The following is a 122645-nucleotide window of genomic DNA, read 5'->3' on the forward strand; positions in this document are numbered from 1 at the left end:
TTATAATTATAATATTTTATTATATATTTTATTTATATTTATTTTATATTTAATTTTTTTTTAAATTTTTAAATTCAAAATTTAACACGTAGTTGATATAAAAATAGGTTCAATAATTTCTTTAAAATCTATTTACAAATACAAATTTACAAATATTTACAAATAATATATACAAAAATGGCATAATTTTTTCAGAAGTATTTGATTATTAACCCAAACTAATTATTTTTAATTTCTACGTGGGAAAATAAATTTTTTCATCTATAAAAATGTTTTTAATATTTTTCATTATTTAATTATTTTCTGCTAAATAAGTAAATAAATATTCAAAATTATCTTAAAAATTATATAATATAAATAGTTGCTATACACAAGAGAAATAAATAAATGAACAATTTTACTGTAAATAATACAAGAAAATGTTTATTTAAATAACTTAAGAAATTACAATTATAGAAATTATATACCTAGGATCAAAAATGGATTTCAAATTTTATTAATAACAACACAATGATAAGGATGTCTTATATTAAAATTAGTCTCAAATTAAATTAATCGTAAAAATCAAGATTTTAAAATTCCCTAAATTGTTTCACTTTCTGTAAATTTGAATTTACAGAATACTTCAAATTTTGATTTTGAACTTTAATTTATGAAGGCTTACACTAAATTAAATTGTGGTCTGCTGGTTACAGTAAGAAGTTGTCTTAAATTTTCTTCCTTAAAATAAGATTCTCTATTTCTATTTACTGTGCAGATGTTCAATAAAGAACTTGTAAACATCAATAAATGACATTTTTGGAACTGTCATTTGACTCACTAGACTTGATAAAAGAATTTATTCTATCAAAACTTGACAGTAATAAGGTTACGTAAGAAGTGTAAATATTATTTTCTCCCTTTTTTATTATTATTTACAGTAGGAGGAACTTTTTTGTTTAGAACTTTACAGTAACTGTCTTGAAAACATTCTTTGGTGAAATTCTAAACCTAACCTTACTTTTTAAACTGACATTTAAATCTAAAGGTAAACTCACATGAGACACAAATCTTTATTTCACAAGTAGTGGACAAATTGTAATTGGACAATTTTGGACAATCGAATTGCAAACGTTGCATACTTCTTCTATGGTAGAAGCATTCATATGTTATTTTATTCTAACCTCACTTTCCTAAATTATCAATTGACAGCATTGACACCAATCGGAATTAAATTACAGAAATAAATTAAATGTAAATAGTATTTTTCCTTTATCTAAGTATGTGAGATTTATAATTTAGATTATTTTATTTAATTTATGCTTGGAATTTATTTACGGTAAAATGGAAATAAAATGTATTAAAACAACTACAAAATTATATTAGAATTAAACTTATAATACGTTTAACTAAACAACAAGGATATAATAATTTTAAAACAAACAAAGTATATTTTTAAATGAAATATATTAAATCAAACAAAAATTATGTTTAAATTAAACATACGTATGTTTTACTGTATAGCAAAGATATTCTAAGTTTGATTTAAACAAAATATGTTTGAACCAAATAATTCGTTTTCTCAGTGTACATGAAAACATCCATAAAAGCGTTTTAAAAAATAAAAAGTTCAAGCGAGAGTAAAGCACACAACTTATAAATTTACAAAAAAAATTAAATTATATCACATTAAATATTAAAATAAAATAAACTATATTTTTATTATAGCTACGTCAATTTTTTGAGGTTATGTTAACATGCTTTTAGCAATGACGTTACTATTAAAGTTTTACCAGCACAAAAACAGAAATATACTTTTAAATTTTATAAAGAAAAAAACATTTTATTATCAGTACAACATTTTAATTCATATATTTGTACTCACTTTGAAACTCTTGCCGTAACGATTCCTGAAACTTGTATTTCGAGAAAAACGCTTCCATTTTAGCTCATTTCATAAAACGCACGAAAATAAAAATTCAATTATAATTATAAAATAATATAAAATTATTATTAATATATTAATTATAAAATAATATAAATCACACAACGTTTTTATTCACATATAATATGCACATAGAACTCGAAAACACCCGAAAAGCAGACGCACCGGTAGACTGGTGACGTTAGGCGCCCAGAAAAGGGAAAACAGTCCTTTTAAATTGTGGTGGCGCCACGCGCAAGCGAATTTCGACTCACTGGGCATGTAAACTGCCCAAAGGTTTTTCCGTGATGAAGAGAAAGATGCGGATAAATATAGAGACTACTAGACTCAGAGCAACGCGATCTGTCTGCGTTCCTGAGGAATCCACCATACCTCTCCAGTATCCAATCACCAGAAAAGTTCATGGTATCCAAAGAGAGCCCCATCCAAAGATCGACCATATCACCTTCCTCAAATAAAACTCTTAACAAAGTAAACCAATTAAATCTGTAGGAAGGGTTACTCAGCAACAGCCCCCTAAGTCTTTCGAAACACTGTCTGGGATATCTGAGAGAATTCATTTTTGAGATTTTTTTAATCCAATTCAGTGTTAACGAAAGTACTCGATATGCCAGTCTAAGAGAACCCGTTTCTACCCTTACTGCATAATCCGGAGTATTTAAAGGCAATAATAAGTTTCTTATAGAATGCAAGTTGTACCTTCTCTATAAGGTCTAAAAATTTGAAACCCCAAACTTGGATACCGTAAAATAGAACACTAACTGACAGACTTTGAAAAAGTCTGTCGTATGTGCTCCAGGAATCAGCCCCTAGAGTGGCAATGGTTTTCAAAACTCCCCCAACCGCTACACCCGCACTGCTCGCCGCCTTAGTAGCCTCTTCAAAAAAAGATCCAGAATTTGAAAAAATGACTCCCAAGTACGTGTACCGCTTCACCACCTCAATACGTTCTTCTCCATACTCAAAACTTTTATATTTCTTAACATTCGACCTCCCAGACTTCGTAAAAATCACTATCTTGGTTTTATTAATGTTAATAACAATTAATTCATTTTCATCACAATACGAGCGCAAGGCTTCCAATTTTTTGCGCAGTTCTAACGGCGAATCAGACAACATTACGTAATCATCCGCATAATCTAGCATCATGATTTCTATGTCATGATTAATTGAAATGCCTCTGCAATCTTTTTTATAAAAGAAGTCTTCCATATCACATATATATAATAAAAAGAGCAACGGACTAAGAATTTCTCCTTGTAAAACCCCCCTGGTAATTTTAATAAACTCAGTGGACCCCTGATTATTTTTGATACATGTGAAAGCTTGAGAGTAAAAACTTATTAGAACTTTTATTAATTTATTACTGAAACCGAAATTATATAATTTCTTCCATAAAAGTGAATGCGATATTGATGGGAAGGCTCCCTTAAAATCTATAAAAAGTGGATATAATACTGTTTTTGGCTTATGTAAATGAATTTGCATAACTGACAGGAGAGTGAAAAGGTTGTCCAAACAACTCCTACCCTTTCTGAATCCAGACTGTGATTCAGGAATCAAATCCCGACCAACCAACCAATCTATCATGCGTGAATAAATAACTTGAGTAAACAATTTCGCCACACAATTAACCAATGTTATAGGTCTATAGTTCTCAGGATCTGTTTTATCTCCTTTTTTATACAGCATCGTGGTAGTTATTTCTCCCCAACTTTTTGAAACAGTCTCTTTTTCCAGAATACAATTAAAAAGATTAGTTACATACAAAATCCAGTTTTGTGGAAGGTTCTTATAAAATTCATTACAAATTCCATCCACTCCTGGGGCTTTTCCATTTTTACATTGTAACAGGCATCTAACCACTTCCTCGTAAGAAATAACCCTGTGTAAAATTGGGTCAAGCATACTCATTTCAGTTGTAACAGAAAATACACCACTCGACGGAATCATAGGGTAGCAGGAATGCAAATAATCCGTCCACATTGGCAAATCAACTCCAGGAATTTTATAAATTTTATGTCTAGTAGAATTAATAATTTTCCAGAAATCTTTTGAGCTATCGCATTTTGCAAGAATATTAAGACGAGTCTCTCGGTAACTATTTCGTTTATTTTTTAAGATTTGTCGATAATTTTGTTTCTCCTTTAGAAAATTTAATTTGAATTCATGTGAGAAATTATTTTTTTTTGCTCTTTTTAATTCAGACTTAAAACCTTTCTTTGCCTTCCTGCAAACCCCATCAAACCAAGGTCTGTTACTATTCCACGCCTTAAAATGTCTGGGAGGGTATTTCATATTCAAAGTATTCGCTACATTAGTTATAGTCGACGTCAATAATGAACTCATGGTATCAACGTCCCCACTCAGTTCAGACACCTCTCCCCTCCATTCCATCCATTCGCAGAAGCAAATGTTTCCGCCTTAAACTTATCAAAGCGAATACCATCCTTTACAAAATTCGAAGTTATTCCCTTACTACTGTCTTTATCATTAAATAAGACCGTAACAGGGAAATGGTCAGAAATGGTCTCCCTTCAGCGCCAAGAGAATCGAGGGCCTCGGAAGCACGGTCCGAGAGCATCACTTTTCGAAGCGGTATTACCGCGATAGGGTCTCTCGCAGTGGTCTTACCACAAGGGAGTAAAGTGGTTTTACCACAAGCGGTCTTTACCGCAGCAGAGATTAAGAGGTGTTACCTCAAGCACGGTAACGCGCTCTCCCACGAAATCGTCCGGTGCCGCCTAAGAAAGTCAACGTTCGTACGACTTCGTCGTTTTATTTTATTCGTATCGTGAATATTTCGTCGTACCGAAATCATCGTTTAAAACGTGAATTTATGAATGTCCGTCCGCGCGTTTACATTATTGTCGATTGTCGTAATTGTAGTTTTCGCGTCTTTTTTGTCATCGCGCAACGTTTTCGCCTCGACGAGTTTGTTCTTTTCGTTTTTTATAATTTATATTTCTTACTTGTATTTCCAATTTTATCGTTTCGTTTTCTAAATAAATATCAAATTTGATTCTGATTGAATGTTAAAACACTTTTTCAAAACGAACCCTGACCGACGAGCGATCCCACTTTAACATTCATTACAGATTTGGCGCCCGAACAGGGACGGATTAATTGTAAACGCGAATAAACGACATTTTTGTGACGATGGCAGACGACAACGAAGCTCTTACAAAAACCAAAATTTGGTCTATGACCAAACCAGCTATGTAAAACGCGTTACGTGCGAGGAACATGCCGTTTTCTGTCGATTCAACTCGCGACGTCTTACAAGAATTGTTACGCGCCGCGGTACACGCTAATCGAGAAGTTCGAAACGAAGGCGAGCACGAACGCAATAACGGAATCGGAAACCACAATAACGATTTACGAAACAGAAACGCTAACGACCGAATTAGAAACGATAACAGAACGCGAAGTAATAGTGAGACAGCATCCGATCATAGGCTGAGTAGTAACGGTAGTCGTCAATTAAGTCGACAACCAAGTCGTGATCCTAGTCGACAACCAAGCCGCGATCCTAGTCGACAACCCAGCCGCGTTCATAGTCGACAACCTAGTCGACAACCTAGTCGACAACCCAGTCGCGTTCCAAGCCGACAACCCAGTCGTCCCCCGAGTCGAGCACTTAGTCGTCATCCGAGCCGTGAGTGAGCTTTACTCGCAAACCGACCAGGTAGAAACGACCGTAGAGATAACCATCTCCTTGAAAATATCCCAGCTAATGAACGTCGAGACAACCGTGGCGGAGGTGTCAATAACGATCATCGAGATCACATCGATCGTGAACTAGCCATTCGAAGACTACGTAATGATATGCACGCGAATAACGCTTTGCGTCACCGCCGGGAAGCAAACGATCTTCCCGAATCACGAAATATTTCCCGACCGCTGTCGAGAAATCAGCAGGACGACCGCGATCGTTATTCTGAACGCGGCAATGATCGACAATACGCTCCACGCGATAACAGTCTCGCTGAACGAGTAAGAAAATGGGGTGTTTCCTTTGACGGAAAAGGAGACGTCTTAAATTTTCTCGAGCGTATTGAGGAGTTAAGTATTACGTACGAAATTCCCCTCGACGATTTACTGACTTGCCTACCAATGCTTTTTAAAGGTAAAGCAATTTTATGGTATCGCAGCAATCGTCGAAATTGGCGCTTTTGGGAAGATTTCGAATCTGACCTAAAACAATTTTACTTACCCGTGAATTTAAACCGACAACTCGAAGACGATATCCGAAACTGAATGCAAGGCCCGAAAGAAACCGCACACGATTACGTCACGGCTTTACAAACGTTAATCAGACGTCACGGTGGTATGAGCCAACAAAGCGAACTCGAGAGATTATATATTAATCTCAGACCCGAGTACCGTCGCTATATCAGACGTCACGAGATACGTAATGTTTCCGACTTGATAAGCTTGACGAACGAGTTCGAACTAATTGTGTGTACGGAGAAAAATTACAAACCTCCACCACAATCGCTTCTCGTTAGCGAAACCGAAAATAACGCGCACGTGAAATCAAAATCGAGAGAAATCGTCGCGGCAGTCGAAAATAAATACGTCCGGGAAGAGTGTTGCTGGCGTTGCAGTCAACGCGGCCACAGTCGTTTAAATTGCAAGAACCCAGCCAAGAAATTCTGTTCATGGTGCGGTACTCCTGGAATTTTCTATGCCGATTGTAATTGCGAAAAATCGGGAAACTTAAAACGGACCGACACGAAAAGACCGGTACAGAGTCGGCCCGCGAACGAGATACACGTAACCGGCCGGACGCAGATGACATCAGCGTTATAAATTCTCGCGATAAAAGATTCTTCGAACCAATACGATTTATCAATACGACATTTCACGCGCTTCTCGATACTGGCGCGAGTAGGTCGTATATGTCCGAAAACGTGTACGAATTCATTAAAACAAACGGTTCAGTAAAAAAATTCAGCCGAATTGAACGTTAAATTTGCCGACGGACGAAGTGCTAAAGTACGCGAAACTATCGATTTAGTTATCACATTTAACGGAAAAACGATAAACGCTAATTTTCGGATTTTGTCTAAATTAGATGTCGATTTATTATTCGGTATCGATATTTTAACGGCCGTGAATTATGCTTTTGATTATTCGTCTATCGCGCACGTCGAGGAAATCGAAGTTTCGAATCAAGACGAAATAAACGCCGCACTTCACGTAATTAAAGAAGATATGAAACGTTTCGAGAAAATAGACAAACCGACTACGGCAGGTGAATACGTTATTCGTCTTAAACCCGGTGCTCAACCTGTCAACGTGCATTATAGACCGCGAAATCCTGCCATGCTCAGCGTCATGTAGAAAGAAGCTGACGAAATGATAGCGGCAGATGTTTTAGAACCCGCCAACGGAGAGTGGTGTTCACCAATCGTACTGACGAAGCGAAAAGATAAATCGTATCGTTTTTGTAACGATTTTCGCAGAGTAAATTCAGTCTCGATTCGGGAACTGTATCCGATTCCCCACATAAACGCGACTTTGGATAGACTTAGAGATTCGAAATATTTTTCGAAAATCGATCTTCGTAACGGATATTGGAACATACCCCTGGCTGTAGAAAGTCGTCCGATCACAGCTTTTGTCATTTCCGGTCGTGGGTTGTACCAATATAAAGTTATGCCGTTTGGCTTACACTCCGCCTCGGCAACTTTTCAGAGAATCGTTGAAAAAGTTCTCGGTCCCGAACTCGGCGTCTCCGCTTTTGTTTATTTGGACGACGTAATTGTTTTGGGCAATACGGTCAGCGAACACATGAAAAACGTCAGACGAGTTTTGAAACGTTTACGCGAAGCGAATCTGAAAATAAACACGGAAAAATCGGAATTCTTTAAAACGCGAATCACGTATCTGACCCTGATAAAGTCGAAACGATCGTTAAATTTAAAACGCCGGAAAATATCACCGAACTACGTCGCTTCATTGGTATTGTGTCCTGGTATCGTCGATTTATCCCCGATTGTTCCACGCTCGCAAAACCATTGACGAACCTTTAGCAAAAGAAAAATAGATGGAAATGGGAAAACGATCAAGACACCGCGTTTCAGTCCTTAAAGGGAAAATTAACGACAGCTCCCGTTCTCGCTGTCCCAGATTTTTCTGTCCCTTTTTGTCTGCAAACCGACGCGAGTAAAGACGGTCTCGGCGCTGTCTTAACTCAAGAAATTAACGGAAAAGAAATGGTTATTGCGTACGCGAGCCGCACGTTAAATAAATCGGAAAGAAATTATTCGGTTACCGAGAAGGAGTGCCTCGCAGTTGTTTGGGGTATCTCTAAACTCAGGTATTATCTCGAAGGTTATTCTTTTACCGTCGTAACCGACCACATATCGTTAAAGTGGCTACAATCGATCGAAAGCCCCGCCGGACGAATCGCGAGATGGAGTATTTATTTGCAGCAATTCGATTTTGCTATTAAATATCGAAAAGGTAAATTAAATAAAGTTGCCGACGCTCTATCACGCGACCCACTCCCCGACGAAAACGATTCTGACGACAAAACGGACGAAACAGTATTCGTTATTAAAGAAGACGAACAATGTGACTGGTACAAAAATCTTTTGCAAGCAACTCAGGAGAATCCCGATCGATATCCTGAGTACACGGTAAGCGATGGTACATTGTACCGGCACATGTATCACTCCCTGAATTTCACCGAACGCGAGAAAACGTGGAAATTATGCGTTCCACTTCCGCTGAGAAACAAAGTGATTAACGAAAATCATGACGCGCCGACTGCGGGTCACCTCGGTATTGCGAAAACAATAGCTCGGATCGCGCATAATTATTATTGGCCCGGCATGAATGGCGACATCGCAGAATATGTCAGACAATGTGTTTCGTGTCAACGACATAAAACGGCGCAAACGAAAGTAGCCGGAAAGATGGGAACGTGCAACGCGACTCAACCGTGGGAATACGTCGCCATGGATATTGTGGGTCCGTTACCGAGATCGTCGCGCGGAAACAAGTATATTTTAGTGATGTTCGATAAATTCACTAAATGGGTCGAACTGCATCCGCTACGAGAACAGAAAACACGTCCGATCATTCAAGCTTTTAAAGATAAAGTTATTTTACGTTACGGAACGCCACGAGTGCTCATTACCGACAATGGCACACAATTCACCGCGAACGATTTTCGAAAAATCGTAGAAAGTTTCGGAATCGTGCACCAACGAACGCCACCGTACGCGCCGCAGTGTAACCCGGCACGGTGAGCTTGGATAAAATTCAACCCAAAAGTCATGACCCTTTCTGGTTTATTTTTGATATCATTTAAGTGATGTCTAATAATCATTTTAAGATAAAAATTAAATTAATCGTTGGAGGGAAACTCAAATTATATTGATTTTTTAATTTTTTTCTAGGTTATTGTACATATTTTCTGAAGGATAATGTTTTAAACAATATTTATTACTTCAAAAGATATCTTTTAACATTAAAAAACATTCTATTTAGTAAAAACAATATTTTAATATATAAAGCTAAAAAATTGTTGAAAAAGTGTGAATTTTTTCGTTTTTCTGAAAATTACTCTTTTATAAGTCATTAACCACTAATATTATGCAAATGTAAATTAAAGTACATAAAATTTCCTGGAAAACTAAACCAGAAAAACTATTCTATCTATTGTTGTTAGATAAATATGATGATTTAAAGTTCGTTTTTAATGAAAAAGTAATTGAAATTTATCATTAAGTCCAGTTTCTTTGGTAAAATTTTTTTTTCTGGACCTTACTTGAAAACCATATAATAATATGTTTAAAATTAACTTTTTTAAACATATTATTATATGGTTTTCAAGTAAGGTCCAGAAAAAAAGATTTCACCAAAGAAACTGGACTTAATGACAGATTTCAATTACTTTTTCATTAAAAACGAACTTTAAATCATCATATTTCTGTAACAACAGTGGATAGAATAATAAATAGTGAAAATACGACTGAGTGATAGAATCATCTCTACTCTTAATAGATAGAATAGTTTTTCTGGTTTAGTTTTCCAGGAAATTTTATGTACTTTAATTTACATTTGCATAATATTAGTGTTTAATGACTTATAAAAGAGTAATTTTCAGAAAAACGAAAAAATTCACACTTTTTCGACAATTTTTTAGCTTTATATATTAAAATATTGTTTTTACTAAATAGAATGTTTTTTAATGTTAAAAGATATCTTTTGAAGCAATAAATATTGTTTAAAACATTATCCTTCAAAAAATATGTACAATAACCTAGAAAAAAATTAAAAAATCAATATAATTTGAGTTTCCCTCCAACGATTAATTTAATTTTTATCTTAAAATGATTATTAGACATCACTTAAATGATATCAAAAATAAACCAGAAAGGGTCATGACTTTTGGGTTGAATTTCATCCAAGCTCACCGTGCCGGTGGAGCGAACGAATAAAACCGTGAAAACGATAATTTCTCAGTACGCCGGAGAAAATCAAAAATCTTGGGATAATCTCTTACCCGAATTTCAATTCGCCGTTAACACCGCGAAACACGTATCCCGCTGTGATACACCAAAAAGCAAAAGATCGTGGATCATGGCAATTCATGCAGCAGCCGACACCGCCCCCACGTCGAAATTTCCCAAGTGCTGTGTTAAAGAAAACTGTGCCAATTTGTTCTGTCGTGTCGAAATCATCGAACTATTTTCCTAGTGTACCCGATCCCATTGTCCTTAGTGATGCCGTCGACGAAACACAAAAATGCCATCTCGAGGACGATAATTATTATTGTGTTGTTCACGAAATCAAGCCACCAGTGACAAATTTACGCGTCGCAGCTAACGAATCCGAAACGGTAACGGCAGTGAAAAATCTCGAGAACATTTTAATGACTATGAAATCGCCGAAACCCGAACGCGAGTGCGAATACGAAATCGCGAGTGAAAATTTGACAGTTCGAAACGTAAACGAAACCGTTGAGAACACGCGAAATTTACCCATTGTTATTAATTGTGACAAGAGTCCCCATTCGTCGCCAAACGCGAAATCGAACAGCAAGTAGCCCCAATAATTGTTCCCGAACGCCCTGTTTTACGAGAACTGACATGCGCTCTCAACGACACCACGGGAGGACTGCTAAGCCAAGCCGCTCGAATCCCACCGGAACAAGCTCCCGCAGCAGAACGCGCGTCCAACGTCGACTCGAAGTTTCGAAATCCACCGAAAAGAAGGAAGTTCCTCAAAGAAGTCAACGGACAGCTAATGCAGGTAATCGTCAACGTTTACGGCAAGGAAAAGATGCGACCAGCGAACAAACAGAAGAAACGGTGAAGTGAACTGAAAGACTCTTTGTGTTTTGTATTTAATTATTATTATTATTATTCGTTTTTTATTTTCTATTTGATCGTTTTCAATTTAATACCCGTCAACGAAAACTCTCACGGAGTTTTCTCCTAACGAAAAGGGGGTGTGACGATTATTGTTAAATTGAAAACATTTGTTCTCTGTAAATACAGAAAACGTTTGTTTTTGTTTTGTATAAATCGTCGTACACAAATTGGTGTATGCTGAGTGTAAACGGTGCGTGCGCACCCCACGAGTCCCACTTCAGCCAATCGCGAGCGAGGAAGTCTCCCCGCTGAGACCTTCTCCCTCCAGCGCCAAGAGAATCGAGGGCCTCGGAAGCACGGTCCGAGAGCATCACTTTTCGAAGCGGTATTACCGCGATAGGGTCTCTCGCAGTGGTCTTACCACAAGGGAGTAAAGTGGTTTTACCACAAACGGTCTTTACCGCAGCAGAGATTAAGAGGTGTTACCTCAAGCACGGTAACGCGCTCTCCCACGAAATCGTCCGGTGCCGCCTAAGAAAGTCAACGTTCGTACGACTTCGTCGTTTTATTTTATTCGTATCGTGAATATTTCGTCGTACCGAAATCATCGTTTAAATCGTGAATTTATGAATGTCCGTCCGCGCGTTTACATTATTGTCGATTGTCGTAATTGTAGTTTTCGCGTCTTTTTTGTCATCGCGCAACGTTTTCGCCTCGACGAGTTTATTCTTTTCGTTTTTTATAATTTATATTTCTTACTTGTATTTCCAATTTTATCGTTTCGTTTTCTAAATAAATATCAAATTTGATTCTGATTGAATGTTAAAACACTTTTTCAAAACGAACCCTGACCGACGAGCGATCCCACTTTAACATTCATTACAACACTAACCCCACGAGGTCCCGCAAAAGTGAAGTTGGCGGGAGTATCACTTGCTGATCGCCTATTCAATAAAATAAAATTAGAACATTTTATAAATTCTGTTAAAATACGACCTCTAGGATTAGTGATCGGATCTTTGGATAATCGTTCTCTAGTAAAATAGTAATTAGAAATAAAAACATCAGAATTAAGTTGATTCATATTTGAAAGTCGAGAGTTAAAATCACCTCCCACCAACATCGGGAGCTCAGGGTAAACGCTATAGATACGGTTAAAAAATAAATTAATATTATCCAACAACATTACCAAATCATCCTCCGGAGGGGCATACACCACACCAAGAACGAAACAATTAAAAGTAGATTTTATTTTTACAAAAATGTAATTCCTATTCATTTCCAAGACTTCTGCTTCATATATGTCCGAGTTGAAAGCCACCAAAAGCCCACCAGTAGCCCTGCCGAAGTGACTGATCCTAAAAGCTGGGGAGTCAATCGTAGCGAAATTTAGAAAACGCAACTTTTAATCAGTGCTCGTAGACTAAGTCTCACATACACACAGAATGTCTTGATTTCCTAAGTATTCGTTCATATCCACAATATTGGAAAGACCGTGCACGTTCCAAAATACAATCTTCGCGCCAGCTCCAGATAAAAAACCATTGGGTGATTCTTGCTATTTCTCAAAAGTTAACTTGGTTTGGTTTAAATTGTCCGTATTTGTGCTCGGAGAATTCAAATAGCCATCCAACGACTCTGAAATATGTCGATCTCTTTTCTCCGATTTAGAACGTCCTTTTCTCTTTTTTTGCGCTTTTTCTGTCTCTTTAGAGGCGTGGCCAGAGACTGAAACTGAAGGGGAAACAAAAGTTCGTTTTCGGGAAGGCCTGGGTGGATTTTGGGCCATAGACGTTGATAAGGGTGTTTGTTTCTCATCCATATTATTTTTCTCTTTTATAACAATTTTGTTACCCTTTAACACAGCATCCTGACCCCCCTCTCTAATTCTTCGCACTTGATCAAGAAGTAAACGTCGATTCTCCCTCTCTTCCTTTGAACGATCATTGGCTATGAAGATATCTTCATTTCTCAGCTATCTAACCTTGCCAAAGACCAATCTCACCCACTTTGATAAGATAAATTTTATCATAATAGGACGTTTACCATGAATTTTCCCAAGTCATTGTTATAATTATTATTACTATCGTCGTTAAATAATTTGATTGTTGTTCTTCTTCGTCTTTCTTTGGAGAAAGACAACGTAAGTAATTTGTCAATAATAGAAGTTAATATAATTCCAAGAATTCTTTGTGATTTGTTAATCCTGACCTATTCTATTCAATGATTTCTAATCTTCTGTTTTATCACAAACATTTTTTTTCTCAATGCAATACAGTAGCATTCAACTGGGTATTTTGAAAAACTTTTTTAATGTTCTCTGCTTTAAGTTCACGTAACTGTTCCCTGTATAATTATTAATAGATGTTCTATTAACTATTTAAGAATTTACATCATGCCCCAAAAATTGAGCAATAGCAATAATTAAATGTACAGCTTTTCTATCACTTAATTGACACTGATCCATAACTGCTACTACTTCTTGTACCACGTGCTTTTTTTGGAACAGATGGACCAGCTTCGTTTGGCTCAATGTTAGGAACAGCATATTGAAGATCTTCCACTGAAATATTGAAATACATACCAATACTTTTCTGACTCAAATTCTGAGGTGTTGATTCTTCACTAGACTGCAGCTCTACGATTGTACCTTTAAAGAATTCAGTACCATTAGTAATTTCACACTCCTTGAATCGGAATCAGAAGTTTTCTACTAAAGAAATAATTCGAATTCGTTTACCAAGTTAGTACTCTCCAAATCTGAATTAGTGCGGATTCGTTTACTAATTTAAATTAGTAGCATTTTTTACAAATTTTAGTAGTTTTTTACCAATTGCTAGTGGAAAATTACTAATTCAATTAGTAGAACGTATTTTTTACTATTTTAAATTAGTAAATTTTCTACTAATAATTATTAAAAAACTACTAAGAATTTGTAAAAACAGTTAATAATTCAATTGGTAAACGAATCCGCCTTATTTTATTAGTAGAAAACTACTAATTCAGATTAAGATAATAGGTTTCTACTGAAAACTCAAAAAAAACCCTACGTAATTAGAAAACGAATTCAAACTATTTTATTGATAGAAAACTACTAATTCAGATTTAAAAAGGATTCAATTTTTTAATATATTTAAATGATATTTTAAAGAGTAGTTTGTTAAAATACTTACTTAATAGATCTTTTTCCATTTCACTTTTTTGTAATCTTCTCACAAAAAATCTCTTTCCTCTCTGCTTCTTTTCTTTCTTGAATATCGTAAATGGATTCTAAATTTGCAATATAACCAACGCGACCAGGTTTCCTCTTATTAAACAAAAATTCCTTTTGTTCTTCATCAATTGGATTTAATATATCTCCAAAAGAAATGTCCAATAAATTTTTCATTTCAGATGTGAATTTGTCTTCCTTTGGAGTATTAAATTATAGTCCTGAATTTTTTTGCAATTTTCTCCACTCTTCGTATAAAGCTTCAATCATATACGCACTCTTATAGATGGTTTTAGTTTTCAAACAGGTTTTCTCCCAAAAAATAATAACTTCTTTGGCAACCAAACTAGCAGCATCCCGTAGACTCAATTTAATTTCACGAAGATTAAAAAATAGAACTTCAGAACTTGCAATTTAGATGGAAGTTTATTTCCGTAGATTTGAGTTTCAAAATCACCAATTAAAAAAATGTTGTGTCGTAACTTAGGTAAACTCGATAACAATTAATTTGTTAGAAAGTTATTAGATAATAACAAAACACTATCAAGTGAAATAGAGCACTGTAACATATTTCATAACAGATATTTGTAGATTTTGAGGTTATAAATAAACTTTAACAATATCAACAAACCAATGAAATTTACCGACACACGGTAACATAGGAATTTATAGTCTAAGAGCTAGCGACAGTTTTGGTCAACGGATTTTTATAAGGCTCATAATTGAAGGATAGGTTCCTTCTTCACTCCTCTTTGCAAAAATGTAAGTCTGACAGCACACATGCCCTGCGTTATCACACATGAGACTGTTTAATATGTGGAAAATTTATTTTTATATTTCTAAATGCCAGACCTACATGATATTAAACCTTTATGCCTAAAATTCATAAAAATATTACTGCCAGAACTGCCAACCCCTGACAATGTCGTGTCAGACTCGTTGTTTGTTTATTAAAAAATAATTATGGAATTTCTAGCGTTTTTTATAAGTCTGTCTTTTTTTCATAGGTAGTATTCCACTTGTATATGTCACCATTAAAATGACAGACCGATATTCCCCTGCTAAGTATGTGAAAAAAATTGTTAAAAATACAAAATTTTGAACGAAAAATAATAGCCGCTGAGGGCAGGGACGGGGTGTTGATACTTCCGCGCTAGGGGAAAGGCGCGTGGAAGGGATGGCTAGTTAGATAGGCAGTCGAATTATTAATTTAGTAATTTTATTTCTCATTACAAATTAGAATGTCACAAATGTCATGGCTACTTGACCTTCGGGGACAAAAGGCCAATAACCAAAACCAACCAACCAACCATTAGAATGTCACATTAGTAAGATGTAAGTCTATCAAAATTGTGTTTATATTATTTTTTTAAATATTATTAAATTTAAAAATAAACAGAAATGTGTTTCCTCAAATGTCATTTAGCGAAGTTGAAAGGTGAGTCTTTAATGGATTTTTATAAAATTTTTGTTTAAATTTTTTTGGAAAACCAACAGATACTAGATACAGTAGGATCTTTGAATAGTGCAGTTCTAAACAGTGCAGTCATTAGTGAGTTGATTAGACAAGGAGTTCCGGGGGGTAAAGGGAAAGAGAATCTGTGACGTCAAATACAGTGCCGTCGCTCATTTGATTATTTAGTATTATTTAGTGGTGCCCGGTATTTAGTAGTGGGGGACCCTTAATTTTCTTGACACGGACCTGAATGTTTTAGTTTTTGCACGCTTCGAACAGTGCACAATATTCTTGACGACTGCACTATTGAAAGATCCTACTGTAATACCAATATGAAAACTTATCATATAAATTTTCTAAATATATATACATATATAGAGTAATACTTAATTTTTTAATGTTTATAGACAAGTTTTTCTAAACATATTTTAACCAACAATCATTTATAAATCTTTAAATAATTAAACATTTTATATTTATGTGCAAAAAAAATTAAAACAAAATATTGTTTTTATTATTTTTAAAAAAATAATTGAAATAATCTTATATTTTCATAAAATAATTTTTTTTAATTGTAAGTAACTTAAATTTTAACCCCTTAACTGCCGGCTAAAAAACACTAAATGTACCTAGAATGACAAGAATAAAAAATCGTCCAATTTGTCTGAAACTTGTTACTCAGGGGTTTTCGGGTTTAAATTTTAAAATAATTTTCAAAACTTTGTTTGAATTTGCTTTAAAACCGGTACTTGGGGGTTTTAAGGGTCACTGATTACGAATCTAATTTCAGTTTTTTAAAATCAAAATGTCGGATCAAATATAAAAGTTTTTGAGGTCGTTAAGTACGGAGAGAATTTTAGATTCAAATTTTATTAATATTTCAGATCCTAATTTTTATATAAAAAATAAATTATACAAAAAATTTAGAATAAAAATATGATCTGAAATTAGTTACAAAATTATACAAATGAATTTCGATACACCAGAATAGTGTACAATGGTACAAATAAAGAGTTTTATTAAAAATTATGAAAATTAATCTTTTCACTTGGCAATTTTTTGTGGATTTAAAAACATATTTTTTACAAAATTGAGCATGGATTATTTTGTTTCTACTATTTTATCAATAAAACTTAAACTGCCATCAGATTCGTAATCAGCGACTCCAAAAACCCGCGAGTAGCAGTCTTGAAGCAAATAGAAGCAATTTTTAGAATCTTGTCCGTCATATTGGATCCGACATTTTCAATTTAAAATTTTTTTTAAATCTAACGTCTGATTCGTAATCAGCTACCCTTAAAACCCCCAAGTAACGATATTGACGCAAATTCAAGCAATTTTTTAAAATCTCATCCGCCATATTGGATCCGCCATTTTGAATTTTGTAAAACTGACATCGGATTCGTAATCAGCGACCCTGAAAACCCCCGAGTAACAATATTAAAGCAAATTTACGGAATTTTTTAAAATCTTTTCCGCCATTTTTAATTTTAAAAATTTTTTTAATCTGACTTCCGATTTGCAATCAGCGACCCCGAAAACCACCCAAGTAACAATATGGACCCAAATTCAAGCAATTTTTTAAAATCTTGTCCGCCATATTGGATTCGCCATTTTAAATTTTGAAAAACTGACATCGGATTCGTAATCAGTGACCCTGAAAATCCCCGAGTAACAATTTGGAAGCAATTTTGATAAAATTTAAAAATATTTGAAATTTGTTTAAAAATTTGTCAGCCATATTAGATCCACCATTTTGAAATTTTTAAATCTGACTTAAGATTCGTAATCAACGACCCCAAAAACATAAAAAACAAAGTGTTGTTAAAAATTATTCACTAAATGTTAATGAAATGTATAGTTTGTTACATCACTGTTTTTTTTAAACAGTCAATGTTTATTCTATTGTTTAAAATAAATATTACAACTTTTTGTAATTTACTATTTTTTTAATTGTAGCCACATCCATTCGGAATAGAAAGCAATTTAGTGCAAATTAATTGGTTAATTTTTAAAAGAATTACATAAAATTTTCTAAGTGGTACATATATGTTCCGGAGGCACGAAAGGGTTAAATAATTTTAATTAGTTGAATCAAATGAATCTTAATTAGATTAATTAAATAATTACTTGACTCTAATAAATAAACTTATTTAACACAAATATTGAGTTATTTTAAAACAAATTATTTATTTCGCTTAGTTAATTGACATAAATAAAATAAAATTTGTATTTGACATAAATAAAAACTAATTGCCACAATTAATTTATTTTATTGCTTCAAGTAAACTAAATTATCTATTTGAAATTTTGAAATAATGCATCACTTAATGAAAACAAATAAAAAATATTTTAATCAAATAAATAACTTATTAAAATCAAAGTAGATAATGAGTTATTTAAAAAAATTTATTTAGTTATTTCAACCAATTAATTAAATATTTGGTATAATTAAAAATTATTTGGCACAATTAATTTTGTGACTTCAAGTATAATAATTTATTTAATGCAAATAATAGATTATTTAATGCAAATAAAGTAGTTAATAAAAACAAATAAAAGAATATTTAGATAAAATAAGTCAGTTCCGTTGACGATGTAGTTTGTTTTCCCAATTTCCTTAGTACGGCCGGCAGAGTAAAGGGTCTTCGGTTATAGGTCTTAGGGTAGGTAAGTGCGACTGGGTTTCGATCCCTGCAGGTTTCAACTTTTAATTTATTATTGTAAGAATTTAATGTCAATATTTCCAAGCATATATGTCTTTAAAATCATGTAGGATAAATAATTAATTATTTTATTAAATTTGACTATAATTAGTCCAGTTACTCCAGAGTGAAAACATTTATATTATTGGAATAAATAATTTCAAATACCAACGTTGGTGTTGAAACATTGTGAAAATTCAATAAATGTCACAATAGTAATAAACTATTCAGAAGTACCTGAATTATTCCAATAATTAATTATCTTTTGCAATTAAAGGGATATTAGTCTCAATTAAAATAATTATTTATAATGAATAATTGAGAATTTGATACAAATATATATGTAGTTATTTCAAAAATATTATTTCATTGTTGCAAATAAATCCGCTCATTTAAATTAAAAGAACGGGAATTATTAAATCAAGATATTTTTATAATTGATTTAAAGCAATATTTATTAGATCGAATTATTCCATTTATTTGACCTTAGTAGTTTGTATTTGGTATAAATAACTATATAATCCTCATAAATAAAATTGACCTTCTGCATGTACATTATTGCTTAAAACATGAAAATTTTAATAAAAACAGTTGTTTTGAACATCAAGAAATGTAAAGAAGTATGTATGTATATATGTCACAAAAGCTTTGTGCACCAATCACACAAAACGGCCTGGACCTATGAGAATGAAATTTTTGCTGAACCTTCAGTATTCATCCAAGGAAAGTTTACAGATTTAGAAAATATTAATTAGAATGGAAAGTATTCAATTTTTTCAAAAAATTGAAAATTTCTAAATTTTACTTTTTTTATGAATTGCTTTTAAACTTTTTATAGTTAAGTATTACATGTTATTTACTAACATTTTAGCATAATTTTTCAAAAAATACTACTTTATAACTAAGATTTAATTATATAAAAATATTTTCAAAAAATCGAAAATTTCTAAATTTCACATTTTTTAATTGATAGCTTTTAAATTTTCGTTAATTGAATATTACATGTTATTTAGTCACATTTTAGCATAATTTTTCAAAAATACTATCTTATAACGAAGATGTAAGTATAAAAATGTTTTGAATATTAAAAAATCGAAAAAAGTATAATTGATACCAATTGTTATGAAGCTTAATTCAGTAGTATTTGTGGGCTCTCTGATTTAACTTTTAGAGTTATTTTGAGCAATGTAAAGACAAAAGTTAAACACGGTGTCTATTTTGGTTAAACCCATTAAGTCCTATGAAGAAACCAGCCATTGTATTACAAAACTAACAATTGGATTCATAGGTAAATGGAAAAAAAACCGGACAAGTGCGGGTAGAACTCGTACTAAAACCGAGGGTTAAGTACCCACGTTTAAAACTTCTACTTTTTTGCTGAAAAAATATAAAGATCAACTTCAATATTCTTTGCTGTATTTTTTTCTGTAATCTACAGGTGAAAATAAATAAATAACCAATTTTCATCTCTTCAGATAAAAAACTGTGGACGCTAGAGTAAAAAACACGCATTTTTGACGAAATTTTTAAAAACTTTGAGTTTTTCGCTAAGAAAAATATAAAGATAAAATGCAATTATGTTCAGTGTTTTTTTCCTGAAATCTACACATAAAAATACATAATATAAGCAAAACTGTAGTCCAATAGGCCAAGAATTGCGAAAACCAAGGGGAGGGTACACACTTTTTTTTCTAAAACGAAAAAATTTTTTAGTTTCTCGCAAAAAAATATGAAGATGAACTCTGATAATTTTTTCTGTATGTTTGTTAAAATCTACACGAAAAAAAAATAAAAATGTATAACGCCAGTCCACTAGACTAAGAATTGAGAGAACTAGCACAGGTATAATTATTATCAAAAATTGAAAAAAAAATTTTTGGTTTTCGCTCAAAACGCAATGAAGATCAATTTTAATTATTTCCACTATATTTTTTCTGTAATCTACACGTCAAAATACAAAAGTGTACCAATTTTTAGCTCTCTAGGTAAAAAACTGTAAGCGCTAGGGTGAAATCCACGCTTTTTTGACGAAATTTTTAAAAACTTTGAGTTTTTCGCTGAAAAAATATGAAGATCAAATCCAATCATGTTCGCTATATTTTTCCTGAAATCTACACACAAAAATACATAAAATAAGCAAAACTACAGTCTAATAGGCCAAGAATTGTTAAAACTAAGGGGGGGGGTTACACACTTTTTTTTAAAACGAAATTTTTTTTTAGTTTTTTGCAAAAAAAATATAAAGATAAATTCCAATAATTTCTTCTATATGTTTGTTCAAATCTAAACGAAAAAACAAATAAAAATGTATAACGCCAGTCCACTAGATTAAGAATTGAGAGAACCATCAAGAGATAAAGAATTTCGAGCTTGCAAAAAGAGATTTTAGTTTTTCGATGAAAACACTATGAAAATAAATTCTAATCACTTCCGCTATATTTTTCCTGTAATCCATACGTAAAAACGAATAAGTATGTCAATTTTCAGCTCTTTAGATAAAAAACTGTGAGCGCCAGGGGGGGTACATGCATTTTTTTCGAAATTTTCAAAATTTTCGAGTTTTTCGATAAAACACTATGAAGATCAATACCAAATATGTTCGCTATATTTTTCCTGTAATCCATTTTTGAAAATACATATACATACCAATTTTCATCTTTCTAGGTAAAAAACTGTGAGCGCTAGGGGGGGTACATGCCTTTTTTTGTGAAAAACGGCCAAACTTTGATGTTTTTCGCGGAAAACTCTATGAAGATTAATTCCAATCACGTTCGCTATATTTTTCGTGCAATCTACGCGTGAAAATACATACGTGTAACAATTTTTAGCTCTCATATACAAAACGCGCGCGTATCGCGTAGACGCGTAAGCTAGCGTATACGTATTATATTTATAAGCCTATACGTATAAGTACACCAATGTCCATTAAGGGAAGATGCCCATTGTCAGGCAAATAAAAGTTTATTTGGACTGAGGACATTAGATAAAATAGAATTTTTTACTTTTAAAAATAAAGTGTTAAACCTGGGTTGCCACGCTTTTGCTCATTTCAAATTCCCTGACTTTTCCAGGTTTTCCAGTTTAAAAAACGTAATTTTTCCAGGTTTTTAAAACTACATTTATATTTTACAAAATTTTTAATTCTAACCTTTTTGAAATTAAATATGTTATAAAACATGAAAATATCGATTGCTCCGAGTCATCGACTCGGAGCAATCGATATCTTCATTTTTATAATAATTAAAAATGTTGGACTGATAAAATCATCATTTTATACCTATTATAAGAATATTGTTACTGTAACTTATTCAAAATTACTTTTATTATTTTAATTTAATTATTGTTTTTCACAATTTTTAACTAAAATTCTTCTTTATCTTTAAATTAATTATTATTAATAATTTCTGAAAAATTTCTTTCAACATTTTCAAATCCTTTTGTTTACAATTCAATTTTACGAAATTTCATCGATTATTCAGGTATTCGGAAATTCTTCAATCAAATATATATTAGAAAATAAAAACTTGAAATAACTTCAAAAAAATTCAATTCAACTTTTACAAAAAAATTAAATCTACACAATTTTAAGTTAAAAGTATAAAAAACTCAATCATTCAAAGATTATAATTTGAAAACTTTTCAAAACTCAATTACTATCTAAAGTTTAAACTGAAATTCATATTTGAATCAATTATTATTAGAAAATTCTACGACAATTCAATTATTTAAATACAAAAAAAAATAATTTATTGAAGAATTGAATGTTTTTTAAAATTCAACTCTCACACTGAAAAAAATTTGGTCGAAATCTTCAACTACCATTACCTAGTTGAGTGGAAAGGTGTTAAATTAATTACTTTTTTAGTTTTGCTAACAATTTTCGTGTAGATGATTTTACTACTTTTGATGTAGTTAAAGAATATAGTTCAGATGACTAAAAAAAAGTAGTTAAATTACAACAACTACAAAATCCGATTATACCAACTACATTCTTAGTTCTTTTTACTACTTTTCGGTAGTCAATATAACTTTTTAAATTCAGTTGAGGACCTATTGAATCACGCAGAGTAGTTATAAAAGTAGTCAAACCTACTAGAAATTTTTTTCAGTGCATTTAAAGAATTTTATCAACAATTTTTTAAATGGGTAATTAAAATTCTTTTGACGAATTTCAATAAAATTTTTAAGAACAATTTCATTTTTCGAGAAATTAGATTAACCCTTTAACGCCCAGCGGTTTCGATCGAAACCACTTTTGATTTCTAAAATCTATAACTTTGACAAAAATTAAGATATTTTTGATTTCTAAAAGCTCACGACCTACAAATTTATAAACCTTTATGAAAAAAATTTACATTTTAAAAAATAATTAACAATTTTGTAATTACAACAATAATAAAAAAAAAATTTGTTGCAAAATTTGCAACAAAATTACAAATTCGAAAATAAAAGGAAACAAAGCTACTGAAAATTGTTACTCGGGGGTTTTCGGGGTCGCTGATTACGAATTTGATATCAGATTTTAAGAATTCAAAATGGCGGATCCAATATGGCGGACATCATTTTTAAAAACTGATGCAATTTGCCTGAAAATTGTTACTCGGGAGTTTTTGGGGTCGTTGATTACGAATTTGATGCCAGATTTTAAAAATTCAAAATGGCGGATCCAAATGGCGGATGTCATTGCTAAAAACTGATGTAATTTGCCTGAAAATTGTTACTCGGGGGTTTTCGGGGTCGCTGATTGCGAATTTCATATCAGATTTTAAAAATTCAAAATGGCGTATCCAATATGGCGGACATCTTTTATAAAAATTGATTCAATTTGCCTGAAAATTGTTACTTGGGGGTTTTCGGGGTCGCTGATTACGATTTTGATTTTAATTTTTTAAAATGTGAAATAGCGGTTTCAATTTATTGTACAAAATGTCCAAATATAAACGAGATCAGAATAAAATGTTTGTCTACCTTCGTGACAATGTGAAAAACAATTGCCTAACGCAAAACCGGTATCATAATGATTAATGAAATATTCATTTCTATATTCGTAATAATCAGAAAAACAAATGCCTAACGCAAAGACGAAATCAATCTAAAATGCTTGACTATATTTGTGAAAATCGGAAAATAAAAGCCTAACATGAGAACGCGATCCGAATAAAATATGAATCTATATTTGTGACAATGCGATAAACAAATGCCTAATGAGAAAACGATGTCAAAATTAAATGTTCGTTTACATTCGTGACTATAGAAAAACAATTGCCTAACATTGACTCTAACATTGGATTAGTAAACAGCGGCCCTGAAAACCCCCTACTAACAATTTTTAGGCAAATTGAATCAATTATTAGAAAAGATGTCCGCCATATTGGATCCGCCATTTTGAATTTTTAAAATCTGATATGAAATTCGCAATCAGCGACCCCGAAAACCCCCGAGTAACAATTTTCAGGCAAATTACATCAGTTTTTAGCAATGACATCCGCCATTTGGATCCGCCATTTTGAATTTTTAAAATCTGGCATCAAATTCGTAATCAACGACCCCAAAAACTCCCGAGTAACAATTTTCAGGCAAATTGCATCAGTTTTTAAAAATGATGTCCGCCATATTGGATCCGCCATATTGAATTTTTTTAAAATTTGACCTCAAATTCGTATTCAGCGACCCCGAAAACCCCCGAGTAACAATTTATTGGATCTAGGTGAAAAGAATAGCGTGGGGGTTTTAAATTTATAATATCTTGATGTGAAATTCGCATTAAATTTTTAGTTTAGGTATCATTAGCTTTTCATTTTTTATTTAAATACATACATAGAAATTTACATACAACTTTGGTTTTTCTAGTTATATCTTTCAATTTCTCTTTAAATTAATTACATTACATTAAAGTTATTATTTAGTACCTTAAATTAAAATGTATAACGAACATATAGATATAGTTTGTTTTTAATTAAATTTCTGGAAAGCATTGAGAATTTCTCCTTCAAACTTACTCTGATACAGTTGCTCACTTGTAAATTTGGTAAGCATTCTTGCCGTAGGCTTGAAATTTGCACACGTATTTGGCAACAAGAAACGAACTCTCATTATTGCATCCGCGGTTTTGATGCTTATCTTATTCTCAATTTATTTTTTATTATATTAACAATTGAGAAACCGACAGATTGGCTCAGTCGGATAGATGCCTGGCGTTGGTGGTCGTTTAAGGACCAAGGGTATAAGTACCCTTGGTTCGCGCCCATTTGGCTTGGTATTTTTCCGGCACGTGAGATAATTTGAGCGGGAGGTTTGACGTCGGGGTTTAATGATGTGCACCGTCGATTATTGTCCGGTACACACCATTAGAACTCGACTGTCGATAAACCGGTTGTACTCAGGAGAGGTTTTCTACAGTTTCCCTCTCCACTGGCGAGAAAACTCATTAGACGGGTGGTCCAGGCGTAATGCGAGTACTCCTAATAAAGTCGGCTGTAGACGCAAATTAGGTTAATATATAGAAAATTTCTAAGTAGAATGGTTATGCTTAATCCAAAAAAAGTATTTCTCGGGGACTCTTGTCGAAGTGCGTAAGGCCAATAGGGCAGGAGTATAAACAATAAAAAAAACAATTGAGAAAGCTCTCTCGACTGAAGCATTAGAAAATGGAAGACTTAAGAGCCCACGCGCCAATGCTGAGATATGTTTGAACCTACACATTTCTCCAGCATTTTTATCTTCGTTAACCTTAGTCCAATATTCATTTGATGAACATTTTTCTATTTCTAGACGATGTAACAAGTTCCATTCTTTGACAGTTTCGTCAACATCTGAACAAATAGCTTGAAAAAAAATGGTCAACAGTCTTTATACTGCAGTGTTCGGCTATGAAAGCAGCTATTTTTAATTCCGCTATTTTTCTTCTGACGTCAATACCTTGGACATAAGTTAAAATTTTGGGCGTACTTTGAAAAATTTTATCCTGTTTTAAATTGTCAATGTGCTTATTTGTTTTTGCATGGCCTTCAAGACCGTTTCTGTGGGCTGCAAAATCAGCACGACAAATGGCACAGTACGCTCTTGTATTATTATATTATATTATATATTATATTATTATATTATATTATTATATTATATTATATTATATTATTATTATATTATATATATTATTATATATATTATTATATTATATTATATTATATTATTATATTATATCTTATATTATTGCCCGGAACTGGCCTTAACCAATCTACAAAAAAACATTTTATTTCTAAATTTATTCACATTTGATACATATAACTTCTACAAAACAATAATATCAACATCGACATTATAAAAAATAAATATAAAAGAGTTTGTAGGCTAGCAAAGTAAATAACAATATAGCAAATATATAACCTTTGAACTGATTTTCAGTTTCCCAACTTATTTTATATTTCTGTACATATTTCCCTTTAGATTGCACAGGAGGCTCAAATTCCATGATAAAAGAACAGGAATGGTAAGTATATGCACACAAGGAAACACTCTGATGCACCCAATCACTTAGCAGAAAATAACCACAGCCAAATTCAGAATGACAAAACTAGACTGTGACAGAGCAAAATAAAAACACGTCCGAACACCACAATGGTTCAAGTAGGACTCCCATATGATTGATATAATATAAAGAATGTTATTATTGAATTTAAAAGGACATTGTTTTCCCAAATTTAAAGATCCCTTAACCCTTTGAGTCACAGTGGTCAATATATCGACCACCTTTTGAGGTGGATGAAAAACATATAAAAACCCATCAGCTTTGCTTGGAAATTGATATTCGGGGGGTTTTGGGGACGCTGGTTACAAATCCGATATTGGTTATCAAAAATTCAAAATAACGGATCATTAAATCCGCCATTTTGATCCGACATTTTTATCGTCATATTGATGGTAGACAACTTTTTCAAAAAAATGATCCAAATCACTTGAAAATTGTTACTCGGGGGTTTTTAAGGTCCCTGATTACGAATCCGATATTAGTTTTCAAAAATTCAAAATGGCGGATCCAATATGGCGGACAAGATTTTTAAAAAATGCTTGAATTTGCTTCAATATTGCTACTCGGGGGTTTTTGGGGACGCTGATTACGAATCTGCTATTAGTTTTCAAAAATTCAAAATGGCGGATCCAATATGGCGGACAACTTTTTTAAAAAATGATCCAAATCACTTGAAAATTGTTACTCGGGGGTTTTTGGGGCCGCTGATTACGAATCTGCTATTAGTTTTCAAAAATTCAAAATGGCGGATACAATATGGCGGACGACTTTTTCAAAAAATAATCCAAATCACTTGAAACTTGTTATTTTGGGGTTTTTGGGGTCGCTGATTACGAATCCGATATTAGTTTTTAAAAATTCAAAATGGCGGACAACTTTTTTAAAACATGATCCAAATCACTTGAAACTAGTTACTCGGGGGTTTTGGGGGTCGCTGATTACGAATCTGCTATTAGTTTTTAAAAATTCAAAATGGCGGATCCAATATGGCGGATGATTGTTTAAAAATATAACACCCTCCTCTTTTTTTACACGGGCTTGGGACCGTCGGTGGCAGAGTTTTTTTTTTTTTTGTTTTTTTTATTTTTTTTTTGTTTTTTCGAATTAATTTAAAATATTTTTTTTATTTTCTTTTTATTTTTTTTACTTTTTTTTTATTTTTACAATTTTTTATAAATTTTTTATACTGATTTTGATTACAGTTATCGTGCATGGTATTTCTGATAGCAATTGCGATCTTGTTTTATACATAAGGCAACTTCACATGTTGTACAAAAGAAAGATGATCGCCACGGATTATCTTTGGTGCTACAACACGCGCAACGTCGCTGAGAATCAAGTACAATTGGAATATGAGGTGCTTACGAAAATCGTCTCTCATTTGACCCTTGTTTCTTGAAATTAGACGTAGATATTGACATTCTTTTTTTACCCCGTTTATTTGAACTATAATATCCAATGAGTTGATCGACGAGTAGTAATCTGAAATGCTTTAGGGTCATTTGAGAATCAGTATTCCTCTGCTTGTAAATGATAAATGAATTTACTACAGTCACGTCTGCAAAATGCCAAAAAATTCTGTGCCACCATTTTTTACTCTTTCTATCTCGTTCATATACAGACTTTAGCATATCTGCCTTATCGACGCATCCCATAAAACAATTATAATCATGTGCTATTCGTGGAGCAGTTCTTTCAAGAATGGTTCCATCTTTTTGTTTCCTTTTGACATTCACAATTTCAGAGGGATCATGAAAATTTGACAAGAACTGTACATGCTTGTTGTCAAACCATTTTACCCATCCTATGCCTTTAAAAGATGACCGAAATTCACTTTCTCCTTTATTCATACTTTTATTAGTCTTTTGCATTTTCGGTAAATCCTTTCGGTTACTTCTTACAGTACCACAAGCTAGAATCCCATCTTGTTTTAGGGAAATCATTAGACTTAAGCTTGTAAAGTAGTTGTCGAAATATAAATGGTAAAACTTAAAAGCTAATTTACGGGATAAATCTCGAACAACTCTTTCACCTAATAATTTTTCTGGTCTTCCATTAATTTTGCCAGTATATATCTCAAATTGACAAACAAAGCCATTCAAATCAGCTCTCACCCATACTTTGTAACCTCTTTTTATAGGCTTTTGAGGGAGATACTGTTTCAGCGTACTTCTTCCTTTGAATTTAATCATACTTTCGTCGACAGCCTGTTCTTTTGTAGGATTATAAAACTTCAAAAAGTTTTCTGAAAGCTGATTTATCATAGGTGCAATTTTATATAACTTGTCGTAATTGGGATCCCCTTTTTTAGGCATTAAACTATTGTCATTTAAGTGCATTTTCGATAAAAGAAAGAAAAACCTATTTAGCGGCATAACTGAACTGATATAAGTGTCACGTAATTGTGAATTAGACGACCAATAATCCCGAATGCAAGGCAACTTTTTGATTCCCATCATAATATTGATAGCTAAAAAGCGTAACATCTCCTCTCTTGTCGTCGGTTCAAATGGTTTTTGGGATTGGCTGCAATATATGTTAGTTTGTTTCACAATTGTATCAATCAATGATTCTGAAAATAAGCAAAGAAAAATGTCTAACGGCGAAATGAAGTTATCTGGAAGATTTGGGCCACATTCTTCTGAAAACTGTGTATCATCATACTTTCTACTCTTCTTCTCCCAAATACCATCCAACTCAGTCATTCTTTTTTCAAGACATGTATCTTCTTCATCATCTGATGAAACAGAATTTACATTTGGTGAAGTCATGATGCTATCATCTAATTCATCGTCACCACCTTTACTTTCGTTATCGCTCTGAATAGAAAAAACCTCAGCGTCCTCTTCCATCCCATCATCTAATCCATACTCACCGTCTTCACTTTCGTTATCACTAGGGATAAAGACAATCTCAGCGTCCTCTTCCATTCGCAAATAATAAAATAACTTTAAATAATTTTCAAACAATATTGATGTAGCAATGTAAAGTAATGTAATGTAGTGTCAAAAATTTCTGCTAATAATAAAGTTATCCAAGTAAATTTAAAACTATGGTGTTGTTTCAATATAGTTCATTCTATAATGTTAAGTCAATACAAGTAACAAACAAAGCAACAACAATACGCAGTATGATGAAATAAACACCACACGTATTTCAAGAAACACACAAATTAAAAAAAAAAAGAACATCACCACACAGAGCGTTGCAATGAACACCACATACGTATTTCGAAAAACACACAAATCAAAAACAGAAGAACATCAATGCACTGTATGTTGTAATAAGTGTTACATATATGATAACATACAAATAAAAAACAAAAGAACATCAATGCACTGTATAATGTAATAAGTGCTACATGTATGATAACATACAAATCAAAAACAAAAGAACAACACTACACAGTGTGTTGCAATGCACGCTGCATTCACTGCATGATACATAAATTTACATTGATGTTGCTTTGTTTTTTAATACTAAACCTATTGCCATCAAGAGTAATAATGAAAATAAAGTGAAAAGTATGTATTAGATCATGTTATTTGTAAAATTCATGTAAATTCATCCGCCATATAGGATCCGACATTTTGATTTTTTGAAAACTAATAGCAGATTCGTAATCAGCGACCCCAAAAACCCCCGAGTAACTAGTTTCAAGTGATTTGGATCATTTTTTGAAAAAGTCGTCCGCCATATTGGATCCGTCATTTAAAATTTTTGAAAACTAACAGCAGATTCGTAATCAGCGACTCCAAAAACCCCAGAGTAACAAGTTTCAAGTAATTTGGATCATTTTTTGAAAAAAGTATCCGCCATATTGGATCCGCCATTTTGAATTTTTGAAAACTAATAGCAGATTCGTAATCAGCGACCCCAAAAACCTCCGAGTAACTAGTTTCAAGTTATTTGGATCATTTTTTGAAAAAGTCGTCCGCCATATTGGATCCGCCATTTTTAATTTTTGAAAACTAATATTAGATTCGATTCCCGTCCTTTTTCCCGATTCCTATTTCCCGACAAACGATTTCCCGACAAGCCTTCTTCCCGACAGATGATTTTCCCGAATCCTATTTCCCGACAACCATTTTCCCGAAAATACAAACCCCGACAATGAAATTTCTAAATAAATGTAAGAAGAACATGTTTTTATTTATAAATTCTGAAGTATAATATAAAAAAATCAATAAAAATCTCTGAAAATAAAAAGAATTGTAACAATGGAGTCAATCACAAATGTATATTATGTGCCAGTAATTTTAAATAATCGTGAACTGTTCCAGATGATTTGTAATCTTCGTATTGTAGCACAATTGACCGAAGGCGACTTTGCAGTTCGATCCATTTCTTCTTGGGGGCAGCTTTAACTGCTTTCCCCAGACCCAATTCGGCTATCATGCCTTCTGTATCAGCCTGTTCTTTCTGAAATTCTTGTAAGGCCGAATATAAGTCTGGGTGATGTTTTCCCATCAGAAGACGGAATCGGTTGTGCCAACCTTCACTGGAGTTATTCGTCCTATGCTGGCCTTCTATAGCAGATCTATAGTGGTTCCACAATGATACAGGATACCTAGGTGGTACCGCTCTTCTTCGACCAGCACCTGGTCGCCCAATGTCTATAAGGAACCTCTCCCCCGATAACGTATTTGAAAAACGTTCTGGAATATCTTTTAACTCCGCCAAAGATTTTGGATTTGGAGGCAAATCTCTACGCCGAAATTTTCGCATTGACTTAGCCAAATTATGTCTTTCCGGCAGTTGACTGAGAACATTAACAGGAACATTTGCAAGTTCGGCTCGAATTATTTGTGCGGGTGGCTGCTCTGGATGAGAAGCAGCTTTCCGTTTCAGACGATCACAGATAATCTCTGCCTCGCCTACGTTAAATAATAATTATAATAAATTAACGAATTTACTTTACCAATATATTTTATTTATTTTACCATCTTCACGGTTTGGCGGATGAGTGGAGTGTTTAGATTGCTCAGGTCCTCGAAGTACAATAACTTCATTATTTTGCATAATAGTTACAGCCCTCGCACTGCATTCTTTGCTCCTTAACCTATTACAGTCCCAGTATTTCTTTCCATTCCTTTCTCTTGATTTTAAGTACACATAACCATCACAGATCAACTTATTACCAATAATTATTGCTGACGACTCCATATTTTTATAAAATTGAAACACAGGAATTTAGAAAAAATCCAAAATTCAAAAGGTTACAAATAAAAATGACTAATTGAAAATGACGTTAATGTTACTGCTGCCATAGCAACAAATAAAGATTAACAACTGAAGTGATTCAGTAAGAACATTTTGAAAATTATGTTTGTCGGGAAAATGGTTGTCGGGAAGAAGGATTGTCGGGAAAATAGTTGTCGGGAAATAGGATTCGGGAAAATGGTTGTCGGGAAATAGGATTCGGGAAAAACATTTGTCGGGAAGAAGGTTTGTCGGGAAAAAGGCTTTCGGGAAATAGGATTCGGGAAAATGTACGGTAACGATTAGATTCGTAATCAGCGACCTCGAAAACCCCTGAGTAACTAGTTTCAAGTGATTTGAATCATTTTTTGAATAAGTCATCCGCCATATTAGATCCGCCATTTTGAATTTTTAATATTTTGCAAATCTGACCCCGGATTCGTATTCAGCGACCCCAGAAACCCTATTTTCAATAGCGATTATAATGTTTTGTGTATTATCCTAATTGTGTGACTGAAAGGGTTAACAATGAAGCACGCGTCAAACTATATCAACTGATAAGATCTTGTTTTGACAGCATATAGTAATAAATTATGGTTTAAATTATGTAATATATCTTTCTTTCTAATTTAATATTATATTTTATTTTTGAGAAAATTTGTCGCTTAGTAACCAAATTAAAGGAATCTGCTCCAATAATTATTCGATAATTCAGCTTTTTGATCTTTCTAATTTATCCACTACTAAATAAGATAATTTTTATCTTCTGTTCGTAGCATAAATATATAAAAATACAATAATTAATAAATTAAAGTTTAAATAATTTAATAATCAATAATTAATAATAGTGTGATATTATATTGTTTGATGAAAATCCATAAACAAAAACAAAATAACAGCACAATAATAATTAATAATCTTTTCATAAGATATAGTTTATTGTCAATATTAATTTTTGTAGATTCGGTTTTCTACTACTATATGACTTGACTCAGTATTAACCAAATAAAATAAATAAAAAAGTTCACTCACCTTGGAATGTATTCTCTTTTCACCCAAGAATAGGAATAATCATAATTCCTCAATTTCGCCCTTATGAAAATTTTACAAACAAAAATTTTAATAAAATTTAATAATTAAATTTTACAATTCCTGCCTACAAGGCCAAGTTTTCCCTAGTACCTAAATTAACTATAAACATTTTTCAATAATGTAAATTTTGCAAATTTTGATTTATTTTAGATATTATAAATTATATAATATCGAAAAATGATCAATATTACTTTAATTTACTTAGAGAAATCTATTTATTGCTCTAAAAATTTAACTAAATAATTAATTGAAATGAATTAATTATTTCCTATTATAAATAATAATTTTGGAGGACTAGGTTCAATATTTATTGAATCTTTCAAACTGCCACATCGATGTAGCCTACTGCTATAATATGAACACAGCTCATAAAAATATTCTTATCGAAATAAGAACAAAGATTTCTTAATAGCCCCTTAACACTTTCTCCATGGCTTGACTTTGTAGAATATTTTAATATAATTAATAATTTAATAATTATATTACATATTAGGAAAAACTGAGTGTATATTGTCTGTATTTTACAGGTGGAACAAAGATTTCTTAATAGCCCCTGTACCAATTGTGTTATGAGTATATATGTATAATTATATATATGTATAATTTATGTAATTCAGGTGGAACAAAGATTTCTCAATAGCCCCTGGATATTAAAATGAGTGTATTACATTTGTATGTTGCTTTTTAATTAAGAGAGTGACGTTTTCATTTTCAGGGTTTATATAATCGTGATCAACCCCCAGATTCACAATTTTAGTGTAAATTCAAATTATTGAAATAGTGTAAGTGAGCTTCTTTCCTTTGATTGAGTAGGTTTAGGAGCTTACCCCTACTCTTTGAGGGTGCTCATTTTTGCTATGCATATCTTACCGCCAATTCTATCCCACTTTTCACTTTTCGGAAAGCGTCTATTTCTTTTCGACAATAATATTCAAACTTCATACTTAAAGACAGATATATATTTTTTCTCTCTCTAGTCTCCAACGTGTCTAACGTTTCCCAAGAACAATGCCATTGTTTAGCTGTCAATCACTTTTCTCTATGAATTTATTTTATTTCTCTTTATTTAAATAATTCTTTAAATAATAAATTTTTATTTATTTATTGATATTAATTTTCTTATACTTTGCCAGTTGCTTTCAGTCTCTCTTTCTCTTCCTTTAAAAGTAAATCTTCAGATTCTGATAAATTACACAGCCCCACAAAAAAAAAATTTTTTTGGTCCAACGACCTAGAGTTGTCATTTCCTACGTATTTTGGGTCGCTGAATCCGAATCCGGTGTCAGAATTGCGAAGTTGCACAGTGGGCCTGGAGTCGTCCAAAAGTGGCCAAAAGTCAAGGTTGGAATTGATAGATAACAATTTTATAACCATTTTCAGAGGTAGTTTTTCTACCAATATCCAAAATATTTTGTCAAATATTCCATTCTTGTGTTAACAGTACTTCAGTACATATGCAAATGTTCAAAATTTTTGTTTTACCTTTATGAACCAAAATATGTGTTTTAATTAATTTTACTTTATTTTAAAGTTCTAAACATAAATTGTCTACTAATAAACATCAATAGAGCTGAAATTAACAGTTTAATCAAACGTTGCACATTCAGTTGTTTTGATTAAATATTATTTTCTTTTCTTTGTTTCTTTCGTAAATGACATGTTTCACTTCCGAATGACTTTTCCCCTAGTTTCCGCTTCATATAAAGTCGATCAAGGTTTCTAAACACTCTTTGAAACGTATAGATTGAGATAGATGTGCTACTTTTTGCTACTTTTGCCGTGAAAGTTAAAAATTTTCCAAAATATTCCATGCTATTCATAGTGGACACTGCATAGTGCGATCATAAAATCATCTTATCTTTTGAAATCTTTAGGGGTGAGGTGTGGTATTGTTTTTAAGATAAATTAATATATTATTTTAAATTATTGGCTTAAAGGTTATTAAGTTACTATTATTTGATACAAAAATTATCTCGGGGGACCATGTGTCAATTCACGAAGCGACAGATACTCCATAATATCCCCTCGGGTAAGGGTGATCTGTCACAAGCTTTGAATTATATTCCCAATGAGTTAAATGTGCGTTTAGAGGATGCTTGCCCAAATGGAATAAGTCGTTTAAAAATTTCTCTTGCAACTTTAAGAACTAAACCTAATATAAAACTAAAAGAAGTTTGCAGAATTAATGACAAATTTGAGAAAAAGAATGAGAGTTGGTTAGACTCTGAATTTAAAGTCCCCAATCTTCAAATTACTGATGAAAATCGTCAATCTGTTGGTACAAGTAAACCTGCAGGACGTCCTACTCTAACGTTTCAGGAAAAATCGGATCGATCAAAAAGATGAGAGGCCTCAAATATTAGTAGAAATCTCAATCACGATCCACAAATGATATTACAAGCATGCTGTCATGCAGCTAAAGCTTCTGGAAACAAGGATTTATACCGAGTGATTAATGAAATATCTAAGAGTCCGGAAAGACCAAAAAAAATTAGAAAATTATTAGAAAAACCAAAGTCAGTTACTAAAAAGTCACCTCAAGAAGCCCTTGCCTTTTTGTTAGATAACTCTTTATCTAAAAACGTATACACAAATATGCGTTTGGAGACAAAATTATGTGGTGCGGACATTTGGCCAAGTTATAACGAAGTGCGTGAAGCTAAATCCGAATGTAGACCTCCAAAGGAAGAAATTAAGATTCAGGAAACTGAAGCAGAAGTCACATTGCAGGCATTATTAAATCATACTGCAGAAAGATTAGTGATCTTACAACGAGAAGTCATACTCCAGAATATGAAAAATACAAATACTAAATCGATGGAAGCTGCATTATTATGTTCATGGGGTTTTGATGGAAGTTCAGGACATTCAGAGTACAAACAGAACTATAAAGTGAATGCAGTTGATTCAAATATTAGTGATGGCAATATATTTGCAACTTCTCTGATTCCTCTGCGTCTTTTGAATAAGAATAATGATATTCTATGGAATAACAAAACCTCACAGTTCAATAGATTTTGTCGTCCAGTAAAACTTCAAACTGCTAAAGAATCGAAATCAATTATTCTCGATCAAAAGAAAAATATGGAAAAACAAATTAATGAACTACAAGTTTTAGAAATTAAAATAGATGAAGATGATGAGGTATGTGTCGTACAAATTCACTTTTCCCTGTTCCTAACTTTAATAGATGGAAAAGTTTTAAACATCATAACTGGTACAAAGTCTATGCAAACCTGCCCTGTCTGTCATGCAACACCCAAAACCTTCAACACATTGTCTAATAAAAATAGTGACATTTTTTTGCCGAATAGTAATTCACTCGTGCACGGGATTAGCCCTTTGCACGCGTGGATAAGAATGTTTGAATGTTGCCTCCATATTTCTTATAGACTTCATATCAAAGTTTGTCAAGTTAGAGGTGCTAAAAACAAAGCAGCCTTTTTAGCAAGAAAATCTGAAATTCAAAAGGTATTACAAACCAGATTAGGATTGATTGTAGATAAGCCGAAACCAGGAGGCTCAGGTACTACCAATGACGGCAAGACAGCTTGTAGGGCATTCGAACATCCTGAAATTCTTGCTGAATGTCTAGGTTTAAACCGTGACCTATTAAAAAATTTAAAAACTATACTGATTGCTCTTTCTATTCATCTTCCAATAAATTCAATTGAATTTGACAAAGTATGTTCTCGTACTGCCGAAATATACGTAGAAAATTACTCGTGGTATCCTATGACTGCAACACTTCATAAGATACTAGTGCACGGTCCTGATATAATAAGTACAAGCATTCTGCCTGTAGGAATGCTTGGTGAAGAAGCAAGTGAATCACGTAATAAAGATTACAAAAACTACAGAAGACAACACAGCAGGAAAAGTAGTAGAGTTGTAACTTTGGAAGATATATTCTACAGATTAATGGACACGTCAGATGTTATTATATCTTCGACAAATATGGCTTCTCGATCTCGTTTCAATTCGAAAAAATCTTTAACAATTCCAGAGGAAGTTAGAATTTTACTAGATACTCCTGAAATTCATAATAATATGAACACTTCGGAAAGTTCTAGTTCGTTTGATATGGATGTCGATGGTGACAGAGAAATAGATGAGGAATCACATCGTGAAAATTTAGGTCTTTTACAAACTTTTGCGCTTTTAGATGAGCTTGAATTATCAGATGATGAATTGTCTTTTTCAGACGATTAAAGATAACCAAGCATGTGAGAGGCAAGGGGACTCACAATAATGAAGCACCCCGAATCTTGTAATTATTTATCTAAATACTCTGAATAATTATTACTGTAAATAATATAAATAGTTCATATTATAAATATTGTAAATAATTCCTACTGTAAACAATTTAAATAGGTCATATGATTAATATTGTGAATAATTTCTACTGTAAATAATGTAAATATACCTTTTTCTGGTATACTACTAACAAAATCGTTTACGTAGTACTGACGAGCTTCAACTAAAGCGAAACCGAAACCCAGCATAATTTACTTTTTATAATTTTTTAAATACGACCTTCGATTCATGAACATCAACTTCAAGAACCCCAAATAACAAAACTTCAGGCGAATTTAATCGATTTTTAAAATTGTCTTCCGCCAAATTAGATCTGTCAGTTTGAATTTTGAAAATCTGACATCAAATTCGTAATCAGCGCCGACAAAAACCGCCGAGTCAAAAATTTCAGGCTACATGTGTAGATTTTTAAAAAATAGTCCGCCATATTGGATCCGCCATTTTGAATTTTGAAAATCTAACTTTGGATTCGTAATCAGCGACCCCAAAAACCCCCGAATAGTAAGTTTCAGGCAGTTTTAAAAACATTTAGACTTTTGGCCAGTTTTGAACGTCTTCTGGCCCACTGTGAGTTGGTTCGTTTTTTCTTTCTAACATCAAAAAACTTACTTTTTTGGTACATTTTGTGAGAAAATGAAACAACGTGAGCTAATTTTGAAATTATAACCGTGTATTACAATTTAGAAGTTGAAGTTACATACCGTAATTAAATAGATTCTTTAAATTCAAAATGGCGGACTCAAAATGGCGGATATTTTAAAAATTGGTCCGATTTGCTTGAAATTTAGTACTTGGGGTTTTTTTGGGTCGCTGATTACGAATCTGGTGTAAGTTTTTAAAAATTAAATATGGCAGATCCAATATGGCGGACAAATAACTTAAATTTTATCAGATTAACCTGCATTCTGGTACTCTGGGGTTTTTGGGGTCGCTGATTGTAAATATAAAGTCAGATTTTTAAAATTTATAACAGAAGACCTTCTATAGTAGATGGGACTTTTTAAAATTGATAAGATTCGCTTGTAATTAATTTGTTATAAAATCATAACGTAATGTAAGTAATAAGACAATTTATTGTAAGAGTTTTCAGTAAAAAATGTATATAATAAATGTAAAAATTCGATTATAACACATGAGTTACTCCTTCTTTTTGTGGTATTTTGCTCTTTTACATTTAAACGATCTTCGCAATGCTTGTCTTTTGGGCTTTCTCTTTTCTGCAGGAATATCTCGTTTAAGGTGCCAACAAAAATCAGCCATCATGTTAACATCCCACCTTCCTTGATATCTCTGCTCCATTGCTTTGATATCTTGATGGGACCTTTCTCTCTGCTCCTCGCTAAAATCGCCTAAATTATCTGGGAAATAGTTCACATGAGAATCCAAAAAATGCAATTTCAAATTCATCAAGCAACCTTGTTTTTGGTAATTCTCTACCTTTTTTTTAACTTTTTGTTCGTAATCGTGGCTTTTGTGATTACCAAGAAAATTGTCTGTTACATCTTTGAAGCTTAACCATGCCGCTTTTTCCTTACTTGTCATTTTACTTTCGAAAATCTTGTCCTTTAGCATTTTGCGTATTTGAGGACCATCAAAAACACCTTCCTTTAATTTAGCTTCACTGACGTTCGGAAATTTCTCTTCCAGATACAAGAAACACGTACCATTTTTATCTAGAGATTTCACCCATTGTTTCATAAAACCTAATTTAAGATGGAGAGATGGAATTAAGGCGTTTGATGGATCAACTAAAGGTGGATATAGAATATTTTTTGAGCCAGGATTCAAAGATGACCTCGTTGGCCATTCTTTCTTTTTGTAGTGATTTTTTCTGTCTCTACTATCCCATTCGCATAAGAAGCATGGGTATTTCGTAAATCCGGACTGTTGACCCAATAATATTGTGATTATTTTAAGATCACCGCAAATTTTCCAATTATGATCAGAATATTTAATTCTTTCTAGAAGTATCTTCATGTTTTCGTATGTTTCTTTCATTTTTACTGAGTGTGCAATTAGGATAGAAGCATAAACATTAGTATTGTGCAGCAATACTGCTTTCAAGCTTGCTTTTGACGAATCTATAAAAAGCCTCCATTCATCGTCTTTGTAACAACCATTTTTAAGTTTGTTCATTAATCCATTAACATCGTGACAGTATACTAATGAGTTTTCTTCATCTTGGGTAAAATATTCTCTAAATTCTGATTCCCGTTCTCGATAGTAAGAGGCTTTAACCGTACTCGCTTGGTCAGTATTGTGTTTTAACCACGATGCCAAATATTCAGCCCCGTCCTTAGCTAAACCTAAATTTCGAACAAGGTCGTTTACTTGTTCTTGCGTTATGCTTTTTGACTTTTTGTGACCATATTCATCTTTACTTGAGTCTGTTTCATTATCACTTTCAAATTCATCCTTACTTTGTTCAGCCGATTCTTCATTTGCTTCTATACGATTTTCATCAGAGGGTATCCTTGCATCCAAGTCAGCGTCTTTATCATTTACCACATTCAGTTCAGATTTGTATATCGGTTTTGTTAAACTCGAAACGTTAGCATAGGGAAATGTCGATTTTTTGTTGTTTGTTATTCCCTGCAAATTTGTCATACAAAAGTAACAGTCTTCTCGCTTTTGTGGTTTCTTCCAGATTGAAGGCACAGAAATATTAAGATTTTTTTTCTCATTTATAGATCTTCGTAACATTAAATGGCAAGAGCTGCAAATCATTTCAGGGACCCAATCACATCTCTCTTTCTCAATTTTAAAACCAAAGCATTGTTGATAAAGATTTCTAATATTTACATTTATATTTCTTCGATTTTTTGTACCTCATATAGACCACACACGTAGCAAAAGACATTTTTGCTTTTATCGCAGATATGTCTTGGTAGGTCTCCTGCAGCAGAAGCCAACTTCCGCGAACGAAGTTTCCTTGTAACATTAGATTCTGTGGTAGCCAAGTTGTCCACTACTACAGAACTACGGTTGCATGATGACGACGGCTGCGGACCCGCTTTCCCATCCTGAACAGTCGCCGATAGTGGGCTACCGAAACCCTGCATCGTAACGAAGTTAGTACCTTCTGCCATGACGGCATCAGGTATTTAACCTAGGAATTTTGCCAGAACTGCTTTCCTGATATAGAAAACAAATCCGTTGCCCACCGTCACCACGTGGAGGTACTTTGGTTACAAAAGGAATGCTAAGACCAATGTATGATTCGTAACCATGACCAGAAAAACTCTTGTGTGTCAAATTTTGAGCTAATCCTAACAATTTCAAAAAGTTCCATCTACCATAGTAGGTCTTCTGTTATAAATTTCGAAAATTTGACTTTATATTTACAATCAGCGACCCCAAAAACCCCCAAATACCAGATTACAGGTAAATCTGATAAAATTTAAGTTATTTGTCCGCCATATTGAATCTGATATTTTTAATTTTTAAAAACTTACACCAGATTCGTAATCAGCGACCCAAAAAAACCCCAAGTACTAAATTTCAAGCAAATCGGACCAATTTTTAAAATATCCGCCATTTTGAGTCCGCCATATTGGGCCGCCATTTTGAATTTAGAGAATCTATTTAATTATGGTATGTAACTTTAACTTCTAAATTGTAATACACGGTTATAATTTCAAAATTAGCTCACGTTGTTTCATTTTCTCACAAAATGTACCAAAAAGTAAGTTTTTTGAGGTAAGAAAGAAAAAACGAACCAACTTCGCAATTCTGACACCGGATTCGGATTCAGCGACCCAAAATACGTTGGAAATGACTACTCTAGGTCGTCGGACAAAAAAAAAATTTTTTTTGTGGGTCTGCGTTATGTTTTGATAAAGATAAGGATAATATATTTTTTGAAACTATGGCTTGAAGAGAGGAGGTGGCTGATCTGAACCAAAGTATCGACGATTTAAACAGGTCTAGATTTCTACGATAAAGTTGGTTGCATCAGATTTGGGTATGGCACGCGGTTCTGCACATAATAGCGGTATAAAACAAACCATGGTTTGATTCTGCGATTGCAAATCTGCCAGAAAATGTGTAGTGAGATCTCTTAAGCTTTGTAGAATGGATGGATTTTCGGAAATGTCGAGGAATTGTTATTACAGAGAAAAACATAATTTTGAAAGAATGCTAATAGAAAAGAAAAGAATTTATGAATCTTCTCGTGTCAGAGCACCAAATAATTGTAAATATTCATCTCAATTTTGGAAAATAATTAACTCTGTTAGAAATAGTAATTCTCGTCACATTAAAGTAAATATTGATACTTGGCAGAGTTTTTTTGCTGAATTCTTATCTTCAAGTTACCCCTGTTTCGAATGCTACATTTTTAAGGCACTCTGTGCAAGTACTTAATGTTTATGTGACCTTCGATGAACTCATGAAGTGCCTGGCAAATTGTAAGGTCGGAAAGGCCCCTGGTCCAGACGGACTTAACTATGACTTTTTTCGAAATTTACCCCAAAACTGGTTATTATTTATGATTCACCTTTTTAATAAAATTTTGGATTTAGAGAAAGTTCCCAATGAATGGGGCGATTCATTTACTTTTATGCTTTTCAAAAAGGGAGATCCATTGATCTCCGATAATTATAGACCGATATCATTGATGGATTGTATTGCAAAAATTTTTTCATTAATTATTTATAATCGATTATATTTATGGGCTGAATCATTGAACTTTATCCCGGAGTCCCAGGGGGGTTTTAGGAGGGGCAGGGGTTGCTTAAATAACTTGTTTAATTTTCTGTCCCTTATGCAGATACACCTGAGTAATCCGGGATCGGTTCTTTATGCAGCATTTATTGATTTTAAAGGGGCCTTTCCGTCCCTTCCTCATGAGGGCTTGTGGAGAAATTTATACTCTCTGGGACTAAGTTCTAAACTAATAAATATTTTGATGGATTTTTATTCGAAAGCCTTCACCCGTATCAAAACAAATAAAGGTATTACTAATCGCGTAAAAATTACTCGTGGTGTACTTCAGGGTGATGTACTGAGTCCACTTCTCTTTTTGTTATACATATTTGATATGGAAAACTTTTTTATTGAGCGTGAATGTAAAGGAATTTCGATCGACTCTAAGACTGAGTTGCTTATGTTGGGGTATGCTGACGATTATGTGCTTCTCGCGGATTCGCCATTGGAACTGATTAAAAAGTTAAAATCACTACACGAGTACTGCGCATGCAACGGTTTGACTGTTAACACTGACAAAACTAAAGTAGTGATATTTTCTAGATCTGGAAACTCGAAAGCAAAAAAACTTAGAACTTTTAAATTTGGTAATGGGTGCATTGAGGTGGTCAAAAAATATGTTTATCTTGGGGTCACTTTCCATAATTCATGCTCCTTTATTCCCGCTGCTAGGAAAGCTGTCAGTTCCGCGAACACTGGGGTGGGCTCAGTCTTGAGAACGATACACTCAGTCAAGATAGATTCATGGGAATCATGTACTAGCCTATTTTAGAGTATTGCGACCAGCATTTTATTTTATGCATGTCAAATCTAGGGTATGGGGTTTCTTGATTACGTTGAGAAGGTTCAACTTGGCTTTTTCAAAAAAATGCTGAATCTCCCGTTATGTACCCCTAATTACGCGGTTAGACTGGAAACCGGTATGTAATTACTATTTTGTGTTCTCCTTTAACAAGGAAGCGTCTGATCAAAATTTGACTTAAAAATGGTTAAACATTCTTGTGTCTGATAAACGCGGTTTAATTAAGCAATTTATATATAACTTTTTAAAAATTTTGGAATTACGAATTTGCGGATTCACTCTTGTTTTTCGATCTATTTTGTGTTTTGTATACCATGCGAAAACTCCCTTGTATGCACGTGAAGTGTAAAAATACAATTGTAATAAATAAAATAAAAAAATCAATTTTAATGTTAATTTTGTTAAATAAAATACATAAACTAATAAACAGATTGCATTTTGTTACTATTCTATAATTTATTAATTTTTTAATGTTTATCAAAATTCATTTTACTTTCAAAATTGAAGAGCTGGATCAAAGAACCGGCTCTTCGCTCGAATACGCGTAAAAGTATTGTCCGCCCCACTACTACACCCTAAAATTTCCAAAGTCATAGAAATTTTTTTTTAATATTAGGTTATAGACGAGAAAAAATTGCACCTCTTTTCTATTTGCAAATTTTTTCTAGAATACATAGTAGGATTAATAATAAAAAATAAAAAATTTTAATTCTTTTTCCTGAAAATTCATTACTTTTTTATGAATATATCGTCATATCTTGGTCAAATGTTAATGAAATTTAAAAAAATTTAGTACAAACACGTAATATATACTGGTGATGCCTACAAGTACAAAAATATCTCCAAAAAATTATATTTTTTAATAATTATTAATTGTAAAATGAGCAATTTCAAAAACATAATTTATTATCTTCCACATAAAAAAGTATGCTGCGAACTTTAAGACTTTGAAAACTTCTCGCGAGAAAGTTTTTCTTTTACTATTAAGAAAGTTTTTCCCAAAATTCCGAATTAATCCGTTAAGAAATACAAAAGTTATAAGAAAAATAAGTAAACAGTATTTTTGACACAGCAGCGCGGCAGCCATATTGTTTCGGAACGTGGCTAGCATAGTAGCGGCAATAGAGATCTCTCTTATGGTGGAAAGTGGAAAATATTTAATAAATACTATTTTTTAAATTAATTATAATATTTATTTTGAGAAATTATTTCTTACATAAAATATTACTAAATAATATTATGTATTACTATATATCTTTCCTGAACGAATTTTTACTATATAAAAATTTTGTTGATAAAATCTTTCTAAATTAAAAGACGAAAATGAAATACTATAATAGTATCTTTTTTGGAAATTATTATTATTTTTTTTATAATTTAGAACTAAACTTATGTGCCTTCAAATAAAAACATGTATATTTAAAGTCTTTATAATTATTGTAAATTAAAAAAAACAAGTATTAAAACTGTATAATTATTAATCTGTATCCTTTATGACAACAAATTCTGGATGTTTAGACGTTTTAATTATTTCGATATATTCTTCGTCAATTTTAATAGTTTCGATCCTTTTCTTTTTTTCCGTAGATGCCGAAGTTGCGGTCGCATGAACAATAAGAGTGTCCACGGACGGGATATAAATGCTCTGTCTATTTGTAATTTGTTTGAAAGCAACGATAAAAACGAAAGGAAAAAATAATTTTTATTTTGCCCCCCACAGCTGTCCGAAAACATGCAAATTTTATTGTATGAATCGGTTTCTAATTCTTTTTTAATAGCGTCGAACAGAAAGTTGCAAACAGTGTTTGCTCCTTTTTTAAATTGCCTTCTAAAAAGAAATACATATAACTCGGCCTATCTTTTCTAAAAACGTGGACATTAAACACATGCAACTATAAAAGACGGCGATAAAATTGGTCGGAGACCGGAAGTTTTGGTAGAGGCAAATTTTGGCCAAAGTCGAATTCGATACATAAAGCATTCATTTCCGTCATCATGGTTTTTCTTAAAAGTTGGTAATTTTCAACGTTCTTTTTGTGACCCTCTAATTCAATGTCATTACCTCTGTTTTCGAAACAAACGTCGCAAACATCTGTCCAAAGTTTCGAAAATCCAAAATTCAAATTGTAGTTAAAATATTTTAAATAAGTCGATTCTTTAATCGGAATGTTGGTATTACTAGTTTTCTTTTCATAATATTCTAAAAACAACAAATATAACGAATTTAGAGTTAAATCTGGTTGATCGAAATACAACTTACTTGACATTTCTTGACTATAGTGAGATTCGGAATGCGGTATTAGCAAACAATGTTCCTCAATCATTGTTTTTAATTCGTCCTTGAGTAGAACAGAATGATTCGAATGTTTGCCACGATTTTCTTTAAGATTTTGATTATTTATTAATTTATTTTGAACAGTTACCAATCTCGATTTATTAATGTTTAATAACGACAATACAAATTTTCGACAAACAGGAATATTATCTGACAAATAATGAAAGCGATATTCCCATAATGTTTTTTTGCATTCTTTTTTGTTTTCTGCACTAGCGATTTTTAATGTCATAAAACTGTTCAGCATAATATTTTGTGATTTATAGTCCCCGTAAGATTTCCAAAAAGTATAAAAACATTTTTCCTGTTGACAAATCTCTATTTCCTTAAAACATTCTTTTAAACGGCAAAACTCGACTGGTTTAAATTTCTTTGCTTCAACCTTTTTATTTGAAGTGGAAATATATTTGTACCCCTATTAATAAAAATACGTATTAAATTTTTTAAATAAAATAATTGAGAAAAATGAAGATTAAACAAAATGTGCGTCAGTAACCTCATTTCTTGCTTTTTTATTTACGTTTGATTTTCAATTCTCTTTGTTTCGCGATCTTTACTTGCACCTTGCTTTACTTCAGCCATTATTAAAAAACAGAATTTAAACATACATTTAAACAAATAAAATAAAGTAACTATATATAAAACTATCAAAAAAATTTACGTTAAACAAAATAAATAGCTTTACTTTTCGTTAATGGAAAATGTAAACAACGTTTAACGTGTACTATACTGCGTCAAAGCTAGGTTGCCGGCCACGTTCCGAAACAATATGGCTGCCGCGCTGCTGTGTCAAAAATACTGTTTACTTATTTTTCTTATAACTTTTGTATTTCTTAACGAATTAATTCGGAATTTTGGGAAAAACTTTCTTAATAGTAAAGGAAAAACTTTCTCGCGAGAAGTTTTCAAAGTCTTAAAGTTCGCAGCATACTTTTTTATGTGGAAGATAATAAATTATGTTTTTGAAATTGCTCATTTTACAATTAATAATTATTAAAAAATATAATTTATTGGAGATATTTTTGTACTTGTAGGCATCACCAGTATATATTACGTGTTTGTACTAAATTTTTTTGAATTTCATTAACATTTGACCAAGATATGACGATATACCGACGGATTAGCTCAGTTGGATAGATGCCTCGCTTGGCGGTCGTTTAAGGACCAAGGGTATAAGTACCCTTGGTTCGCGCCCATTTAGCTTGGTATTTTTCCGGCACGTGAGATAATCTGAGCGGGAGGTTTGACGTCGAGGTATAATGATGTGCACCGTCGATTATTGTCCGGTACACACCATTAGAACTCGACTGTCGATAAGCCGGTTGTACTCAGGAGAGAGGTTTTCTACAGTTTTCTCTCTTCTCTGGCGAGAAAACCCATTGACGAATGGTCCAGGCAAATGCGAGTACTCCTAATAGAAAAGTCGTCTGTAGACGCAAAAATAAGGTTAATATATAGAATTTTTATATGTAGAATGGTTATGCTTAATCCAAAAAAAGTATTTCTCGGAGACTCTTGTCGAAGTGCGTAAGGCCAATAGGGCAGGAGTATAAAGAATAAAAAAAAGATATGACGATATATTCATAAAAAAGTAATGAATTTTCAGGAAAAAAAATTTAAATCTTTATTTTTTATTATTAATTCTACCCACATAGCACAATAGTATGAGGTAACGTTATGTTGAATACTAATCGTAAGGCTCATAAGGTTACACGATATTGCTGTGGTAGACCTAAGGTGAACTAAAAACTTCCGCCATGGAGGTAAGGTTACATGTTAGGGTGTGGTAAGTATATATGATAAGGCTATGGTAACCTTACACGTTAAGGTTAAGATAACCTTACACGTTAAGGTTGATGTAACCTTACACGTTAAGGTTGAGGTAACGTTACACGTTAAGGTTGAGGTAACGTTACATGTTAAGGTTGAGGTAAGGTTATATGTCAAGGTTGAGGTAAGGTGATTAATAAGTTGTAAGGTTAAGGTAAGGCTGTGATAAGTTTACCAGTTATGGAAAATATTGACAAAATAATTAATAATATAATAAATAAATATTAAATTAGAAAGTTAAGTTTGTTGCTCTTCTCTATTTTGGAAACCTGACATGAAGCAGAAAATTTTGAAAACAAATTTGGGGGGACTGGGATTCGAACCCGGGATCGACGCGCATAAACCAATCATTCTAACTAACTGAGCTAAGTACAGAACTGTCAGAAGGAAAATCAAATTTGCCTTTAAGGTGAACCAAGAATATGATTAACTCCTTAAAGGCAAAATTAATTTTCTTGCTACCAGTTCTCCACTTAGCTCAGTTAGTTAGGATGTTAGGTTTATGCGCGTCGATCCCGGGTTCGAATCCCAGTCCCCCCAAATTTGTTTTCAAAATTTTCTGCTTCATGTCAGGTTTCCAAAATAGAGAAGAGCAACAAACTTAACTTTCTAATTTAATATTTATTTATTATATTATTAATTATTTTGTCAATATTTTCCATAACTGGTAAACTTATCACAACCTTACCTTAACCTTACAACTTATTAATTACCTTGTAATGATAGGGTTTTTATTTGCTGGGAATTCGCTCGCCGAATAGTGTCCGGGTTCCCTTAAATATTAGTTAAATAAATAATTAACCACCGTTATTGGCGTGAAGCGCCATCTATGAATTAATTTGCTGTAATTTCGAGGAGAGGTGTAATCAATTATGAGACATTTAATTAAACCTTCGAAAGATAAATATATTGTAACAAAATAAAGAATAAAAGGTTTAACAAAATTAACAAAGTAAAAATGAAATAAGAATAAAATAAATGTAAAATAACAAAATAGTATCGTAGCCTAAAATATTAAAAATATAAAACAAAGAACTAAAATGTAAAATAATAAATCGTAGTAAAAGAAACAAAAAACAATAAAATAAGAAAATAATAATAACGAATGTCTCGCCTCGTGTCGCTTTACCCCGAAGTGACTTCCCCCTGACCTGCAGTTTTTACACCCAAGTTCTCTAGCCTGAAAATAAAATAAAAGAAACCATTGCTTAGCTAAGCTCAAGATATTGAATTTCCCTACGCAAAACTATTCTAGAATTCGCCCCATTGCCCAACGTGACAAACGCGACTAGTATGTGCACTCTGAGGCAGTGGCCTGACTGGTAACCGAGTGACCAACTCCAATGTCGGTACGCTGCCGACATTCTTGCTTGACGCGCAGGGGTTGCATAAGGAAACTCAACGGACGACTTCTTATCCAGGGTGCTCCCTGAGGGAAGAAATCGTCTCCGTCGCTTAGCCTCAGGTGTAATAAGTGCTCCTATATACACCTGGGGGGCAGAGTTTCAGGTTTCAGGTCTCTAGCTCCTTGCCCGAAGTGCTCCTCGAGGCGTCGAGCCGCGAACTGAAAATTGAGAATCGTGCAACGAGAGATATAGAAAGACGGCTGCCGAGAGAGCGGTGACGGTGCGGGAAGGATAGTCAGCGACGCAAGGCTTGTGCGCGTACATGTCTCTCCTTCACGCTGCCGAGTGCACTCGTACCGCTGCATTTTCAATGCGCGTACGCTATCGTTACATCCTCCCCGCTTAACTAGCGAAATCGATTGAGCGTTCTTGGGAATGAAATACAAAAAATAAAAAACAAAAATGCAGTACCACTTACAATGTTTTTTTCGCATGACGAATATGTCCATTGCGTTGATCCAGCCGCAGTGCCCACTTTCCATCGTCCACCCAAAGACGATAGCGATCAGGGCCCACAGGAATTTCCACCCATGGTCCTCCCGGAAGTTTCGCAACCGTACTGGCGAACCGACGTAAATTTTCCAGAAGCGGAATTGGATTATCTGCCGAATTTGGCAAAATTTTCGGAGTTGAGTCTGTGTCATCAATTGTTAATTGTAAATCAGCGACCAATTTTTCGAATGAATTAGGAACACTGTTCCTAACACCACTTTTAATAATTTTAACGGGATCAATAACAATACATTCTTCCATAATTCTCGGCAAATTTCTCTTCTCTACTATTTTCTTAGCAGCGGTCAAAACGGACGAGGCAGCAGTTTTCATCGACGATACTCTCTTAGAACTATTTATTTTCACTAGTGGCTTTGACGATTCCATTTGTTTTGCAATTTTCCCTATTGCTACTGACTTCATTGTAGAATGCTTAACTTTATTTAAATTTAAAACTGGATTATTTTTAACCAAATTCTCCTCTATAATTTCGATTTCTATTTCTTCATTCTTCTTCTCGACTTTTTCTTCTAAAACAGCATTATTCAAACCCGAAAAAGATGATTTTAAAGGAGGAGTAAAACCTTTTGTTAAAGATTTATTTATTTCCACTAAAGGGTTAGTAAAATTAATATCGATAAGTTGATCATTAATACGTGGTTCCCATAAAAATGCACGTTGGAATGCTTCCTCGCTCTCCTGATCAACCTCTGCGAGTTCATTCCAAACAATAGGATTTTCTTTAATAATTTTCCGCTTAACAATCTCGATCTGTTTGAGCATGTTTCTCTCCATTTTCTTTCCAATGCTGTCCATGATAAACAACTTCCAAGAAGCGACTGAGAAATTCTCAGAATTAAAATAGGTTAAAGACTAGGAGGAATTTCCTTATCTCCGAGGTGGGGTACGAGACGGGATTGTTATTGGTCAGACTGTGTGTTGTAACGTTGATTTTAAATAATCACGTTATAAAAACCGAATTTAGTTTTCGCCGAAACTTATTCAGTTAATTCTTGATTAATTATTATAAATTAAATGCGGTAGCCAGAATCGAACTCAACATTTTACTTTATTATTATCTTGTTGAATTGTATAGAATCAATATAATACAAAAATGTTGAGTTGTATAAAAATCATATTGTTTATCTCAAGAGAATTCCACACGTTTTGGTTGATTAGAAAACACAATGTTATTTATTGTTATTTAATTATCAACCGACCGAAAATGTGTCAACAATTAATATTAATCGGCACAAATCTACTGTCAACTGGCAACCACCTACCTGTCATAAATGTTGGGCCTGTTATCATGCTGCTGGGGCGAACCCAAGGTGCGCATGACATATATACGGGACCGAAGCAGGATGTCAATTAACCTAATTTCGACAGTTCGTGTTTGGCTGCCGATAGACTCTAACGGTGACACCGCGGTTGACCATTTTCATTGTTAAAATAATCAAAGATGGATTTCCGTGCTCGTCTGGACCGGATCAAAGGTTAGTGTCCAGTGCACATCTTCCTCGTTATCTTGGGAATATCACCGGTGTACGGTGTGACCGAGAAATAGTATCGAGAAGGAAGACCTCATGGCAAGCCGATAGGACGCCGCCATTTTCGGTCGACCGTCGCAATCACCGGCGTGTGGAAGTTCTCAGTTCTCTTCACAAAGTTCAAAGTTTAAAATAAAAAGAAGAGTGATTTAAAAGAAAATAATATACTTGTGTGTTCTCATAATTTTCTTTATTCATTTGTTTTATTTGTGTGTTAAATTCAACTTGTCTCTCTCCTCTGTGTGCGGTACTCGCGCCCTATTATTTCAATATAAAACGTAACTTCGTAAATAAAATATTGAGCTCGGTAAGAGCTAGTCCGGGAAAGTTCTTTGTTTTGTTACAGCATCGTGATCCGGGTAGTTTACCTACCTGGCGCCGGGGAAGTTCCCTAAAACGGGTCATCGATGGTGTATTATAAGTTCGAAGTGTGGAATTTATAATTCGGCAATTTGGAATCCGTAAATTGCCATTTTTGTAACGATTCGCGGGTAAGATCCGCAAGTAAACGTAAGGATCGTTACAGTGTCTACCAACTTCTTGATATTTTTTAAATGGACATGTAGAAATCTTTTACCATCTTCATTCACCAAATCATAAATTACCGGTGAAATTTTTTTCTTAACAATAAAAGGGCCACTAAATTTTTCTAATAATTTTGCATTTTTCTTTTGCAATTTATTAGAAAGATGAAAATTTCTTTTTAAAACTTTTTCACCAATTTCTGGTTTCGTCAGTACACCTACGGTGTACGAAACCCTAAAAACATATTATTTTCTATAACATAGCATATAGAAAGAGAGTCAAATTTATATGTGGTTGGTACCAGAAGGTACCCAATTTACCCCAACCCCCCTACAACAGGATCAGAAAAAACATAAAATGTGGCCTCAGGAAGCTGAAAAGCTGAAAAGAAGCTGAAAATTTATATTCTGAATATAGAAAGGGAGTCAAATTTATATGTGGTTGGTACCAGAAGGTACCAAACCCACCCCGACCCCTCTACAACAGGAAAAAAACATGAAATATGGCATCAGGAAGCTGAAAAACAATGCAAGACAGCAGCGCGTTCTGTCATAAGGGATAGTAGTTAACCGCAATAAGCGAGCATCTCTCTTTTTCGGGGGCAGCAGTCTATGAAAGTGATCACAAAATCGCCTATACCGCACAGTACCTGATCTAATGCTTTTACGAACGCACTTGTACTAGTTTTTAAACCAAATGGTACGACGTTGAGAACATAACATTTTGTTACGTCCCAAAAATAATAATATTATGGTTCGTAACAATACTTTGTTTAAATTAATTAAATATTAAATTTAATTAATTTAATTTTGTTTTTAGCCTGGATTTTTACATCCAATAGCTAAGGAACACTTTCTTCTTATTTCTTCTTTTATTATTCAATTGAATAAAAGAAATTTAAGGATTATTGAATTTAATTAAAAAAGGATTGAGATCTTTCTTTAACAAATACCAAGTTGAATACTTGACCTCAGATTCAGAGGTTTTTAATTTAAGGAATCAGTAATAAAAATTAAAATTTGGAAGAAATGGAATTTTTGCATACTGAGATTGACGAAGTATACTCTTATTCCGAATAAGGAAAGTGTGACAAGATGGTAGATAGAAATAATAATAGCAATAAAATTTTATATTTACTCACTTTTTAATATAATTCTTTTATAGTTGAGAAAGATTGGAACTGGAAGCAGAGATGAGATTGTAGATGTTGAACTTTTATTCTTTTTAGAATTTTTGAATTAGGACCTTGAAAGATTAAAACTTGAACTTGAATTAGAATTTTGAACTAGAACTTGAATTAGAATTTAAAGATTAAGAAGACTTTCGAGAACTCTGAATTAGAGTTGATAGTTTTTTGAGAACTCTTATTTTAGTTGATAGCTTTTCGAGAACTGACTTTTCCTTAAGGAACACGTATATTTATGTCAGTGTTCCCACTACCGATTTTCTTAAGGGAGGAAAATTTAGGGAAGGAAAAGTTATAGAAAGGGAAAAAGAGGTTGGCTATTTTTAGGATTGGTTTAAGAAACAGAAAATGGAGAGAAAAAGCATTAAGAAATGGGCCTGATAGGCGAATTTTGGGTCCGTCCCATTTTTATCAGTTTTAAGCGTAGGAGGATCTTTGAAAAGGGGCTGAGTCTTATCTTTCCTCAACTTCATCTCTCCTTCCAACTCCAATTTCTAGAATTTACAGAAATAGCATTTTTCCTTAATTTTAACATATTTCTAAATTTAAAATATTCAACATAATAACAAACGGTTGTTTATAATAATTATTTTAACAATTGCAATTATTATTATTAACAATTATGAAATTATTAATTATTTAGTTAATACAAACAATTTGATAAAATTTACGTTATTAAATAATTATCAAATCAATTTGTTAATTAATACAATGTTTAAATATTAATTGTTAATAATTTGTTTAAATATTCACAATTATTCAAGTTAACAACAATATAATTAATGATTTCAATAATTATTTGTTTATTATAACTAATTCGTTAACATTACGATTATTATTTTATTACTTAATAGTTATAATAACAATTTGTTAATTAACATTTTATTTAACAATAAACTATGGATAATTTGTTTAAACATTCTATTAATTAATAAAACAAATAATCAAAATTGTTATTTAATAATTTTAGTTTTAATTGTTTAATTGTTTAACAATTAATTCTAAAAGTTGTTAATTGTTTATTGTTAACTATTTGTTTATAATATTCAGAACTTCAAAATCAAATAATTAATTTATGTTAAATTTATATAATTAGAAATATTTTTAATTTGTTAAAAATAATTATTTGTTGATAATTTTTAATGTTAATTAATAATAATTAATTATTTTAACATTCTAAATCTTATTAACATTATTTAAATTTAAACAGAATATTTTAAAAAGAATTTAATATTATTTTCATGAAAACATATTTTGATGAAGTTGTGTAAAAAGGGACTGTTGTAAATAATAAGGTTCATCTTAAAGGAATTTTATCTTCCTTTAGCGGTATAGACTAAAAGAACATAGTTTCAAGAAATCTCTATTTGTGTGTGGAGACAAAGACAGTATACTCTAAGATTAAAACTCAAAATTTTAGAGTATTGATTTTTAGGCTTACATCTATCTTCTCTCAGTTTAGATATTTTCTTGAAAATATGTTTTTGTATAAAATATAGAAATGTCGAATATGACGTCATCGTTACAGGACGTTACAATTTACTTTCGAAAATAAATCCTGTATATTTTTCTAATGAGATTTGCCAAAATCTACTGACCAAATTTAACGGAGACATTATTTTTATACCCGTACAACGTTGAAATACCAATTCTCCCACACAGCACCAAAACTTTTCTGAAAATTTATTAAAGATTTACTTGCAAACTTCGAAAAATTTACTTGCAAAGTTTAGTGGAAATTGTGTAAAGATTCAAATGTCCCACTTAAATAAATGTTTATAGTCAAATTTTCCTAAAAATTTAACTTAAAACTTTCCTGAACATTTAAATTAAATTTTCGACTTCTCTCTTATAGGCGAAAATGTAACTTAAAACTTTCCTGAAAATTTAAATTAAATTTTCGCCTATATGGGTGATTCTCCTGAAAGTGGGCAATTTCATGTCTTTGAATTATATCTTCTAAACAACTTAACATTTAAATATTAACATTGGACAAACATATTATTTAAACATCACTTATTATACCCTGTATAAAAAACGATAATTTTTTAACACAAATTTAGTGGAAAACAACATTTAACAGCTGGAAAACAGCAATTCAATATGTCTTTACCTCTGAGTACCAAACTTTAAAGTACTATCACTTATAAAAAAAGAACTATCTTTAATTATTCAATAAATATTATGAAAGATTAACTCAAAAGCTTCAATTTTTATCGATGAAATTTTTTAATACAGCAATATAGTTATTAATAATTATTAAAATATAAGTGTCTTTAAAAATCTCCATGCTGGCACGACAAAGGATAAACGTGTATAAATAAACTATAAGACGTGCACTTTTTATATAAAAATCAATTGGAAATTAAAGAAAAAACATGTCACTTTTCAAATCTCCAAGAGAAATTGGAAAATAAATTATATTTTTTATATTTTTAAGAAAAAACACTAGAAAAACACTGCGTATTTTTATTCATTCCTTTGTCGTGCGCTGCGCTGTCATAACTTTAATATTTCAATATAAATATCAATAAAAAACGGACGAAAACTTACAGTTTGGTAGGACAAAAGTGTATACCTAGCCATTTTTTTATTTACGTTTGTTTAAAATATGTATTAACGGATTTCGTACAAATTTCCATTGTCGTGGAGTCCTTTGTCGTGTCAAAACATTTGCACGTGGCAGGTGCGAAACAAGTAAAAAGTGTGCCCGTGCCTAAAACTTTTTTTAAAATAGGTAATAAAGTTGAAATTTATCTAATCTTTTCATATATTTTTAAATATAATTTTAAAAATAATAAAAATAAATCATTTAATTTAATTAATAATACCTATATAGAAGAAATATGAATTTCAGTGCCCCTCGATGATACGCCTCTGATGAGGTTAGTTTTCCTGTTTACTTTTCACATCTCATTTCAATTACGCGAAAAGTGCTAATTACACGAAAACTAATGTTTATTAATAAATGTAATTTAAAATAAATATAGTTGATATGGATTGTCTAACATAAAAGAATAATTAAACAAACAGAAAAAAGCAAATGTCGAAAAAGAGCGACGTGAAAAAATTCAAAATGATCCTGGTGAAATTTAAATAATTTTAATATTATTTTTAAACTTTCAATAGTTTTGTAGCGCACCTACTTAAAATATAGTTTATTTAAATACCAATGAACAGTAATTAATAAAAGAAAGTTCAATTTTTAAACATTAAAAAAAAAATTTTTATCAACTTAAAAGTGACCGGTTTTTGGAGAATCACCCATATACAGTAGGCGAATTTTTTTTTTAAATTTTCAGGAAAGTTTCACGCTAAACATTTATTGAAGTGGGACATTTAAATCTTTACAAAATTTTCACTAAACTTTTCAAGTAAATACTTCGAAGTTTGCAAGTAAATCTTAATAAATTTTTAGGAAAGTTTCGGTGCTGTGTGGGCTGTTGTCTCTGCGCGTTTATAACAATCAGTCAATACTTTATTCACTTTTCTCGCATCCAAACAAAATCTTATAGTGCCATCTTTTTTTATTGAAATACAAATTGGATTGACATACGATGTATTCATTCTTCTAATAATTTTTAATTTTATTAATTTTTGCAATTCTTTTATAGCTCTTTCTCTGAGTTTTATTGGAATCGGATAGGTTTTTTTAAAAAATGGTCTCGTATCATGAATTTCGAGTTTATGTTCATAAATAGAAATTCTACCTGGTTTTTTCGAAAATACATTTTTATAAAGTGAAATAAGTTTGTAAAATCTTTCATTTTCATTCTTTCTTTTTCAGTCTTTTATTTCTTCTTCGGATAAATCGAATTCAAGTTGTGTGTCATCATAGGTACTTGTATCCATAATTTCATTAATTACTCCAGGACTATCTTCTTGAAATTCTATTCCACTTAATTGATTAATAATTATTTTATTGATATCATTACTTTCAATATAATTTTCAATTTGAATTTTATTTTCGAAATTATTTTCAACTGACAAATTAGTAAGAACAGTATCTATAAATACATATTGACCATTATATCCACATATTTTGAATTGTGCTCGAACTTGAATACTTATTTTTATTGGACGTGCTCCGGTTACACCTACAATACTCATACCAACAATTGGTAGTTTATCACATTTTTTAAATTGTTTAAAATTTTCATTATACAAATTTTCAGATATACAAGATATTTGACTACCTGTGGAGTAGAAGGGGGTAATGTAGTGCATTTTTCTTTCGAAGACTCCTGTGGTCGCAATTTTCAACCAATTTTGATCAATAAGGACTCGTTGGAAAGACAATGCTTTTAGCTAAATTTATGGTGAACATTATTTTTTGTAGATGTAGATGGAGCTTTTCTATATCCAAAAAACTGAAGGCACTTTTTTTCGACATTCTAAAATTTGTGGGGCAATGTAGTGCACCACTTTATTAGTGAAATAAAAAGCAGAGAATATATTATAAACGATTGTATTTTATTAGATATAATATTAGGAACATAAGAAACTTAAAAAACTATAAACTAGAGACGAGACTTTGCATGTAAAAACCGAGACGAGATCGAGACTTTGCATGGTATCATCTCGTCTCGTGGACAGCACTATAATCTAGAGATTTCTTTGGTCCTGTGTTAGATAAAACTGAAAGAAAACTGCAAAAATTTACAAAAAGAAAACATGGTTAAATAATACATATTTACGGTAATCTGTATAATTGCACTACATTGCCCCCAAGCACTTTATTCACAATGACTTCAATACCTCAATAAAAACCAAATTAAACGTCGAAACAATACTAAATTTGTGTTCAGAAGTAAATTTTACATGGAAAAAGCACTTACCTGATACTTTTTTAACGAGCCTTACATTTTCTTCAAGTCACTAAAAAATGGAAATATGGTTTCGAAATCTAGTGTTTTTGAAGTGACGCCACAACTTCTTTAAGAAGAAGCACAATAAAGCAAAAATGATATACATGAATATACTTTGATACTTTAAACCTACCATACCAACGGCAAGTAATTCAATTCATTCGTTTAGTCAGTAAAGCCAGTGAACTACATTACCCCCCTCTACTCTATCAATTAAAAACAAACATATTTGTATGTTTGAGAAATTATTTTTTATAAATCTCAAATTTAAATACTCCGGTCTTAAATTCATTCCCCACTCAAAAATACAATGTGCTTTATCAATAACGATTTTTGATATATAACTATTATAGTAACTTTCTCGTAGAATGTTAAACACTGCTATATTTTTAAACAGTTTTTCGGGGGTAATGAAAATGAAATCATATTCATTTCTTAATAACTTTTCTCGGAATATATTATTTACATCATTATATTTATTAAATTTGAAGCAATTAAACTGTAAGTAATAATAATGTATTTAAAATATATAATTCTTATTATTACTTTTAAATATTTTAATAATATGTAGTTAATAAAACCACAAAATTTTACTTAATATTATAAATAAATTTAAAAACTCTTTGTAACTTACATTAAGTTCACTTAATTTGTTATATTGATCTTCGATTAGTGCTAATAATTGAGAAATAATAATTGTTGTTTTGCTATTTGGTAAAGCATTACCAAATCGATAACATAAAGATTTCCTGGCTTTAGTTGAAAGACCAAAAATTCCATCATTTTTATTATTCATGATCGTTATTATTTCTAATTGATCTCCCCGAAAATTATTTAAATTAAATCTCTCTTTTAATAATTTAGTAAAATAAATATTACTCATTTTTCACTCATAATGAGAAATAAAAATGCATACTTTGTAAATATAGTAAGTAGTAATATTTTTCACTGTTTATGGTAATGCAAATATTAATACACTAGAACTTTATTTATTTTAACCAAGTCCACACAATTTGAATCGCAAATTCAAACTTATTTTCATTTTGAAACTTAACATTCGAGTTGATTTGATTGGAGAAATCTTTAACATCAACCAATAATGTTTTGGGAAAGTACAGTAGTTCACAAACTACGTCACGCTTTTTTGGACAGATTTTTACCCCCTCCCCCCTTCCTCACATTTTTCACATACAAAAAAAAATTTTTTCTACACTTCGTCACACACAGCTTGACACCCCCCTTACCCCTAGGAGTATGACGTAGTTTATGAACGACCCCTTAAGTCTCGGGTCGAATTTAACGAAGCATTTTGAGAGAGTTAATAAATCTGCAAAATTGAAATAAATAAAAGCTAAAACGCAATCTTTCGAGCTGAAATGACACAAATTGAAGAAACAAAGATTTCAACTGAAGTATCAAAAAGAATGAAAAGAAGGCGATACATATGTTAGCGTCATCGGATTGTTCGAAATGCCCGCTGTTCCTTCTAGTAATTTAAATTACACGAATAGTAATAGGATAAACCAGACAGTAGTCGGCCTTCGGCTCAAAAACCTTTAATAACAATATTTTTTTCGATTGCAAATGTATAGGGTCATTAACAATAATACTACTAACGGTTAGCAAAAAAATTTTTTTTTATCTTCTATGGATTTGTAGTTATTCAAAATTTAGAGGTGTTCGACTACTGTACAGAGGGTGGCCGACTACTGTCTAGTTTACCATAGTTCAAACTCAACTTCTTTCGAAATAGTTTTTTTCGATTTGGAAATAGGAAGATTTAGTATGATGGTTGACATTTTACAAATTGCCATGAAATGTAATTCTATAGAGGTTAATAAGTACATTGATCCGTCGAAACGCATACAACCTAAAGCTTCTGAAGTGCATGGTCTGACTTATAAAAGTGGCGAATTACGTCTCCATGGAGTTACAGTTTCATCGTCACCACTAAAAGTTGTTTTTCAAGAATTACTGCAGTACTTAAAAGGTTTTGGAAATAAATGTGTTTTAGTTGCACATAACTCTAAATTTGATGCTCCACGTCTTTTAAAGAAAATAGCAGAACTTTCTATTTTACTTCAATTTAATGCAGTTGTTTTTGGATGTTGTGACACTCTTCCATTGTTTAGAAAAAAATTTTCGAATAGAAAATCAAAAGGAAACGTAAAAAAGCATCGAACCAAAAAATCTTCAACGGAAAAACCTTCACGGTATCCGACCATTTCCCCGAAAACAATTTCCCGAACAGCAATATTCCCGAATAGCCCTAGTTCCCGAATGACATATTTTCCCGAAGGTGAATTTCCCGAAGAGTATTGTTCACGAACCAGAAGACTTAAAATTTTTATAATGTAATGATGCACGCGGCTGCTCGTAAGTAATCCATAATTCGATGTTCATCTTTGTAAATTTGGAAGGTTCCGGCTATTGACTGTAGGCGAATTTTGAAAGTAATCCATTTCTTTTTCGGCTTATTTTTCACAGTCCTTCCCATAGATAATTCAGAGAGCATACTTTCCGTATCGGCCTGTTCTTTTTGAAATTCATGCAAAAGGGAATAGAGATCAGAATGATATTTCCCTATTACCAGGCGGAATCGATTATGTAACACTGGTGTTGTTTGTGCGATGAGAACCATCGATTGTTGCTTCATACTGATTCCAAATTGATATTGGATATCGAGGTAATATAGCTCTTCTTCTTCCTCGTCCCGGTTTTCCAAGAACATAATTTAATTCAAAATAGTCAAAAATGGGCGACAGTGCTTCAGGAATGGATTCTTTCAACAGAGAAAATGCTAATTTCACATCGTCGGGGGGTACATACGCTAAAGCCAGCATCATATGTGTGTACATTTTTACGTTTGCATTAGTAGCATCATTGTATTCCCTTTGTAGTCCTTCAAATTGGATTTGCCCGTAGACGGATTGACCCAAATGATAAAAACATTTCAATATAATCGACTTGGGATTAGGAGGCAAGTTTTTTCTCCGTACACGTCTGATTGCCTTCTTCAAATTCTCCCTTTCCGGCATTTGACTTAACACTTCCTGACGAACATTTGGTAATTGAGTGCGTAAAATTTGAGCAGCAGGGATTTCGGGGTTTTCTTCAGCTTTCCTTTTTAACCTAACATTTTATTTATTTAATTTTTTAAAAATTTTATTTATTATTTTAATTTTATTTATTTATTATTTTTATTTTATTTATTATCCTGTAGTGAGCACTTCTGCCTCACATGCCTCCCGATCTGGTACATCTGCATGATCGTCTACATTTGGACGCTTTGTAACAATAACCTTTTCTCCAATTTCTGTTTCCAACGTAATTGCTCTCACCTTGCACTCTTCCTTTCTTAGTTTCTTGCAATCCCAGTAAATCTTTCCTTTAAGCGATCTCGACTTCAAAAATATAAATCCATCAAGAATTAATTTTGTTCCCAGATTTATTGGTTCGTTGGCTTCATCGGATGCATTCATTTTTATATTTACAAATACACAAAACAGTTGAGATAAATGAAAGAATTAAAAAACACTAAAATGTATTAACTAATTAAATTACCGAAAGAGTGGAGATAAATAAAAGATTTAAAAAACACTAAAATTTTGACTTGACAGTTTCAATAAATAAATGACTTCGATACTTGTCGTTGCTATGCAATAATAAACAAAAGCGCATACACAAATTGATAATATTTATATTGTTCGGAAATTCGGGTTTCAGGCCATTAGGGAAATTTGCTTTCGTGAAAATCGATTAGGGAAATTCGCCTTCGGGAAAATATGTCATTCGGGAACTAGGGCTATTCGGGAATTTTGCTGTTCGGGAAATTGTTTTCGGGAAAATGGTAGGTAATCAAGTTTCACAAACATTACAACCCTTAAAAACAGTATTATCAAAAATGATGCTCAACAGATTAGCTGCTGCTAATCTGACATATAATTTATTGTTAGAAAGTTACCAAAGAAGTGAGCAGGATATGGTAGACTTACTTCAAAAAGGGTGTAAAGGAAAAGCTCAATTATTGATAAAGAGTAAAACTATATTAAATAAAGTTATAAAGCATTTTAAAAATTAGTATGAGTACCTTTAATATCAAGAGAATTATATTAAACTATGAATAAGTAGACCAAGTTTTATTTTAAAAAAATATGAATAAAAATTTATTTTATTTAAAAAATAATTATTCAGTTTAAAAATATAAAAATTTATTATATAATATATAATGTTATGAAAATGTTAAAATTATTATAAGTTATTAGATTAAAAGAAAAAAGCAACATTAAGTTATATTTTTATAAATATTGCGACTGATCATTTAATTAAAAATATTATTTTTAAATAGTGCATCTAAACTGATCGTTAATTCACTTTTCTTAAACTTGTCAACCCTTAAAATAACGATCGAGAAACACAACTTACCCACGACGCCAATAATAATAATCCATGGCGAAGAGGATCAGTAAAACTCCCAGACAACACCGCAATAATGACACACTATTTACACAATTGAGTTTTATTAACCGCCAGAGAAATATACAAAATAATAATTCGTCCCTCGTCTAGTTCCCTGGAAATAACTAGTTGTCTCTCGCTCACCCTTGTCACCAGAAAACCCTGAAATAAAACTCCTGTCGCCGCTAGTCATCGTGGTAATTCATCACCACACCTTAGACTCGTCACATAGTGACCCGCAATAGAAATAGTTTCCCCGGAAGGACTTATGGAAGTGAGACCGACAATCAAACCAAAGAAACCAACGAAGATAACCTCAAAATAATTCAGTAACAAAACACCTTGTTAGAATCCCCTTCCTTAGGCCGAAAGTATCTCCGATATTATCGCCGATCAAGATAGAAATAAAGGAAAACCAGGTCTCATAAAAAACAATTATTATTTATTCCATTAACTTCTTCGAACCTCAGTCTGCTTAAAAGCTAATAAAATTTAAATACAATTGTTAACTCGAATATAATCCCAAAACTCAATTCAACTAATAATAATAATAATAATCAACACCATGAAAAATTAACATTTTAAGCAATAAATTACTCCAAAGACTCGTCACGCCGGAAACGACTAACGTCGAGACCTGATGACTTGAGCCTTGGCCTCCAATATCAGTTCTTGCGGTAGGCCATGCAACATTTGCTCGACCTGCCGCAACTCCTTCAATAGGTTCATATACTGAACCACTACAATCTCCCCAGGGGCCACAAAAACGTTAGGTTCATCCACTAGAACCTCAACATTTCCCTTGAGGGACACAATAACTGAAGGTTCCACCATTGGGGCAACTAAAGGCTCAACTGCCTCTGAACATGGCCGCAGAACAGGGTGCCCCTGCGACACCTCCACCTGTGGACGTTGAACAATAGACGATCGCGATGTCCGACGTTGAGGCGGCACATCCGCCAAAGAAGGTCGTGGAATCGCCTCCTGTAATTCTCTTTTTTGAACGCGCTCCTCCTTAAAGTTTCCTTTTGATCTGGGCTCCTTAGATCTACCCTCACGATCACTGCCTGGTCTGGATCAAAAGTCGTCTTGCGGTAACGGCTCTCTCAGTAGGCCGTTAAATGTTTTGCTCCATGTCTAGCCAACATATCGCGCTTATGGACCCTTGAGCAACGCGGATACGTAAGTAGGGTCTCCTCCCAACGTCCACAATTTTTACAATATTCCCCCCGCTCGTAAGGGCACTTCTCAGCAAGGTGGCCCCCCTACCAACAATTGAAACATGCCCGCATTGGAGGGTCCACCCTGTCATCGGTTGGAATCCGGTCTAAGTCTCCAAACATTACTCCCGACGTGATCACCTGCCTGGTGAAATGTCAAGACTCGGATTGTTGTTCCTCCATTCTTCGAGATGCTCGCCGCAATTCCTCCGCCCGAGCCCCTTGGTCACCCGAACTTCGTAGGGTCCGAGTAGGGTCCGGTTTGTGTTCGCCTCAGGAGACAAGACTGAAGGACTAACCTAGTCCTCCAACTTCATCGCTGACTCCTCTAGCACCTTAACGTGGACCTTCTTCAATTCCGCCGCTTGGTCCTTGGAGAGTCCGTCGGCAGCTTCCAAAACCTGAAAGAGCTCTTTCTCCGCCAAACGGCACGCACGGAGTTGTGAGCTCTCCTCTGAGGCCTCCGAGAACCGTCTGTTTCCGTGCTCGGACGAAAAGACTGCGATGTCCGAGTTCTCCAAATCTGAGCTTGTACTCGGCCATCTAATCGCACATTCTCTCCCCCAAACCTTGGGAACCGTTCCAGTTCCAGACTTCCCTGGTAATATACTTGGTGCTGCAGGTGCTCTCAAACCTCTAATCTCACCAGAGATAGCCGTCAGTTCAAGAGGTACCAACCTCAAGTTGCCCTCACATCGATCTGAACCTCTAGAGGGTGCCTCCACTACTATTGCCGCCTTTTAAGGTTGATCCTCCCTAGGAGGGTCGAACTCAGGTTGTTGTCTCGAGCGCGACTCCGCTCTTCCAGACCAACTCTTCTTCATCCGCATTGATTCGGCCCCATTATTCTTTTAGCTTCACCACCACAATATTCGACCACAGAGCGTTTACGCCAGACTCCAGACATCCGCCAATCTGAAAAAGATCTATTATAAACCACAATTCAATTTACTTATTCTGAGGAGAAATGTGCCGTTTCAAGTCAGAAACATGGACCTTGGACACACTCCGCTTATCTTCACATTTTAACTCGTATACCGAAGACGAAAGCTGTCGCAATATTTCGAACGGGCCGTCATATCGTCGCTTGGGGGCAGCAACATGCCGACTCAGCTAAACGGTGAAAAAGATGCCGTTTCAAAAAGAAAAGTGAAAAACATGCTATTTCACGAAACCTGTGGAAACTATGCCTCGCCGCGAAAGCGATGAGAAACATACCTTCTCCAAACGAACGGTGAAGAACATGCCTGTTTTTTTAAATATAATATTAAAACGGTTGAAAAGGCATGTTCTTCACCGTTCGTTTGGAGAAGGTATGTTTCTTAGCGCTTTCGCGGCGAAGCATAGTTTCCACAGGTTTCGTGAAATAACATGTTTTTCACTTTTCTTTTTGAAACGGCATCTTGTTCACCGTTCAGCTGAGTCGCTTCTTCCACTCCTTTCCACCGGATTGGCTTGAGGGTGATATGGTAGAGTTGTCAAATGTTTGACTCCATACTCCTCCAAAACCGCCTTAAGGTGTTTGTTATCAAACTCCTTATCACTATCTGACAAAAGGAAATGTGGATTCCCCCAACGAAAAACAACCAATTCCTCAAAAGCCCTGGCAATCGATTTACCATCCGCTGACCTAAGAGGTTAAACCTCAACCCAACGAGAAAATAAATCCTGAAATACCACTAAATGCTTGCAGTGATTCTTGCTAGGAGGAACCTCCATGCAATCAACTGCAACAACCACCCATGGCTGTTCCACAATACGATGATCCATTATAGGGATGGCAATCGAAAACAGAGAATCGATTAATAACTAATCGATCGATTATTCGTATTCTGACTTTAATTTCTTAACTAAAAATAAAAAAAAATTGGACAAGTGCGAGTTGTACTCGCACTGCAATGGCGGGTTCCGCACACAAATATTAAAACAATACTTGCAACATTGATCGGTAATTGGTAGAATTAAAATAAACAATTATAAAAATATATTAAAATCATTTGATAAAAAAAATAACTAAAAAAAATTAAAGTATTATATATCTAATATTGTAAACAATAATAAGCAGAGGAACTATAATAAATTTTGAAAATTTTGTTCCTCTGCTTATTATTGTTTACAATATTAGATATATACAATACTTTAATTTTTTTAGTTATTTTTTTTATCAAATGATTTTAACATGTTTTTATAATTGTTTATTTTAATTCTACCAATTACCGATCAATGTTGCAAGTATTGTTTTAATATTTGTGTGCGGAACCCGCCATTGCAGTGCGAGTACAACTCGCACTTGTCCAATTTTTTTTTTTCAGTTTTATACTAATCTGAGAAACATATTTCAACAAAAGTCGATAGTTAAAAATAGTCAAGGAAGAAAATGCGAATTTTTTCAAAATTAAAAGTTTGGTTTTTTTCAGAAAAAATCTTTTTTTAAGGCCCAATGGTCTTGTCCCGCGGTCTAATAAAAATTTTTAAGTTTATACTAATCTGACAAAAGTATTTCAACAAAAATCGACAGCTAAAAATAGTCAAGGAAGAAAATTTGAATGTTTTCAAAATTAAAAAATTGGTTTTTTTAGAAAAAATTATTTTTTAAGGCCCAATGATCTTGTCCTGCGGTCTAATAATTTTTTTTAATTTTATACTAGTCTGAAAAAAGTATTTAAAAAAAAATCAATATTTAAAAATAGTCAAGGAAGAAACTGCGAATTTTTTTAAAATTAAAAGTTTGGTTTTTTTCGGAAAAAATCATGTTTTAAGGGCAAATGATCTTGTCCCGCGGTCTAATAAATTTTTTTAGTTTTATACTGATCTGACAAACATATTTCAACAAAAGTCGATAGTTAAAAATAGTCAAGGAAGAAAATGCGAATTTTTTCAAAATTAAAAGTTTGGTTTTTTTCAGAAAAAATCTTTTTTTAAGGCCCAATGGTCTTGTCCTGCGGTCTAATAAAAATTTTTAGGTTTATACTAATATGACAAAAGTATTTCAACAAAAATCGATAGTTAAAAATAGTCAAGGAAGAAAATTTGAATGTTTTCAAAATTAAAAAATTGGTTTTTTTAGAAAAAATTATTTTTTAAGGCCCAATGATCTTGTCCTGCGGTCTAATAATTTTTTTTAATTTTATACTAGTCTGAAAAAAGTATTTAAAAAAAATCAATATTTAAAAATAGTCAAGGAAGAAACTGCGAATTTTTTTAAAATTAAAAGTTTGGTTTTTTTCAGAAAAAATCTTTTTTTAAGGCCCAATGGTCTTGTCCTGCGGTCTAATAAAAATTTTTAGGTTTATACTAATATGACAAAAGTATTTCAACAAAAATCGATAGTTAAAAATAGTCAAGGAAGAAAATTTAAATGTTTTCAAAATTAAAAAATTGGTTTTTTTTAGAAAAATTCATTTTTTAAGGCCCAATGATCTTGTCCCGCGGTCTGATAAATTTTTTTAGGTTCATACAAATCTCACAAAAGTATTTTAACAATAATCGATAGTTAAAAATAGTCAAGGAAGAAGATTTGAATTTTTTCAAATTTAAAATCGATTTTTTTTAAAATCATTTTTTAAGGCTCATTGATTTTGTCCTGCCAACTAATCTGGTTTTTTTGCTTTGTTATAATCTGAAAAAAGTATTTAAGCAAGAATCGATATTTAAAAATAGTCAAGGAAGATGTGAATTTTTTTAAAATTAAAATCGAGTTTGTTTTAGATAAAATTCTTTTTTTAAGGTCCATTTGTTTTGTCCCGCTAGCTAACGTGGTTTTTTTACTTCGTGATAATCTGTCAAAAGTATTTAAGCAAGATTCGATAGTTAAAAATAGTCAAGGATGAAGATTTGAATTTTTTCAAAGTTAAAATCGATTTTTTTTAAAATCATATTTTTAAGGCCTAATGTTTTTTTCCCATGGACTAATGTGGTTTTTTTACTTCGTAATAATCAGTCAAAAGTATTTAAGCAAGAATCGATAGTTAAAAATAGTCAAGGAAGAAATTGTGAATTTTTTCAGAATTAAAATCGAGTTTTTTCAGAGATAATCATTAAATAGTTAATTTTTTTGAAAATAAAATCAGTTTTTTTTAATTTTATTTTGTAAGGCCTAATGATCGAGACCCACGTTTTGTTGAGGATTATTTTGTTAGAATCAGGTTTTTTCGATAAAAAAGGATTATTCTTTTTAAGGTATGTACAATTTATTTATTCATATTTAATTCAAATAAATATTACTTGTCATTCCGTACAAAAAGTCTTTTTAAATTATAAACGTTTCATGATGTAAAGAGATTATTTACAGAATAATAGAAGCTAGTTTGCCTATGTTACAAGACTATTTTGCACATTAAATATACTGGAAACTACGATTTGTGATATTTTTAAAATATATTGTTAGATTTAAGTAAGTAAACTGTTTTATTTTGTAGCATTTTAACACAACAGGTATGTAAAGGTATTTACTTTTGTGTAACAATTTTTAAATATTGGTGTGTAATGTATAATATATTAAAACAATATTATGTTTTTGATACAAGTGGTAAAAAATATATGATAATTATATTTTTTGTATCTGCAATTTACACTAATTTTAGTAACGATGTATTGTATATTAAACTACATTTTTACATTTGGATATCGAAAAGTATAAACAGATTTTTTTTGTCATTATATTATGCATTCCATAGATGTCTCTTGATTGGGAAAGTCGATAACTTCTTTCATTTGATGAAGATTTCATTTTAGATGGATTATATCATATAATAGATATGTTACCCAGTGTGCACGTTCTAGACCTGTTCTGGAACAATTAATGAAAATAAAGAACTGTTCTAGAACGGTTCCAGAATTGTTCCAGTACGTGCACACTGGGTAGGTATTGGTGTAATTCAGGTACGTTTTAGAAATTCCATTTTAGTATTTTGACGCTTTGATATACTGAATGTTGTCCTTAGTATCTAAAAAACTGTAATGTAATTATTACTTTTTTAGTAGTTTTAGATTTAAAGAAGGTAATTTAATTTAAAGGGTAATCCCTTTGGGCACGAAAACGTCTTTGTTCTGGAAACGTTCCTAAAACGTTTTTAGGTTGTTTTATGTCCACTACTAACGGCTTAATATCGTTCAATGTTCTAAAAACTTTTTAGGAATGTTTCTAGAACAAAGACGTTTCCATGTTCACGAGGTAGTAGATGTAAATGTTATGAATTTTCAAGATGTAATTTTTTTAACTTATTACATTATCTTTTAGTAGGTTAATCTTTAAGCTTGTATAAAACATTCAAAGGTTTAAATACTTTATAATATTTGTTTAAAAAAATTCAATGTAGCGTTCAATTAAAAAAAATGCATTTAAGTAAATCAATCATAAACATAACGTATAATTTTTTGTGGCGGTTTAGATTTCTCTTTTTATTGTGAGTCAAAATAAGGGCTAAAGAAAATATATGCTATCTATTCCTAACATTTAAGCAGGTTTATATCAACATTAAATTAAATTCTTAAAATTCTGAACGTTAAAATTATAGAAATTTATGTGCTTTTTAATTTATATTATCAGGGTTGCTACAATTTTTCTCGAATGAAATTCCCTGACTTTTCCAGGTTTTCCAGGTCTCAAATAATATTTTTTCATACACATCATAAATGTGATTTATATAAAAAAAGTAATTAATTAAAGAGCGCAAAATTTATTAATACATATCATATTTTATTGGTATATTAATCATTTCTAGAAAAATAACTTAGTTTTAAGCATTTTTTTCAAATTTCACTGATTCAAATCGTGAGAATAGAGTCACTGAAAACCAGTCAAATTTTACTGATTCAGTTTTAGAGACTGCAGGGAAAAAAGTATTAAAGAGTACTTTTTTATGTTAAAATTCTTCAAAATTCGACAAAAATTAACATAATTTTAACAGAAAATTATTCTCCAGGTGTTTTCTCAATTTTTCCCTGACTTCTCCATACAAAATAAAATTTTCTGACATTTCCAGGTTTCCAGACATTGTAGCAACCCTGATTATCAAAAAATTAATTAGGATTTTCAATAATTTCATTTTCATTTTCAATTTTTTAATACAGGAAGTAATTTTTGAAAATATTTATATTGAGTAAAAGGAATTATTCATTTTAACTTTCAGAACTTATGGATCATGCTAAATTTAAAAAGATTTAAACTTACCTTTATTAAGTGATTCAGAACACCTCGTCATTTTCTTTGACGATGGAAAAAGTGCTTTGAAAAACTTAAATATTGGTGGCGAATTTTTTTAAACCATTTGGTGGCGATATTAATAGCCAATTATTTTATTTTTATTTATTTTTTAATTTTAATGGTGGCGAAATTTTTCGACCACTGGTGGCAATTTCATTAGCTAATTTTGTGCTGATTTAACTTGCCAATTTTATTTTAATATTTTAATTTTAATTACGGCAAAATTCTTTGTAAAGTATGGTGGCGATATTATCAGCCACTTTTTTGTACAATTTACTGATTTCTTTCATGATTTATTTTCAAAATCTTAATTTTTTTGACTTTACAACAAAATTATAAATCTTTCATCTTTAGAATCAAATATTTTTAACATTTTCTACAATAATGATGAAGATTTTGCAGATATTCGAAAGTAGTTTTAAGACCCTTTGGTGGATTATTTTTTTTAGGAATCTTAGCAACGTAGAATTTGTTCATTTTACTTCCCTTTTCGCAATTTGTTTTGCTGATATCTGAATTTTGTCTGCGTTTTTCTTCAGATAGAGGAGTGTTGAGTAAGTAGTGCGCAATAACTTGTCTAGTGTTGCGCAAATCATATTGTGTAAATTGACTTAAGGCACCACTGCAAACGGTGAGGCCCCACATACATATAAAAACTCCACAGTCATGATCATATTGCTCTGGGTTTTCTATATCAAATTGCTGTGGTACATCTAGTGGTCTGTAAAAAGTCCAATCACCTACATCTTTCGAAAATTTTATTGGACTTCTTTCACGGCTTTCGATAAACGAACAAATTCTATTTATTAAATTTGGAGGTACTTGTAACTGTGTTGAATCTAAGTACAGAAAACTGTGATTCACAAAGTCAACAATTAGTAGAGTCCAGTGATTACCGCAATATATCGGCATTAACCATACAGGATAATCAAACTAGTTTATGTGTTAAACAATTTGGAAAATCCGTCGCTAACAACACCTGTTTCTCTTAAACGTGCTGTAAATAGACTATCAAATGCCATTGCTTTTAAGCCAATGCTCTTTGCTTCTTCAAGCATTAACAAGAAGAAAGTGTTGATCACTCCATCTTCAATATCTTTTGATGGTTCCAATGTCTTAAAAGAATGTACATCTAGAATATGGCCTCCAATTTGTATTTTTAAATTATATAGGAAAACCATTTGGATATTCCATTGGAGTTGATAGGAAACGATTAACAGCATTAGCATTCCTCTCATTTAATTCAATGCTATTTGTACACCTTTCATTTGTGGTAATCAGAGGAATATTTCCTTTAATGCAAATTTTTTGTGTTTCTAACAATTTTGTATGAATATCAGCTGTAACACTATGAAGCAATGTAGTAGTTTCTGAGGATTCTTTTATCATGTAATTTTTCTCATTATTTTCAGTTAATTCATTTTTTTCCTCCATTTTTATCTTTTTTGCTTTACTCTTCAATGTTGACTTTGTTCTCTTAATACCTTTACTTTTCATTGTAATATTTTGCAGGTTTTTAATGTCCGTATTATTAATATTTTGATCATTTTCATTCATAGTATTTGAAAAAACGAGTTGCTTTGTTATTTTGTATTTATCGCCTATTGCTTCATTCGAGTGTAACTTTACCTTTAATTTTTTAAGCATTATGGCTGACCATATTGAATAAAATGGGAGAATGGTTTTTAAAATGTAGTCTATCAATTCTGGGCAGTAGAATTCATTTTTTACTGTAAAAAAACCATCTCGCTTTCTTCATTTCTCATTTTCTCATAAATTTCATTGAATTTAAGATAAACAGATGATTTTATACGAACATCGTTTGAAATTTTTATGTTCTCACGTTCTAATGAGTCAAAGTAATCATTATTATCTGAAATTTCGTTTTCAAAAAAATTCTTGAATTGGTCAATACATTCAATTAATTCATTAAAATTAATGCTATTGTTTAAACATTCTTCAAGATCTGATCTTTTTGTTTCAAACATAAAAATAATAATCATTTGTTGGTAAAGTTTTTCAGCATCTTGTAACTGATCAGAATGTATCATTTTTGTAATGAATAATCCAGCTACGTAAATGGCTTGTTCTGAAAGTAAACATTTTTTTGCTCTTCTTAAAACAACATGTTGTGTCTCTTCATTTGAAATATGAAAAACTGTTAGCTCGTCAATATCGATCATTTCTTTTTCGTCCATGAATGAATCAGTCCATTTTAAATAAGATACAAGAGATATCTTTTTAAAAGCAAATGTTAAATTTTCAATTACTGAAATTCTGAAATTTGTCTCTATTTTGTGGAGAGTAAAACTAAAGGCCTAATAGCAGTCATTAACCTCATTAATTTACAGATTTTTTGAAAACACAAATAAGTACTTATGTTTGTTTGCATTAATGAAATAATTTCTGCTACAGGTAATGCCGCCATAGAGTTTTCAGCTGGTAAGCACAATACATTGTAATGTATTTGACCATCTAGTCCATTCTGTTTTGCAATTGCATTTTTATCTCTGCAAAAACAAAGTGTTACAAATTTCTTTTCCTTAATTTCTTTAACAAGATATCTTAATTGTTTTTCAGTAGACATAATGATGTGGAATGGTTTATAAGACAAATCCTGTATGTATCCTTTTGGATTACCAATCCAACTTATATCAGTACTGTTAATGAAATTTACCATGAATTTATGTAAACCTATAAAACTTGTATCATTTTTGTCGACAATAATTTTTGAGTCAGCAGATGAAAACATTAATACTTCATATTTACCAGGATCTTTCCTCTCCGTTTCCTTATTACTTTTATTCATTTTTTCTTCGCATGTAATGTGTTGGCACACATTGTCACAAACTTTATGACAAATTTTTCCAGATGTAGTAGTAACAATCATAGTTATATTACGATATGGAATGACAATTTTGTCAGTTGCCTTGAATGAAATTAAACACATGACGAATTTTTACATACAGCACTAACAGAGAGAGAAGCTGCGTTTGCACGAGGATTTTCTCGTGCAAAGTGTTTCTTAACGATCATGTTGCATTTAGGAAAGACTTTAGCGACATGCTCATTAAATTTTTTAGTCCATCCAATTTTTAATTTGTAAGTACTTGTCCAAAAATCTGACCAAAATTCAGCTGTTATTAAAATGTTTTCATTTTCTGTTAGTTTGTAAGAAAGTGATTTTTCTTCAACCTTTTCTATTTCTTTTAAATCTTGCTCCATTTTATCCTTTTGGTCTTCAACTGGCAATAGATTTTTGTTTTCTAGTTTAAACTGACTATATAAAAGAGTATCTTCCTCTGAAATATTTTCAGTACAAGAATTCAATATTCTGGTAGTATCATCTTCTATTGAAATTTGTTGGTTTTCTACCATTTTGTTTTGATCAGATTCTCTTATAATTTCCAACTCTTGTGTATCTTGAATTCTTTCCTCCTTTGGCGAATTTAATGATTCTAGACAATCGTCTATTGAATCTGTTAATCGACTTTCGAATAAATCAGGAGTAAATCGGTTTTCAACATCATTTTCACATTCATCATCAACAACGTGATCTACATCTACAACAACGTGAACTACATTATCCTCGCATGCATTTATTCTTTCTTCAGATGCAGTTGCTAATTTTGTGAAATTTGTTTTTGTTGAAGCTAAAACTTTTTCTTTTATTTCCTCAAAGTGATTTAAAAATAATTTATTACACTTCGGAATATGCTGTTTTATTGATGGATTCGAATAGCCTTTTAGTTTTTACTAAAAGTAAAAGTTTGCAAGTTTTTACTTGCAAACTTGGAACCACTTGCCTTCTTCAGCAAGACTTCGACTTTTAAGTTCTTTATATAAGTTTAAGCAATCAATTTCACTGAGTTCCTTTTCATCTTTTTCGAGCAACATAAACTCTAAAATAGTGTCAGATAAATTGTCGACTGTGACCTTCATTTTAAATAATTTCACGTATCAATCTATTACAGAAATCTTGCGTAGCATAAAAAATTTGTGTACTAAAGTAGTAGTTCACTGCAAGATGACTTACTTTAAAAAATCAAAAATCGCAACTACTTCAAGAGTGAACACATTGAACGTTTGTTCAAACTTTTATAAACGCTTAAACGATTTAAAGAAAATTTTCACTCTTTGAACTTATTTTTAAGGAACACGCAAAAATCGGATCATAAACTTGTAATAACTCGTAACTTCATTCACATTGACATCAAAACACTCTACATTTTCAAGGAAATTTTTTATCTCTTTAATCTTAAGGCGAAAATTCGCAAGCTCGATAGTTTGTAGACATTTGTTTAAAATTCGCAAACTTGAGTTAATCGAATAAATAAAATTTTCTTAACTATACAAGAATAACACAAAAAGTTCCTTAAATAAACAACTGAAATGTGTGAACAACACTTAAACGATTAAAAGAGATTTTCTTTCTCTTGAACTTATTCTTAAGAAACAAGCCTTTATTTATATTTACGTCAAAATACTCTACAATTTCAAGAAATTTTTTTTTCTTTAATTTTAAGTCTCAAAACAGAACAAAGCTAAATAATTTCTAGACTTGTCTAAATTGACAAAATTTGAACAAGGCGAAGAGATCGATAATAAATTATAAAATCTCAAAAATAAAGCAGTTCAAGAGATTTTTTTCTGTTACTTAATTTCGAGAAACGCTGACATTGAAAATATTAAACTTTAATAAAAAAAGATAAATTTTCATTAGAGATTATTTATTAATTCTAGCGAAATAATATGCAGCTACTATAATCTCAATTTTACATTACTATTTTATACTTCTTAATTGCAAACGATGTTTCTCTACACGAAATTCTCTTCTCTTTAAATACAGTGACTCTCTGGAAAAAAAGAATTTCTCTGAAATTCTATTTATTTATATTTAAGTCAAAATTCTCTACATTTTCAAAAGATCTTTTTTTCTTTAATTTAGTCCAAAAAACACAAAACTAAATAATTTTTAGACAATTGTCTAGATTTGCAAATTTAAAACAATGCGAAAAGATCGATAATAAATTACAAAATGTGAAAAATAAAAAGTTTAAATGAATTTTTTTCTGCGACTTAATTTCGAGAAATGCAGAGATTGAAAAAAATAAACTTTCATAAGTAAAAATAAATTTTCATTAGAGATTATTTTTAATTTCTAGCGAAACAGCCCTCGGATTCACTTTAACGAACAAAAAAAGTCGCTTTAGTGGAAAAAAAAAGAAATAAAGTCGTTTATTTAATTTAGTGTTGACACAACAATTTTATTTTGTATTTCCCTAATTCTTCAATGATTTCTAAATTCAATTACTCAAAACTTGAATAATTTTAATAAATAAATATTTAAATACTTTTTATTTCTTTTTTCACAAGAAATAAAATTTTAAAAATTTCAACTTCTGAAATTTAATAATTTCTAGAAATGAAAAATATAACCCTTAAAAAAATTCTAATATTTTCCACAATTTTTACCTAAACTTTATCTCTGAATCAATTATCTATATTAATTTTTAATAATTTTCCAAAAGTTCTTTGAGAATTCAATTATTTAAAATTTTAAATACAAAATTCAATTTTTTATAATAATTGAAACCGTTTATTTTTCTTTTTAAAGATATTAATGTAGAATATTTTTAAAAATTTTAATAAACTAATTCGTAAAATTAACTTTTCAAAAATATTTCTAAATAATTTTTGAAAGACAATATTTTTAAAATTACATTACATTTTAAAAAATGTCCGTAAAACTGAAATTTGGTAAAATCTTTTAAAAAATAATTGCAATTTGGTAAAATCTTTTAAATATAATTGCAACTTGATAAAATCTTTTCAAAATAATTGAGTTTTTAAAAATTATAAGGGGTCGTTCACAAACTACGTCACGCTTTTTTGGACTGATTTTGACCCCCTCCCCCCCTTCGTCACATTTTTTACATACAAAAAAAAATTTTTTTCCACACTTCGTCACACACAGCTTAACACCCCCCACCCCTAGGAGTGTGACGTAGTTTATGAACGACCCCTAAAAAAATAATAAAATCAAAAATTCTAAAATAGTACATTTAAAAAATTTTAATTTACTCGAAGGTAATTGAATCTTAAAAAATTCTAATACTTGGACCTGTCCGATCCTATAGTTTGTCGTTGATGTGGAGATTGATATTCGCCGACACATATAAAAAGTGACGAACGTTTGTATGAACGTATAATTGTAATAATAGATTTTGTGAAAAGTTCACAAAATCTATTATATTCACGTTTGGTCCTTGATGTGCGCATGGGAAATGTAAAAAACCAATTGGTGATGGTCCCTCTACGAAATGCACAGGTTGTCAAGCAATGTTTCATACAGAATGTGCTTTTAAACTTAAGAAGAATGCTGATGGTTCTTTTACAAAATGTTGCGGTTCTAGATCAACTTCCCCTGCTGATGAGAAGAGATCATTTGATTTTAATTTTAATGAAATAAAAAATATGATTGGTCAGATTGTCAAAACTAATATGAATTCATTTAATGATTCATTAGATAAACATAGCCTTGAGATGAAACAGGATTTCCGGGATGTTAGAACTTCTGTTGAAAACTTGTCTACAAAAGTTGACAACTTCTCAGTTAGATTTACAGCTTTGGAATCTCGTGTTGAAAGTATAGAAGAAAGGATCCAGGATATTGAAAATAACTCTATTAATAGAAGTGCTACTGTATCAAATAGTTCTTTTCATAACGCAATCATAAAAATGGCGTTATTTGTCTCTCCGTAGGCCAATGTAAAGTTATTCTTTTTAGTACGTAGTTACGAAAATACTGCGAATGACAGTTCAGTTCAAAAAAGAGCTTTGTTTGTGCTTGTTCGAGTATTTTTGTAACGCTCGAGTAGTTGCAATTCCGTCCAGAAGAGGCGTGATTATGTTTTCGTTCAGTTAACTACATTTACCGTGTCTTACAGCAGCAACACAGTATCTGTCAAATACTGAGAGTTTCTAACCTCCTTTTCGTGATCACTCGTGTGAAAAATTCTGTTTTTATTCTTTAATGATATTATTTTTATTAATACGTCGAATTACACGACTAGGTTTCGGGGGGCTTCGCCCCCTGACGCGTCCGGTGGCTTGGGGTATTATAAAATGCGATTCTTTGAAATGTCGAATATTATTATTATTCTTTTAAGTTGGTTTTTTTGTAGTCGGGGGGCTTCGCCCCCCCCCCTGACCGGGGCTCCGCCCCTATATCCCGTCGGGGGGAGACCCCCCGAACCCCCCGCGCGATCAGCTAGTAAGTACGCTTGACAGTGGTTCTGTGTTCCGAATCTTATGTATGCGTTCATATATGAATGATTTATTTCTTAAAAATAAGGATGAAAATTTAGATTTATTTTGTACATCCTTGAAGGAGTTTGTAATGGCTACACATAAGTATTTAAAACAAGCGTCGTGATTTGTTGACGATTTGCTATTAAGTTGTAATTTTTAAGTTTACATTTTGTAGCCCTGTTATTGGTTTTTACCGTTGGGCTTGGTTTTCTTCAAATAAATAAAAAAATGTCTCTTTGCAATGAGTTAATTCTCGACTCATTTTAATTATAATATTGTTTGACAAATTTTACTACAAATATATTTGATTGTGCGTGTATGTAGATTGTGTAAGTGTCCGATTGATTGAAGATTGTTCTTTTTTTATATCAAGTCAACTCGCGAGAAAAAAACATATAATTGTAAAAAGATAAGACTAGATTTATTTCATTTTTGACAGAATAAATTTCATACATCACTAAAATTGAACATATTTGCTTTTCTTTTAAAAAACTAACTTATCTTGTCTTAATTTGCTTTAATTAAATAATCTGTAATTAATAAAGATTTGTTACAACCTTGTAAAACCTCATATAAACATTTTAAAGAAATATTATAAAACCTTTAGGAAAAAATAGAACAAATCCCTACAGCAATCCCTTATTGAAACTATTAGAAACCTAAGCCTATCTGTTCATACAGTTTATTAAGGTGTATTTTTAGGAGGGTTATTAGTTGCATTGAATAATTCCACCAAAGTAACAGCACCTAGAATCAACCGCATGTAAAAATTATTAAACTGTTTATTTGAAAACTTATTGCAAACAACAATAAATATAAACATTGTATTAAAATACTATATTCATGTTCAGTTATAATTATACAATCTTCTATAGTCGCTATATGACCTGAAGGATCGCAATAACAGTTTGAGATTATTACCTGCTTCATTATATTATTGTATACTTGTTATTTACTTCATTACATTGTCGGCTTATTGTGAACTCATGGAATACCCCTTCTACTCTCTTTATTTAAATTATCAATAATTTTCCAGTTAGTTCACATCGAAAGTTTGTAAAATAAAGATTAAAGATACTATCATAAAATACTGTGTAATATTTATTTAACGATCAATATTCTTTATAAAAACTACACATTATAAATTAAAAAATAAAATAAAACAAACAATTTTTTTTAAAAATCTCTTAAGTCTATCAACGTCTACGTTGATTTTTGTCAAAAAAATCACCCATAAACAACAAGAATTTAGATGAGTTGAATTTTCACTAGTCTCTTCTCTTAAGGGGGAGTGACACCTTTGATCCGAAAAAAATTTGATTTTATTTATTTTTTTTTGCTTAAACGATACTTTATGAGGTGTAGAATAGAAATTATATCATAAGAAGTAATTTCGAAGTTATTTTATGTGAAAAAAATCGAAATCTGTAAAAGGTGTCCAAGAGCGCTTCGAGTTCTTTTTAGCGCCATTGGCTATTTTTTTTTCTTTTATCGTAGCAGCTCAAGAATACTGAAGACAGCTTCAAATTGCTCTAAAGGATGTAAATGAAGGAAATATTAATGTAGAAAGTCACTTATATGGTGCAGACATCGTAGATTAACAGTGGTTTCATTTTTCATGTTTTCACATTACATAAGTTTAAATGCGTTTTTCTCGAAATGACATTTTTCAAAACGGTGGGCAGTCTAGCCAGAACAGTTTTGATCGGATTGACTTCGGCCAAAGTTTTTTTTGTTCGTCATTTACTAATGCTTTCGAGTACGTAGCGGTTTTTTTTTGGTTTGTTTTTTTTTTTGCAATAAATATTTTGAAAAAATTTCGCTCTAAAAATCGACTTTTTTCATCAAACAGCTGCTAAATACACTAAAATTAATATTTTTAAAATATCCTACGTACTCGAAAGCTAAATCTATCGCAGATTCAGAAAAACTTTAAATTTTGGTTTTTGATTAAACGGTCTAACCAGAATATTGCCCACCGATTTACCCTGCATAGAAACGAGACCATCTTCGGCGCCCTCTGTAGGCAACAAATTGAAACTTTTTTTAAGTATAAATATATTTTTGTAAACTTAAAAAGTTAATAAATAAAGTCCTCGAAACCAAATTTTGTTTACTTTATTCCTGTGTCTTAAAAAAATTCATGAAAAACAGGTTTAAAAGGCACTTCAAAGGTGTCACTCCCCCTTAATAATAAATTATTCTAAACTTCAATATCGTCTTCAGACGTTGGAAGCGCAATATTAATAGTCTGTAAAGGTTTAAGAACATTTTTTTTGCATAAAAGAAGTTTTACTTTTCCGGGAAGTTGATGATTAATTAAAGTCGCATTTGAACTAAAAGTAATGGGAACACCAGGAGCTAAAATAGGAACTCTCGAAATGCGAGGTCTACAGTCAATGTTGTTTGTCTTATATACAAAGAACAATTCAGGTTCGGACGCATCCTCAGTGACATTAGTAACAATCGATCGGATTCTATATCTTGGTCCCAATCCGAAAACACTAGATTCTATCGAGATAGAATTATACATTGATTCTTGATGATTGGATAAAGCTTCAAAAGTCTTTTTTGCAACCGTCAATCTCAATCGTATTAAGCCTTGTTGGAATATTTTGTGTATTTTTGATGCCTCTGCTCTTTCTCGTAACGTTTGTTCCACAAAAAGTCTTGTTTTCTTTGGAACGGCAAAATTGCTGTCGCTATTAGCATTTACAGATGTTAATGAACGAACAGAAAAATCTGCTGTTCGTTTTAAAATTTTCACGCAAAGTCCTCCTCCAGTAGTCACCATTGACATTGCTCGCTCTTCCTGTCCTAATCTTCCGTACTGTAATTATTAAAAGCAAAGTGTTATTTATGATTGTTTAAATAATCGTTCGGTTTCAAGTTATTCATATTTGGCAAAAAGAAACTTTCCCTTAATAGTTTATTTTCTCAATTTTCATCTAACAATTTAATATCTAGTAATTATTAAGATAATGAAAATATATCATGACAGCACATTATGGCTGTAAGAAAGTTAATTCGAATCATACCGGCCGGCATGATACCGGCTCGGTTGTACAGTTTGTCTTATGCCCGTACCGGCGAAATTGTACAGGGTCGGATTTTAACTGAGCAACGGTAAAGTACTGGCCCAGTGGTAAATATGGATATAAACCACATTTTTGGTATTAATTCGTTGCTATTTAATATTTATAAGTAAATAGTGTTTGTAAACATATAAATTAAGAAATTAAATTTTAAAAATTTAAAACAAGTTTCAAGCAATGTAATAATAAAATAAAAAATTTCTCTGAGAGCTAAAGAAAGCAAAATTGAACAATATAGAAATGAAGGAAAAACTGAAAAAAATAAATCTTAAATAAAAAAATGTAACAGTAAACATAAATATGGAACAATTAGATAAATAATCGTCCAATACCTTAATTGCGGATACAGAATCTATCATTTTAATCGTATCCACGTGATGCTTCTCGTCATAAATTTTTATTCCAACTTTTGCAACACTCACAGCCAATAAGGAAACCACACTTTGCTGAACTGGCAAGCTGACTAGATCTAGCGACACTCCTGGCAAATTTGTTTGCCACATCCTTATTCCCTAAATAGCAATCATTTTTAAAATTACAATAAAAATAAAATGTAAGAATAAAATAATTATTATTAATTGCAATTTTCTATTAAATTTAATTATTTAAAAAAATAATTTAACATTAAAATTAATTTTAATAAACTTTAAAGAAAGTAATAAAAATAAAAGGGTGTAGCTGATTGTAACTTTTTAGTTTAGTTTACAGGAAATAAAGTTACAGGACAGGAAATAAAGTGATAACTTTATATACTTATGCTTATGTACAGTTTTTGAAAATCCACAATAGGTTCCGTCCATTAGAACGACAGCTGCCCCTTCGCAAGTAAGAGAAGCAATAGATACAACTGGAGCCGGCATATTATCCCACATTTTAAAAGGACTACCTTTTTTTACCGAACCCAACTGTCCTTCTCGTCCAATTACCATTATTTGACCGTCCCCATTCCATAATCCAGTGCAAGTTGTGGAAACTGGTGGCCAGCCAATTGCAATTTTCTCGGACATAAAAAATGACCTAATAAAAAAAATTATTTCATACAATTATAGAAACAAAAAACATCTAAATGCAAAAGTATTTTTATCTACCTTATTATATAATTTAAGGGGGAGTGACAGCCTTGACAGTCGTTTTTCTACAGAGTAAATCAATGGGCAAGATTCCAATTAGACGATATAATTTATAACAAAAATTCAAAGTTTTTATGAATCTGTGATATATTTAGCTTTATAGTAGTTAAGATATTTTAAAAATATTAATTTTTGTGGATTTGGAAACTGTATAAAGAAAAGTTAATTTTCAAGGCAAATTTAAAAAAACTAGAACCAAAGAAAACAAACAAACCAAAAAAATCTGCTAAGTTTTTGTCTTAAAAAATATTTGTTAGCACTTTTTTCAGAAAAGTCATAAATATAAATCGTACCTGGGATCTAACATGTAAAGTTCCCCAGATTCTGTTCCAATGAGGATAAAACTTGAATGATAGTCAGCCCAAGAATCTTTCCGAGAAAGATTAATTGTGGTAACTGCATTCATTCTCACCAGCGGAATGACTCGGTACTGTTCAGCAAAACTAGCTCTTAAATTTTTATCCATTGCGAGAAATTTCAAAGTACGAGGAGACAAGCATCCAGATCCAATTTCTTTTAGAAGCAATTCTAAATCATCCGCTAAATTTAATACATTGATCTCATCCTCCAATCCCGCTTTATGCCAGATCTAAAAATTAAACAATTTCATTGAATTACCAATACTAAGTATATGTTCATTATTTTACTGCAAGAAATATATATTTATATGGGTCATTCTGTGTCAAACGGACAACCTCCTTTTGCCGTATGGCTTTTTTTAATTAAAAATTTACATTAAACAATAAGCATAATAAATAAAGAAATGCTAACAAACAAAATTAATAGACTTTCAAAATTTTCAAATTTGATCAGATTTGCATAAAACTTGTTACTTGGGGGGGTTTTGGTGTCGCTGATTTCGAATCAGAGCCGTAACTTAATGTTTTTATATTCAACCTTGACTGTTATTTCACAATATTTTTGAACATTTTTTAACGGGAATGTCAGAAAATTTATTTCTATACAACTTTTCTGGCATTACTGACAGTTCCGCTCCACTATCTACTTCCATTATTACCATCTATTTTAACTTCTACTAAAAAAATCTAAAATTTAATCTGACACCGAGATCGAGCTGGATTTTCCTCAAGAGGGGAAAGTAAGCACCTAGGTTATAGAACCCATTGTACCAGACTCCAGTTCGCTCGTTTATAGCAACTTCTTAGAGTCCTGTTCTTCTCCAGAAGTCCAGTATCTCTTCTATCGATAGGTTGCTCACCTGCTTAGGGTCAATAATTGCTTGACCCCAGCTAGATAGCCTGATCCTAGCTAACGCTGGGCATTCAGATAATATGTGAGTCGAAGTTTCGTTACTTTCCCCACACAGTCTGCACATAGGTGAAACTTGTCTGCCTATTTTATGCTGATGGTAGTTCAATAGTCCATGACCCGTAAGTAGACGAACTACGGTTCTAACTCTGATCTTATCGAGTTTTAGGAGATCGATCGCTCGCCTCTTGTTAAGTGCTAACCCCAACAGAGTTTTCGCTTGCCTTCCCACCCCAACGTTCGCCCAATACTTCTCATGTTCCTTTTTACCCCATCTTTCTATGGCTCCCTTAACCAAGCATGGCATTATTGCCACTGCTGGTTCAGGACCTATAAATTTCGTCTCGGAACCGATTTTCGCCAAGACGTCTACTCTTTCATTACCCTTGATTCCCGAGTGACCCGGTACCCAAATCAATGAAAGTCTATTTGCTGAACCCAACTCATCTAGTACGCTGCGGCATTCCCAGACGAGTTTTAATTCTATTGTGGGATTTTTCAGAGCCCCCAAGGCCGCCTGACTATCCACACAAATACTAATCCTCTTGCCCTTTGTTCCATTACAAATGGATATTTGGGCGCAAGTTAAAATCGCACAGACCTCTGCCTGCCAGACCGTGGCATGTTGTCCTAATGACTCAGCCACTTTAATGCAGCCAGTTTTCCGATAAATTCCGAAGCCTGCACCGCAGTTCATCTTGGAGCCGTCTGTATACCAGACTTCGTCCCCAAGTGGAAAACCTTTTTTCCAGTCCATTCTGGAAGGTGTAATGATCTTAAAGCAGGGTTTAAATTTCACCCTCTTGATCATTCTATCTTGCACCATACTTAATTCTGGTATTGATAGAATTGAGCGTGGAAGCTTGGTGTGTATACCACCAACCTTCCACCTTCCCTGCGCAGTTAACCTGCTCATAGTAAGAGCCGCCTTTTTCACCGCGGCAATATGCAGAGGTACCTTGGCAAGCATAAATCCCAACGCAGCTGTTGGCGTGGTTCTCATTGACCCCGTAATACCCCTGAAAATCATTGCTTGCAGTTGGCCTAGTTTCTCTTTAACCGTTATCAGTTGAGTCCTAGACCACCAGACAACCACCGCGTGAAGAAACCTTGGTTTTAAGATCATCTGATAGAGCCAGTTGACCATATTAGGCCTTAGTCCCCATGATGACCCTATCGCCCTTCTACACGCCCAAAACGCGGTACAAAACCTGCTATACTGATATTCGAAATGTTCCCTCCAAACCAGCTTTTTATCCAGGATTACTCCCAGATACTTAGCCGATTCAGAAAAGGAAATCTCTTTTCCATAAAATATCGGTTTCTTCAAACTCGGTACCTTATATTTTCTTGTGAAAACTACTATATTCGTTTTCTCTGGGTTTACAGAAAGTCCAGTCAGATTGCACCAATCCTTGACAATCTTAAGCGCACGTTCCGTAAGTTGTAAGAGGGTCTCAATTGAGTGCCCTCTTATAATTATAAGGAAATCATCCGCATAACTTTGCGTATAATATCCCTGGCTATTGAGGTTTCTAATTAACTCATCTGCCACTAAGCACCACAATAAAGGAGAGAGAACTCCTCCCTGTGGGCACCCTTTTGAGACAAGGCCGGTTACCTTGGCCTCACCACACTCTGCCTCCAGGGCCCTTTCGCGAAGCATGCTGTCGATCCACTTAACTAGCGGCTCGGGCACGCCTCGCATCCTGGCTGCCCTGCAGATAGTTTTGCTAGAGGTGTTAGGGAAGGCACCTTCGATATCAAGAAAAGTACCAACCGCATAACCACCACTGCTAATTTGTCCCTCTATTCTACCTACTGCCGAATGGAGGGCTGTTTCTACTAAGAAGCCTGCTCTATATGCATGCTGTCCCTGATGTAGGGGAAAATCTCTAAGACATTCCTGTCTAATAAACTTATCCACCAGTTTCTCTAACGTCTTTAATATAAAGGAAGTTAGGCTGATTGGCCTGAAGTCCTTCGCCGCAGTATAGCCTGACCGACCGGCCTTCGGAATAAACACAACCCTCGTCTTTTTCCAAGACTCCGGTGTATAACCAAGAGCTATACAGGCTCTCATAATTTTACACAGGGGTACTCTAATACAATCCAATCCCTTTTGCAAAAGAACCGGATATATACCGTCCCCCCCTGAAGCCTTAAATGGTTTGAAAGTGCTTATTGCCCAATTGATCTATTAAACACTCCTTTAGCATCAAACTGATTATTTCCTTTTTTAAGAAAAATCAATTTCTGTGCTACTGCTGTGCTACACATACTTTTATTCACTGTGCTTTATTATGCGTTTTTATTTTACTTTCTTTTACCTCATCGCCAAATATGTAATAACATGATACCGTGGATTATATAAAGAATTAAAGCCTTCTTTCAACCCTTTAATGGCCGAGTTTTTTGTGATTAATTTAAAGTCATAATGTATATTTGATTTAATTTATAAAGTATTCAGTATGAGAAATTTTTTTAACCGAATGCACTCCCCTCCACGACGTTGTGGAGGGGGTTTAAATTTGTATGTAATAAACGATGTTCGTAGGAATAACACTTTATCTTTTATAATTTAACTTTAGTTCAATTTCAGGTTTGTTTTTTATTATTATTATTATTAAAGGTATCACCATTCTAAAAAATATTATACATTCTATCAACAAGGCAATACAGAAAAAATAAAGTCAGAGCTAGAATTATAGTGATCCTTTTAACCCAAAATTTTAAAAACTGATATATTCGTAATCAGCGAACCCGAAAACCCCCGAGTGACAAGTTTCACGCGAATCTAGTGAATTTTAAAAATATTCGGTCGCCATATTGGTACCGCCATTTTGAATCTTTAAAAACTGACATGATATTCGTAATCTACGACCCCGAAAACCCCCGAGTAATAAATTTCAAGTAAATCTGATCAATTTTTAAATTGTTTGGTTTATATTTCTTTATTTTTTGAGCGAACTTTATCTACTGTTTACTAACAATTGTTAGTACAAAAATTGTTTACTGGTCACAAACTATTGTTACAGCAATTCCAATTAATATCTGCGTCATCAAAATTAATTTAATTTACAATTTATAAAAAGTAACCACAGACGATAATCAGCGGGAGATATAAATTAACTGAAAAATGTAGTCAACTTTTCTATTAAACATCAACAAACTTCTTATCAAGAAACTATTCTTTATTTGAATGTATTTGATCAAGAATTTTGTTTTTATTGTTTTAAAAATAATGCCTAAATAAAAAATTCCGACTCACTTGGAAAAATAGTTTTTTCACGCATTTATCGATTTTATTATCAATTGTAAACCATTTTATGTAATATATTTTTATAAAACATTTCATTTATCATATCCAAGCATTTTCTTAACTACTTATTTATTTATTCTATCAAAATGGGAAATTTTGAAAATGTTGTAAAATTGACAATATTTAAAATTATAACTTTAAATTACTTTAACTATTTCTTCCTAACTCGAATCAATTTTAATCGATTTATCGACTGTTTGGTATGTGCACCAATGACTTTCAAGTCCATCTACCGTCGACAGTCATAAAAAACCTTAAATTTTGACAATTTGACATTAAGAATTCAATTGCACATTTCATAATATTTTTATCAATATTGCTATTTTAAAATTGTGGTCATAGCCTTAAAAATGGCAAGAACAAATCAAATTTCAAAAGAAAAACGTGCTCAGATAGTAATTTTAAGTAAAACAAAACAAAAAAGGTCTAAGAACGTTAATAAAAGCGATAAATACACAAAAAACAATTTTTTCAAGTGAGTCCAAAGTTTTGCAGGGTAGTGTATAAGCAGGGCCAGCGCAGCCAATATTTTTGAGATATGGAGTTTTATTCTCCATGGTGGGGGGATGAAGGAGCGGATTGTAGGTGAAAAAAGTATTTATTTATATTATAATGTTCATAGTTTATTTTTAGTATTATTAGACTATTAATTATTAAATACTTTATTTACTTTAAAAACAAGAAAGAAAAAGTTTTTCAATGTGTTCAACACAAATAAAAGGTTTTTCTTCTTAAATCGTTTCTTGAAATAAATTCATTTAACATTTTATTAATATCTATATTTTCCAAAATATCCTGATGAATGTGCGACGTTGCAATGTTATTTAATCTCTTTTAAGTCATTGTCGATCTTAAATATGTTTTTAATCTTCTTAATGAAGAAAATGAACGCTCGTTTGTGCATGAAGTACTCGGGACAGTCAATAAAATTTTAATAAGTTTTCTGAATTCTGAAACGAGACTTCCTATTTCAGGATTCGATTTTAAAAACGTTACTACATCCTTATGACAAAGAGAGAAATAAAAGGTCTAACCGACGTCTAAGAAGTTAAGAGGAGATCTAGATCTAGATTCGGTTTAGAAATGTTAAATATAGATGTCAAAGTTGTTTAACTTTAAAGATATTTATATTTGTCATTTAGACGTTTAGTATAATTTTACACACATTTTATAGAATTTAATATTTTCTAAATTTCTTCAAGTAAGCAAAACAAAGAAAATTGTTGGATCAGTACTGATTCCGCTATATTGACGTACTCGGTATATTGACACTGCTGGGAAGCAAGTAAGTGTACGATATTGCGTTTAGTGGTAACATTTACGAATACTGTATGAAGTTTTTGCAGGAAGTAATCTAATATAATCTAATTGCCAGCCTAACAGACGTATTTGCAATTACCCAGATATCGAATGGATTGTTTAAATCGTCCATTGTACCTCTCAATTATTGATAGTGCTCACCAACAAGAATTAACTTATGCTATTATGGCATCTATTTGAACATTATTACACTGCAGTTGTCTATTCGAAGTTCTACACAGCGATTAGACATCTACTTAGCATCTAAAATGTCGAATAGATCACTTGTCTTTTTCGAATGAACAGACGAATTCTGCGCGGTAGACGTCTAATAGACAACAATTTCGACGTCTATACAGATCTCGATTTAGATTCCACATAGATAGATGTTTTGGACGTCGAATAGACGTCGATTAGATCTTTCATTTCTTACTGGGAAAGAGATGACGAGAAGAGATCCACACAGCACATGATATTTCCTAAATATTTCCTGAATATTTCACTGAAAGATTGAAATATTCAATGCAAAGTTCTAGAAATATTTCTGCAAATAGGAAAATGTCCGCTTATGTGGGAATATTGACGCGAAAGTTGAGAAAATATTTCATTGAAATATTTTGGAAATATTCAACTGAAATGATGCGCACTGGTCGAACTCAGTTTCTATGGCCTGTAGAGCTGCGCAGTAGTTTTTGGCTTACTATATCCTGTGGGTTTTAAAATATTTCAGAAAATTCCTATTGGTTTGAGGTGTTTAACAAATTTTTCCATTTTGTGAAATATTTTCACAATATTGCAGAATCTTTATGTGTAATATTGCAAGAATATTTCAATGAAATATTTTCTACGAAATACACCATGAAATACATGTATTTCATGGTGTATTTCGTGAGAATGAAAAAGTATGACAAATGGAATAGGTTATGTAGATTTAGAATAGGTGAGGAAGTGAAAGAGTGAAAGTACTGGATAGACGGATTTGAAAAAAGGTGTAGAAATTTGTGGTTCTGAAGTAGAAGGATGGAAGCATGTGTTGGAGAGATGTGTAAGAGGTATGGATGTGGGAGGGGTATTGTTAGTTTTTCTTTTTATGTTTTGACGAAGCGAAGGCATTTGGAACTGGAAAAGGAAACCCGGTGCTCTGGCGGATTGCTAATTAGGAATTAAATTATTATAATTAAGTTAATTAGTATAAAATAGTGAAAGGGTTGCGTGCGTTTAGTTGTAAGGAAATTGTATGTCTAGGTTAAGTAGATGTTGATGTATTAGGGAGTCTCGAACCCTGCGTGAGTGGGGAGAGTAAATATATAAATATACATTTGAGTATATACCTACCTCTCTTTCCTTTGGATAAGCATCTAAATACGGTAAGCAAAATTTAAAATGCGGTCTCATATTTTTAAAAATGAAAACACTGGCACCTGCACCTACAGCTATTGCGGCAGAACGAGGATTTCCATTTTCAGAATGAAAACCTACAACTCCACATGGAGCATCAACCATACTGTGTTCAATTACTTGAGTTTCTTCTTTAAACACTCGAATCTGAAAATAAAATTTTTTTTAATTCTACTTGCTGACATATATTTATTATGTATGTGTATTAATAACAATAAAAAAGTTTTGTTACATTGAAAAAGGGCTCTGTTTTAGCGGATAACTTATACTATTATGGCACCTATTTGAACATTATTACACCGCAGGAAAAGAACAAAGTCGCAATAGCGACAGAGTTGGAGCGCCGCCCTCGAAGGTTTTAGTGGGTCGGGGCTGGCAGTAGGTCTCCAGCTTATTGAACAATTTTCATTTTATTTATTTTGTTTTATTTTCTTCTATTTATTTTTCATACCAACCCCACATAACCTTGGAGTGCGGAATCCAAGGTATCTGTAGGCAGATTTCCCAAAATTCTCTAAGCAAAAAAAAATGTCTTACAAAAATGCGGATAAGATTGGATTGTGTAGCATGCTTTCTATATATATTTATAGCATATAAACCCGTTTTAAATTAAATTCCTATCTTCCCAGTAAAAAGGAAAATATACGTGAACCAAGGATAACTTATACCATCTCCTAAGCAGATAAACGGAATATTTTCTCAGGGCTTTAAAAGACAAAATAACGTTTGTTTAAATTTAATGAATTCGCTTAAAACTGGATACTCGGGCGTTTTTGGGGTTGCTTATTACAAATCTGAATTTAATTTTTCAAAATTTAAAATGGCAGATCCAATATGGAGGAATATTTTTTAATATTCTAATTGGTTTTCTCGGCACAGGAAAAGGAAACTGTGGAAAACCTCTTCTGAGTACAACCGGTTTATCGATAGCCGAGTTCTAATGGTGTGTACCGGACAATAATCGACAGTGCACATCATTATACCTCGATGTCAAACCACTCGCATGATATATATATATATATATATATATATATATATATATATATATATATATATTTTAGTCGGAAGTAGAAAATCTGTAAATTCAGATACCTGCCCCAGTAGCACGTAATATTACAGCAATATTGAGAACACTGTCTTAAAATGACCAATATTGCCTCAATGTTGTCAATATCACTAGAACATTACGTGCTACTTAAGTAGGTAATGAATTCCAGGGTATGTGGAAATGACCGCTCTTCTTCTTCCCCTTACCCTGCTCCTTGACTTGCTATTAACCCACTCAAGCTATGTGGGAGCGTGGGAGGGAGGAAAACTAAATGTCTTCCTCCCCCCATGCTCACATACAGCTGAGCACTGGACTCCTCCGGTCAACCTCATCTCCCGTCTCTATCTTTTCCCTTCATTATTTTAATAATGAAGGATTCAATATGTCTCCACGAGTCCACGTTCTGAACCATGGTAGATACCGTGTTGTCGACGTTGATTTCAAAACCAACTACCGTAAACATGGCCATTCTATCATGGCTCCAGTGATCGCAATAAAAGAGAGTATGCTCCGCGTCATCTACTACAGCATCACAGTCGGCGCATTTTGTTACTCTGTTAGGGTGCGATCCCATGTGATCAGAATACGTCGACCGAAAGCAGAAAATCATGAGTGCAAAAGAGATAGGTAGATATTGTTGTTCTTTTCACTCTCATGATTTTCTGCTTTCGTTCGACGTATTCTGCTCATATGGGATCGCACCCTTAATCTTAAAATACGAAGGTACTGTCGAGAACATCCGTGACCTGACAACACTTGTGTTAGCTAGTAGCCAACTTCTCCGTGCTTTCTTCCTAGCCAAGTGGCGAGGTTGGGGATTAGGCGATATGACCACCCTCCTTTAAGATCCCCATCCCATCTCTCTTGCCATCTTTCAACGAGTCTACATCTCGCCTCTTTGCGGATAACCGCTTTAGCAAGATTCATACTCTGTTGTTCTTGCGAGGTAGCTCGATCTTTGTTGAGCTGAAAGACCTCCTGTCTTAATTCCAATGGCGGGAGGCTCGCAAGAACCAGAGCAGCGCTCGTTGAAGCTGTTCTATAGGCTAAAACCACTCCGCGCACAACCACCCTGCGCGGAGAGTAGCTCGTCAGAGATGTCGCGGTTCTTTAGGGACTTAGCCCATGCAGGGGCAGCGTAGAGCTGCTTTGTTTGAACCACGGTCGCCACTAATGGGCGTTTCTTTTCCCTGGGATTACCGACATTGGGAATCATGATGTTGAACTTTTATTTTCGATCCAACGTGACTCCCAGGTATTTCAAACTATTTCCCCAGAAGTTTTCATTCTGTCCTATCCGAATCTTCGAGACCTCAAAGGATCTTTAACTTGTGACAAGCAAAGCTTCTGTTTGAGCCTTGGGGAGCTCCGCACATCATTTCATGTTTGAGATGACATGCATCGCTCTTGTATTCAATCCATTTGTCGCTAAGATAGTTGTCTATCATTTGCAATAGATAGGTTGGTACCCCTTTACGACGCATCGCTTTGATGCAATTGCCCCACTTTGCGGAGTTAAATGCATTACGTATGTCGATGGAAACAAGCGCGCAGAATCCATTCTTCTTGTCCTCTTTGCCACCTTTTTTAATTTCTCAATCATTAAGAGCTCCTCGTCGTACTCTACGCAGTAAGTAAAGTCCTCTCTGGGGCTAGGTTACACATAGGGAAACAGTGCCTTTATGATTTCTAGAACCAAAATCGGATCATCCAAAGCAGGGGTTTTATGCCTTGTCACTAATTTCTGAGAGACAATCTTAAAGGCCAAACTCCACGGATCCTTCTCGGAGTATCCGATTAGGCCCCTCCAGAAACGGTGTTGGCTACTTTTCACGGCCTGCTTAAAAGTACGCCTGGCTTTATGTCATGTTTCCCGCAGCTGGAGGTTTCCCTTAAAATGGGTAAAATTCCTCCTTGCTGCGTGGCATTCTCTCTTGAGACAGACCAGTTCTTCATTCCACCAGCACATAGATCCCTTTCCATTTTTTCTTTTCTGCCGGCGAGGCATAGACTACTGCCTTTTTTAGATTACACAAATATCTCTTAACTTCAACCATATTGATTTTATATCGATTCCAGAAGTTTTTTAAAAATACATTATGAATCGCTTCACCAGCTTGTTCCGACCATATTCCAAGATCGCTTTTATTCAATAAAATAAGACACTGAGACAGATGCTTTAACATCATTTAGATTTTTAGTGTCTCGTTAACTCCTGTTAAGTAAATAAAAAAATTAAAATATAATAATAATAATAAATAATAATGGTAACAGTAAAATAATAATACTATTAATAAATAATAACTACCTGTACTTTTAAAAGATTTGGTATTTACTTTTCTTGTAGAGAAAGAAGTATTGACAATTTTGTCCATGACTTTAAAAGATGAAACGAAGGGTAGTAATTTTAAAGATCCAACTTTGCCACAAATTTCAGATTCTTAAAGTTTATCAGGATGTTTTAGTAGTTTTCTACAAGCATTTCTACAAGCAAAGATCGTTCTCTACCTAAGAGCAGCACTAAGCCGTTCCAAAAATGATTATTTGCAAAACCTGTTAAAATATGTAGTTCTGAAATGACGCATTTTTTTAGCTCGCAGGTTTCGTCGCCAAAAGTTTTCAAATCATTCTCGTATTTTTCTTCTACTGCTTCAGAATCAGAAATCATCGTATTGTTGTACGACGGATGATACGTCACAAAATTTGGGTTTTTCCCAAATTGGCGTCTCAGACCTAGGCCCGACAAAACAAATTTGGGTATTTCCTAAATCGGCGTCGTAAACCCACGCCGACAAAACTGGGTTTTCCCCATGTCAGCGCCGCCGAACCTGGGCTGGACGACACAATAGTGCCAGCGAAACAACGCCCTTCACAACTTTGCTACTCCGGAATTATGCAACGAAAGCAAATTTATCCTAAATTATTAATTTTTTTTATATATATATATTAATATATTTTGTTTCCCCTTTTTATTCGCATTAGTTTCTCTTTCATTTTTTTATATCTATTAACGGCCTTTACTTAATTTGTCTCTTATTACTTTATTCTCCTTTCCCTTATTTTTATATCTTTACAATATTATTAGTTTGTACTCGCGAGTTGTTTCTTTTCTTTTTAGTATTATGTATGTCCGAATGCGTATGTATGTGTAGATATAATGTTAATATTACTAAAGTATTTTTATTTCTTTTACATTATTAATATTCCTAATATTTCTTACTTTTTGCAATTAGCGAACAAATAATATTAATTTAGAATGTATTTTACGGGAAATTGGTGCATGGAACAGGTTGGACATTAGCGCTGCGGTATGGTCTCCGCTCGACTGACTGTCTTCCCGACGCACCACGCATGCGCCCCCGGTAGGGGGAACCGAAGCGCGCCCCGAATGGTTCCTGACGAGTAGGAAGGGATGCCTGAACTTATGGCCGGACGGAGCGCATAAATACTGTGCGATTCCCGGACTCGCTCTCAGTTGATGGACCGACACAGAAGACGACACCCGACGCAGCTCTCTCTGGACGAGAATCGTGGAGAACCGAAGCCACCGCCTTCCAGCGTGCACTCGACCTGTCAGTCTACCAGCCAACCGGCCTACCAACCAGCCAGTCCGTGCACGATTCCCTCTAGGATTGAAGGGAAATAAACTGGAATACTTTGAAGCAGTAGAGTTATCTTTTCTCTCTCTGGAGAATACCCGAGTTCTCATACAATCCGTCCTTTTTAGGACGACAATTTTTGACGTTACATCCGTCCTTTTCAGGACGACAACTTTTGCCGTTATATCCGTCCTTTTCAGGACGAACGTAAGAATTTTTTTGTTTTTGAGTTATACCTGGGGAGCAAAGAAATACGACACCTACCTGGGGACAGTGCCAGAACCTTGATTGGGTTCGGCACCCGACACCTAGTGGTCTGGACGGGATTTTTGAGTACGAACCCTGCTTGGGATCTACCTTAAGTCACCGCCAGGGTCGTCGATAGTGGACCACCGTAACACGAACCTTGCTTGGGTTCTGTCGGGGTTCGCATGTGCTCTCCAAATACCTCCGTTCGACGACGCCGCTCCGGCAAGGCCGCTCGGCATCGTGCACACCGTCGCGTCGCTCGGGAACATAACGCCGCCCTACAGGTAGCTTAAGACTACGATCCGTAACGACCGGAGCCAGCCGCCTGCATGTCCCGGTTCTTCGTGGAATTGAAACGAGGACATCCTTTCACCCGGGACCCCCGTAGCCGTATTCTTCGACCTCCGCGCCTCGTGTTATATTTACCGGTTCCGGACTACTCGGTGACACTCCCGACGACATCACTCTCTTGTCGACCGACAGAACCTCGTGGAGAGGCATCTGGCCATCGGCCCGCAGTGGAAGAAGCTCCACCCCGATCTCCGACCTCGGTAGCCCCGCCACCCGCTAGTCTAGCCACACGCGCGTCCCGTTTGGAGGAATTATTCGGGCTCACCCCGGAGAAGATTGGGTCCCCTACAACACACTTTTTCTCTTCGGACACTTTGTTCATCCCGGTGGGCGTCTCCCCAGAGGCATTCTCCCCAAATCCTTGTCGTGATAGGGTCCGACCGATCCCTTATCCCCGTCGACGTTTAAGCTTCGAACGGTAAAAACAAACAAACGGCCCTTTTCAGGGCCACCACAATCTCTGACGTTAGAAATATTTAATCAAACAACTTTTCTTTGAGCCATTCCTACACCGCTAGGATAAGGGTCAAACAACAGTATTTACCAATAAAACATTCTCTCCTGCATCAGATCTTAAATATTGTAATGGTACAAAACAATATGGGCAGGGAAATGAAGCTGCTGCTGTTTGTTGTATATTCACGATTAACAGTAATTTTAAATTAGACACGAATTTGAATGGTATTTAGTTAACCTTTGTTAAATAAAATATAAGTTTTATATTTTCGTAAGTTTCTTTTATGTTTGGAACCACGCATAAAATTAAGAATCTACGAACACTAGTCATTCTCCTTTTATTATTCTTTTCTTTATTACAATCGATTTCTGAACTGATACAATCATCGCTTAAAAAAAGTTGGTTATCATTTAGATTGGCGTAAGGCCAATAGGGCAGGAGTATAAACAATAAAAAAAAATTATAAGTTACGTTTAAAAATAAAATAAAAATATACACACATTACATGAGAATAAAGTCATTGTTTGAAATAAAAAGAAATCAAAATATAAATGTCGGATCGAATTTTAATCAATTTAAAATAACATTATCGAACAAAGAAAATTTTGAACTGCAGCCCTTTTACTTATTGAACATTAATTAGTAAAAATTAATGAATTATAGAAATATTACATATATCATTCTAAACAGAATATATACAAAATAAAATATAAAACACATGCACACATCAATACATACATACATATACACAAATCAATCAATTATGAATATCAATTTACTTTTTATACAAAAATATTAAACAAAACAAAATGAAATTGTCTCGTGTAAATACTTAACGGAAAGCAGTTGAAGCGACGATTCCCTCCTCTCTGGGGGCGCATAATTATTCCTCAAATTTCAATTTCCTAATGTTCAAAACATCGAAATTCTTATCATCGAAACATCATTTCGCATAATTTTCAGTTTTCGAAATTTCATTCAACATAATTTTTAATTTATCGATTTATTCTTTATCCTATTATTTAAATAGTCGAATTGTTTTTTAATATAATTTTTAATATGTCGAAAATTTTTTTGACATACATTTTGTTTTTCCGAATGACTATTTGTCATAATTATTAATCCTCCGAATTGCCATTTGACATAATTTTCAAACCTTCGAAATATTATATTACATAACTTTTATTTATCGAAATAGAAATGAGAAAAATATTTGAAAATTTCATTGTTATTTTTAGGACAAATGAACTTTCTGTGACTTGCATTATAGGTTAAAAAGTAATTCGGATGTTTAAAAATTATGTCAAATGGAATTTCGGACAAATAAATTTTATGTTAAATGGTTATTCGAATAAATGAAAATTATGACAAATAAAATTTCTGAAATATGACATTTCGTAGATTTAAAGGTTATGTCTTATGAGAATTCGAGTAAATGCGTTTTATGTCACTTGATAATTCGAGTAAATGAACATTATGACAAATAAAATTTCGATAAATAAAAGTTATGTAATATAATATTTCGAAGGTTTGAAAATTATGTCAAATGGCAATTCGGAGGATTAATAATTATGACAAATAGTCATTCGGAAAAACAAAATGTATGTCAAAAAAATTTTCGACATATTAAAAATTATATTAAAAAACAATTCGACTATTTAAATAATAGGATAAAGAATAAATCGATAAATTAAAAATTATGTTGAATGAAATTTCGAAAACTGAAAATTATGCGAAATGATGTTTCGATGATAAGAATTTCGATGTTTTGAACATTAGGAAATTGAAATTTGAGGAATAATCATGCGCCCCTCCTCTCTGCCTACAAGGTTACTACCCAGTAAGAAACGACCCTACTAAAAATAAAATCACAAAACGACAGAAATTTAGTCAGAATTTCTGATGATTTTAGGCTGCATTTGTTACGATTGCAGCCACAGAACATCAAGCTTGAGTCATGTTTAATCAGAAAGCTTCAAAAGTAGTCAGGTTTTTTATACAAAGTCGACCCCTTTTTTACCTGAAAAAAGGTCGACTGACCGTCATAAAATTGAAGAGAAATCTTTTTATTTGTTTATATTCATACTTATTTAAACATTATACTTGTTTTTTATCGACTTAGAATTCATCTAACAATATGCTCTTATCATGTATGCAATATATCCTTTAGAACTTAAATTAAAAAATGATATCCTTTTTTATTTATCAATTACGGTTTTCGAGATACGTTACAGTTTTCTTAAAAAAATGTTTTTTATAATAAATTTTAGATATTTGTAATTGTGGAGATTTCTAGATTTTGAATTTATATTCATTTTACTTGAAATTTTAAAATTGCAAAACTTTTGAGCAATAAAAATTAGGTTAGAGACCCGAACCTCGTAACAATAGACCTGCGATTCTATTGTGAAAAAAGGGCTACGCACAAATCTCAAGTTTTAACGGTACTTTACATTTACCGACTATATTTCGGTGAGGGGCTGTAAATAAAAAAAAAGATTTCAATACTCAATAATCACAATCCATAAATATCAGGATTCAACAGGAGCATAAAAAACCCTTTAGTCAGAATTAACCAAAAGCTTCAGGAAACGTTAAAGTAGTCACAAAACATCACAATTTCTGACGTTTTCTCTTTATTCCTGATTTTATTTTTAGCAGGGGAAAAATTGAAAAGTATTAACCCTAGAAGGAGTAACTGGGGTGTCTGGACACCCCAAGCAAAATTCAAAGTATTCCCATGGCTTAACCAATAATTTTTTTACGCTCAAAACCCGTTGATAATTTAGTTTAAACCTCTATCTTTTGACACCTGTATGTGCCGCCAAAAGTTTTGCTCTAGGAAGAGCTCTATCTCCTGCTAAAATACGTCTGGGGTGTCTGGACACCCCAGTTACTCCCTAACGTTAGAAAAATTGTCAAGATAAGTAAATTAAAATTTTTTTAAAAAATCGTTCTTAATCAGTTAAAAACATCTAATAAAGTATAAATTGATAGGTTATGCATGAAAAAGTTGTATTTTATAAAAAAGAAACATTTTTATACAAAAATTCTATTTTTATGAAAAATAGACATTCTGTATTTGTAACAACTTATGAAATTTGAGTTAAGATTTATTAAAAATTTCTGTGCTCTCTCTACAGTCAGAAATTAAATTCTAATACAGAAAAATGTAGTATATGACAGTCAAATTTAAATTATAAATTCTATATTGTTAATAATATTTTAACATATATTAGAGGTATTAAGAATTGATAATTAAAACTTTGATTAAATATTAATTTACAGAATCATTTCATAAGTTATTAATTTTAATGTTAATGTATTCAGATATATTAAGTTTGTAAAATTTTAAATTTATAACACCATTTTTAGTAAATATTAATTGTTTAAGTCCATTTTTATGATTTTCACTATTCGTCAATTGTCTTTAATTTCTTTCACTTCAGATGTTCAAATAATTATGTTTTTTGGAACTAATACAAAAACTAATTTTTTCCCCTAAAAGTGTATCTATTTAACTTTAAAAACCTAAAATAGTTTTTAAATTAGTCAAATTCTTAAGAAACTACAACGTTTTTTGTAAAAAAAAAGTCAATTTTGCAATTTTTTGGTGTTTGTTTTGGGTTTTTACGGTTTTTTTTCAAATTTTTTTTAATTTATCAAAGTATAAACAATATTATTGTATTCCTTACTAAAAAACCAATCAATTCATTATAAGAAAATTTTTTTACGTCAAATAGAAACCTTATAAAACAAGTTTAAAGCGTGGGGTGTCGGGACACCCCAGTTACTCCTTAGAGGGTGAGTAAATTAACGTACTCCTTCTAGGGTTAAAAAGATTCTATTCTTTTGAATGCCATTTCTGTCCAATACTTTTCTATCCAGTGAGAGCAATATAAATAGTAACGATATCAATCCTCTTGAATATCCAGTAAGAAAGCAAAGATTAAGAAGCATTAAAAAAATTATATCCTTTTAAATACCATTTCTGCCCTATGCTTCTGAATTCCGCGACAGTAGTATAATAATATAATACTAATATTGTTGACATATAGAATGTTCAATTACTTTCAAATAACTGAACTCATGAATTATTTGCTATTTTAAAAATGAATAATTATTAAATTATCAGTTAAGAGGGTTAAAAGTGTTTAAAGGTCTCTGAAATTTTTAGGTTATGATTTATTGTCTAACAGAATAACGGCCCTGACTCGTTTAAATGACGTTAAATTGGTAAACAATCAATTTTTCAGCAAGTTTTTCTTTGAACACAAACACTTTTTACAAAATCTGCCACTGTATGTATCTTATAAATTACAAAAATCCAGAAGATTGCTTGAATGCATGCAGAAACGCGGTTCCAATGAAAAATTGAAAAGTGATACAATGACAGGCTGTAATAATTTCGGATAGGATTGGAAAGCATTCAGAAAAAAATTTTGTCTTTGTTAAAAATTACAAAAAGAATTGAATAGCATTCATTTGTAGACGAAACGTGGTCCTATCATGGTATAGAAAAGTATTGGACAGAAATGGCATTCAAAAGTATTGGATAATTTCTACTACACCATACAGAGTTTGAATTATTTCAATCCTTTTCAATTTTTCGTTTCTTACTGGGTATCAACAAAACTCCAGAAACGGCCAAAGATAATCCTTAGATAATTCCACCGATTGTAGGACATCCTTTCAATTATTAGGGGCCGTCCATAAACCACGTAGCCCCATTTTTGGGGAATTTTGACCCCCCTCCCTATGTAGTACGCTATTACATGTATTAGCGCCATTTTTTCCTCTTGTCGTAATTAATTGCTTGACCCCCCCCTCAAGAGGCTACGTGGTTTATGGATAGCCCCTTATATATATGATATTTCTTCGGAGAAATGAACCTTGGTGGATGTTTAATTGAAGATGATTTAAGTTTTTTCAAAAAAATTTTAAAGTTAAAAGAAACAAGATTAAAAATACGAAAAACTGATTTTTTTGTTATTACACAAATTAAAATAACGAAGACGATAATTTGTTATTATTTAGAAAAGTTGACAGTTTCTTTGACAACTGTCAACAGTTAAAATTCAAATTTGATATCATGTTCGTAAGCAGCGACCTCAAAAACCTTATTACTGTCTTTTTTATAAAAAACGATCACTTTTTACAGAAGTTGACAGCTGTCAACTGTCAAATAGTCAATTTAACATCATTTTCGTAATCAGCGGCCTTGAAAACTCTGACAAACATGTATCACTTATTTATACTTATTATTGCTATTTAGACAACTTAGATTATGATTTCTGTGTTTGGGGAGTTTGTTATTAATTTATAAAAACAATTATTAAAAAAAAATTTTATTACTTGTATGTTTTTTATTTTGATACTGTGATCCACGGTGAAGAAAATAAGCCTAACTTGATTAAGAATTAATAATATTTAAAAAAGCCACAAGGGTTTTTCTAATGGAGCTCTCACAGCTCTGCCTGCCTGCGCAGGCAGTAATTGGAGTAAGAGAGAAAATCAATTAGAGTGAAAGAGATAGTAAATTCAAATTTGTATGCTGCCTACTAGCTGTGAGAGCGCCTTAAGTTAAACTTTAACTGTTGTTTTCTCGAAAACTTAAGGTTTAAAGTTTTCGCACGTAAGGTCCCTTTTCATAGACCAAGTCACATATATATTAAATTTATGAGAAAAAAAAGACAAATACCTTTCAGTGTCCGCGGCCGTCACATGAAAATGTGGCGCAGACCCCGCTATACATTTAAGAAAACAAACCATCGCTTCAACTTTGATTAAAATGTTTCCATCCGGCACGTGAGATAATCTGAGCGGGAGGTTTGACGTCGAAGTATAATGATGTGCACCGACGATTATTGTCCGGTACACACCATTAGAATTCGACTGTCGATAAACCGGTTGTACTCGGAGAGGTTTTCTACAGTTTCCCTCTCCACTGGCGAGAAAACCCATTAGACGGGTGGTCCAGGCAAATGCGAGTACTCCTAACCTCAAAGTCGTTCTGTAGAAACGCAAAAACAAGTTGGTATATAAGAGTGTGTGTTCTGACAGTTGGCCTAGCTTCAAGTCATTTAAGAAGAAAAAAAATGTTTCCAATAATATTACTTCCTCTATCACTCTACCTTGTAAACCATCAACATTTGCCCATACAACTGGTCTTGTTTGCCTTTTTAAAGTTTTGTTTGTCGCAATATTAAATTAAAAGTTTCCTTCACTGTAAAGTTCATTTAAGGTTCAAGATTTTCAAGATAATTGTTTTATAACATAAACAGTTACTGTTTTTTCACAACAATACATCTTAGAAGATTAGTTAATTCCTTAATATGATTAAAAGATAACCGTTGGTCGTTCGAAATTCATTTATGCTCTCAACACGAATCAATCTAGAAATTTGTGCCTTTAATTTACCTGATGATAAATTAAGTTTAGAACCCAGTAAAAAAAAGTATTGGAAGAGAGCGAAATCGCATTGGCGGTGAGTTTCTGATAATACGTTTTCTCGTGAAAACCGTATTGGGGGCTTTCTGACAATCCTGCTTTTTCACCGTCAATCCCGTCCTCTTGAATCTTTCGATTTCTCGTTTATTGACTCGATTTGGCATTTTAATCAAAAAGACTGATTGATTTAATGTGTAAAATAGCTGATAACAAACAGGAAATATAAAATTTTGTTAAAATGTAAATAAATGAAATTTGACAAACTGTTGGTCCATTACCATATATGATTTAGGGTATTTTCTAGATAAGCGCTGTGACTCATATTCACAGCGCCCCTAGCGCGAACGTCGAAAGCTCCCTAAATCATGTGGTAATTGATCAACGTACACAGTCGATGTCGAGTCGATCAATAAACGTGAAATCGAAAGGTTCCAGAGGACAGGATTGGCAGAATGCCCCCAATACGGTTTTCACGCGAAAACGTATTGGCAGAAACTCACCGCTAATGCGATTTCGCTCTCTTCCAATACTTTTTTTTTACTGGGAACCTTTTGTGCTAAATGATAATTGAGAATCCGTACTCCTTTTTTCAATCTATTTTCTTTTTAAAGAAATGTCCACAATTTGTTCTTAACGTTTTTCCGGTAATTGTTCCAAAAATTTGTATATATTATCTCGAGCTGTAATCTTATTACAATAAATTATGCCTCGATTCCTTGCCTATTATAGTATAACAATTTTTACATATCGTTATTTAAGATTGTGATTCTTCAGATTGAATTTCACTTTCTGTGTGATCTTTTTCATGAATAACAGTTGCAAACAAACAGTTAGATTCATCAATTTGATTTGATAATTTTCGCTTATTTACAGCATCCTTAACAACTTTTTCATGACCAAAATTTTTTGATTTTGAGCATATGATACAGTTACATTAATCGCCAGTAGATCGAGTAGACTTAGAAAGAATTATATCCTTAAAATTGGGCATTTCTTGTAAAGGCCGTTTAAAAATTTGTTTCTCGTGCTCATCAAGCGATAACTTATTTGTAGTGCAAATACTCACCGAAAAGTGGGAATTATTAAGGGGCCGTACACATAATACGTCACGCGGCTAGGGGGAGGGAGGGGGTCTAAGAATTGTGACTAAGTGTGACATGGGGGAGGGGGGGGGTGAACTCATGTGTTACGTCACAATCTTTTAAATTCAAAGATTATAAGAAATTATATGTGACAATGTCACTTTTTCTATATAAAACAAGTTAAAAATGCTGTAAACTATTTAATATCTATCACGTACCTGTTTAACATCTATTGGTATATTATTTATAATATGATAAATAATATATTCTCTTAATTTGAATCAGTTAAAAATCATGGTTTTTACTGACAATCAGCAGTGACTGACTTTTTGCTTCTGAATCAGTTAAAAATAACTGAAAAATTATCCACAAAACACCGAAATTTTTCTAAATATTGTATATTAAAGATTTGCTTGCATAATTCGAAAAATTTACTTGCAAAGTTTATTTTAAAATTGTGTAGGGTCAATTGGGGGTAAATGTAAACAGTAGATGTTTCAGCTAAATTTACAAATTTAAAAATAAGTACGACGTCAATATTTTTACCTCAGCTCACCTACAAGATGTTCTGAGTATTGCCAATATTTTATTTTGACAATTGGCAATGCCATAGTGTAAGTTATTTTTTAATGCAAAAATGATTGAAAATCAAAATTTTACTGTTTCAGTATTTTGTCTCGCATTTTCATAAAAATAAATTTAAAAATCAAACAAAAATATGTCATTCTTCCTTATTAATGAACTAACAAAAATTGACTTTGATTTTTGATTTTCGTCAATTTAGTTAATAAATAATTAAGTGTTTACATTTACCCCGAGAATTCGAAAACTCGGGGTAAATGTAAACAGAACTTTAACTACATTTTAAAAGAAAATAATTGAATAAATTTGCTTCTATTTCATAATTTCATTAATTTGGCAATGTAAATATTACATAGAAAAGGAAATTAGGTCCTCTTTGAAAAAAAAATTTAAAAAAAAAAAAAAAAAATTTGATCAATTTTTAAAAATATTTTTAGGTTCATTCGCCATTTTGAAAATTTAAAATTTGACTTTAAATTCGTATTCAGCGACCTCAAAAACCCCCGAGTAGCCAGATTCAAGCAAATTTGATCAATTTTTAAAAATATTATTTTTAGGTTCATCCGCCATATTGGATCCACCATTTTGAAATTTAAAAATTCGATTTTAGATTCTTATTCAGCAACCTTGAAAACTTCTTTTTACCAAGTTGAATGAAAATCTATTAAAATTTGTTCAAGTTATTCAAGTTTTTACATTACTAATTTTGTAATGGTTGATTGTTTATTTATATGATACATTATCAGTCAACTGGTTGATTTACTATACATCTACGAAGAATTTTTTTCCAGTTTTTCCATCCCTTAAAACAGTAGTATACTTGAAATAACTTGTTTCTTAAACCTCGCTTAACTACAGTGGTGTTTACATTTACCCCGAATTTTAGGAAAATTTCAAAATCTCGGGGTGAATGTAAACAGTCAGTTTTAGGCGATTCAGGTGCATCAATATTTTTTTGTACCTCATAAAATTTTTCTAGGTAACACTAGCAACAAGTTCATGCAAAAGAAATTCGTCCGTTTTACCTAACAAAAAAAACTAAGTTTTTTGGTGAAAGATACATATTCCGTTTACATTTACCCTAATTGACCCTAAAGATTTAAATTTCTCACTCCAATAAATGTCTATCGTCAAATTTTCTTAAAAATATAGCTTGAAAGTTTACTGAACATTTGAATTACATTTTCGACTATTATACTTTCGTGAAAATTTTCCTGAAAATTTAAGTTAAATTTTCAGGAAAGTTTCGCACTAAACACTTATTGAAGTGGGATATTTAAATCTTTACACAATCTTCACTAAACTTTGCATTTAAATATTTCGAAGCTTGCGAGTAAATCTTTAATAAATTGTTAGAACAGTTTCGGTGCTATGTAGGTAGTTAAACGTGACTAATTTGAATTAATAAAAAAAAATTGTATTGAAACATCAATTATTTTTAACTAATTGTCAGAAAAAATATTACTATTTGAATTAGTGTCTGATTTTTTGCTTTTAAATCAGTTATTTTTAACTGATTCAATAATTTAGAGTGTATAGGATATAATATATAATGTCCAATGTATAAAATTTACAGTGAAATTTACGTGTGTGACGTGACGTAGGGGGAGGGGGGGGTTCAAGATTTGTGACGAAGTGTGACATAGGGGGAGGGAGGGGTTAAAAATGGTCAAAAATCGCGTGACGTATTATGTGTACGGCCCCTAATATCAAAATCTGGGTTTACAAAGGTCTTAATTAAATTACTATATCTGAAAGTAATTAAAAAATCTCTCATTTGTTTCTTCCAATTTCCATTTTTTGCCTACAAGGAGCACACATTTTAACTCAATTTTCATCATGAGAACATTTAGGTGTCATTTTTAGTTGTCAAGATTTACAGTAAAAAACTATTATAATCCACAATATATTTAATTATTCGTGATAAACAAATATTTTACTAACAACGTAAAATAATAAAAGACAATTCACTTACTATTAATATTGATGATTTAACATTTATTAAAAAACGTTTTTATAATTAACAAACAAGTTTTAATCATTTATAATCAAAATGTCACAACGAATTAGGTTAAAGCTGTTTATCCAGTAAACTTATTCAGATAGGATTTTGTTTAAACGTATTCTTTTCGATTTTTTTCGATAAATACAATTCAAACCCCGTTTGATTTATATGTTTATTTAATAAATTAATAAATGAATTACATATATATGGGGCATTCCACGCCAAATCAGAAATCATTTTGCTTTTGCATCTCAAATTTTTTTTCTTTTAGTACAGTACCGTCCGAAATTGTCAGTCCACCCATTTTCAAAGGAATGACAAAAATTTTTTAACATAAAATTCATGAAAAGTAAAATTTTTTTTGGTTTATATTTTGAAAGACGATAAAATTTTGAAAAGAATAAGACCTTACAGAAGTCATTTGGCCAAAATTTGTAGAAGATATTCTTAAAAATCGTCATTTTCAATGTTTTACAAAAATTTGAATAACTTCTAAAATAATGAACGCTTTTTAATAATCTTAGGCTTATTTTAAAGACCATTTTCTACAGAATAAGAATTACTTATAGGCATTAACCTGTAATTTTTAACTTGGTATAAGCATGACGTCAAAGTTGGACAAAAAAATTCAAAAAATTTGAAATAATATTAGGGGAGTGTAAGGTATGGTGGCGCACTTGTCAAATCTGGCATGTAACGTCACATCTGAAGCGCCTTATCACTATGGTCGATGTCTTTTATCGTGATGACATTTTATATGCAGTAGTATTAATGATCAAACGCGTGCTTTGTACTTTAAGTGATTTTGAATAAAAAAGTAGTGAAAAAAAGAAAAAAAGTTTTATTGGATATGTGTGTTAACAGTGCCAGAGTGAAGATTTTTTGAAAATTGAGTCTGGTAAATGTATGGAACGTATTGTTTAGACCTTGGACAACAGTTTTTTGTATTTTACATTTTTCTCAATTCGCGCTGTATGAAAGTAACACCATCATATTTTCATCAATAGCTTGTAAGGTATGATGGCGCAATTTTTGCAACGTACAGTGGCGGATCATTTTTTGCACGAGTTTCAATTGTCTTTGCATTTTTTGTGTACTAATGCCTCATGTGCTCCAATGCAACAATTCTCGAATATGTGACACTTGCGGTCTTCTCTTATTCTAGTTGCGTTAAAACAGCCACCAGCTACTTCACATGTCCAAAATTGTAACCATAACTGAAGTGAAACTTTTTTTTCTATAATGTAAAATCATCAGTTTTCTCTACTTTTGTTATTTTTCATCATTTCTAGTAATTTTAAAAAATAATTTTAACATCTACATAATATTTTAGTTAAATACACCAAATGCGCCACCATACCTTACAACTTTCAAAAATAAAAAAAATCAGTTTTTTGCGCCAAGAGCTGTAAAATTTCACTGAATTTAAATTTTAACAGTAGCTTCTGACAAAAATATGCTTAATAGATGTCAGCAACTGCCTGTTTTTGAAATTTTGAAAAATATTGTTTTTTGAGAGAGAGAGAGAGACGCAAAAAAGAAAGTGTCCGCCACCATACCTTACACTCCCCTATTAAAAGAAAAATAATTTTTGAAATTCAAACATATATTTTTACTAGCTGTCGTACCCGTCTTCGACGGGTTTTAGTTTCTACCAATACATTTAAGTTTCTACCAATCTGGAAAATCAGGAAATAGCTAGGGAATTTAATTTGACCGGAAAAAAATAATAATTAGTTACCATTATAGCTATTTTAGTAGGAAAATATTACTATTTGAATCAGTGATTGACTTTTTGTTATCAAATTAGTTATTTTAACCAATTCAAATGCAGAGAACAATATTTATCAATTTGTAGTACTTTAATTAATGTATTAAAAAAATTAAATTTTCCATACAGTTTTTGGAGTTATAGTAGAGTCTAATTGGAACTAATTGTATCGCAAGTAGACCCTACGTTACGACTGCTAAAACCTAACATAAGACCTAAATTTTAGGCTGAAAGTAGGGCTTAAATTTTGACTCGGGTCTGTTTTCATAAATATTATACATCAATAAAAATTGAAGTAAAAAGCAATTTTTTAAAAGCGAATTAATATAATGAAACTTTTTCTTAATTTGATAGGAAAATTCCCGGTTCGGCATATTCCCAGCTTTTTACAGTTTTTCCCGTTTGGTAGATACCCAGTTAAATGTATTAGTATAAACAGAAAACTGTACGACAGCAAGTAATACAATCTATATTTATATGAACTTAAGAAACAGTATTTTCATAAAATAAGTAAATTTTTATAGCCATTTGTAGATTTATTTATGGATAAAATCAAGTAAATTTAAATTTGACAAAAAAGAGATAAACCGTGAAAAGTTTGGACAAAGCAGGGAATTTTGTTAAACAAAAATAGACACCGTGTTAACTTTTGTCTTTACATTGCTCAAAACATCTCTTAAAGTTAAATCTAGAGTTAAAATGAAAAAACGTTTTAACATGTAAGTTTTTGCCTAGTGGCATAATATGCTTGTATTGTATCACAGGTGACTTACAATTCTTGACATCCTGCGAAATCATTTTAATCATAAAAAATTTCCATTTTCAATATTTCTGAACTTCTTGAAAATATTAGATTGATTTGATAAATAATTTTGAATTGCACTATTTTGACATCAAAATATTAATCAGAGACTCCAAAAATACTACTGAATTATACTTCATATAGTAATTAGTATCGATTTTTTGATATATTGAAAATTTTTTATATTTCTTGTAGGATAGTATTTTTTGCAAAATTATGATAAAATCTGACTAAATAACATATAATATTCATTTTTAGAAAGTTTAAAAGCTATCCATTAAAAATTGTGAAATTTGGAAATTTTCCATTTTTCAAGTTTTTGAAAATATTTTTATATTTACATCTTAGTTGTAGAATAGTATTTTTTGAAAAATTATGCTAAAATGTGACCAAATAACATGTAATACTCAAATATAGAAAGTTTAAAAGCAATCCATAAAAAATGTAAAATTTTGAAATTTTCGATTTTTTGAAAACATTTTTATACTTACATATTAGTTATAGGACTTTATTTTTTGCAAAGTTATGCTATAATGTGACTAAATAACATATAATACTCAAGTATATAAACTTCAAAAGCAATCCATGAAAAATAAAAAATTTTGAAATTTTCGATTTTTTGAATTTTTTGAAAAAATTGAATATCTTCCGTTCTAATAAATATTTTTTAAATCTGTAAATTTATAAACCTTCCTTGGGTCAATACCTAATAACCTACCAAGTTGGACTTAAATCGATTCACATGTTTTTGTGTGATTGGGGTACAAAGTTTTTGTGACAGACAAACATACATACATACATACATACATACATACATACATACATACATTAAATTTTTTAAGAACATTTTTGGAATCTCTGATGTCCATAATAACTAATCATGTTAACATTTTGAAGTTTTAAGCAATGTACAGACAGACATCTGATTTTATTAATAAGGATTAAATTTTCTTGAAAAATCTACACCATATCATGTTTTATATATGTTCTAGAATAGTTTTTAGTACAAAAAATTGATTTCAAATTTTTCCAATTTTTTTGTCTAATTTTGACGTCATGCTTATTCCAAGTTAAAAATGACAGGTTAATGCCTATAAGTAATTCTTATACCGTAGAAAAAGACCTTTAAAATAAGCCTAAGATTATTAAAAAGCGTTAATTATTTTAGAAGTTATTTAAATTTTTGTAAAACATTGAAAATGACGATTTTTAGGAATATCTTCTACAAATTTTGGCCAAATGACTTCTGTAAGGTCTTATTCTTTTCAAAATTTTATCGTCTTTCAAAATATAAACCAAAAAAAATTTTAGTTTTCATGAATTTTATGTTAAAAAATTTTTGTCATTTCTTTAAAAATGGGTGGACTGACAATTGCGGACGGTACTGTACTCTTTGAAATGAGCTATCTTGATCTTTTTCAAATTTTTTCATAAAGCGGTTCAGGAGATACAGGTTTTTGAAAAATGCCGTTTTTTATGTAAATTTTTTTTAATGCTTATAATTCAGTCAAAAATTGATCAATTTGGACGTTTTTATAATAAAAAGTTTTGTTTTCACGCGTAGTTTTTAATCAAAATATTTTTTAAAAAATTTTATATAATTTACGATAATATTTTAAAATATTAAAAATTAAAAAATAAAATTTCATTTTTAACAATGTATGTATTGACCAATTTTTTTCAAAATTTTTTGTAAGAAACTAGCACTAAATTGACAATTTTTAAGCCTTGTCCGATCGTGGGCAAACGATTTATATACGCAGTAGTAGCCAAATGCCTAACTTGCCATTTGACCAAATCACAATTTTACACAGTAAGAAGGTTAGGTTCGGAAGGAATCAGTCTGAAAACAATTTTGCTGTGAAAAATTTGTGTGTTTTGGTTAAATCGCAAGTTAAGCATTTGGCTACCACTGCGTACATAAAAATTAAATATTTCAAAATAAATAGATCCCATCGTTTGCCCATAATCATACAAGGCTTAAAAATTGTCAATTTCGTACTTGTTTCTTACAAAAAATTTTGAAAAAAATTGATCGATACATACATTGTAAAAAATAAAATTTTTTAAACCGACAGGTTACTTCGGTCAGATAAATGCCTCGCTCGCGGACGCTGTGGGACCAAAGGTACTTGGTTCGCGTCCATTAGCCAGGAATTTTTCTGACACGTGAGATAATCTGAGCGGAAGGTTTGACAAAAAAGGTATAATGGTATAATGATGTGAACTGTTAATTATTGTCCGGTACACACCATTAGAACTCGACTGTCGTTAAACCGGTTGTATCGAAAACCCCCCGAGTAATAATTTTCATAAGCTGATTTCATAACTTTTTGATTAAATGCACATTATCCACTTATTAAAAAGCTTGCTTGTTTAACTAACGTTTAGAGTTATGTAACTTTGATAAAAAAAATTTTTATCATTGCTAACAAATATTTTTGAGACGGTTATAGTATTAGCTTCAATTTCCAATTTAGATCATGTAATTCTGATGTATTGTTGACCAGGGGCCTTCTATAAACCACGTAGCCCCATTTTTGGGGAATTTTGACCCCCCCTCCCTCATGTAGTACGCTATGACATGTATTAGCGCCATTTTTTCCTCTTGTCGTAGTCAATAGCTTGACCCCCCCTCCCCCTCAAGAGGCTACGTGGTTTATGGATGGCCCCCAGTTATAAACCCCAAGTTATACACTAGTATACTCGGGGTTAACTGTTTTGGTATAGTCAATTTACCCCGAGTTAACTCGAGACAAACCGTAGGGAGGTTAAAGTTATGTTATTCAGCGGTCACGTGACTCGTAGTGAAGTATATGGGGCACATGGGATTTCACATAGGGTTTTATATAAGATCTGACATAGGCTTTCATATAAAGTTCGACATAGTTTTTACGTAATGCCCTGATAGAATTCTGGAGAGATACAATATAAAACATTTCTAGAATTCAAAAATAGGAAAATTTTGATTCATGAATCTCAATTTACCCTAATGGCGCCTTGAGGAGTTTCCAGACCGCTGAAGTCAAATTTCAGTTTTATTGGTATTTTTGCTGTGACCTTCATGTTGATCATAATATATATTTAATTTTGTACGTTAAATATAATAATACACTACCGTCCACGAGTATCAGGACGATTACACGCGACTTCGTTAGAATTTCAGCTTTAAAATAATCCTTCGAAATTAAAAAATATTAATCCGTCTTCGATTTATCAGCGATCGGTACATTGAAATTCAACTGTGACGACTCGATTCTGGCTGGGAATGAGAGAGAAAGCAGGGACGAATTCATGCGGGGGAACGATGAACTTTCGAGTTTCTTTATATTCTTCATGAAACATCATTGTTTATTATTCCCCAGCATAAATCTGTCCCTGCTTTCTCTCCCATTCGCAGCCGCGCGAAGCCAGAATCGAGTCGTCACAGTTGAATTTCAATGCACCGATCGGTCGCAACACGGCTTCACACTTTTTAATGATAAATCGAAGACGGATTAACATTTTTAAATTTTCGAAGGCTCATTTAAAAGCTTAAATTCTAACGAAGATTTCTGTGTTTTCAAAAAAATGTTATCTAAATTTTTCTAGATTTTTGAAAAAGTTGAAGTTAAGAGACAAAAATGAGAAAATTTGATAATGTTTTTTATTTCTCTCTCACTCTACAACTCAAAAAATAGTTAACGAAATGACTTCAAAGACGCAAAATTTAATCATCTTTCTAACCGTATTTAAGTTATTTTTATCTCCTTTTATTTCCGAGTTATGATTGAAAAAGTGATGGCATCTTTTTCTCATAAAGTCGCATACTATGGAATTTTCAAACTTTAGACCTTAAAATATCATGATATAGAAATTGTTTCCTAACTCACGTTCATTAATTTAAAAAATTTGTAATAGACATCAAATTCATTACTCTAAATTTGGTAATAAAATAAAATATAAATATTTATATTAAAAAGTAGCTACAGAAAGTCTCACATCAATTTCAAAAAACTAAACATGAATTTACAAATTCTAAGCAATTTAAAGACAAAAGTCTTATAGACTTTTAGTTTATAGACAGATTTAAATTTAACAGAGTTTAAGTAACGCTTTTTTCTGTATAAAAATAATCTATAAATATATACATGTGTATCAATAAGGACAGCAATAATTTAGTTTATAATAATATTTATAATATTTTATTAAGCGAAACATAAAAAATCACAATAATTTAAAATAAATTATCTGAAATTGGGAAAAGTTTTATGAAAGTTTAATAAGCTTTTAATATCATGGTAATTGTTAAAAATATTTACTATTTTATTTTTTACACAGAAATAAGGAATGTTTCGGGTAATTATTTTGCTGGAAGACAAATTGATTTCCCAACAAACGCTTTCCAGAAGAGGGATGTCTTGTTTCACTAAAATTTGGTGATACCCCTTTTTCTTTAAAATGCTTTCCACTTTTTTCCACTTTCCTTTCCTTCCACTTTTGTAAACTTATAGTTTGACTAATTCCAGAACAACCCCAAACCATAACATTTCCTCCATCATGCTTAACCGTTGAAGCAACACACTGAGATACCATTCTCTCACCTTGCATTCTGCCAACATAATGTTTTCTTTTGCCTCCACCAAAAAGTTCAAATTTTGATTCATCAGTGAATAAAACTTTCCTCCAGTCTTCAGCAGTCCAGGAAACGTATTTCTTTGCTCACTGATAACGTTTTTTTATTCACTAATCGCAAAAGAGGCTTTTTTGCAGCAATTTGACCAAAAAGACCGTATTTGTCCAAATAATTTTTTATAGTGGTAACACGGAAGAACCAGTATAAGAAGAATTAAAAGCTTCGCGAATATCAGGAGCTGTCAGCTTGCGATTTCTTTTACTCATGAGAATAATATTCTTATTAGAACACTGGACATCTAAGAAAACAACTAAAATCTCTGTCGAATAATTACTTACTGAATAATATGACAATACATTTTATAATAAAGACTTGTTTCCCAAAAGTAATAAATAATAGATTTTCATTGTTTTTCTCGGCTATCCTTAAAAATTCTAGAAATATTATTAAATTTCATTACATTACAGATTTACAAACATATTATCATAAAAATTTTAAATTCAAAAATTATCTTTAGTGCACTAAAATTTCACATTTAAATTGGATTTTTAATTCTTTATTTCATCTATTTTAATTTTTTAAATAATTTTTCATTTTATATATTTTCAATTTTAAAATTAATTTATTGAAAATGATTTAATTGTTGAATGTTATCAAGAAATTTGAGAATAATCTAATTCCTTCGAAGATCCGTGCCCGGTTGGAACTTTTGTTCTACCTGGGGCGCATTAGAACTTGTTCCCACATAGCACAATAGTATGAGGTAAGGTTATGTTGAATACTAATCGTAAGGCACATAAGGTTACACGATATTGCTGTGGTAGACCTAAGGTGAACTAAAAACTTCCGCCATGGAGGTGAGGTTACATGTTAGGGTGTGGTGACTATATATGATAAGGCCATGGTAACCTTACACGTTAAGGTTGAGGTAACGTTACATGTTAAGGTTGAGGTAAGGTTACATGTTAAGGTTGAGGTAACGTTACATGTTAAGGTTGAGGTAAGGTTACATGTCAAGGCTGAGGTAAGGTAATTATTAAGTTGTAAGGTTGAGGTAAGGTTAAGGTAAGGTTGTGATAAGTTTACCAGTTATGGAAAATATTGAAAAAATAATTAATAAATAAATATTCAATTAAAATGTTAAGTTTGTTGCTCTTCTCTATTTTGGAAACCTGACATGAAGCAGAAAATTTTGAAAACAAATTTGGGGGGACTGGGATTCGAACCCGGGATCGGCGCGCATAAACCTATCATTCTAACTAACTGAGCTAAGTAGAGAACTGGCAGAAGGAAAATTAATGTTGCCTTTAAGGTGAACCAAGAAGATGATTAACTCCTTAAAGGCAACATTAATTTTCCTTCTGCCAGTTCTCTACTTAGCTCAGTTAGTTAGAATGATAGGTTTATGCGCGCCGATCCCGGGTTCGAATCCCAGTCCCCCCAAATTTGTTTTCAAAATTTTCTGCTTCATGTCAGGTTTCCAAAATAGAGAAGAGCAACACACTTAACATTTTAATTGAATATTTATTTATTAATTATTTTTTCAATATTTTCTATAACTGGTAAACTTATCACAACCTTACCTCAACCTTACAACTTAATAATTACCTTACCTCAGCCTTGACATGTAACCTTACCTCAACCTTAACATGTAACGTTACCTCAACCTTAACATGTAACCTTACATCAACCTTAACATGTAACGTTACCTCAACCTTAACGTGTAAGGTTACCATGGCCTTATCATATATAGTCACCACACCCTAACATGTAACCTTACCTCCATGGCGGAAGTTTTTAGTTCACCTCAGGTCTACCACAGCAATATCGTGTAACCTTATGAGCCTTACGATTAGTACTCAACATAACCTTACCTCATACTATTGTGCTATGTGGGTTCTTTTGCGCGGGGTTGCTGGTCCTCTATCGGACGCGGCTAAATCCCTCAATATGTCAATATGACAAATCAAGGATGGACTGAGAAGCATAACATCGCTCATACGGGATGTGAAGGAGAAGCGGCCAGAAAAGATGAGAAGTTCTACCAGGGATTAACCTGGTCAGAAGAAGCACGCAAAGACCGAAGAATGAGACGTGACCGTTTCAACGCAGCAATGCTAAGAAACGTTGTCTTGGAGAGTCAGAAGCGGAAGAGAAGTGGTCCAGAGTTTGTGAAAAACACAAAGAGGAAGAAGGAGGATGGACCTCCTAAAAGGACTGAAGGCAAAGGTTATTTTTAATTATACTAACCCTCTTAGCAGAAACATGATTTGCAGAAGCAGCTAAAATATTCTTAAAGTATTAGTATCAAGTTTTTTGTGTAGTGTAGACCGGAGCGTAATGGCTAACTTTTCACTCTTTGTTGATTTACTCAGACATTTTTGTTTTAATTAAGTGTTTATCTCTTAGAAAAGTTACTTTGGTATCTCAGCTTTCTTTTAAAAAAACGAACGTCCCTATATTACTCTAATTTTTTTCTACAATGAACGGACACTTCGTCGGTATATCGTAGGTTGCTCTATATGCATAGCGTGTTGCATTAGCCAACGACACGCCCTAGGGGCACTTGGGAAATATTTTGTAATTTTTATCAATACAGTACGTGTGAATCAAAAAACTTAAATTGACCCTCAAAAAATGTTTCAAGCTTAAAACGCGATTTTGGTTTCTTTTTTAAAGATATTTTTAAAAAATTAGAACGAACAAATGAAAATTTTGAAAAGTTACTTTCATATGTGAAATACAGTTTTTCTACTATATTTCTTACAATAGTGATTGAATAATAAATAACACAGCCACACAAAAAAAAGTTCTGATCTGGGGGTCTCACTATGTAGACTTTATGTTTTTTGGGTCGCTGAATCCGAAACCGAGGTCCATTTAACCTCATCAGATCAGGATTTTGACATAACCTCAAAAAACCAATATGGCGGACACGTTTTTAAAAAAGTTCATCGGATTCGCTTGAAATTCGTTACTCGGGGGTTTTTAGGGTCGCTGATTACGAATTTGAAGTCAGATTTCAAAAATTCAAAATGGCGGATCCAATATGGCGGACACGTTTTTGAAAAATTCATCGGATTTGCTTAAAACTCGTTACTCGGGGGTTTTTGGGGTCGCTGATTAAGAATTTAAAGTCAATTTCAAAAATTCAAAATGATGCATCTACTAAATATGTTCTTTTAAGGAATTAAGAACTTTAGTGATCCAATTCACCCGGAATTACTCTATATCTTACGTGTGTCTGCATCCAGGGCACCTCCACGTGGTGACGGTGGGCAACGGAGTTTGTCCGCTATCCGGCTAAGTCCCTGGGTAATGGCTTTGATGCCGTCATGGCAGACACACGTAGAAAACGTGCTACGATGCAGGGACTCGGAACCCCAGTATCGGCGGTTGAGAGTGAGAAAGCAGGCTCTCAGGCGTCGTCATCCAACAACTGCAGCTCTTCATTGGTGGGAAACTTGGTTAATGTAGAGTACAATGCGACAAGAAAAAGTAACAATCTAAGTACAAAATTAGTTCACTGCGGAAGAAAATAGATGACATCAGAGTCACATACAAGGGAATTTTCGACTTGAATATTGGTGAACATCCATGGGTTCCCAATATAATTTGTAATTCATGTCGAATAATGTTGAATCGTTGGAAAAAAGACAAAAAAGAAACTAAATTTTCTTGTCCAACAGAATGGAAGGAACCTCTTAGTGAAAACGATTGCTTTTTTTGTTGTAATAAGGTAAGTAAAAATTTTACTATTAAGAATAAACAAACGATAGAGTACAAAACAGTGACAACAGTAAAGGCTCCAATTTTATTCATCAAACACAATAAAGAAACTGATTTCGAGGGCATTAATGCAGTTAGAAATGACGAATTGATGAATGTTGATGAATACGAGTCTGAGAGCGACCAACACGAGAGCGACCATGACGATAGCCCCACTGTCTATTCTGCAGACACTAAAGATTCAGTCCCAAAGCTGGTTTCACAACCCTTATTAAATGACCTCATACGCGACTTAGGTTTGGCTAAGGGACCAAGCGGAGTTTTTGGCTTCGTTTATGAAGCAGCAAAAATTCCTTGCACCACGTACGAAGGTATCAGTGTATCGAAATCCGCCATATTGGTTTTTTTAGGTTATGTCAAAATCCTGATCTGGTGGGGTTAAATGGACCTCGGATTCGGATTCAGCGACCCAAAAAACATAAAGTCTACATAGTGAGACCCCCAGATCAGAACTTTTTTTTTTTTGTGTGGCTGTGTAATCAAACTTTGTAGAAACTTGCAGTACATCAAGTTGTCTTTGGAGCGAAATCATTTCGATTTACGATTTTTAAATTAATTACAATTAGAGGCCATTCATTAATTACGTAAAGACGATTTTAGGCAATTTTGACCCCCCTCCCCATACATAAGATTTCTCGGACCCCCCATCCCCCTTCTTACGTAAGATTTTACCACGAGATTGTCTAACAAGCGTCGAATAATGAAATATCGTTGAAAAGGGTTTGGGGACACTTTTTTGAAAGTCGAAATTTCATCTGTTTTTCAAAAATCGCCTAAGTTTTATTTACAGCCGTTCAAAAAATGGGTAGCCACCTTGGGGACCCTTACCCTAATCAATTAAGCATTTTTAATAAACAAATAAATAATAGAATTGTTTATCTTATAAGTAATTCTTTATTTTTTATGCAGTTTACTAATAAAACCTTTCAACATATTTCATTCTAAAGTTAAAACAATGAAATAACACCTTTAAATTATTTAAACAATTTTAATACAAATGCCTCATATTGTTAATTTTTACAAGGAAGTCATCATTTTTTACACAAGATAATTTTAATATAACCAACTTAGATTTAAAAGTAGTAGAATAAAAATATAACAATTCAATAATCGATTATTTTAACCCATTAAGTCTAATGAAGAAGTCAATCATTGCATTAAAAAATTAAAAATTGGATTAACAGGCAATCTTAAAAAGAAGAGGTTTTTTGTTTATAATTTCCAATTTTTTAACAATAATTGTTGAAACAAATTAATAAAAACATTTTATTTTTAAAAGCTGTTGTCGCCAATCGATTCTGTGCAAAAAATTAAGAAATTTTAGTACCTATGGATTATTTTTTTGTCCAAGTCGTATTTTGTTCACAAAATTGTTTTAAACAAATTATGCTGCATAAATGGTATTTCACTCCAAGGATAAAGAAATGGATTTAAAGTAAAATTAACAATTAGATTCATAGGCAAATTGTAAAAATTATTATATACCTGTTTTTTGTTTTTAATTTCCAATTGCTTTTGCTTGAAATGAAACACCATATTTATTCAGCATAATTTGTTTAAAAAAATTTTGTGAACAAAATACGACTTGGACAAAAAATAATCCATAGGTATACTAAAATTTCTTAATTTTTTACACAGAATCGATTTTTTGTCAGAAAAGCGCACAAAAAATATATATAGAGAGTGATTTTTCTGGAAATTACGACTTTTTTGTGTACAAGTATGTTTTTCGAGTATTTTAGGATGAGAATATGTCAAAATCAATTGACTGACTTTTATCCATTTAAAAAATTCGATTTTCAGTGTTATTTTAGGATTTTTTAAAGTTTTTTTGACCATTTAAGATACTATAACTTCGAAAATTAAGTTTTTATGAAAAAATGTTACAGAGAAAAGTTGTTTGTATTTTCCTAACCTAAAATAATATAAAGTTAAAAATTTGAAAAAATTGAGTTTTCAAAATTTTGAAACTACTGTAATTTTTGTATTTTTCAACGAAAATGGCTGGTTAAAGAACTTAGCCTTCATTTTACACTAACTTTAAGAGAGTTAAATTTAAAAACGATCCGATATGTTTTTCAAAAGTTATCATGGGAACAACATTTTGTGTCTACGCAGACAGACGGACAGACAGACACCATCGCCAAACCATGTTTTTGGGTTCAGGGGACCCCAAAACGTGAAGATTTCATAAAATTAGAAAAAGTCAAAATTTGCACAAAACTAATACCTTCTCATATGATGAGAATGTAAAAATTAAATTATAAAGTTAAAAACAAACCCTGGGAGTATCCTGAAGAAGATTTCCTAAATCAGCAGTAATAAGTCTTGCATCGCCCTCTCCCGAGATATCAATCATATCGATTCCTCCAGGAAGTGAATAAATGCGAGTCCCGGGTTCCCAAATCGCCTCGAGCCATCGGCATTTGTAAAACTCTGGTTTCGACCTTTCCACTAATAAAAAATATAAAATTAATTATATTTTAGTTTAAGTGTTAATACTCGCGAAGAAATCAATATTAGGGGAGATTGGGCTATTGTGGGCCACACTTTTTCTCAGCTCAATATCTTCCCTACTAAAAATAAAATCAGGAATCGTCATGAATGGTCAGAATTTCTGAACATTCCTGAACAGTCTCACCACTTCTGACGTTTTCGAACGTTTCTCACCATTCCTAACCAAATACTTTCCAAGCTCCTCCCACTTTACTCCCGCACCATTTTCTAAGCTGTGACCATTTCTAAAAATTCCTGACCATTTCTGAAATTCTTGACTATTTCTGAAATGTGTGAACACATAACCTATAAAAATTTTGGTACATCTTTCTAATTTTGGTAAAGTCTCATGAAAATTTATATATACATATAAAATCTTTCAAATTTATTTTTTACATTTCAGAATACATTATTCTATTATAAAAATTGTTCTTTTAACTTGACAAAAGTTCTCATTTTTCAAATTGGTATAATTATTGAATTAATTATACAGCAAAAGTAGGTAAATAAATCGAAACATTCGGACCATTCTTTTAACATTATTTAATATATTTATTTAATGTATATTTATAATATATTTATTTAATATATGTATATTTACTTGTAATTATTTAATATAGTTAATTAATAATAAATTTTGTTTCATAATATTAGTAATTTACTATACCAGTCAGTACTTATTATGAGAAGTATTTGCATTATAATTGAAATACAGTTATATTTAAATTATTATTAATCATTAATAGAATAATTTCTTACTATAATGATTATTAATAATTTAAATTTTAAATTTATAAAAATTTCAATATTGCATTAATAATTCATTATTATTATAAATTATAATGTTAAATTAAATTAATATTAAATACTAAATTCATTTTAAATGCAGATATAATAATAATTATTATTAATCTGTATTCGTATTATAGTTTATGAAACATTCCAAATTGTAAAGTTAAGACTTAATTTATTGTTGATTCAATTAATAATGTTAATTTTTATTAATTCACATAACCTATTATGACTAAATTGAAATATAATTAATTAATAAAAATTATTTAACAGTTTATTCTGATTTATTGGTAATATTGGTAATTGAATTTTACTATTTTACAGTTGCTCTTTATATAGACAGTTGAATCTAGAAATATGTAAGTCGGTTCGGTAGTCGCAGTCGTTAGGGCAGTTAGTTTAGGCACTAGGTTAGGTCATGCGTCGGGGTTCGATCCCCGTAGGGTCCAAATTTTAATTTAATTCCGGGAATTAGTTTCAAGTTGTTCCGTATGTAAACAAACTGATATTAATTAATAAAATATATTTTTTAAAATTAATTTGTTGCAACTTTTTGCATATTGTTTAAATAAATAAAACAGAAGTGGCTTAAAAATATGGTCAAAAATGAGATACAAATGGTCTCAAATAGTCACCAATTATGGGCGGGGTCAACAAAGAGGAGGGGATAGTAGCAAACTTGTGACCACTTTAAACTTCCTCCTGATCAGTTGTGATAGATTTCTGACGAGATCCATCCAGAATCGTAAGAAAACTGTATTAAAGTGGTCAGGCGGCCTGACCATTTGTCTGACCATTCCTGATTTTATTTTTAGTAGGGTTACACAAAAAATTTCTTTTTTCAAATTTTTTATGTCAGTAGGAGATATCTAGCCTATATCATATATATTAGTCAGTTTCTTAAAATTATCACTGAGGTTTAGTCCACAATAGACAGCGTTAAGGAGATTGAGCTACTTAAGACCATTGATATGCTACTTAAGACCATTGATATCAATGGTTAAGTAGCTCAATCTCCTTAACGCTGTCTATTGTGGATTCAACGTGACTTAAAAGAAATTATAGTTTCACCAAAAAGTGCACTTTTATAATTTTTAAAAATGTTGGGGAATTGTGGGCCATTGCCTAAATTATAAGTTCAAAATAAAAAATACCGATGAAATATATTTATTAAATGGTGAGAAATGTTGTAAATGTTTAATTATTAGTTTAAAATTAGAAAAGAAAAAGTAAAGAAAATGAAATTAATCAGAATCACAATTTGGACAAGTAAAATATAATTGAGCTCCCGCGGGCAATAACTCGATCTGCGCTTGAACTGAAAAATCCAAGCCAGTCAGGCGCTCGCACAGCTCTACTGCCTGCCTGCCTGCCTGCAGGTCGTCATGGTAACACATAAGAGTAAGAGAGTCAGAAAATTCAAATTAAATGTTTTTTCTCCCTTACTCTCATTGCGCCTGCCTGTGCAGGCAGGCAGGCAGTAGAGGTGAGAGAGCGCCTTTCAAGCCGTCAAAAAATGAAAAAAATAAAAGCGGGAATTTTTAATTTTAAAACATACTACCGTATAGAGCATAAAAATGCGCAACTTTTTTGTCTTTAAAATTTTTTTGTAGGACTTTTATTTTTAATAGTAATGGACAAAAACTGAATTTTTTTTATTCTTCAATTTCAATGAATTTCAAAACATAAATCGACTTTTCTCAAACAAATCTTCATGAAATTAATTAAAAATTGATATACTTACGTATCAGGCTCTACTGAAGACGATAAAATGATTAAAACATTTTAAAAAATTAATTGTAAAATTATTTGTTAATGTAAATAAAGACCTGTCGGTAAATACGTTTTCTCAACTTTGAAGAAAAAAAGTATGCGGTGAACTTTCGAGTTGACAAAACTTCCAGTGAGACATTTGTTTATTAATATGTCAAGAAGTTTTTTGGAAATTTTTATTTAAATCGAATGAAAAATAAACAAGATACATAATGTTTAAAAAAATATGCGTCGCGCGGCGTTTTGACGCGAAAGCTTTACGATAGGAGGAAATTATTGGTAACTATTGCTATTTTCTGTTGATTTATTTAAAAAATAATTTTATGCATGTATTGTATTTAAAATAAAACCAATTCTATACATTTATATATGATAGGCAGCTTTTTACGTTTTTTGAATCTTATTTCCAACTTTTAACTCAATCCAAGGTTAAGATTGTTTTGATGCACTATATACTGTGCATTAATGTAAACATAGCAGGTCCTTGTATTTTTTTGAAGAAAATACAGTTTACTTTATTCCTGTCGTTAAGTTCTTTAATAATCCATGTGTTTTAAATTTGAAAATTAATTGTAAATTAATAAAAAAAATTTAAATAGTGTCAGAAGTAGAGTGTGTGCAAGGTGCTTCAAGAAAACGACCAAAAAAGTTAAACAATCAGATTAAGAATACACTGAGAAAACAATTTCTTTAATTCAATAAAATTTCTTTTAAATCAAACTTAAAATATTTTTGCTTTACAGTCAAATAAATGTAAGTTTAATTCAAACATATTTTTTGGTTCATTTATAAAAATAATATATTTAATTTATGGTTGATTTTAAATTATTTATAATCAACTTTTAAGTTTAAATCAAACATAAAATTTTTAAACATAGGTATTTTGTTTTTAAACCAAAACAGAAAATATATTTGAATTTCTGTTTTATTTATGTTTTGAAATTCAATGAAATTGAAGAATAAAAAAAATTCAGTTTTTGTCCATTATTATTAAAAATAAAAGTCCTACAAAAAAAATTTGAAAGACTAAAAAATTGCGCATTTTTATGCTCTATACGGTAGTATGTTTTAAAATTAGAAATTTCGACTTTTATTTTTTTTCATTTTTTGACGGCTTGACTGGCTTGGATTTTTCAGTTCAAGCGCAGATCAAGTTATTGCCCGCGGGAGCTCAATTACACATTTTAAGTGAACAGCTCTATCGCATGAATCGCAATAAATAGAATTATATTGTTTTTGTTGAATTACTTTAGCCATAAGTGATTTTAATAATATGTACTTGCACTGATACAATTATGCAATGAAATCGCCAAAAACAAGCAATACAAACTTCTCAAAAAAGGTATGGCCTACATAATTCCTCAAATGCTTCATTTTACAAAAAGCTTTGTATTCTCTATTCATTTTTTGATGCAAAATTTCTTTTTGTATTCAAAGTACCAATGCCACACAATAATTAAAAAAATATTTTTCTATATCTTAAAAATCCTTGTAAAAACAATAAAAACATTAGCGCTCAAAATAAAAATATTTGAATGCAATTTTTTAGGTGGTTTTTGTTTACAGCTTATATAGGTAATTTTAAAGCGTTGTAAAATTATGACATATGTTTATGAAAAATTTACTTTGGACGAACAAAAGAAAATAAAAAAAATTGGATGATTAAACATTTAAATATTATTAAATATGGAGGTGGCACACAATTCCCCATGGATGTCCCACAATTCCCCAATCTCCCCTAATATAAAACTAGAGATAACATTTTAAAAGAAAAAGGATTTATACTCACTTGTACGTAAGAAAAGGAAAAAAATATTTAATGTTATGTCTAAGAAACAAATAATTTTCTTTTTCAACAATGTTTCTTAAAATGATTATATTCAGTATTTAAAATAATAGCTATATCAGAACTCACTCACGAATATATTTTCTAATATAATTTCTACATTTGCTTTGTTTGGAATTCAGTATCCATGACAATATTATGGAGACATGTTTGTTCTACAATAAGTATTCATATAGAGTATATATTTCCCACTGTAATAATAAAGAATTAACAAACAAATAAATATAAAGAACATAATTAAAAATTTAAAAACATCGACAGATAACAATGTAAACTTCATAAAAAATTAAAGAACATTCAACCAACGAAACTTAATTAACATATTTTTCGAAAATCAAAAATATGATTTTGGTTTAAAAAATTAGGATTTATTATCATTATTATTATTATTATTATTAAAAAATTTATTATTATAATAATAATTATTAATATGAATTTTATCTTATTTATCTAATTCACTGATATATATATATATATATATATATATATATATATATATATATATCAGTGATCTAATTTATTAATTTGAATATTTAGTGATTTAAGTCAAATAAATTACTTAAAACGAAATCCCCTATGCTAGTGAATTTACTAAAGAGGGCGGTTTGACGTCACAACAATGAATTGAAAGAAATACAAAAGTCACTATAATTAACTAGTATAGGGAATTTCGTTTTAAGTAATTTCTTTAAATAACTAAATATTTAAATAATTAATAATTAAATAAATAACAACAAAATGGAGAAATATGATTAAATTAATATTAATAATTATCAATATAGTAATGTATTTCTCTCTATTCTGGAGAGCATGACTACACCAAATTATCATAATTTGATTGTTATTTAGAATTTTAATCCTAAAGGTACCGTCCCATGACGGCGTAAAAGCGTCGGCGTAAAGCAGAAATCATGCGATAGAAAGAGATGAACAGATATCACGTTCTCACTCACTCACATGGTTTACGCTTTACGCCGACGCTTTCACGCCATCATGGGACGGTACCTTAAGGAAGGTAAAGGCACCCCTGTCCGTCTTTCCCAGAAAGTAGTCGGGGTGCTACCCTCTGTACCAAAAACATAAGTTCGAATGCTCATTATGCCGAATTTACAATTTAGAAATGACCAGATACGCGAATCCTCAATAACCTAAATTGTATATTGAATGAAATTCAAAAGTAGGGAATAATCATTTGATATATTCTGCATATGGAGAATATTATTTTAAACTAATTCTTTTTTTCCACAATTTGAAATTATTGCAATTTTTATTTTTGGAATTTCCACTTTACCTACATTTTAATAGATCGAAACGTAAAATATCAGAATTGACATTTAATTGAAATATGATGGAGAATAAATATATATTCACTGAATAAAAAGATTAAATAATTATTAAATGTTTGAATTTAATAAAAACATATTGTTCAAAAGTTACAGTGCGAATTGTACAGAATATATATTAATAAGAAATATAATTTGGCAGAATGTCGATTCGATCGATTTTATATTTGCAAGAAATTCAATTTGACAGAATATCAATTTATAAGAAACACGTTTTCGTAGAACTTTAACTTGTCAGAATTGTAATTTTGTAGAATATTAATATTGGCAAATCTAATTTTGGTAGAAATCTGCTTTATCAGAATGATCACATGTTCGAATCCTCAAAAGTTAGAATTCCATTTTTACCGAAAATGGATTCCACATAAATATTTGGCGCAAATTTTAAAATCGACCAATCAGAAATCAGAATTTTAAAAT

The 122645-nt window shown here is 32.0% G+C and overlaps 2 protein-coding genes across 4 annotated transcripts; both read right to left on the reverse strand.

The window, feature by feature from the left end:
- Positions 1-13703: 13703 nt before the first annotated feature.
- On the reverse strand, positions 13704-29083 carry LOC122508794 (piggyBac transposable element-derived protein 4-like). Its single transcript, XM_043622341.1, has 2 exons — positions 27586-29083; positions 13704-13909 (listed from the first exon to the last, which is right to left on the reverse strand). Exons 1-2 carry the CDS (start codon positions 29081-29083, stop codon positions 13704-13706), a joined length of 1704 nt encoding a protein of 567 aa, XP_043478276.1.
- Positions 29084-76662: 47579 nt separating this feature from the next.
- On the reverse strand, positions 76663-120959 carry LOC122508783 (Bardet-Biedl syndrome 1 protein homolog). Of its 3 annotated transcripts, XM_043622327.1 has the most exons (7): positions 120826-120959; positions 116257-116429; positions 87113-87322; positions 80181-80476; positions 79525-79774; positions 79090-79269; positions 76663-78492 (listed from the first exon to the last, which is right to left on the reverse strand). In XM_043622327.1, coding segments are annotated over exons 1-7 (1737 nt in total). In that variant the 5' UTR covers positions 120827-120959; the 3' UTR covers positions 76663-77865. The 3 variants fall into 3 exon arrangements, with proteins under 3 accessions (XP_043478262.1, XP_043478263.1, XP_043478264.1); XM_043622328.1 differs by lacking the exon at positions 87113-87322; XM_043622329.1 differs by lacking the exons at positions 116257-116429; positions 120826-120959 and adding an exon at positions 98581-98708.
- Positions 120960-122645: the final 1686 nt, after the last annotated feature.

This window comes from Leptopilina heterotoma, unplaced genomic scaffold, assembly GCF_015476425.1.
Source record: "Leptopilina heterotoma isolate Lh14 unplaced genomic scaffold, ASM1547642v1 Lhet_57, whole genome shotgun sequence".
NCBI lineage: Eukaryota > Metazoa > Arthropoda > Insecta > Hymenoptera > Figitidae > Leptopilina > Leptopilina heterotoma.

Excerpts from the sequence above, each read along its gene's own strand:
- LOC122508794 (XM_043622341.1), bottom strand. The coding sequence starts at position 29,083 with ATGGAAGAGGACGCTGAGATTGTCTTTATCCCTAGTGATAACGAAAGT. Across the intron at positions 13,910-27,585 it reads TTATAGTTCAAATAAACGGG|GTACAATCGTAGAGCTGCAG; the intron begins GTAAAAAAAGAA and ends AATTCTTTAAAG.
- LOC122508783 (XM_043622327.1), bottom strand. Across the intron at positions 80,477-87,112 it reads CTTATCCAAAGGAAAGAGAG|ATCTGGCATAAAGCGGGATT; the intron begins GTAGGTATATAC and ends TTTAATTTTTAG. Across the intron at positions 79,775-80,180 it reads CTTTACATGTTAGATCCCAG|GTCATTTTTTATGTCCGAGA; the intron begins GTACGATTTATA and ends TTTTTTTATTAG.